At 40.9% G+C, this 144,179-nt stretch overlaps 3 protein-coding genes across 6 annotated transcripts in view; 1 reads left to right on the top strand and 2 right to left on the bottom strand.

The window, feature by feature from the left end:
- The window catches only part of ghrhrb (growth hormone releasing hormone receptor b), a 61,119-nt gene extending 45,921 nt beyond the window's left edge, over positions 1-15,198 (bottom strand). Inside the window, exons 1-2 of the mRNA XM_042005641.1 lie at positions 14,851-15,198; positions 1,754-1,862 (exon numbers count right to left, since the gene is read on the bottom strand). Of these exons, the coding sequence (XP_041861575.1) occupies positions 1,754-1,862; positions 14,851-14,913 (172 nt within the window). The 5' untranslated portion in view covers positions 14,914-15,198. The remainder of the gene's footprint in view (positions 1-1,753; positions 1,863-14,850) is intronic.
- A 37,345-nt stretch (positions 15,199-52,543) lies between these two features.
- cyldl (cylindromatosis (turban tumor syndrome), like) lies at positions 52,544-61,315 on the bottom strand. Of its 3 annotated transcripts, none has more exons than XM_042006627.1 (15): positions 61,004-61,315; positions 60,311-60,784; positions 59,645-59,923; positions 57,892-57,970; positions 57,632-57,804; positions 57,360-57,522; positions 56,358-56,499; positions 55,808-55,918; positions 55,246-55,337; positions 55,099-55,162; positions 54,834-54,966; positions 54,459-54,567; positions 54,255-54,373; positions 53,527-53,740; positions 52,544-53,451 (listed from the first exon to the last, which is right to left on the bottom strand). In XM_042006627.1, the coding sequence occupies exons 2-15, from the start codon at positions 60,755-60,757 to the stop codon at positions 53,267-53,269; spliced, it is 2,310 nt and encodes a 769-aa protein (XP_041862561.1). In that variant the 5' UTR covers positions 60,758-60,784; positions 61,004-61,315; the 3' UTR covers positions 52,544-53,266. The 3 variants fall into 3 exon arrangements, with proteins under 3 accessions (XP_041862561.1, XP_041862562.1, XP_041862563.1); XM_042006628.1 differs by having other exon boundaries at positions 60,311-60,787; positions 61,008-61,315; XM_042006629.1 differs by having other exon boundaries at positions 61,008-61,315.
- Positions 61,316-63,081: 1,766 nt separating this feature from the next.
- Positions 63,082-133,870, top strand: zc3h3 (zinc finger CCCH-type containing 3). 2 transcript variants are annotated; one of them, XM_042007080.1, is made up of 12 exons: positions 63,082-63,148; positions 67,039-68,470; positions 68,684-68,835; positions 101,468-101,618; positions 113,131-113,294; positions 117,204-117,279; positions 117,528-117,683; positions 120,303-120,372; positions 122,592-122,723; positions 130,260-130,423; positions 130,506-130,663; positions 133,674-133,870. In XM_042007080.1, the coding sequence occupies exons 1-12, from the start codon at positions 63,103-63,105 to the stop codon at positions 133,703-133,705; spliced, it is 2,733 nt and encodes a 910-aa protein (XP_041863014.1). In that variant the 5' UTR covers positions 63,082-63,102; the 3' UTR covers positions 133,706-133,870. The 2 variants fall into 2 exon arrangements, with proteins under 2 accessions (XP_041863014.1, XP_041863013.1); XM_042007079.1 differs by having other exon boundaries at positions 133,654-133,870.
- Positions 133,871-144,179: the final 10,309 nt, after the last annotated feature.

Here is a 144,179-nt window from a genome sequence, read left to right as displayed (position 1 = left end):
GTGATAATACAAAAGTGTATTTTACACCACTTGTTTTCTCCATGTTTGAAGAGAACCTTAAATTAGAAAAAAAAATAATTATGTGGTAGATATAATAAAAAAAGTGATCCTTATATTTATTTAGATTTTTATTTAATGCAGACAGAATGAATTCAACATATTTTATGTCTACTCTATGTATGTCTGTTGTATTTTATGTATATTTCATGCATATCTTTTTGTCTTGTCAACCTGGTTTCATAATATTCATCATCTTTTAATGCTCACCAGCAATCTATCCAACAAGTGTGACAGAACTCCTGGATACACCTCAGCATCAGCAGCAGGATGCATGAACCAGTATGTGATGATCAACATGGATTGTTCCTCAGTTGATAAGACCGCAACAACAACAACAACAACAACAACAACAACAACAATAATAATAATAATAATAAAGTGTTTGATACAAAGTTGAATCAGTCTGAAATTTACTACATATGAGTGTTTCCTCATTGTCCCTGTGAATGTTCTGACTTCTGTCTACTGTTAATTGTGACGATAGGAAATCCCATCAACATACTGTATAGTCAGTTTTATAACTAAAAAAAGGTTGTGACAGAGAAAATTTAGGGCTGGAAATTAGGACAGAGGGTAATATCAAGTTATATTACAAAATCAGCATCTGTGATAGGCTGAGTCACTGTGGAGTAAATGAAGGCAGAAGATTGGGTTGTATCAGGGTTCTCTGATGGTATTGGGTTGGACCAGGGTTCTCTGATGGTATTGGGTTGTATCAGGGTTCTCAGATGGTATTGGGTTGTATCAGGGTTCTCAGATGGTATTGGGTTGTATCAGGGTTCTCAGATGGTATTGGGTTGTATCAGGGTTCTCTGATGGCATTGGGTTGTATCAGGGTTCTCTGATGGCATTGGGTTGTATCAGGGTTCTCTGATGGCATTGGGTTGTATCAGGGTTCTCAGATGGTATTGGGTTGTATCAGGGTTCTCTGATGGTATTGGGTTGTATCAGGGTTCTCTGATGGTATTGGGTTGTATCAGGGTTCTCTGATGGCATTGGGTTGTATCAGGGTTCTCTGATGGCATTGGGTTGTATCAGGGTTCTCAGATGGTATTGGGTTGTATCAGGGTTCTCTGATGGTATTAGGTTGTATCAGGGTTCTCTGATGGTATTGGGTTGTATCAGGGTTCTCTGATGGTATTGGGTTGGACCAGGGTTCTCCTTCCAATGGTACATGACCAGAACATCTCACCAGCGAGGCGACCAGGAGGCATCCTAGCCAGATGCCTGAGCCCCCTGATCTGGTTCCTCTGAAAGGGGAGGAGCAGCAGTTCTACTCCGAGCTCCCCTCAGATGACTGAGCTTCTCACCTTGTAAGGAACAGCCCAGCCACCCAATCTTTTCCTGGGACGTCCATGTACTTTTCAAGAAAATTATGCAAAACTACATTCTACACATTACAAGCTGCAAGCAGTCAAACGAAATGAAGTTGATGAGTAAAAAACAGGAAATATCCTGAGTTGTTCTTCTTGTTTTCAGTTTACATTCTTTGTATTGTCCAATTTTTTATTATTTGGGTTGCATTTATAGTTTAGAATTACTGAAACTGTCAGTGTATACATATGAATAAACACTCAAACACAACAGTCAGTTGATCCCTCTGGGGATATGTTTTTTTTTTTTTTATTCTCCAAACAGGATCATTCCTCTCCACTAAAACATCCTTTCAAACTGTGGTGCCATGCACACCGACCTGTCTTGGCAGAGCGGTTGTTCTTCTCCTGCTGGAGTATCTGGTAGCATTCTTCTTCAGCCCTCATATGCTGCAACACCAGAGCACAGTCTGGGTGGATGGCTTTCGTCTGAAGAGAAGAGAGACATCCAATTACACCAAAAACACACATGATAGCAGTCTCACGTTTACATGAAAAAAAAAATCATATATGAAACATTGCAAACATTTTTTTAAAAAAAGGAAAATAAGCACATTAGACTAATTTAAAGACTGATGCTCTTCCATAAAAAGTTTCTCCAAATTAGCTGATTAATAGATAACAAGTCACACCTCCATTGCGGATCCATCGCTTGCCGCAGCAAACAGAGTAATAGCACTGGAAACCCGGCGGGGGGCAGTGCTTTAATAACCTGAGATGATGTAATAATTCACATACATGCACCTCATTGCATCTGCTCTCTACTTTGCGGTGGGTGAGAAATAATACTGATAATTGCTTTGAAGGTGCTGAGTTGATTTGGAAGGGGGGGGTTGAACTGTTTGAACCCGCTCAGGTAAAACACCTGCCTGTTGGACAGATGGAGACACTACAGGTGAGTAAACCTGTGACCTGCAGTGTCCAGGATTAACACAAAAGAAGATGCTCACTGCTCTTAAACATAAACACCTCCAGGACTAAAGCTCTCTGCATCTGCCAGAGTCGTGTTTCTTTATATCCTATTTAATCATTTTATTTAGTTAGTTATTTCTATTTACTTTTTTATGCATTTGGCTTTAAATTATTCATTTATTATTTATTTTTTTGTATATTATTTTATTCTTCTTTTATTATTCCTTTCCTTCCATATATTCCATACATGTCCTTTACATGTTCATATGTTTTGCACATGTTCTACTAATAGGTGCAGAGGTCAAATGCGACCCTCTTTCGCACCTGAGCTTAGCAACATACTGAAGAATTTATCTAGTTATGGTGCTTGTTGACTGCTCTTTCCTGTCCTCTTCAACCCCAACGACCTTTCTGGTTCTGGTTATTCTGGGGTTTTTCTTCCTTTTAAAAAGGAGATTTTCCTCTCTCGTTTCACTGGCTGTAAACACAGAGTGCAGGATTGAATCAAATCTCTTTGATCATTACTTTCTGCATGGGCCTGTAATGGGCTGATTTTAGTTGTAAACAGTAAAAATGACAAAAAGTACTGTTTGTCCAGAAAATGAAACCCTGACATCACTGAATGCATAATTATTTTGTAATAGCTATCAGATTAAAAATGAGAGTTTAATGTAGCTTGATAGGATATTTTTGTCCTAAAAAAATTCAACAGTGACATCAAGCATTCAAACTGACATTTAAATGGTTAAAATCCTTAAAATTATTTAAAGATTTGGTAGTTTTAAACAGAATGGAAGTTTTTTCAAGAAACTTGTGCAGAAAAATATAAATCTGTAAAGTTTTATAGAAGTTCTGTGGATGTGGGCATTTTTGTCCGTAATAATTTAAGAGAATTAAACTGATGCCTGAGGGTTAATAGTGAGAATTTACTTTTGGAAATAAAGACAACTGCAATGATAAACATGGAAATCTTTTTTAGGGGGGCGGCTGTGAGGGTGTGTGTTTGGTAGGCTCCCAAATGGCCCTGATATTAAATATTGCATGGCTTCCAGATATAATGCAACGACATGGTCTCATTCACAAATATAGATGCAACAAGTTGTTGCGCCTGTCAACAAGACTGGAGATCATATGAAAAGCAACCACAAAACAGAAAATTTAAAACATACTTTGCTACAAAAAGACATCATTTTGCATCGGACACATAACCTGGCAGGTCAGAAGACTCTGACCAGTCACACTCAGCTTCAGTCTGTTTGAACCATTTAGCATCCTTCATACCGAAGCAGCATCCTGCCGGCTCCGAGCTCACCACATCCCTCCTTCATCATTCCGTGTCAGTGCTGACAGTAATCGCCTCCACCTCCGCTTCCCTCTGCATTAGCCAGTTCTTTTCATTGTTCATGTGTTGTGCTCTCAGGAAAGTCCATGTCATGTTTGTCAGTCATTCTTTCTCTGTGTCAAAGTAAATCAGATTGGAACTTGTGATTTAACTGTTAACCATCGGAAGCAGCTGCATTTCCGGCATGTGAGAGGATAATGGGCCTTTCCAGCCTGTTCTCATTCCCACAGCTTTAAACACTGCTGTTCTGTCAAAGCCCCATTGAGCCGTTTCCATCCATGCCACAGAGTCCTGAAGTATGTAGAGATGTTCCAGAGTGGCGGCATGTTTCAGCCAGTGTCAACCTGCTTACTGCTTTGCACACACTCCTCGTCCAGAAAAAGAGCAGATTTGGAGGGAACAAATGTTTGTCATGCTGAAGAAACTGGGCTCTAGTCCTGCACTTCAGTCTTAAACAACCCTTTATCAGAAGTGGTTTTATCTTCATGAACGCATCAGTTTGCTGTGAGGAAGGACCAATCTTTCAGGAAAGAAGAACTTGACGTTCATAATTGAGTGTGATCAAATAAAAAGCAGAAATAATTTCAGTCATCTTTAAGAACAGCCTAATTATCTGAGGGAAACTTAGGTTATGTCCACATGGCACCGAAGCCGGCTCAGGTGTGAAAACGGTGGCGAAAACTTGGAGAAAAGCTTCAACATCCCCACGACACCGCTGTAGTACATACTACAAGGCTGTGGGGGTAAAGAGTAACACTCCAAAGCTAAAGCAAAACAACACATGCGCAGATAAAGTCTCACTGCATGTTGCAGGAAGTTCACATTGGAAGCAGAGAAGAGGAGATGGCTGAGGATTCACTACAAAGCAAAAGAGAAACATTTATTTGGACTAATAAAGAAGTTGAGCTTCTTCTTCAAAAAATGCTGGACTACAAAGCATAAAAAACTCAAGGAAGGGTGGGTTGGGAATCGGTGCGTGTTCATCACATTGACATCATATCCTCGAGTTGTGCGGCTTCGCTGTACGCACAGTACCGCACACGGTAGAGGACTCCAACCAATCCACTTTGTAGAGATGGGATTTATGGCTTCTGAAGGGAGCCGGATCTTAAGGAGACATTCCTTTCAAAGAGTCATTCAAAAGACTGGCTCCTTCTCGCAATATATTACAAAATTTCACAATATATAAGAATGACAAACAATCAAAATATGTACTTATATAAAATCTACTATACAAGATTAAAAAAATATAGGAAAAACATAGATAAAAAAGGATAAAAAGGATGTTTATAATCATGTAACGAACCTTGTGTTGCCTATAGCATGAAAAGCGCTTTATAAATAAAGTTTGATTTGATTTGATTTGATAAAGGCAGTGTCAAAAATTTGTATATAAAAAGAATGGCTCACAGCTGTGAATCAGTTCCCATCGTTCATTTAAAAGTCGTTCAAAAGAATCGATTCGTTCATGAACGTCACATCTCTACCACTTTGGTACCTGACTTCAGACATGGTTGGTTTCATGGAGGCTAATCCCTGGCTTCATGGGGATGAAAGATTGGTTTGCTGAAATACTTTTGTGGTTTTGCTGCAATCCGGCGTCGTGGGGACGGCCTCTTAGAGACCAGTTAGTTATTTTAACACCTCCATGAGTGTTTTCCAGAGTTTAGGCTGCTGCAGGCAACCCCTTCATTGCTCCACTCTGTATTGTAATCTGTATCTGTGGCAGCTGGGGAGAAACTGTCCTACACAGTAAATATTGCTTTTATTCTTCTATGTAATATTTGCTTCATAATTTTTGCTTCTACAATGGCCCATTGTTTAGTATTCTTTAAAGCAAACTAAGTTTCTGGCGTCCATGTTGTCTCTATCTGGACACATTATTTAAATATTAATTTCTTACCACGGGTGTTTTTATGGGTCTGTGCTTCTGCCTGCACTGAGCTCACATTTTAAAATGTAAATGCAAATGTGGGCACGGAGCTCACATCTTTGTCAAAATACAGCAGCATCCCTGCAGCTTGGACTCTACATATTTAACCTCAGCCAAAGAAGAGTTTCTTTTCAGATATTTTTCCAGCTTTTTTCACACAGCTGGGAGAGCCTGAGGTAGCAACCACCAACTCTTTGTTGGTGGATGTAACAATACCACCATGAGATTTGAGCTCCAACTTCCAAGGTGCGTCTTTTTCCTTTTATTAAAATCACATTTCTAAGGCCCTGAGTTGTCGACTTTGCAGGATACATTCTGCAATATGGAACACGGGATAATTTATCCCTCAAAAAAAAAATGCTCTCCTTGCATCTCATGTATATAAGAGCCTTATAGAAATGTAAATTCATCAGCAATTTGCATTGCATAATTATTTCTGAAATGTGATGAGTTGCAGTCTTACAAATGACCCAAATTTATGCATCTTCCAATTAGACTGCAGCTTGAAATGAGGCAGTAAAAATGTAAGTGCTGCAGTTTGTTTTACCTGTTTACAGTTTTATTTAGAGTCTTTCCCCAGGCATGGAATAAACCTCTAAAAACCCTCAGTTCATTAAAATTACACATTAACAAATTCTCTCCCATGAAAATAATCGCTTCATCCCTTAAAGTGGCTTAATTGTAATTCTACACTCTTGTCCCATTTAGAGCTTTGGGATGTGTGAATATGCAAATGAACCCGGCTGCTCACCTCTGCTGCCTGCTGCAGCCGCCTCCACCTGCAGATTTTAAACTGGTCAACAACCACAAAGTCTTTTTTCATCGATACTTTAATGGTAGATTAAAACTTGGTGGTACGACATTCGTTTAGGGAAGGTTTCATTGGCGTTAGCTGTCGACTCAACTCATGAAACCCACCTCCTCACATGGCTGCTGTCGTCTTTGTTTTTTTCTGTTTGCTGGAATTTCATTTTTATAAGACACACCAAAAACTTTACATGAAGTTCTTGAATCAAATCAGAAAATGTAGACTTCCATTTATTTGCTAATATGCACAACACATTTCACACAAAAAGTGCAATGTTGAAATGTAAGAACTGGATGTGACTTATAAATTAAATTAAATCAATGAGACCAAACATGAAATATCTCGGATTTATTCTTCCTGCTATGAGAGAAAAGCCAAAGAAAGACAGACAGTTGACCTTTTTTTGTTTTTTATGTAAGAAGCATTTCCCATGCTGTTCTAACGTTTCTAATTTGGGTTTATTCAACAGGGACAGAAAAATATCTGAACAGAAAAATGCAGACTAAAAGCTCCTCCTGGGACAGTTTCACCAAATGCCTTAACAGGCAAAAAAATTATATTTTAAAGGATTTGTTGGTGGACACTGTCCAATATTTTTCACTTTAGCTTTTATTTTTGGACGTGAACTTTTAGAAAAGAAAAACAGACCTGAAGGGAGAAAAACATAAAAGTGAGACTGTGAACTGTGTTTAAGTTGGATTTCTCTTATTATTTTTCTTATTTCTGTTGAATTATCTTCCATTTTTCACCTGATCCTATGATTACCACACCTGCCCGTTGTTAGTAATGAGCTCCCTCTCTTTATATCTCTGACTGGGCCATTGGGTCGTGTTGCTCTTTCTCAGTCCTTGTCTAGATTTCTTTAATCTGGAGGTCTTTTGCCACTGAGCCTTTCTTTGTATTCTGCATATTTTTGCCATATCAGCCTGCATTTGCATCCTTCCTCCAACATAAGAAGCATAACTGATCATTTATTGATCATCAGAACTTCAGTTTGAAAAACTTTATTATTCTGCAGCCTAAGATGACCTCATACAGTCAATCTGTTTTTTTTATATATATATAAACTTTAATGGCCCTTGAAGAAATAAAGATAGCTTCCTTTTCCCTTTACAGCTTTGTATTATCTTCTCTCCTCTCATTTTTTTATTTATTTTTTTATTTTTTTGTTGTTGTTGTTTCAAATATTTTAAGGTAACTACTGTGGAAAAAGGTAAATATTTCCAGAAAATATATCAACTGGGTGGCCTGTAGACTCCTACATCATTTAAAGTTTACACCCAGAGCAGAAAAAGTGAGTGGGTGTATCTAAAGAACTCAGTCTGGCTGCAGAGCCTCGTTGTGACACAACACAGTACGATTATATCTGCCCTGCAGGTTTATGGAACAAACCTCCTTTAAACAAGCAAGATAGCAGCAGGACATGCAGCTACACCACCCACCGTGCCGTTTTACAGTTTAATGATGTGCTGAGAATCTGGAGTCACTTGCATGACGAGGACCAGACCTTGGCAGATGTTTTAATACCTTCAACAGATAGAGCAATAAAATCTCGACTGCATGCCTGTGACAGAGAAGCTTGAGCACAAACTTTAATTATTGTAATGCGGGATTTTAAATGGCAGCGGTTTTTGTGGCTGCAGCGTTATTCAAATGCAATCAGCGTGTTAATGGGGTCATTATCGCAGGGCGGCGGCCGCCTCCGGCCATCCTTCACTGAGCCGCCATCATTTCCATTTCAGAATTTCACTGTGACACAAAAGAGAAAGACAAGCACAAGGTCTCTGATGTCGTCGCTGTGTGTGTGTGTGTGTGTGTGTGTGTGTGTGTGTCTATGTGTGTCCAGTCCTTTAATGCTTTCAATCTGCATTTTTCTTCTGGGTTAAGTCTTTCCTGACGTTTCTTTTCAGTTTCATGTGTCTGTCGTGCAACTCCAGGCTGCTCTGTATATGGCCTCGAGCAGGTGTCTAAGTTGCTCATATTCTGGCAACTCAGTGTTTTTGTTTTCTGGCTGTGAGGTGATCGTTTCTGCTGCATCATAAAAACAGGCTTGGCGACACAGAGAGAGCAGAAAAAGAGGGAAACAGCTGCTCTGGGTTTGTGCAAAGCTATTGTCTAATATTGATTCAACCAAAGTGATAACTGATAAGCTTCCTAATTTACACCTTTTTTATTTTTAGATTTTTTTTCTATTGAACATTGGTGAGATGGGAATGTCTAATAGAGATCGGTTCTAGTCTTGATGTTTTGTTGAGATTTTACTCTTTCTTGACTGATCAATCAGCTGTTTTTGCAACTAAAGAAAATAATTGTCAAACAGCTGGGTGGGATCACAGTGATGAAAAAGTCATGATTTTTTTGTGAACCATAGCAGTGGTTTGGGGGTAACAAATTATCAAAATACCAATTTCACCATCACTTGGCTGTGTATCTATGGAACAGCATGGTTGGGGGTAATAAATTGCTAACAAATATTAAATGTAAACTAACCTTCACTTAGGTAAACTTCAGAAGTCCCAAGTGTCAGTGAATGCAGCATTTCATGCACTTCTACATGTTGTTTTACAACAACACTGAAAAATATCATGGCTGTTTGTTTTTCCAGATTTAACATCTGATAAGCAGCAAATTAGTTACTAAAATGTAGGCCTGAAAAAGAAAATCTTATTTGTGCCACCTTTCTCCTGGTCAGTGCCCGTGCCTGGCCCCCTCATCAAAATGTTTCTTGACCCGGCCCTGTATGTTCTACCACATAGTTAGACAAGGTTCGGATGAAGATTTTGATTTGTATTTCAGAATCTGTTCATAATTTATCTTCACCACATTCATGGTAAACCTGCCTTTCCAACATCTGCAGCACAAAAATTTAGAGAAGACATCCCCGTGATTAATCTAGACACTCACTAGATATCTGAACCTTGTGCAGAGATGCAGAGCAACTGTACAACGTTTAAAAAAGTAAAAAAAAAAAAAAAAAAAAAAAGCTAAGTGGATCATGGATTATACTGCTGATGTTGGCCACAATGTAATATTTATTATTTATTATTATTAGCTCCTAACTAGTAATGGTAATAAGCCAGCTGCACATTTTCCAATATGATTCACAGCTGGATGGGGACAAAAGCTCAAAATGTCCCTCTCAGATTGATAATGTAATTTTAATGTCTATGACTTCCCCGCCCCCTGAAGGCTGGTTCTAGTGAGACACCCCATTAGACTGTAAATTCAGCCAGTATAGTATCACTAAGTTACTTGCCAGCTATCGCTGCACAGCAGCGTTCTGAGGCTGAGAAACTGCATTTCACATCTTTTGTTTTTAAGAGGCTGCATCATTTTACAACAGCATTTCTGTTTACGGCACCACGTCACAGGTCAATGACTGGATATCGACACACTGGCCGTTGTGAACGTGATGACAGAGAGTCAAACAAGAGTCAACATCAGACTGACTTTTACTGGCAGGAGAGAGTGCGGAGTAGATGTAGGATGCAAGATGGATGCTGAGTTAGCCATCGATGGGGGCACCTCACTGAGAAAATCTTCCTAAGTTCAGTAGTGCCTCTTGTAAAATGTGTGGTCAGCATTAGAAAAACATCAGACCCCCCTACAACCTCTACTACATGTTGCAATTATTTAGCATTTAAATGATGAGTCCTGGCCTCTGTGCAAAAGGCTCAAATGAAATCTCTTTCTGAAACTGACTTAAACAACTTTGCCAGGTTTCTGCAGGAATCTAGTCATGTTTATCTGACAGGCGTCACCATTTATTAGTATATAAATCATCCTGATCTGACTGAATATGTGAAATAAGCCCAACCTCTGTAACATGTACCGTTATTGGAAATGATGTGTTGACACCAGAGAAACAAGAAATTCAAAAAGTGACTTTGGGTATGTTTTAGAAAAGCCTCGGTTTATAAAACTTATGTTTAAAACTGTTGATAATAAAATCAGGTAATCCATTAGGGAAACTACATAAACGTGGTGGGGGTGACAAAACATCTCCAAAAGCAGAGCAAAACACAAGTAAAAAAAAAAAAAAAAAAAAGTAATTAAGATTTAAAAACTTACTATAACTGTATAACTTATAACTATGTAACTTACTATACTCATAACATCACAGACGTGAGGAAGATGTAATAAGAAACACATTTACTGTTAAACCCTCATTCATCCAGTTACCTGTTTTTCCACATCTTGCTCTTTCTTTTCTCCCTTCAGTGCCTTCAGTAAACCCTGATCTCTGTTCTGCAGTTCTTCTTCTTCTTTATATTTTTTGGTGGTTGGCAAAATCAAATTGGTGCATTACTGCCACTGAGTGGTCTGGAGTGTGGACCAGAACGTTTAAAAGAGCCCAAGTTGTCAAAACATTAGTTTGTCTGCTACATTTTCCCAATCCCATGCAAACCCACCCCACCCCCATGTTGCCCCCAGTTTGAGAACCACTGTACTAAACAGAAAAACTAACTATAAAATTATGAAACCCAGCCTGTTTGCTGTTGGTTTTACTATACTCTTTAAAAAACAATACACATGTCTTGTTTTTCTTATCTCAGAAAACGTGTTTTTTCCCCCTGTAAGTGAAGTACTGTCGTTCATTACTGGCCCTAAAAATCAACTGACAAAAAAAAAAAAAAAAAAGTGCCACCAGAGGGGCCCCCATGGGATGTAGAGAAAAAAATGAAAGCACATTTCCTCATTTTGACCTCTCGGCACAGATCACCTGTGGCCTTTTAAAGCTGACCTTAAGGATTTCCAGCCGGTTTTGAAGACAGGGGCAAGGCTTGCCTCGGGCTGGACACAGAAGGTCATTTCTTGTAAGGGCTCAAGAGTTCAGGAGGAGCCTTATGCAGAAAATCAGAAGAAATCCTCAATAATGTTTGTGACTACATTTATAAACACAGTTTCAGTTAATTTCAGGAGGTTTCATTTAATTTCTATTCCACACCTCTGCTCCTTCAAAAGGAAAATCTAGAAGAATACTGGAAAGAGGAAGAAAGAAAACTGTCCCTTTGCTGCAGTTAGAAGGAAAAAGATGCATTTGTTTAAAAACTAAAGTGACATTCAGAGGACAGAGTCTGGAGGAAGTGGCTATAAAAAGAAAGGACAGCAGAGGCTCATCAGGAGCCTTCAGGATCAGAAAGGACACAAACCCAAAACCTCAGTCAAGTGTGACCACAGCTCACGGCTCTGACCACCAGATCAAGCGGGGATAAAATGGAATAAAACTTCACCCTGAATTATCAGGATTATTTGACTTTCAAACCAGCACATGTATATAACAGGAGAAAATATTAATGCTTTCTCTTTGCTGCTGTCTGGCTGCAACCGACGGGAGCTGAGTCGAACCAGTGTCCTGTGTTAATGGAGCGTCAGGAGACACCGCTGCTTCTTTTATTTTATTTCTCTAAAGTTTGCTGGAGGTGCATGCATGCGTGTTTCATCTGATGGTTCATGTTGATGACTAAGAGATAAATGCTGCATTTCATTCTTTTGAGGTAAACACCAAAACAAAAGTCTAAGAAGTCAGGAACAAGAAGACCACACGTCCAACTATGCAAAAGAGGTCAAAAACAGCCTCACATGATTCCAGAGGAAATAACACCACTGGAGACACGAGTCACCCATCAGGGAAAAACGACCCTGAATCACAGACGCAGCTCTGACCGCTGAGACAAAGACAACAGCAGCTCCATACATCCGCCGATGACTAATAACAGCAGATTTCCACTGCTAATTGTTGAATCATTTCTCCCTGATTTCATTGCCTCTGAGGTAAATGGCTGCAAAATACACAACTGAAATTAAAAACTGAGCATCTACAATAACACAAAGAAACTCCAGGAAAGTCCATGCTAATGATTCTCATTTAAAAACGTGGAAATATTCAGGACGGAGTAAAAGTCCGGGCCTTGATGTAATTTTTCAAGGTGGCTTTGATCAATAGTTCTCCAACTTTCTGAGTCCTTCACTGTTCAAAGTTTTTCTTTGGAAATTTGTTGATTTTTCATTCATTTTCAACCAAGTCCTTGTACCTGAACATTTCCAGCAAATTTATCCGGACCAAGTCATTCAGGCAGAAAAAGGGCTTCTAACTCAAGGGATGACCCAGAGTTGTATTAACACATAACAGGCACCTTAGCAAATAACCAGTTTAAACTGGTTATTTAGGCTCTTAGTTACAAGCAGCCTGTAATAAAGACACATTATTTGTTCCCATTTCTTTAGTTTCATGTGTGAAAACCAGCAAAGATCAGACAGTCTGACAGGATTTCAGCAGCAACAAGGTGATTCCCAAACAGCTGATAGCTGGAAACTTGGCTTGTCTCAGCATGGAGACAGAAACTGGACACGTGGAAGACAGAAGAAGAAGAATCAGGACTAAAAACTATCTACAGCAGATGAACAAGACCTGAAATAAATGTCCTGAAGGAATAGGAAGAAATCCAACAAAGACCTGAACCAGGACCCGAGAGATGGATCTGGACCTTCAGCTCATCCATCTACTGTTGGCTGAAGCCAAGGGAGTAAAGGGAGTAAAGTAAAGGGATAACAAACACTTACTTTAGCTTTACGTTCCTAAACCTAGTGGTAGTGATGGCTCGGGCAGGTTTATGTTCCAAACTTTTAAAAAGATTTAGTACTGTCACAGAAAATGTTGTAACAGTAGAGCTGACAAATGTTTAAGGAAACAGGGAGAAAAGGCTGAGATGTTCCACATGACACGAGAACTGATCTGATAATAACTGAGAACAGTCCCCAGAACCTGGACCTGAACGAGTCTGATGGGGGGATGGATCCTCCCCAGAACACAGACCTGAACGAGTCTGATGGGGGGATGGATCCTCCCCAGAACACAGACCTGAACGAGTCTGACGGAGGGATGGATCCTCCCCAGAACCCGGACCAGAATGAGTCTGATGGAGGGATGGATCCTCCCCAGAACCAGGACCTGAACGAGTCTGATGGGGGGATGGATCAACCCCAGAACGCGGACCTAAACGAGTCTGATGGAGGGGTGGATCCTCACCAGAACTCGGACCTGAAGAGTCTGATGGAGGGATGGATCCTCCCCAGAACCAGGACCTGAAGAGTCTGATGGAGGGATGGATCCTCCCCAGAACTTGGACCTGAACGGGTCTGACAGAGGCATGGATCCTCCCCAGAACCCGGACCTGAATGAGTCTGACGAAGGGATGGATCCTCCCCAGAACCTGGACCTGAACGAGTCTGACGGAGGGATGGATCCTCCCCAGAACCCGGACCTGAACGAGTCTGACGGAGGGATGGATCCTCCCCAGAACCCGGACCTGAACGAGTCTGACGGAGGGGTGGATCCTCCCCAGAACGCGGACCTGAACGAGTCTGACGGAGGGGTGGATCCTCCCCAGAACCCGGACCTGAACGAGTCTGACGGAGGGATGGATCCTCCCCAGAACCCGGACCTGAACGAGTCTGACGGAGGGATGGATCCTCCCCAGAACCCGGACCTGAACGGGTCTGACGGAGGGATGGATCCTCCCCAGAACCCGGACCTGAACGAGTCTGACGGAGGGATGGATCCTCCCCAGAACCCGGACCTGAACGGGTCTGACGGAGGGATGGATCCTTCCCAGAACCCGGACCTGAACGGGTCTGACGGAGGGATGGATCCTCCACGGACCTCAGCATTATTAAAGTAGTGTGGGATCATCTCGGCTGAGCAATATTGCAAATTTTGGTATCAATCCAATACCAAGTAAATCCAGAAAAAGTATTGCAGATACAGATTTGATACTGATACTTTTTGCTCGAAATTTCACAACCATTTAATGGTTTTGCCTTCAATTATTGATCATAATGTGAAAATAGTCAAATAAAACTTTTTACTAACAAACTTAATAACAACTAAAATTTTTAAATGTAACATTTTTTGTTTGTAAACAATATAAAATAACAACATTCACAATGTAACAAAAAACTCTTAATAAATATAAACAAAAATTATCTGAAAAAATAAAAACAGTTCAAATTAGCTAAACAAAAGCAAAACCTACAATTTTTTTTATATTCGGATCAATAGGCCCAGCCTGAAGAATACCTAGGAAAATTACATGGATGCTTGTCTAGCGTTCAGACTGTGATGGAGAATAAAGGTGTCCAGACCAAATATTGATTTTCAAGCTCATTTTTGTTTGTTTGTTTGTTTTGCTTACTCTGGATTAACAAGGTGTCTAAAACCTGCTGCTGTCATGTCCTGTTTTTCTGGTAATATATAAATTAATTAGAGTTGCCTCCAGACTTTTACAGTAGCTACCCATGTTTTATACGCTTATTTTGTCTAAATTCTTTGTAATGAAGAAAACACAAATAAATAAATGAACCGTATTTATCTGCTCTGACAGTTCTGGCCGCAGCAGCAAACTGCGCCGCCTGGACTCACCGTCTTCCAAAGCGCGAGCTGCAGGAACAGACCGAAGTGCAGTAACATGTGCATCCTTCTCATCCACGAGCTTCCACCAGCACACTGTACAGTAACATGTGTCAAGATGAACGCGACTTAAAAAAAAAAAAAAAAGTTCACACGCAAAAGTAAATGGACGTCCTTGGATGGAGCAAGTCTTCCAGAATAAACACTTTGAGGAAGTGGCAACAATCCATGAACTGAGCAGTTTGCGGGCTGTTTGCCAGTGTGAGCGTGGATATTTCTCCGATGTCCGGTGCGTGAGACAGTCAGCATGACACGCGGAGAGCCGGCGCTCGACTGAGCAGAGCAAGGTGCGCTCCTCCCTGAAAGGCAGAGACGGAGCTGCGCGCAAAGACGCAGCAGCGGAGTAAAGCTGCACGCTTACGGAGAAGGGGGAGGAGGAAGAAGAGAAGGAAATGTGCACCAGGGATTACAGTCAATCGCAGTTTTAACTCAGTGACTTTAGTTTATATTAAATAATCTGTGTTACATGACTGATTAAAACGTTCCCAGTTGCAAACAAGTAATCCAAAAATATGTATCCACAGCAAACTTTACTACATAGCCAGTGAATTTTTATCTGACCAGTAGGTCACCAGCTACTGGATGGAAATCACATTAACAAGTAATAAACAATAATGCAAAACATCAGAAAGATACTCCAACACCTTGCTACCGGGTTGGACCCCTCTTGATGTCATAGATCCAGCAAGGTGTTTGGAAGCCCAAAGTGGGCCAAGAAAATCTCCCCCCACCATTACACCAGCAGCAGCCTGAAGCGTTGATCCAAGGCAGGATGGATCCATGTTTTCATGATGTTTCCACCTAATTCTGAGCCTAGCATCTGAATGTGGAGCTGAAATGGAGACTCATCAGACCAGTAACGTTTCTCCATCTTCTGTTGTCCAGTGTTGGTGAGTGTGTGTGAATTGAAGCCTCAGTTTCCTGTTCTTAGCTGGCAGGAGGCACCCGGTGTGTCTTCTGCTGCTGTAGCCCATCTGCTTCACGGTTGAACATGTTGTGTGTTCAGAGATGCTGTTCTGCAGACCTTGGTTAGAACCAGTGCTTATGTGACTTCCTGTTGCCTTTATATCATCTCCAACAAGACATTCTGGTCCAGACAACTGCTGCTTGCTGGATATTTTCTCTTCTTCAGACCATCTCTGTAAACCCTAGAGATGGTTGTGTGTGAAAATCCCAGTTTGAACTTCAGGAAGTCGTCTTCACCACATCTACATGACTAGATATGTTGAGTTGCTGCCATGTGATTGGCTGATTAGATATTTGTGTTAACAGGAAGTTTAACAGGTGGACCTGATGAAGAGTCATACTGTATGCTCTCTCTTAATCTATTTTCACCCATTTCATAAAAGATTTTCAATGGAGTCTAGATTGTTTAGTCTGGTGGTTTTCCACAGCTATGGTTCACATAAGAATATCACAGCAGGAGGTTTTCTGAGGAATCTGGAACAGCTGGAAATGTGAGTAGGAGTTTTGCATGGATAACCGTTTAATGTGCAGAAGGGAGCATTTGATGCAGAAGTTGTGCTGGAAGAATCAAAATGTTTTCTTTTCAAGACACAGAGTAACAGATGAGACTTTTTATTCTGTTAGTCTGGGTGTTGCATGCATCTAGATGTTTCCACGTTAGCAGGGAACAAAAGGAAACAGACACGACAAACTATCACTAGACACACATGGTTGAAAAAACAGCAGCTGAAAATCATCCAGAATTTTTGCTGACACATTCAGGCGCTGTCTCATGATGATCTGAACATTTTAGAATGAGCCTGTGTTTCTGCAGGAAATCTGGAGCCGATGTTGTAGAACTCTAGAACATATGAAGACTCCGGTGCATGTGAGCAATGATGTAACAAAGGCTGGGCTTTCTGCATGCCTTCACCACTCCTCTTCTGCAAATATCACCAGGTCTTTGAAATTGGAAGGCTCCCTGGAAGGACATGGAGTTGAGTTCCCTCAACAGATTTTAGAAAGTATGAAGGTCTAGACTCTGATGGGCAATGCCAAAATATTAATATATGGATCCTTGCTTTGTTAAAAGATCTGTTCTGCTCAGTTTCTCTGCAGGCTAATTTAAAGTCCAAGGTCCACCATGAGGTATGAATGTCTCAACACATGAGAGCCTCCACAACAGTACTTGTCCATGTCACAAGACCAGCCGCCCTGCACATAAACTTACCTGGACAAAGTGTTGGATCATCAAAAATGTCTGACAAAATAAAAATGGAGGTGTTTGTAGAAGTGTCTTTCACCTGGAGACAGACGGAGAAGCATTCAACCCCATGACCACCACCTCCACAGCGAAGCAGGGTGATGGAAATGTGATGCTTTAGATTAGTTTTTTCAGCTAGGGACTCTGGTAATCTCATCAACATAAATAGCATCATGATAAATGACGACATTAGAATCCTGCAGGAAAACATCCGTCTTTTCCTTTAAGCAGCATCAGACCTTCTAACAAGATATTGATTCAGCCTAAATATCAAAGAACAAAACAGAAACGTGGTAAAAATATAATTAACACAATGTTTAACCATCATTTATCAGGTTTTTGTCATTTCCGTTTAAAGGAAATGTGATAGTGGAATAAATATTCAATCTAAATTCACCATGTTTGAATAATTTAGTTTAACTGTAATATTGTCATTCCACATTTTTCCTAATTTAAAATCAATTTGAATTCAAATTTTATCTAAATATAACATAAATGCCACAAAGAAACACTGAGAAACATCCAGTAAACTAATTAGAATAAAAGAAAACATTGTATTGGAATTAGAGCTCTTGAAAATCCGGAGGCTAAAGCTGGAAATAAATCTGTCATTTGACCACATAAAGAAAACCAAATCACACAAAGACAATGATATTTATGCCTCATGATGTATTTCCTCTGACTCTTGGATGCAGGAATGAATTATGATAATGTTTGTGTGGGAAAATGTCACTGCAGAATTACTACTGAGGACACTTTATACAAACAGAATAAACTCAAACTTTCTGTGTGTGTTTGTGTGTGTTTTGGAGGCACGTTGCACGATGGATGGAAGGTGATCCTTTTGGCTGTTTCATCAGTGTCAACAATAAACTTCATGCAGACAGCAGTGAGCTGCAGACGAGGGGCGTCTCATGCAGCTTAGGATGCACGTGAGTTTACCTTTGTGCCTCATTAATATTACATAGCAACATCCCAGAGCCTGAACAAGGCTCATAGTGATGCAGCCTTTGCTTATCAGCACATATGCATTTGCTTTGTGTAGTTGGCTCCATAAAAATTGAGACTGACACCATTTTCATAATTTAGCTGCTTGACTGCATCACAGCGGATCTGAAACAAAGTGTGAAGATTATATGTTTTAATTCTAGTGTTTAAATTATGTTAACTGAAACATTTTTTGCATCATGTCGCCGCCTTTAAAAAGCCTTCAAAGCCGTTTAACATTTGACAGATGAGCAGTCTCATAGGCAGACGTGAACGATTTCTATGTTCATTCTCATGTGTATATTTTGTTTTTGCACTGATGAGCACAGGTGTGTTTCGTTTGATGTCATTATCTGAACAGGGATTCCCTGATGGGGGGTCTAAAGGTCAGCTTTGTAACTGATGTGCAGTCACACGAGATGCAGTGATGGAGCGGTCCTCTTTGTAATCATTTTATCCTGGAAAACAATCAAATCTACAACTAACCACACCTGACATGTACCGCTGCACATCCCATGAATCCTAATGTCTCCAAGTCTCTAGCTTTGGTTATGATTTCTCTTATTTATCTTTTTACTGGTATTTAAAGAACATTGGAAGACAAGGCAAATTTATTTATACAGCACATTTCATACATAAGGCAACTGAATATGATGTACATGATGAAAAGAACAGATGAGAGACTACATGCAGTGTTTGTTTTGGTTATTGGATAATCGGTTTATTGGAACTCTGGAAGAATAGGAGCACTGAAAAGATGGAGCAGTTTCTGTCCTGGAGAGCAGGCTTGTTATGCATGCTCTCCCTCTCTGGACAAGCTTCTGATCTTATTGTTAGTGATGTGTTGTTCATGAACGAGCCAGCTCTGAGAGCCGATTCTTTGTAGTGAACATGAAGAACCGATTCCTGTTGAATCTTTAGAAAAACGGTGGGACTTTCTTTTGATGGGTACACTGTGTGGTTAATTTCATATGAGGAAAGACTAGGACCATACCATTATGTAAAGAAAGAATGGCCTCTTAGAAGACAGGTATAGTGGTACAAACCAGGTACACAGAGTGTGTCAGGAAATAATTAGAGAAATTAGCTTTAAAGTGTCATAATTTTTATACTTCTGCCTTTATTTTAGTTGATTTGCTTGGTGTGGTTCTGTGTTCACTTGTCTTTTTTAAAGGTTTGATTAAAATATTTAAATTGTATTTTTTTTATTAAAAAAAATAAGGTTTTAGTTAACAATGTCCAGTTCCACCTTCTGGCCCAAACATGGTCTCTTCTGGCTTTAAAAGCATCAAGACCACAACAGTAAAAATGTTTAACTCAGTGCTTAAAGGGGCAGTTTAAACAAACTCATGACTTGTTCTTCAGGTATACCACAATATGTTGCAGTCGAGTTTCGCTTCACACAACATGTTACATGCTAGCAAACAGATTTAAACATCTGTCGTTTTGAACTCACAACGTGGCTGATTCAGCAAAGAAACGCAAGAAGAAATTGTTAGAGGAATAGAGGAAAAGAAAGAGAGAAAGAGATGAGACAACAGTCAAAAGAAGACTGTGTGTTGGTTCCTGACCAAGGACAGCAAACGCCTGATTATCTTACGTCTTATAAGATTTTCCTATAAAATGATCATTTGGTGTGAGGTGTGTTAAGAGCGAATTCGTCCCAACAATCTGCTCCGAAACGGATCGTGGCCGACAAATGGAAGTGTTGAACTTGTTCAGTATTTACAACCAAAGTTTTGGGCTATGTCCCGAAGCCGGGTCAAGTGTAAAAACAGTGGCGTAAACTAGGAGAAAGGCTTCAACAGCCACACGAAACTGCTGTAGTACATACTACAAGGCTGTGGGGGGCACTACAAAGATTAAAGAATTACACTCCAGAGATAGAGCAAGACGTAGTAGATAATGACAGGTGTGCTTGCTCCTGCTGTTGATGGTACAGCAGCGCAGCACTGTGTTGTAACAGCCGTGCATTTTTATGCTAAAGCTGTACACAAGTCAGGACTGTCTGGAGCAGCACCACAACACAGCTGGTCACGGACGCCATTATTGTTGCTGTGTTTGGCGTGTGTTCATCACATTGATGTCATATCCTCTAGTGGAATGGTAGCGCTGTCCTCACAGTACCAGAGTACCAGAGAAGTCTCAAACCTAACCACCTTGGTACCTGGTTTCAGACATGATCGGTTTCATGGAGGCTAATCTCTGGTTTCGTGGGGATGAAAAGGTGGATTACTAAAATACTTTTGCGGTTCATAGCACAATCAGTGGCATAGGAGATAAAAGCTGCTGTAGGGATGACTGAAGCCTCATGAAACACAAATCACTTTGACATACCTGCCATGAAATCAACTCAATGCATCAAGAATTAAAACATTCATTGAGATCACCACCTGTTGGTTGCCTGTATGTGATGCATTTGTGGGGAATCATCAACAGTCATGACCTCGTTATTCTCATGGAGTTTTTGTCTTAACTTTTTCTTACCATGTAATAAAGAATATGCTCCCATCACTGTGTTACTGTTTTCATAGGTCTGTGTTTAAATCAGTGTTAACGTGTCAAAGTCAGCGTTTTTAACGGGAAAAGTAGGAGAAAAATGGTATTTAGGCAAATTGCACAGTGACTGGGGTTCTGTATTTATAAAGTTGTATTAAATTAAAATTGAGAAAAATGCTTGTGTGACTGTAAAGTTTATGTTATTTAAGAAGTATCTTTAGTGATGTTTAGCTTCAGTTTGCTCCTCTTTTTGCACATACACTCTCTAGGTTGCACCTATAAGAAACAATTAGATGACAATTAACCAACTTTAAAGGCATTCATTAATGCTGATAGTTATTAGAGGCTCATATAAACCAACATAAGGTCCAACAGGTTGTCATGGTCTGCTCCAGCTGCAGACCCAGATGTTTCCTCTGATGCTTCCTGAGTGGGTTTATATGATTAACTTTAAAGTGTGCTTTTTGCAAAGCTACATCAAAGACAACAATTCAAAGATAATGAAACATATCCTACCTGTGATCTTGAACGCACCACTTCATTCTCATACTCTGAGCACATTCAGGAATTACCATGGCAGCAGCATCTCGCACAGATGTTTGATTCCCAAAAGCTAATCCAAGATCATTCTAATGTGATGCTTTTCTTCAGTCTGTTTGCAAAATAAAATGATGAACAGTTGCTAGCTAAATCTCTTCTCTAAAATCTTCGGTTTTCAGTATCATTCAATCCCAAGCATTGTCAAATCAACAAGCTGAGATCCTTCAAAACTCCTGGGAGCAGCTCGACACGCTGGTGTAGTCACATGACTTTTAGCATGTTGAAGCAAACTCTTCCTGCTATGAGATCTGCTGGTGGAGGCTGAGCTGCCCCTAGTATGGTGTGAGACCTCTGGTCTAATTTATACATATACAAATAAAATAATTTTGTACTGGATTCCACTTTGGTTGCTTCACTGTTATCAGCTGCTCACACTGGCTGCCTTGTCATAGGAGCCTTTCTAAAAACTCCATCCTACCTACCCACTTCCACTTACCTTCACAGGTGACTTTCCTTCTTTAGCATGTAGGAAATAAACACAGCAGCCAGCATTTGGCTGGTCTTCGCTCTGCCTTGCAGATGTTGGGTCTGACATGACAAAACATCTCTATGGCATCAAGTGGGGAAGAGTCAGGGGAGGTGTGACTGTGCATCAGGTAGCAACACTTGTATCTCAGAAAAGAAATAATTAAATGTTCTATACAAGTCTGTGGTGATACAGGGTTGAAAGTCTCAGGTCTGCGAAGGAAGTCACTCAGAAGTGTCCTCCATGGTGGACATTTGAACGCATGAACAACCCCAAAATGCAATATTTTATATATTTTATATTTATATTTTATATTACAATATTAGCCTTTTCAGTAAAACTACAGTATAGTTAGGACACCATTTGATGGGAGTCTGGGCTGCTACATATGTGATTATAAGTCAGTATGCACGTCAATAAGCAGACAAAACGTAATATGTAAATTCATATGATGGATGTCCATACAACTGCATGTTTATAACAGTATGTTGTCGAGGAGAAATAATCTCCTAAATCAAAGCCACATAGATTAAAAACTACCCTCCTTCAGTTTCTCTTCACATCTGATGCCTGAGTTCATCTCCCTGGAAACGGCAGTAGATTTAAATGATGTTCAATGCCAACATTTCAGTTACATATCACACGGAAACAGATTCAAATGAAAAATAAATATGTTCGAGAGGTGTTTGATTTATAAAGTGTTGCTCATTCTCTGTGGTTTTTTGTGTGATACTGACTGGCCATCAGGTCTACCAGGTATTTTCCCAGTGGGTCGACACAGATAATTTATTGGCCCAACTGGTCCAATTAAACTCAGTAGATCCATGACCCAACTATAACTGGGCCACTCCACTTAAATTTTTAAACACCACCTCCTTTCATTATGGTTCCTGTAACAGTAATTCAATCATTCAGTCGGCACAGAAGTTTCTTTCCTGACAACCGGCCCATGAAACATGTGGATCTGCAGCCCATTGGTCCTTTTCTTAACTGACAGTTGAAGCGTTGAATCTAATCCAGGAAATTTTAACAAATATAATGAATAATGTTTAGGAATGGAGAAGAACTTGTATGATATTTCAAGCATTTCCACATATAAAACTATGTTTTAGAAAAATCATACTGAGTACCACAAAGAAAGCACAATAACTTTATTTATGCAGCACTTTTTATACAATTTATACCTCTGTGTCTTTTACAGAAATAACTAGAAAAAAAGCCAAGAAGTCTGTTTTTCTCTTTCTCTCTCTCTCGCTTTCTTATACAGACAGAAAGAATGGGACTGAGCCCACAGTATAAAACTCTTTTATGTCCTTATACAAATAGTTGTTTTAATTTTGAGTGTATGTTTCACTTTTTGGTGCAAACTGAGTTAGAAATAAGTACATGCATTTTCTTCAGTGTTCAGTGTGTGAATAAATAAAATCCAGACAACTCATTATCTTAAACTTAGCTAAAATTTACAATAATTACACATTATTTATGTGTAAAATGAAAATGGCTAAAGGCTCATGGTGCTTCCATGCCGGTCTCTGAGGAAACGACGTGTCTTCAGATTTTTTTAAAGTGATTTTGAGAGTAAAAGTAGTTCTTTAACCTCTAACTTCCAGCTGACCCTCTTTGGTTGTTTTGTTTTTTTGTTTTTTTTTTTGTGGACTGGTGCTGAGTTTTTAAAACAACATTCCTGTGTCCGTCTGTTTGTTGGCCTGTGTGTGTGTGTGTGTGTGTGTTTGTGTGTGTGTGTTATTACTGGATACCTGCTGTTTGCAGCTGCATGTCCTCACACAGCTCTCAGCATGTCAGAGATGCTGTGAAGCTACAAGGAAACTGCTGGGACCATTTCGGACCAGATGTGTCACATATCGTCTCGCCTCTGGACTACATCGTTGTTTGTGTGTGAGGAGGAGCATTGATGAAGAGGAGAAGCTGTTGTTTTTAATGATTAGACATAAATTCAGTTCTCTGTTGCAACAGCTCAACTCTACTGTTTCTAAGGTACCATTAGATGAGCAAAACTGGTGATTTTCTTCAGCTTTCCTTCTCAGGCTCTTAAATCTTTTTGCAATATATACTGTATATATATATATATATATATATATATATAGGGAAACCCAGGCTTCCCTCTCCCTGGCCACATTCACCAGCTCATCCAGAGGGATCCCGAGGCGTTCCCAGGCCAGCCGAGAGATGTAGTCCGTCCAGTGTGTCCTGGGTCTTCCCCGGGGCCTCTTTCCGGTGGGACATGCCTGGAACACCTCACCAGGGAGGCATCCAGGAGGCATCCTAACCAGATGCCCGAGCCACCTCATCTGGCTCCTCTCGATGTGGAGGAGCAGTAACTCTACTCTGAGCCCCTCCCAGATCACAGAGCTTCTCACCCTATCTCTAAGGGAGAGCCCAGCCCCAGCCTTACCAATTAAATTTAATAGGAAAATGTGTCCAAACTTTTGACTGGTACTGTATGTATGTATAGTTTGCCAGTGCCTTATATCCTGTACATTTTAAAAACACAGTGTCTAAACATTACTGATACCTAGTGGTGAAGATGGGCATTAAAATGGCTTTAAATGCAGTTGTGAATCTATGGTGGCCGTCAGTGGCCAAAATTCTTCCAGACATAAACATGTCAATGGATCCAGTGGCCTCAGGTGCAGTGATGACTGCACTACAAGTAACTACTATATATGTGTACCGTCTTCTTCTGTGGTCATTTTAAGGCATTACTCAACCCAAGTGATGCTCTAGTACCTACTACACAAAGCCACTACTGCAGTTTTAAAGCTCAGAGGGTTCTCACTTCACATGGACCCTGCCAGAAAGATAAAGGCACAAAAATTGTGGCTGCCATGTATGTGGACCCACAGGAAGTAGTATAAATAGCTGATTCTAAAATAATAAAAACACAACAGTTGTTTAATTAAAGTGGTTCGATATCCATTGAAACAAAGATTCTGATGACATATTTAATTTTTTTCTGTCAGTGACCTTTGCTTTAGTTGCATGCTGCACCTTTAAGAGTGTGACCAATCAACAGTGCAAGACTAATACTATCAAACTCTTGTATTATCAAGATCATGAACACAAGATAATACCCCAACACACACTATTTAGCATGTTTCAGCACAAACAGAATATCCTTGAACACCCTGCTACAGTTCAGTTCAAAAGTTAAGGTAAGAACATTCTGGAAAATCTTATTTAAAACTGTTCATTTGACTAAGTTTTTTCAGCTGTATGTGCGTCTTTCACTGTCTCTCAGCAAAGATGGAGTAGCTCATAATATCAGTGTGGAGCCAGCTGTGGCCAGAAGAACCCAGGGAATAAAAACGTTCTGTCAACAATTAAAGCCGCCAGTCTTTCAGCATGTCAATAAGAGCACAGAATGACCGCTGAGATGCCCCAAAGAAAGAATCACAAAGAAAACATGCTGCGCAGACCCTCCAGCTCTCTGAACTTTGTTTTATAGGAGACTTTTTTACATATTTTTGAGCACAGGAGCAGAAAATGTGAAGGTGAATCTCCTCTTCAGACGAAGCGATCGCTGCTAATGAAGCCTTTGGCAGACGTCTCGATGACACTGAGGACGTCATGACCTTCAGACTCATTTCTGGAACTGATGAGACAGAGAAGATGATGTGAATCATGACACAGTGAGAGTTCTGATTACATAACATTTAATATTTTATGTGGCTGAAAAGTCAGATGGTCTCGTGTAATGACTTTTGTGGAAAGCACAACTAAAGCTGTACTGATTTCTCATTTCATCCTTCTCTTGTTCCTATTTTTATTCCCTTTAGTCCTCATGCCTAAGGCTCTAAATTACTTTTGGATTTAATGGATGTATGTCAATCAGTTTAAAGTGTGTTTTTTTAACTATTTCGAAGCGCTAAAATAAAAAGGCCTGATCAAATATACAGAAAAGATAACCATATATCCACAGCTCCCTGGCATTAGCTGACATTTCCCTTGTGTTTGACAATTAATTTATCATATTTGTATAAGAGTGATTCATTTCTTATTCTGTTTGTGTGTGCTGCTGAGACTTGGCCTGAATAATAGAGATTCAGCTGTTCTATAAGTCTGTATTTTGCAAACACAGAGCTGTTTGAAGGTCAGATTTAATTGTAACACAGACAAGAGTGCCAAGCTGGAAAAAGCTAAAAGCCTATTTTTTACATCTGACCGTGATGGTTCAGGATGTGGTAGGAAGCATGATCACAGGGCGAATTTACAGGAAATGAGCCAACACATCTTACATGTTAATTCACTAAAAAATTAAATTTTCTGCTTAGTCACAGTTGATGTGGAGCTTCAAAGGTCTTAGTTTAACTATATAAATAAGATGAATGGAGCACATTTCCTTTTGTTCTGATGATGTCCTCTTAATCGAACGCTCATTGCTTTGCATTCATCATCCTTATCTCTGAGGTACAAATGCACTGGTTACACTCTCCCTGTTTGGGTGGCTCTAATTTATTAAGCTGATTTGCTGTTTAATGTGCAGCATCACTTTCAAATGCATGTTGGATGCTGATCTGTATAACGGCATCACAACAATACCAAGAACACTTTATTCCATGTTTCCAGTTAGTACAATTTTCATCATGTAATCAAAAGAAGAAACCAGACAAATTTTATTTATCTTTATCTTTAGTCCAGTAGACTGGACTACTGTAATGCTGTCCTCACAGGTCTCCCTAAAAAGTCCATCAGACAGCTGCAGTTAGTCCAGATTGCTGCTGCTCCAGTCCTCACCAAGACCAGGAAAGTAGATCCTAGAACTCCAGTCCTCACCAAGACCAGGAAAGTAGATCCTAGAACTCCAGTCCTCACCAAGACCAGGAAAGTAGATCCTAGAACTCCAGTCCTCACCAAGACCAGGAAAGTAGATCCTAGAACTCCAGTCCTCACCAAGACCAGGAAAGTAGATCCTAGAACTCCAGTCCTCACCAAGACCAGGGAAGTAGATCCTAGACCTCCAGTCCTCACTAAGACCAGGGAAGTAGATCCTAGACCTCCAGTCCTCACTAAGACCAGGAAAGTAGATCCTAGACCTCCAGTCCTCACTAAGACCAGGGAAGTAGATCCTAGACCTCCAGTCCTCACTAAGACCAGGAAAGTAGATCCTAGACCTCCAGTCCTCATTAAGACCAGGAAAGTAGATCCTAGACCTCCAGTCCTCACTAAGACCAGGAAAGTAGATCCTAGACCTCCAGTCCTCACTAAGACCAGGAAAGTAGATCCTAGACCTCCAGTCCTCAGATCTTTACACTGGCTTCCTGTCTGTCAGAGAACTGATTTCAGAATCCTGCTGTTAATTTACAAAGACCTGAATGGTTTAGGGCCAAATTACATCCAGGATCTTGTGGTTGGCTGCGATGGACTGGTGACCTGTCCAGGTGTTCCTGCCTCTCGCCTACTAATTGCTGGGATTGGCTCCTACTTCCCCCCAACCCGAATTGGACAAAGCGGTTTAGCTAATGGATGGATGGATCTTCTGGTTGGTTTATTTCTTGCATTTTCTTATTTTCTTGTAGCTTTTTGTCTTTAAACTCTTTTATTTCTGTTGCTTTTAATGTTTTATGTGAAGCATGTTTTCTTGTAGATGAAATGAAGAAATAAACTAGTAGAAATAAACTTGCCTTAACTCTGTCCTTCCTTTAAACCTTCCTTCCTTTTCTCCTTGCTGTCGGCCTGCTTGTTACTCCTTATGAGAGGCTGTTCAGCAGCTGAACTGGATAAAATCTTATTTAACAGACAGACAGCAGTATGTAGCGGTCAGCAGTGTCATATGTCCGTACGGGAAATGTCCAGCAGGAGTCCCACAAGGTTCCTTATCGAAAACTGATGAAAACTCATAAACTTACCAAACACATGCAGGAACATCCATCTCTAAATGAAATCAGTACATCTGCTCTATTACTAAACTACTGAATTACTAAACTAAAAATTACCACAACAATCATTAAACAATTAAAACATTTTATTTGCTAAATGAAGCAATTTTAAGTCACTTTTAAAAATAATTTAGTTTAACCAATTAAATAAACTTTGACTTCTTTGCAAAAGCTTGAAGATGATCTTCAGAGTGCAGATTCAGCAGCATCTTCTGGTCCATCAGGGGGAACTGGATTCCTCCTGGAAGACAGCAGAGGTCCAACATGAACTCATCATCCATTCACCTTCATCAGATCTGGGTTATAATAAACATGATCAGACTGGAATAAATCAACATAAATGTCCAGTATGATGTAACGTGTGGAGAAGCATCCAGTCTGAGAGAAAAGCAGAAATCACATCCATGATTCTGCCTGTTAGAGATCTCCATCTCTGACCTGAACAGGTGGAGGATTAGTTTGTCACACATGAAAACAAATGTTTGATGGAGATGAAGAAACCAAAGTTACACAGAAATCTGATTAATGAGAAATCCAGCAGGTTCACATAAACCACAATGATCCTACTGGACTCCTTTAATAATACAAACCTACAGTCCCTGATAAATCGGGAGATTTTCCCACGATAGTAGTAAACTGCCACAGTGATGATGATGATGATGGGTAGAACAAGGAGAAGGAGGAGCAGCCACCACAGTTGAGAACCTTTCATATTTAGAAAACTTGTTATATTTGGAGAAGTTGTTGTATTTGGAGACGTATCATCAGCTGATGAGACAGAAACAATGTGATAAAACTCTTCCACATGTTCCTGTGAACAGTCAGGATTAGATGCTCCAGGAATGAAACACTCAGGTCATAAAGAGCAGAAAGAAAGAAAAAGAAACTCACCATCATCCAGAAAGATGGGACACTCTGAAATGAAACCCAGTGTTAACAGCCATGTAGAGCTTTCAGCTTCATTAAAACAATCATCTTCATCTTTATTCACATATTGTAGAAGAATTATCATGAATGACTTCATCTGACTTTGGGATGGAGTCTCATGGTGTCATTAAACCTTCTTAAAGACTTCTAGAAGAATCTGAGATTTTAATAAAGAAGTAAAACTTCAGCTCTTACCGCGCTCTGAAATGTGGATTCGTTTGCTGTTTCCCTCCATCACCAGTGTTCTGTCTGTTTGCAGATTGGAACAAACAGCGTAGACGACCTGCTGATAACACACCACACACTCGGAAGGTGATGGTGGGCGGATGGTGGAGCAGAAAGGAGGTGGATCTGTCCCATAATCTGTACGTTTCCACAGATGACCGTTGTCATCATCCTCATCGTACAGCTGATCCACATCAGTGATGTTCGGATCAGAGGTTTTAGAACAGCTGAGCTGAGACATCTGGAAACATAAAGAACTTAGTTAAATCTGGTTCTCCATCTTTGGATCCAGCGTCTGATTTGTTGTTGGAGTCTCTGTCCAACCTTCTACTGGAACTTTTCTGTAAACTTCATTTAGTCGTTAAGATTCATTTTACAGGAAGAAACAATAAAAACTCTAAATCTTACTGACTGATTCCACCTCATTTCTTTCCTTTCTGCTCCTCAGTGTTACAGGTGTTTTTCTAGTTCAAGTTAGAAATAGATCATAAAAAGTTCTGAATGTGGACGTGAAGGTGTGTGGAAGTGGGTGGAGGATGTTCTCACGGCCTGTAGGTGGAGAAGTTATCCTTGGTATTCCCTGTGTGTGAGGAATGCACCAGTGCAAACACACCTGAGTAGCGCTACAGCGTAGAATCAAAGTCAGGAAAATCCCACCAGTGATGATGAGGAGGGAGAAACTCTTCATCCTGGCTGGCAGCAGACTGTTCTCCAAAATATTTCAGAAGTGTCCTTTAATTTACATGAAATACAACATTTCAGTCACACTGAAAATGAATCAGTTACCCAGCCAAAAGAAAACATGTTATTACACAAATGATTAAACTCAGAAATCACAACAGAACAGTTTGCATCCAGTTAACAAAGAAAAAAACTACAAATCATCCCAAACTAAATGAGCTTGTGTTTGATCAAGTTCTGTATAAAGTTGAGTAGAATATTGTTATAAATGATAAGCCTTTAAATAAGACCATCGCCTTTTGTTTCGCTCTTTAACAAAATGTTTTGTTTTTGTTGTTGTTCGTTTTTTTAAATCACATTAAGCATATTTTTTTTACCTTGTAATATAATTTATTACCGTGTCACAATCATTGTAGTACCAGCAAACTTCCACTAGGGGGCAAAAGACACCTGTCATTGTTTCCAACTGTTTTTTTTCTATAAAAGATAATAAGTTGTAGAAACTACTAGACTTAATTACATCTTCTAATCACAATAAATATGTTAGTTGTTTGTTTTGATTGTAGTAATGTTTAACAGAAGCGCTCAGGGAGCCCAGACCTCCGCCAATGCATTGTCATCTTTTTAGAAGCTCCAACACCTCCATCGCCCTTTAGTAAATAAATCCTTGTACAATTCTTGTAGATCTACTCAGACCTGAGAGATGTTGACTCCAAGCAGCTGTAGCTAAACAGCTGCTGAACGCATCTGCTGTGTTTACAGACACTTGTATTCAGGTAAACTCCTAAACTGGGACTATGGCAGGCCGTTTGAGCATTTATTCCATATCCTTGATATCAAGCATCAGTTTCCTTTACTAGTTTGCATTATGCACAAACTAGTTGACATGTGCTCTTATTTTATGGGTATTTTTAATAGACTAGTGGAACTCAAAATCTGACTAGTAACAATTTTTTAACAACTAGTGACACTTTTGTGCAAGTAGTTTGAACAGAAGTTGTACTAGTGAGGTGACTTGCTATAATAGTCGGATAAAATGAATTTCTAGTCAGTGTTTTAATGCACTAGTAGGACTTTAGACCAAACTAGTTGACTAGTATGTTTTACTAGTTAACTAGTGACTGAATTGCCTGGTGATCTGTTAAGGGTGAAGTCTATCTCTTGCTCAGTGAGAGCTGGGATAGTGAGAGCCCCATCATCCCTGAGGATGGATGGATGGATGGATGGTATTACTTTGTTAATATTTTTCTAGTACAGAAATCTAAACACCAGCGATGGTCAGGTTCAAAGATTTTATTTCTTGTTAACATGCTAGCGTCAAGAGTTTTGTTTTTTCTTTTTTGTCAATGTTAATCTAATTTTTGTTTATTCAGTTTTACAGAGAAAACTTGTTAAATAACAGCAACATAAACATAACATGTTACCATCTTTTTTTTTTAGTTATTAATCACATCGTGAATGAGAAATGACCAAGCTCCTTTCCAAAAGCTACTAGAACATAGACAATAAATTAAAACTAGAAAGTTTTATGTGTGTAAGTAAAACTGAGTTTTTGATATATAGCATGAGAAAAGAATTCATTTAAAGAAAAGGGGTTTAAAGATTTGGATTGTCACATGACAGTTCCTGCTAATTATGTTTGACAAAATTAATGATTAAGTAAACATAAAGTCTGAGTGACCAAACCAGCTAATTCAAGACCATTCATACTGTTTGTAAGTGGATATAGCATGTTTTCAGCAACACCAATAAACATCCAGTAAAACAGCTTTTTCTGCAGCAAATTTGTAGATTTGTCATTAGAAATTTAAATGATGTAAACACATTATGAACAAAGAAGCACAGCAAGCCATCATTACTTCACAAACTTTGTAAGAAGTATGTGATTATTGTTATTTGTGTTCTTACTTTATTTCCTTTCTAGATATTTTCATTGACAACAATCTTTTTAACCAAGTTAAAAAGGAACAAAGGGAAACTTTCACAGATGGTGAGCTGTTGTGTTTTTCCTGCTTATATCAGAAAACGATAAAACTGCTTTGTGTTTCAGTGTTTAAAAACAGCTAAAAATAAAAACACAACAGTAACCCCTTTAAACCACCTGTTTTATTTGGCTGCACTTCATAAAATAACTTATTTTTTTTCTACATGTTTCATCAGGTTTTCCTCTGCAAACACAGTGAAAATGTTTCGGGCTTTAACGGGTTAAATCCACTGGGTGGAGCTCCAGCTGGAGATCCAATCAAATCATTTTGCTTGTGTTACTAGTGACAGTTAAGATCTTGTCAGCTAGTAAGCATTTATGGTACATTCAAATAACTAGTAAGATCAAACCATGCTTTAAGTAGATAACTAGTAAACATGTGGGACCTCTCTAGTTGACTAGTAATGTTAGATTTTTATTTAACTTGTGTAACAAGTAGACATTTTGGATTTTACTAGTTAACAAATAAGCATTTTTGTCACAACAAATAACTAGCTAGACCAAATAGGCTTTATCTAGTTAACTAGTAAACATTTTAACATCTACTAGTTGACAAGTAAATCGTTACTTGTCAGATTTTGAGTTCCACTAGTCTATTAAAAATAAAATGTGAGCACATGTTAACTAGTTAGTGCGTAATGCAAACCAGTAAAGGAAACTGATGTTTGATATCAAGGATATGGAATAAATGCTGAAACGGCCTGCCATATGGGACCGTACATAAATCTCTATCCCTTCACCACCGACTCAGAACAGCGTCCATCCTCCCTGCAGCGCAACACACCGCCACGTGCTGGCCTGCTCTGCTCTGAGGAGTCAGTTCTGTCCTCCTCACTTCAGACTACATCCACTTACTCTCCTTTTTTTAATCTTGCTTCAGCTGAATATGAGGACAGGGTTGTTTTCTATACATGTGCTTGTATAGAGGACAGAAACTGGAATTTTTCCAACATCCCAACCATAGTTGGAATTACTGGGGAGCTAAGGCGAGCTCTACATTCAGCTGATAGGGGGGAGGTCGAAAAATGCTCCAGTTTTATGTTGTATTTACTTTTTCTAAGTGTCGTGATGTTTCTTACAAATAGGAATGCACTAAGCTTAATTTTTTTTTTTTTTTTTCAAACCGAGTACAAGCTGGCAACTTTCTTCGTTACTGAGTACAATAAGTAATAAATCCCAACACAGTTCACGGAGCCTGGATGTCAGATGCAGTTATTTGTGATCTGTCAAATGCGTCATCCTGCGGTCATCTTCTAAATATATACGGCCTGAAAACTGTCTGAGAAACTCAAACTCGGATATTTCATACAGTTCCAGTACTGGCGTGGCTTTATTTCTGGACACCTGATGATAAATATTCAAAATACTGAAAACTATCAGAATCTCCATGAATTAGCAGGTTAAGGTGCTTTTTCTTGTGGATTTGGTTCCTCATTAGTGTAACCCAAAATCTCCTTCTTTCACCGAAATAATACCAAATTCTTCTTCTTCTTATTATTATTATTATTATTATTATTATTATTATTATTATTATTATTATTATCATCATTATTATTATCATTATTATTATTATTAATAGTAGTAGTAGTAGTAATATTAGTAGTAGTAGTAGTAGTAGTAGTAGTACTGAATGGTGTAATAATGGCTTAGTTGATTATGCGTTATTTCCACTGCGTACAGTAGCGGAACATTTTTAGCATTTTGAACACCTTGGACCACTTGTGAAATGACGGTACACACTTGTGAAAAGGGTCCCTGGAAAGGCCCTGAGTCATTCCAGCCCTGATTACACACATTACATTACCAAGATGAAATATTTTCTATTTACGGATCAAAATGCCGATCTCCGCCACAGTAATCAGCTTAAAAATAAAACTCAGATTTAGGCAAAAAATGATAACAGTTTCTAATTTAAGACTAAAAGTTAAATCAAGTCGACTTGAATCTTCGTCATGCATCTTTAATCTTGAGTTGGACATTTATTTTTTATTATCCTTTAGTTTTAACACCGACTTATTTTAAAATAACTTAATGGAAAATAAAGAGGTTACCCCTGTTAAAGAAAATGAGGGAAAATTACTTGCCCTCCTTCAGTACACCCACTCTGCGCGTGCAGCTCTGCCAAAAGTAAAAGGATATGAAAGAAACAAAACAGCATGGTTTGAGGTGTTGCAGCATTAATATAACTGAAAAAGTGAGGTGAACATCCTGTGTGAGTGCATTTAACACAATCAGTGTGAAAATGATGTGTTACAAATAACACAAAGATGTGTTGTTTATACAAAATTCTATATTATTTGCTTATATAGAACTTATGCTTAAAACCCACTAGAACACTCACATTTGCATTAAATTCAAGTGACCTTGATAATTTTGAGAAAAATTAGCACCTCTTCCTTTTCACAATTGATAACTATGTGTATAATCTCTCCAAACAGATGTTCCCCTCTTACATCACGGTTTAAAGCAAGAACACAACCAGTTTTATACGTCTGACCAAGCCAACAGACAGAGACAAAGTGCCAATATCATACCCAAGTTCTTTCAGATTTTCAATTAACAGATTACTTTTTTCCAAAGATCCAACCATCACTGGAAAGGCGTCATTTTTTTCTTCAGTGGATCACTAAATTTCCAATTATACATACTTTGAACTTGATTCTTGTAAGCCAAAGTCTTAGAAATATTTATGAAATTACACACAACATGAGCATGTCTTTTCAGGGGACCATGCTTACTCTCAAATCTCATACACCATAACTTCAAAGGTGGGCCAAACTTTATCATCATGCGCCAATAGTGAGTCATAAAATGATGTTTCGGGGTGAGTGGTCTGTCTGGATAAAGAATCATAAAACAAATTATGATGATCTATAACCAACTGGAGCAAATACTATGCTACAGATTTCTCTGAGGAGAAGGAACAATTTCCAATGTTGATCATGTTCATTTACAAAATCTCCAATTAGGAAGGGTAAAAAGAGCAAAAGGCACCACATCTGACTGGCTGTTTGTCTTATGGGATTATCTGATGTTCTCAAATTTTTAGGTTTATTTTTTTCATTTGTAAAACCATAATCAAAGCTTACCAATCTGTCATTAAACTGCTCTAACGTGAAAAACTTTTCATTATAGAAGAAATGTTTTAACATCAGTTTTACTTCAACCAAGGCAACACATAATGTCAACACAAGAATTTTCAGTCACATGAAAGTAATTCAGTGAGTTTAAACAGAAAACCTCTTTTATCCCTGTTGAAGTTGGATTGTTATGCGCAACATGTTCTTTATAGTTTACTTGTCAAAATTCCTGGTGATCATCATCAAATACACACCGGGCCGCTTGTTTATTAGTAAGACAAAAATGGCAAAATCTGTTTGCTGAAAAGCTTCTAAAAACCCTCCAAGTGAATGGCAAGCAAGATTATCAGCATTCAAAAGGCATACAGTACCATAAAGGAGAGAAATCTGACCCTCAATTTCAACGTTTATCTCGTCTGTTTCAGGAGATCGAATGTCATCCAACAAAGGCGCTTCAAATCCTTACACCTCCCTGTCTATAGAATTGAAAAGTAGACAGAGGTGAATGTTTGCAAGGGAGGAGTTGAACTCCACAGGCAGGTTTCTCAAGCAAAAGTAAACGGCTCCCATTTTGTGAACTTTAGTTTTTAACCCCAAAGGATTAGTGGTTTCCAAGTCATCAACATATATTTGGATTTGTAGGGCTTCAGGATACCTGCTGTACAATGTATGATTTGCAAACTGTGTGCCATCACAATAATCACGCATTTTACCATCAACACTTTTGTTTGATTGCTTATATAGTTTCTGCATCTTTTCACTTCCAAAGAGAAACTTTATGGTATCAATAATGGAGATTTACTGACAAGTGTCTGCAGCCAGTACTTGGAGTCAATTTTCCCTGCTTTCTTGCTGTGTCAATTTCTACAGGCTTCACAAGGGAGTGTTTTTCAGAAAAACATTTGCACATTTTAGGGCGTATCTACCTCTGAAAACATATTTTGTGCATTTTCAAAATCCTGCATTAAAGATTGGACAGCTTCATCATCATTTGATGTAGTGTAGCTATTAATCAAAGACGCAGTTTTCTCCTTTAATGAGTCCAAAGTCTTTTCCAGCATTTTTTTTCCAGAATAATTGTAAATGTATGGGTAAATAGACGCAGAGGCGTATACTTCCCTGTGTTGTTTAAAGGAGCAATAAGCCATTATTTTATATAGAAAGAATTAAAAACATTTTATGTGAAGGACTAAATGTGTAATTTCATCTGGCAATATCCGGAGCAAGAAGGGAGAGTGTAGCACAACCGTGATTAAAGAAGGACGTGAACTCCAATTTTTAATTTATTTATTTTTTATGTATGATTTGAGTTGGTACCATGACCAGGTGTTGTGCGGAAAAAAGCACCTCTGCCGTGAAAAGCACCCCGTCTCAAGGAGCACAGGAACAGCATCTCACCTGTAGATAGTGCGTATTCATTATTACCCTTTACAATTTAACAAAAGCCCGAACCAACCTGCTGATAAAAAGAAAATATATATATTACAAATATTACTGCGCTGAGTAAAAATGTTAAACCACTGCACTCAGCTCACAGCCCCAAAAATGCAAATATAGAAAACACTTGTAATTTATTGTGTGTACATGTGTAATTTACACAGACATGAACGGTTTAGGACCAGAATCCATCCAGGATCTTCTAGTTGGTTATGAACCAAGCAGAACCCTTCAGGTCATCAGGGTCAGGTCTACTTTCTGTTCCCAGAGTCAGAACTAAACGTGGAGAGGCAGCGTTCAGCTTTTATGTTCCTCACTTGTGAAACAAACTCCCAGGAAACTGTTTTACATTAGAGTTAAAAAGTTTTCTTTTGCAGCCTTATTTTGGGCTTTTTATCTTTTTCATTTTAGGTTTTTTTTTTCTTTGTTTTTATTTTATTCCTTTTATTTCTTTTAAAGTTTGTTTTTATTGCGTCCTGCACCCCGCTGTAATGCTTTTAATGTTTTATGTAAAGTACTTTGAATTGTCTTGTACTAGAAATGTGCTGTACAAATAAATTTGTCTTGCCTTGCCTAATATACACACCACTATAAAAGGTTGAAACTGCTTTTATATGACTAGTTACAGCCTCTGTATGCATCAGTTTAGCTCCCCTGAATCCCTGCAGAGGCCTAGACTTGCATCATTAGAAAAGCAAGTGACAGTGCAGGTTACAAGGAACTGAAACTGTAAAATACAAACTTCTATTCTAGTACTGTTACAGTCTGTCCTGCCACTTCTCCAGCACTCCTCACTTCACTGATCCTCCACACCAGTTCCTCATCTACTCATCAGCACTAACCCAACCTGTCACACCTGTTCCCCATTGACTCTCCAGCCCTTATATACTCCACCATCTCAGTTACTCCTTGTCAGACCATAACCTACACATCAAGGACGCACGCCTTCTCTGTTCGTGACTTCCTCAACCCTCGTTGCCTTCTCCTGTTCCGGTACTAGTCTGATCCTTCCTCTGAGTACAAGATCATCAATAAAGTATCGTTAACTTGCATTGTCTCCTTGGAGAAGGAGACAATGCAAGTTTGTCCGTTGGACAAAACCAAGGCCTTGGCCTTGGTTTTGCATGTAAATTTCTGTGTTTGGTTGCAACCAGGCTGACTGCCTGGAGAAACTGCCAGGTTGTGTCATTGCTGGTGTGTGATTGTCTCCTTAGATCATAGCTGTGCCATCACCCTTTCAACTTGGTGTTGCAGTGTGTGTTTTAGATGAATTGTTAGTAGACTGACCTGCTGTTGGTGTTTGCTTTTGAGCAAGCTTGATCTGGGTCCTGTTGTGTTACGTTGTGAATAGCTTTACACCTTTAGGATTATTTTTGGTTGGTATTGAAACCCTTGATTGAGATTGTTTGCCATTGAGTTTGTTACCTTTTTGCCTTCAGAACTGTTCATTTATCTTTATCTTTGCAGATTGTGTCTTGTGATAAACACATCATGCAGCTTCTAACTTCCTCTGTGGGAAAGCAGGGTACTGAAATCATGATTGTAGGCCACTGTTACAACCTACCCCCACCCAAGGTTCAGGAAACTTGCTGTGGTGCAAACAACACATCACCATGCACCCTGATAACCACAAACCTCAACACTAGAATAAAGTATATATGAATTCATAAATCGGCTCTGCATCGCTTCAGATTTGTTTGGACATTTCTTTTTGCAGATTAGATGAGTTTAAACTCTGAGAAACTATGGAGGGTTGGATTTAATAACAGAGGAAATAGCTGCAGTCGCAGATCCAGCAAAACCGGATGAAACCAGATGGACTCAGACTCTTCCGTTCAGTAAGGATGTGGTGAAATTTATTAACTGCTGGCAGGCGAGTTGGAGTTGTTTACCAGTAAATCCTGTCCACCACATCAGCTGAATTAAGAACATATATGTATGCCTCCATACAAACTAATACAGATTATTCACTCACTGATGGAATGGAATAGAATAGAATAGAATAGAAATACTTTATTAATCCCTTCGGAGAGCCCTCAGGGAAATTTGAATAACATGATGGATGTTTTCATGTCCACAGTCATGAGGAATGTGGTGAAATCTTTTTAGGAAAACACTTAATAATTATTATTAATAAAAGTAAACCCTGGAAAAGCCGCTGATGCAGTGATGCCAGATGCAACCCATCTTTTTTTTAAGGTCATAATCCATATATGACCTGAAATTTAAGTTTTAATCCACAGTTCCATCAATACATCTGCTTCATTTGGTAGATATGCTGTTATAGATTCAAGCTGACTTTTACTTTTTAACCCTTTCTAGGCCAGATCCTGCTTTTTGTAAAAATGCTGGAAGCTTGTTAACCTACACATATAAGCTTTCCTCAGGGCTAAAGTTCAGATTTTAGTTTAATTTAATAGAATAACAGGCAAGACAAGTAACTTTATTTGTAGCACATTTCATGTACAAGGCTATTCCAGGTGCTTAAAACATACAACAAAAGCATTACAGGGGGGTGCAGGAAGCATTAAAACACTTTATAAAAAAATAAAAACTAATAAAAAACAGAAAAAGCTAAAATAAAACAGATAAAACGCAAGAAATAAAGTTCCAATGGGAGGAAATAACAGTTGTTCTGATAAAAGGCAGCAAATAGAAAAGTTTTAACCCTGCAAACCTGCAGTTATGAAATTCTTTATACTTCATCCGCCATGAAACATTCACTTTATCCAAAGACTTTTAACATCCAGTTAAAATGTTGTAGCATTTTATTTAAACTTGGAAATTGGATTTTTATCATTTCAGTTCACACATCCCATCATGCATTGCCCATGTCCTTTTTAAACACCACTACAGGAAGCCACAGCCAAGCTAAAAAAATGTTCCTGATACCCAGTAAAATGCAAGAATGAACATCTGCTTGTACTCCGCAGAGATCATTACTTACACTCTCAGAAAATAAATGACGCAATTGTTCATAAGGCTGTCATTGGAGCGACAGTCTTAAGGGGAATTGTTCCTGTAAAAATACAAATAACTATTATTTGTACCTTGCAGTTCGTACCTCTTAAAGACCAGTGTTGTACCTCTGGGGGCTGTCTTGCACCCCAACAAAGAACAAACCCACCTCATAAGGATACAGTAGCAGAACCTTTAAGGGTACCATCCAGTCACAATCCTTAGATAAAAGGTAAACTAAAGGTTTACAAGTAGCACTTCATATATTGACCTTTAAAACTCTGCACTTTTCATACAGCAAGCAGCACTAAGTGCTTTATAAATAATTTTAAAAACACAAGTCTTTACACCTAACAAGTTTAATCCCAATCTCTTTCATACATGAGCTCACACACACATACACAGTATTTGTTTTAGGATTATTTTTTTTGCTGTGGTTTGTGTGGGAGTTCAGTGTATAGGTCACACCTATTACAGTCTGTTTCCATTATGTGGCAAGCAGAAGACAATACTCTTCTTGTCCTACATATACATTACCATAAGAATGTTTTATGGGAAGGGGGAAAAATAATTTTCATTGAGCAAAATTTGTCCAGAAATGTTTTTATATTTTATACAAATCTCTTAAAAACACATTAAACCACTTTTTAATTATTATAACAACATTTTACCAAAAATATTTAAGTGTTTAAGAAATGTCCTCTACAGGGTACATTAGTAGTTATTTTCTCCATTTTGTTCTGCAGTTTCTCAGATTAAAGGTCACATTAAATGTGGGGAAAGTTCAGAGAAAATTTGTTCTGGTTTCATTTCTGAACATCGTAACAACCATGAGTTTTATCATAAAATTTTTATGTCCCCTATAGCTGTGTCTTGGGCATCAGTCCCACACTGAAAACATGTCCCTTATTTTTCAGAGTTGCTCTTCTGTTTTTTTTATTAAACACCTCATCACCACCCTGGACGGGTCTCCAGTTTTAAAACTAACTAGACAGAAAAACAGCAACTTTTTTTTTTTTTTTAACCTGTCCTGTCCAGCATCATAGCAGCAAAATGATAATCTGGTTGCTGTATCGTGCTGAACAAATTTGCTCTGCCAAGCGGAGGTTTATGGGTATAAGGTTCCTCTTGATAATCTGATTCATTTATTTATCTATTTACTTTGAATCACGGAATCTATGTACTCTTGCTGGACCTGACCGGAGGGGACAGAAAAAGATGGAAAATAGCAAAAAGAGCAAAAGGGAAAGAAGAAAGGAGACAAAAAGATCACAGACAGAAGGAAACGACCCTTCAATCCACACCATTACCAGACAACAAACTGTTACACCTGTACATGAACACACCAGAAAATTTCCTACAACTTTTACATAAACAAAAACAAAAACACCCACTCAAAAAAACAGAGCTGCTAGTCATTAAGAGTTCTTAAATAATAACCAAATCAAAAAGACACCAGGGACCAGCCACCCAGGGCAACCCAAGCGAAGGGACAAGGGCCCCAGGAGCCCAGAGGCGGCCACCCCACCCCCCAAAGGCAGAGGGCCCGCAACATGCCTAGGAGGACCAGGGCCCCCCAGCCAGCCACCCGGCGTAGGCCAGCACACACCCCGATGTTCCAGTCGCGCACCCCGGGAACCAGGGCGCCATCGACCCCCTCCCCCCACCCCCCACCTACTCCAATCTGCACCCCATATAACCCCACACTCACACCCTCCCCTGTGCCGTACCCACAAGCACTCACCATCATACAGTCACATCACACATAACCCACCCACCATGCCCCGTGGGGGACACCCCAGGCGGACCAGAGGACAGCGAGCCTCAAGCAGCCCACCAGCGCAGCCACCCCGAGACCCGGCCCCGGGGCAACCATCTCCCCCCACTCGCCCCAGGCCACGTCCAGGGGGAACAGGGGTGTGAGAGGTCCCCAATACCCTCTCCCTCCCCACATCTGACTGTTTATGTAGTGTGTGTTGTGTGCAATTAAAACTGAGGGGCAGTGACCTCAATGAGCCGGGAGCTGGGCCACCTAAGTGGCCCCACCCGACATGCACCGCATGACATGCCCCCCAGGTGTTGTTTGTGTGTTGTTGTTACGACCCAACTTAAGGGGTAGGGAAGGGTGTAACAAAGACACGGTGAGGACAGTTGTTATTTCAAAATAAAAGCACATTTATTTACAATTCCCGTGCGAAGTGATGGACATCCTGTAACACAAAATAAGATGAGCTGGGGTTAGCGGACCTGCAGAAAGAAACAAACTAAAACCTATACCAAACACACACTGAGTGCAAACGAAACACAACCGCCACTCGGTGGTGAAACTAAAAACCCAAACAAAAGCAACAGGCCCATAACTAAAGTGACCGTCGTCACAACACAATAAAACGCTAACCTAGCCCAGCTCTAACACAAACACAAAGTAAACTTAACTCAACACTTAAACACCTATTGTGGAAAGGAGGTGGTCGCGACACACACACACCCGGTGCACAACATGAGGGGGAGAGAGGCCGGAGCCATTCTGGTTTCTCCCCCCTCCAGACCTGCCTCAGCTGCAGCCTTTTCAGCCTGAGCTGTCCCGTGAGCTGCAGCCTGACTGGTCCAGAGGGGTGCCAATCACACAGGGGCGGGGACCAAGGCGCTGGCCCTGGCCACTCCTGGCAGCGCTCTGCCGCCCCTAATTATAAACAACCGGCCACAGCTTGGCCTCGACAAGCAGGGCCGTAACACACCCCCCCTTAAGTGTCAAAATCCTCACAAGGATTTTGGCACAACAACAACGAAAAAAAAAAAAAAAAAAAACACACAACACAATTTAAACACACGAACACAAGTGGCAGTGTTGCTCCCAACCCAGCCTGTGCACCTTCCGGGACTATCCTACCGTCCCCGACTAGGGACATCAATCCGGCAGGACTCATCCTGCTACTTACACTCGAATAGTCCAACTGCCCACTGGCTACCATTCCGCACAGCTGGCAACAAATCACAAAACACCACACCACAAATGAGGGGAGACAAGACACCCAGTCTTGCCTCGTCCTCCGAAGGTGAGGGAGACAAACCATCTCTCACTCACTCCACACACGAGCGAACCTTTCGGCCACCACAACCGAAAGGAGGCCGACGGCGAGTTCACCCCCTCCATGCTTCGATTGACAGGCTCACCACACACAAATGAGCAGCTAAAAAGGCTTTAATAAAAGGAGAGCGCCTGAACATAAGCAGCCGTCGCATATCCGCACTGTCTACACCTTCACTAAGGTGTCAGAGCTAGTGGCGGCATTCCAGGGGCAGGACAACAGGCACTCAACCTGCAGCACCTTCTCAACCCATGAGAAGGAGGTCCTCCACCTCACGCAGGGTCGCCCCTAGGCCAGAGCGCCCTATAAAGCTGCAACTTAAAGTTCAGACACGTACACCTTTACACACACACTCCCGTAGGAGCCATCGCCTCCACTGCTCCAAATACCCGTCACAAGCATGGTGAAGTCACCCATCGGCACCACGCTCCGACCGGAAGCTCCCCTTCAAAATAACAGCGCCCAATCACAAACACAAGAAAAAAAATAAATGGCTAAATTCTCCACACCGTGCAAAAACCCCAGGAGATCCTCCAAGATGGTAATAGAAGAAATCTCCCGGACGAGCCCCCACTTGTTACGACCCAACTTAAGGGGTAGGGAAGGGTGTAACAAAGACACGGTGAGGACAGTTGTTATTTCAAAATAAAAGCACATTTATTTACAATTCCCGTGCGAAGTGATGGACATCCTGTAACACAAAATAAGATGAGCTGGGGTTAGCGGACCTGCAGAAAGAAACAAACTAAAACCTATACCAAACACACACTGAGTGCAAACGAAACACAACCGCCACTCGGTGGTGAAACTAAAAACCCAAACAAAAGCAACAGGCCCATAACTAAAGTGACCGTCGTCACAACACAATAAAACGCTAACCTAGCCCAGCTCTAACACAAACACAAAGTAAACTTAACTCAACACTTAAACACCTATTGTGGAAAGGAGGTGGTCGCGACACACACACACCCGGTGCACAACATGAGGGGGAGAGCGGCCGAAGCCTTTCTGGCATCTCCCCCTCCAGACCTGCCTCAGCTGCAGCCTTTTCAGCCTGAGCTGTCCCGTGAGCTGCAGCCTGACTGGTCCAGAGGGGTGCCAATCACACAGGGGCGGGGACCAAGGCGCTGGCCCTGGCCACTCCTGGCAGCGCTCTGCCGCCCCTAATTATAAACAACCGGCCACAGCTTGGCCTCGACAAGCAGGGCCGTAACAGTTGTGTTTCTTGTGTTTTGGTGTCTCGGTGCAATTAAAACTGAGAGGCGAGTCGCCACGGGGTGCATCCAAGAAGACCACTGAATGGCCCCCTCTGCTCCACCCTGCATGGCTCCACGCCTCCCAATTCCCTACGTGTGTGTGTGAGACAGAGAGAGCGGGAAATAAGAAGGATCCGGGGATGTAAGTCCAGAGGGAAGCAAACTTCCCTCTTGATGTTGAGCCTCTAGTCGCATTAGGCACCCCTGCTCCCCAGGAAGTCCCCCAGGGCAAGACAGGCCAGGAGAGGCAGCCCCCCACGACCCGGCCATTCAGGGACCGCAGCCAGTGAGCCGTCACCGACCCCAGAAGGTACCCACCCCCCCACATGCCTAACGGAGAGTGAGAGGATGGGGACAGGTGCAGACCCACGGCACACTAGGGCTGTCGCAATAACCGCAATATCGCAATACCGCGGTATTGTTAAGCCTAATCGCAGGGCGTGGCAAGCGACCGCCACCACCGCCGGAAGAGTGTCCTGGTTCCGTCCAAACTTCTATTTACATCCGGTCCTACCCTAGAGCTGTTCATTTTAAGATCAACAGACAATGGCAACTGCACTAGTCCCAAAGCCAAATGTAACTGCCCCAGTTTGGGAACATTTCGGTTTTCACCCAAACGAAAAGGGAGAACCAGAAAATTTACAGGAGGCAATATGCAAGATCTGCGCCAAAAAAGTCATTGTCAGTCGCGGAAATACGACAAATTTGAGATCTCACCTAGCTAGCAGGCATCCGGCTGTCGCAGCAAAACTGCCCCCGTCAGCAGCTTCAAATAGTGCCGCTCAGGCTGGTGCCAGCAGACAAGTTGGAGTAGCTGAAGCCTTTGGACGAGCTGTCAAATACAGCCGTGAAAGTAACAGGCATAAATGCCTTACAGATGCCGTTGCAGTATTTATCCTGTTACACATGCAACACCACAGAGGAAATACCTTAACCACGACACCCACATTTGTTTCTAAATTTAAAACAAAAAAACGGACAGAGTTGATCAGTGTGAAGGATGGAGAGGGAACACGGAAAAGCATGACATAAGTGACGTAATGTAAGGGCCTGAATATTTATACTGTCATGATGGAGATCTGCATAATTACCATGCAGTTTAACATTGGAAGCTGCCGCGCATGTCGTTTCCTGCTGCTGCATCAGCACGACCCTCCACCTGATCTGAGAAATTGAAACTAAAACCAGAACAGCGCAAGCGGCGGTCACAACCCGCAGCTGCAAACATAAACAAAAATACATAATTTTTTTCTTTCTTATTTACACACCTACTACTACATTTTTAATAAAATCCGCGTAGATTGTTGCCTTCGGCAAAATCAGGATTGCGCAATGTTGATGAATAGATCCATCTCCCTCTCTCTTTTTTTTTTAAATTGCGGTGACACCGCATACCGCGGTGTTGAGACAACATGCAACACCGCAGGAGGAAATTCCTTAACCGCGACACCCCTACAGCACACCCCCTCCAGCCCCCCCCCCCCCCCCCCACAAGAAAGACATGCACACACCTGTCTCACACCCCAGCACTTCCCCCTATAGTCCCCCGAATCCCACTCAGCTCTCCTTCAAACCCCTACACCCCTCCTGCCCCCGGGCCATACCCTGGGTCCCAGGGCGGCAACCAGACACCAGGGTATGCACCAACACACACCATGGCAGCACCTCCGGGCAGGCCTAGACCCCCGGCACATATGGACCTCACCACTTCGGAGGGAGGAGGACCACCCCAAGGCACCAGAGCCCAGAACCCCCGCCTAGCCCGCCCCAGAATAGCCCGGCTGCCCAGCCCAGGACCGACGCCCACCGATCCAGGCGTCACCAGTGGCCTCACCCCCCCCACCCCCCACCCCCCACCCCGCCACGAGGCGACTCCTAAACTAAGAGATTCCTATACTGCTGAATACACCGATTATTTTTGTTTTTCCAGTTCACAAGGATAGTTTTCTTTGCGATACATAATGCTGCTATCATGTGTGCAGAGTTAATTGCCATATTAATATCACCCAAGTCACCTAGTAGACACAGTGTGTGGTTTGCAGGAATATTACATTTAACCATGTTGACATGTCCACACATACCTGAAGCCAGAACCTGCGGACAGCTGTGCAGGACCACAAGGCATAGAGATAGTTGTCAGGTGTGTTTTCATTGCAATGTGGGCAGATGTTTGATTGTGACAGACCCATCCTGAACATCCTTTGTCCTGTATAATGAGTTCTGTGCAGAATTTTAAATTGTGTCAGTTGCATATTTGAATTCTTAGTCATTTTAAAGGTGTAAAGCTGAATGACTTGCAGAGGAGGGAATTCAGTCATTTGATTCAGGTGTATTGGCGAAAGGCCACATCTAAAAGTTGCAGGTTGGTGGCTGCCAAGGACTGGAGATCCTTTAGAGCTACTATTATAGGATCATATTACAGAGATGTTTGAGCTTCACTTTCATCCAGTTCCAGACAAAGGAAAGAAACTTTTTGTTTAAACCAAAGAGAAGGAAATAGCAATATCCCATCAACATAGCGTTGAAAACTTTCCCAAATGAATTCTAACACAAATTATTCTGCGGTCTTAGCAGCGGTTTGTGCTCCCTGAACGCTCTCTACATGACAAGTTAACATTCAGTAAATGTCACATTTGAGAGTTGTTTCCATTCCAAATTTCCCACAAAGAGAAGTTTATGGTGTCTACGACTCTTCATTTGAAACATCAGTGAAGTTTTAGGTCCTTCAAAGAGTCAGAATTAAGGCAGCAAATCAGTGAGTGCAGCATCCACATGACACATTAAGAGATTAACAGAAAGTCACCGAGAACCTGCAGCCTGTGGGGGATCGATTCATGATTTCCCACTCAAGCTACATCTCGTGGTCCCATTAGGGGTAAACTCATCTCCCTGTTTATTGGAATGAATAAATCAGCTTCAGTCCTGCAGGGCAGCTTCACCCTGAGCAGGAAAACAGGGAAACACACAATATGCTTTATTTTTATTCATCAACATCAGGTTTCAACTCCATATTACTATGTTTTTAGTTACATCAGATACTTTCACGTTTATATGTCACAGATCTTAGATGTCTTGGCTGTTGGCTGACATATAGAGGAGACATTTAAACGGCTCTGGAAGAATTTTTCAAGCTGCAAATTAGGTGGAGTTAACCTTTCCGGAGCTTGATAATGTAGATGTAACACTGGCCAGCTAATGGAGTTTGTATGCAGATCATGATGGATGTAGATCAGCGTCCCACCGGTGCTGGCATACACATATCTAAAGATCACATCCACAGCTGCAAATTAATGCTGGAGTCTAGAGATGCAAACCACAAAAGCCCACATAAAGACTACTGTATTAGCCTGGCAAGTCTGCTTTAATGACACATTTATGAGGGCTAATGCTGCTAAGTAATTGAAAGAGCATATGGCTGTGAAAGTCACAAGTCTTGTGCAGAGGCGGAGTAATGAAAGCCCTTCTTCTCATGAGAGAAGAGGAGCTTCTTTTTAATGAAACTGACTTGATTAAAAGTGAAACAAAATGGGGAGGCACATAAAAGCTTTCATACATTTCTGTGTCCTTTAATGCAAATGTTTTATTAAAAGGAAAGGGACAAAGGAGGAAAAGTTTTAATGCAGGGTGGAAATAGATGAATTTGCATTAACACAAGCTAGTTTATGAGACTCTGTAGTCTGAAGCTGAGCAGAAAGGTGTCATGATTTCCTGTCCGTGAAGACTAATGGTATTAAAAGTCCTTCCTGTTGGAAGCTTCCTGACCAAACACAGTGAGGATGAATGTGTTCAGATCTGAGACAGATAACTTGTTAACAGTGTTAAGTCATATTTTTAGTGGAGAATCTTCTTTGCATTTTACAGGAATGGATTAAGAGATTCAGATGCTTAGATTGTTCGTAGATGGGAGAACATCCTGTTGGGTGACCACAGCGCTCTGATGATGGGTTAAAGAAGATGGTGCAAATCCACTTAATACTTTAAAGCAAGTAAAAATCTTTACTGGACACAGACAGAGACTCGTGGCAGAAAGATTGGAGTAATATGTTCAGGATTTTTCTTGTTAATCAGAAGATTTTTGAACATCTGAACTAGTAGCAAATGAAGCATAGAAGACTAAACTGGTCCTCTGGTGTGAATGCGGTGGTCTTTGCTCAAGTAGGTTCCTTAAATGCAACTTTTCCTCATCACTTCATCAACCAATATATCAACCTGCTCTTATCCCAGTTTTAAGATCACTTAATTCATACAAGGGCTGTAGTGGGTTTCTGTCTAGCTTCATGAGCAAAAAAGGTGTAGACAAAATATACAAATAAAACTTTGAAAAACAAAAGTTTCCTTAAAAAAAAAACACTTCAAAGGCAACGGAGTTGCGTCTACTGCTGTGGTTAATGAGAATGTTTGGTTTAGGTTGACCTGTTTTCCCCGTTGTTCTGCCTCATACTGATTGAATGTCCACTGGATTTCTTCTTGAAGCCGCCCAGTGACATTTATTCCATTTTATTGGTGCATAGAAGTCAATTTCTCACCAACAACAAGATGCAGCCTTTTATTTTTTTTCTGGGCCAAACACCTGATGACCCTTGTGGCGTCTTCCCTTTTATATCATACCTCTCCAAGTAACAATACACCGCCCCCTAATGGACACAAGCTGAACTACACAGTCACGTTCAGTCAAAGAACACATTTGGCTCCTATAAATACAACATATGTAATACAATGAATAACAAATTCAGTTAAAGCAAAAGGCATAAAATAACTAACAAATAAATAAATATAAAATAAAACAAAAAAAGGTAAAAGAGCAAAGAGGAAACAAAAACAACAACCAAGGTAAAAAAAAACAAACCCCTTGATGTATGGTGTTACAAATGTGTCACAAACCACTTCTGGTCTTTAGTTATTTTATTTCTTTTTATCCAACTCATTTATTTGATTTATGTATTTGATTTAATTCACTTTCATATGATTTATTTATCATTTGTCTTTATACATTATTTGTAATTAATTTATTTAATATATTTAACTGTACTTAATTTCATTGTAGTCCTTTTCTCGCTGTTATGTTTTTCCGGTATTTAATTAGTTTTATATTATTGTAAATAAATTCCAGTGTTAAGGGGTTAATGATTTAATTAAACACATCATTTAATTTAATTAATTTTAAATTAATTAATTAATTGATTAAAATGAATATATATAAGACAAATAAATGTTGCATCTGTAAAATGTGTTCTTTAAGAAGCTGTCATCTCTGTATTGTTGAAGTATCTGAAGTAATTTGCTTTTTTCAGTCATAGTTTCCAGTTGTGTTTGTTCTGTTTGTTGTTTATTGTGTTTTCTTCTTTTTGCTAATGTGACTTCTGTCAACATGTGATATGGGAGGAGAAATAACCCTGATTCCTCAAGTCAGAGGACAAGACAGAATTCATGCATGAAACAGGTAAACTGATAACTACTGAGCCTTTTCAATGTATGGAAGCCCATTCCTATCATCTAATTGAAAATATTGACATGTCTCTTAATATTGAGACTCAAAATTCTATAGTTCAAAATAAATAAATAAGCTAAAATTAATCAATAAAAAATCTGATTATCCAGAGGAGCCTTATACCCATAAAGCTCCTCTTGGCAAAAAAAAAAAACAAACAAAAAAAAAAAAACACAGCAGATAGACCATCTTTATGCGCCATCATTTTGGACAGGACAAGTTAGAAAGAAAGAAAAAAAAAAGAATTAAAAAAAGTCATAATTATGAGATAAAAAGTCAGAATTATGAGTGAAAAGTCAGAATTATGAGAGAAAAATCAGAATTATGAGCGAAAAGTCTGAATTATCAGGGAAGAGTCACAATTATTAGATAGAAAGTCAGAATTATAAGAGAAAAATCATAATAATGAGATAAAAAAAATCATTACTATGCAATAGAAAGTCACAATAATGAGCTAAAAAGTCATTATGAGAACAACGTCATATGATATAGAAAGTCATGACATTTAAAGATATTTTGAGATAAAATCAGTTATGACTTTTAGTTCATAATTGTGACTTCTTGTCTCATAATTCGGGCTTTTTATTCTAACAGGAATGACTGTGTCAAAGTTTTTCATTTGCAAGTGACAGGAATGAGTTTTGTTATTAATGGCTAGTTTAGACACAAAGAAAAAATATATTAAAGGTATATTAAAGCAAATAGCACATGTATCATCATGGTTTTAGGAAGAATAATAACTTTGTGTTTCCAGTGTAGCCAGACTGTAAACGTCATGTTCTTCTGCTTTGAGCTGTGTGTGTTTTACAGTCACATTGTCTTTTTCCAACAAACTGACCGGAACAACACAACTTTCTTCTTTTCATAATAACACACATGCAGGATCAGGACTTTTTCTGCATAATGACGAACATGCTGACCATGTTGGATAAAAGAGAAGCTTCTTTGTGGAGCTGCAGGGCCACGTATAAACACTCAAGGCCTCCCCCCCCACACAACACCACCCTCGCTACAGTCTGTGCCCTCGAGTATATAAAAGAGCCCAACTCATCACAGCACACAGCAAAGCTCAGCACTCCTAACTAGTGTAGAGGTCACTTGGAGAGCTGATCATAGCGAGACAAAGGCAGACAGCAGGATCAAAAGCATCTGGAACGAAGACAAATATCCAGCAAGGCACCATTTAAAAGAAAGATGAGACAGAAGGAGCGGGAGCCGAGGAGTCTCTGCACTTTCATGTAGGAAAACCTTGAGTGTATTCATGTCACGTGATACTGTAGTACATGTGATGTTGAACTGATCAAGCTGAGGTTGGTGTGAAATGTCAAAGCAGACAAAGTAGCGTTTTGCTTTCGCCATCCGGGCAAGGATCAGACTGTAAGGCTTTGTGGACTGCTAACAGTCCATTTCCTGCTTGTTCTGCGCTCTGCTGCTCTCATTTCTAATAAAAGTCCTGTGGAATGGGAATTTTTGAACATTGGAATTCAGAAAAAAGACAAAACATGAAAGATAATTGATGAGCAGGTGCTTATTGCATGAGAAGGATCAACAAATTCAGATAAAAGCCACAATAAGAGAATCATTAAAAGAAAAAAGAGAAAAAAATCACATCTGGTGGAGTTCAGAGTCAATTAAGAGGCCAATTTTACACTCAGCATGCAAGCATGCAAAGACACGGAGGCAGTTTGCCTGTGGGAGAAGGAAACATAAGTGAAAATGTTAGAGCAAAGAAAATCTGCTCTACCACAAAGGAAATAACAAAAGGTGAAAATAAGGACTCTAATTGTTTTAACACCTGTTGCAGAAATTTCTAATAAAAACGCATTGCCAGAAAAAGATCCATAACACCCATTTTAATGTTCTACAGAACATCAAAACTGTATGGAATCGCTTAGTTTTGCCCAAAAATTAGGATTTAAAGAGCTTTTTTTTCCTCAAAATATATCATTACTACATTTATTTGTATTATCCCGTGCCGCTGTAGCTCAAGAGGTGGTCTGATTATCCACCAGGGCTGGGGAGCAGTAGACATTTTCACCTGAAATAAAAGGACAAGCTCAGGTATTAATGAGGGCTTTATTCCACTTGGTGTGAAGCATGTTGGTTAGTAAACCGCTAGGGGCTGGCTCCAAAAAAGAGCAAGTCCCCATAGACTCCCATGTTAAAAAGACCAACTTCACAGCAAAAATAAACATGTTTAAAGCCTGGTACAAAAATCCATTTTAGGATTAATAGGTCAAGTTTACCTTCATGACAACTGTGAGGGGGGTGAATTTTTTTCCTAATTCATCCATTTGGATGTTATTCTTGAATTTCAGCATAATTAGGGGCGTGTCCTATTGATTGACAGGTATCCAATATCCGCAGAAAGAAGGGAGAGTGCAGCACAGCCACGGTTTTTAGCCGGCTAACAAGCTGCCTTAGCTTTAGCCCGCCTACCTCCGTTAGCTGGTTAGTTACCGTTGCTCGGGGTTAGCTCAGTTAGCTCTTAGCTACAGGCAGCTCGGAGTTTGATGGTTGTCAATCATCTATGACCCGCCTTCACATGTCCCCTTTCAGCTCCACCTCCTTGCCCATTTTTGGATTTTCCGGGACTAACGACATGACGCCACCAAGGATGGTGGGAATGCCCAAGCTTCACTTTTACTCTTTAAAAACCTGCGGGTGACGTCACGGAGGCTCCGTTCATCTTTTATATCCAGTCTATGGATGTTACTGAGCTTTACAGAAGGATAAAGTGTTGGTCGCTGCAAGCGTCCAGATACCATGAAGACTGACAGCGAGAGGAAACGGCGATGGTGAAGCAGTTGTTAATGCTGTCCAAGTTCAGGTTATGGTTACCATAACATAGCATGTAAGCTAAAGGACCAACTAGAGCCAGAGAGGAAGATACAGGATAGACAATTTCAATCTGATGGTTGGAAACGTGAACCAACCACTCTTGAAATTAAATAAATAAATAACAACAACATGGTGGGTGATGTGAGAATAAGTTAATATAGAGTATGTATGGGTTTTCAGTGATCCAGTGTCTGCGTGGCTGTGGATGTGAATGAATATTCTGTGGTGGTCGGAGAGGCCGTTGTTGGTTGGCTGCCACGTTTTTATCAGTCCCAGGGCAGCTGTGGCCACACATGTAGCTTACCATGGTGAATGTGGTGTGAATAAATAATGGACTTAGCGTTAAATGCTTGGGTGCTTTGAAAAGCACTACATAAATGTAATCTATTATTATTAAACAAGACAAGAAAATCATTATATGCAGCCTGTTTTCAAGGCCTCTCTGAAGCTAAGTGAGGCCCCACTCTCAGCCGTGAAAGTGTTTTAGACAAGGATGACCAATTAGAGGGCAGTTTGGTTTTTAAAGCATGATGTCTTTGTCATTTCACACATCAGCTTCTGGACCTATTTTATGAGTTTATGAATCTGTGGATAATGTGGCCTCAAACAAAAACATGGGCCCACAACTGATCCCCGAAGAACACCACAAACACATTCATCCAAATTAAGGACTAACTCAATAACACTACACTTGATTGGTGGTGTCGGCAAGAACAGGATCATGTGACTCTGGTGGTGTGAAGCATCTTTTATAATCAACGAGCTGCATTGTGGCAGAACAAAAGTCATGGCGAATGCAACCCTTTTGCTGACTGGACAATAAAAATGTTGGTTTCTTGCTTAACAATGCACAGTGTCAGGTTTCTGGACATAATTAAGCAGGACAGCTTCTCAGAACCTGAAAGCTAAGATCGCTTTGACAAGCTGATGGATAAACAGCGATGGTCTGGGCATAAAGAGACACGTCTTCTCATGATTATGCATATTCTCTCCAAGTAAAGACAAGTATGGACACTTTAAATATTTTGTTTAATTATTTTATTTTTTGTATTCTTTATCAAAAGTTCAGTATAAACCTTAAGCAGCCATTTAAGAGCTGTTTTTTTCCAGCTTTGCCATGTACCAAGAGATAAATCAAACATCTTATCACAGGAAAATAAAGAAGAGCAATTTCATTTCAGATTAAAATAAAAAAAACTGAAGACATTTTACTGAGATAAAAAGAAGTCCATTTATCACAACCTTTAGAAAACATTTGGCTTCAATGTTTATCTTATGAACTAAATTAACAACATTCACCATAGTCTTATACTTTGGCAATAATAGCAAGCTAAAGAATTATTTTTATGTCTGTTTTGGTGAATTCTTGTCAGTGAATATCATTTTAAGCTCACCAAACGAGCCCTGAATATAAGTAGGGAACAGAATATTTTAGAGGAACAGTTTATTTGCAGTTTGCTGCAAACTTTAGTGCAAATTCAGAGATGAAGCCATGTCAGTTTGTTCTTTCCTTCAAACAATAAAACAAAAGTTCAACTATTTTTCTATAAATTATTAAAGCCCGATAACCCATTTCCCTGCACCAGGGCTTATATATCTGTGTATATAAACTATCTTTAAATGCTTGTGCGTATTTCCATACAGCAATATAAAGACAACAAACTAAGCCAGCAGAGGAATGAAAATCAGTATAAAGATTTTTTAAAAAATCTTGTTTTGCAAGCTTCCACAGCGAGGAGTCCCATCAGCGATAGAGAGACATGCTGGTGCTCTGGTACAGGTACATGTAGGCGTCGCAGAACAGACGCTTGGCCACACCTTTCATGTCCCGCGGCACCTGGCTCACCAGCTCAGCGGGGGACATCTCCAGGTAGGTGCCGACCTCGGGGCAGGCACGCACCTCCGGGATGTTGAAGCCATCACTTTCTCCTGAACAACATTCACAAAGTGAGTCAGCAAGCTCTTGGGTTTACATCTGCTTAAAGACACCGACTTCCTGCTCACCTTCTCTGTCGGCCATGCTGTCAAAGAAGATCCAGTCCTGGTTGTTTGGTCCGTATTTGACGAAGGAAACGTAGTGGCTCGTCTCGATGCAGAGCACAGCGAACAGCTCCAGTCGGTCTCTGGTCATGGCGTGAGGGATGCCACGACCCAGGTAACCCTTAGGGATGTCCAGGGGAACGGGCTGATGGGACCGACGCTGAGGATGGGTGTGCACCTGGGAAGGAATGCACACTTTATTTTATCTTTCTTTTGAGAAAGTCTTATTTTATTCATGCATTTAATCAAAGGTTTCCAGGTAAATTAAGTTGAAAAAGCAGAGAAAAACACCAAACCCTGAAATTTCAGACTAGAATCGGGTCATTTTTGAAAGTTTCCTTCAATTTCCAGCTGCTGATGAAGTTTTGTCTTTCAATCAGCACTACTTACAGCCACCAGCACGTAAACAGCAGATGGTGTGTTTGTAAAAATTGTTAATTTGCTGTTACAAAATCCAGAGCACACACACACAGAATGACTGGACAAAAAGTGAAGCCTCATTATTTTCTGTAAAAAACATGGATGTAACTTAAATATTTCTATCTTTTTATTTCTGAAAGGGCAGAATATGTCCACATTAAAATCTCTAAAGCTACAGCTGGTGAAGTGATGATGAATGATGGGATGTATGATAAGACTGGAGGACCACAGCATCCCCAGAGCCTGTCAGGTGTTCAGAATAAACCACAAACCTGAGCAGAACAAGTCTTGCAGAAGACCTTGAATCCCGTTGAGCTGAAAACGGGATCTTTAAAGCAATCTGTGCACTCATCTGTTGCCAAGTTTCCACACAGCATGCACTGCTGAGGACCTGAAACACACACCATGTGTTGAATTCACTCGGTTACGTCATGCCAGACCACGTGTGCTGCATGTAGGTGTGTTTCTAACTGTACCCTCTGAGAGGAGGTCAGTGATGTCCAGCTCCAGAGAGGGAAATATTTTGTCAAACATCTTGAATTTCTTCCCAAATCGAGGCATCTGGAGGATGAGACAGGACGGGACCTGTAGACAGAAGGCAGAGGAATAAAAAAATCTCATTCTGATATCAACTGACTCAAGAAATCGGTCCAACAGCGCCACCTACTGGAGAATCAACAACAGAGCAGAATAAGACCAGATCCATCACACCCACTTCTGATTGTTTTTAAACTTTTTAATAATTTCTGTCAAATATTGTACTGTCAGACATATTTAAAGGAGAATAATGTCTCTGTTCGCTGCTACATCTGATAACAAAAATTAAAGTGGTCTTTTAAAACTGATCCTACCTCAGCCAGCTTGAGTCCTGCCGTGTGGAACGAATGCTCCAGTAGCTGCTGGACTGTCGGCAGAACCAGGCTGTGGTTCTGATCCAGGAATATCTGATAGCAGTAGCTCTCCTGCACTTTACCTGCAGCTGATCTAAACAGAAAAAAGACAAAAATCAAAACAAAACTGATTTGTACATAAATTTATCTTAAAATCCACCACAGACAAGATGAAGTAAAACATGCTGGAGGGAAGCACAGGTCAACGGTGGATTTGGGAGCGTACAGTTTTAACAAGGGTTCCAGCACGAGAATGTGATGCATGATGACGATGAGGAACTCCTCTGGATCTGAAAGACAGAAGCCAAACTGGCTTTAGACTTTAATCCCAACAACAGATGAGCTGTGTTCGAAGCTTCCAGAAGAAACTGACCCTTCTCATCTGTGGTGAAGGAGTGACTGTAGCCATGTTTCTGCAGCTGCTGCCGGAGATTCATGATGTGACGTCCCTCCACAAAACCCCAACTGCAAACACACCACAGCAGACATAAACCAGCTTTCTGTTGCTGCTTTTTGCTTTTAGAAGCAAAGACATGAAGAAAGCGATAAAAAATAACCCAAATAATGTGACCCAAAAAAACCTGAACCACGTTTGATAAAAAACGTAATCCAAAAGAGCCCCAGACGCACCATGAACAACTTCCTTACGCATACAAAAGAAGTTCATTTTCCAAACAAAATCCACTAGTTTGACCATTTATTTCTCCACTGCAACGAGCAAACATATTCAAATATTTTTTCCTTCTGCTGCTTCTCTTGTGTTGGTAAAAACATAAAAAAAAAATAAACATACACCCATCCTGGTGCATGCTGGTCCTTATTTATAAGAACCATATTTATAAATTTAGTCTTCAGATTAGCTTTGCTAGCTCATGGCAGCCTGGTGATTGTCTTTCAACAACAATAAAGCTGTTTTACAACATAAAAGGACACACCGGCGGAGGGGGTTGACGATGTCCCGGAGCAGCGTTTTCTGGATTGGGGAATCTTGAGGGGTGGTTGATTTGAACAACATGGAATCCAACACAGAGGAGCAGGAAAACAAGCTGAATGCACAGAAATAAACAAGTTTGACACATTTTTATCTCCCACATTACCTTAAATAGTCTGATTCAGTCTGATTTCTAAGACAAGAAAAGCTGACTAAAAATATGTTTATTTAAAAGTACTTGTTATAGAGAATATAAACAGAAAATGTTCCAAATCTTTGACTCAGTAATTTAAGGGATTTGGATGATAAAATGTAAAATGTACTGTTAAAATACCCGACGTAATCAAAGAAATCTAACTCTTCAGCTGTTACAGCATCCTTATATGCATCACCTGAGGAAAGTTTTATAATAAAAATAAAAAACTCAGGTGTTATACGTCAGCATATATAACAACTTTTTAAACTACAGAGTAGTGTTACACCAGAAAAAGACAGTTATACTTGTGAAATGGGTCTAACAATGCATTTTATTATTATAAATTCATCATCCTGACCCAAACAGGGTAGCATCCATGTAGCAGGAGTTACAGTGCCCTTGGATCCCCTTCATCTGTCCAATCAGAAGCTGCTTAACATCCTCTGTGCTGACTGGAGGAACCGTCTCCAGCGTCTCTGTGCTGCACCCTGCATCTTTATCTGATGCAAAACACAAACACATGAATCTTTATCAGTATATAAACAATTAATAAACAATCCACAATTACAGGCCCGACAGACGTCCAGATGGTGACAGATGTTCATGCATTCACGTCTGATTTGACTGCAGACCAAACAAATAAAGATGTTTACGCATGCAGCTAAAAATACAACAATACTACTAAATAACAGGAGAATCTGGGGGAAGAAAATACGAACATTTCCCAAAACCAAATAAGTAAGAAGGAAACAACACAAATGTTGGAGATTCTTCAAACCATTGTGACTCTGTGTGCGCATGGCTGCAATCAGTCTGACGTCACCCACTGGTGTGTGGAATTTTCTGTGAAGCCTCAAATTTATCATCCAGCTAAGACGTGACTCACTCTGCATCAGTCTGAGTACAATTTGAAGACAGATTCATCAAACTGGTTTAGTACGAGGCTGTAAACGTGTTTATATCTGTCATAAAGTTAGCCGGTCTACCATCAAGTCTCTGGAGAATGACTTCTCTCTGCATTGATTTGGTTCCTTAAACCAACCACCATCAACTTGGGTGGTGATAAGAGGAGAAAGCTGCACATTTTCCATGTAATGTGGCGCTAATAAGAGAAGCTACTCTTATGGAGAAGTTGGCTAGTCATTCAAAAACATGTTTCCTAATTAATGCTTCTTTTTGCAACTTTTTTTTAAGGTTTTTAAAATTGTTAACAAGAATTAAGAGGAAAAATAGGAGAATCCCACTCATGTCTCAGCATCCGGTGACAAATACTGTATCCCTAAAGTTACTTATGTACAAGAACATCATTTTAAGAGTTCAGTAAATTGTGAGCAAGTTCATGAGTGAATCCTCTACTAACCTGTATTGTCCAGCCCTGGCAGCCTCTCGTTGTGATTGGATCTGCCGTGAAAGCGCGAGTCGGGACGGCAGGAGCTTATCTTCACAAACAGCGCTCTCCGGGGAGGACAGAAGAAAAAGCGCTGACCTTTGAAGCTGCCATCACTCACTCCAGAGTCGTCCTCCTGTAGATGCATAAACAAACTGATTGTAGAAGATCTGCAGCTCTGATGTCTTGACACAGAAGATCTTTATTAGTTTTAGATGATGGAGGTGATGGTAGGAGATATTTACCAGCTCTAGTCCAACTGTTGTTTCTTCTCGATCAGGCACATGTCCAATCCAGCGGATAATTCCATATGAATTTCCTTTACCCAGCGTCACCTCTACCATGGAGTGTAGACCCATGGACAGCTCATCAGCGAGTCCTTTCGGTGGGGGTGGGTCAACGTCCATGCTCTCAGGTCCTACAGAGTGTAGAATACATCTGTATCAGGTTTGTTAGAAATACAGAAAACAGTTTCATGCTTCATCATGTAAAGAGCTGCTCAAACCTGAAGGCACCTCTCCTTTGGCAACCAAGTCTAGTGGAACTTTAACTTCGCCCCCTAGCTTCCCGGTCTCATCTGTGTCCTGAAATCACCACCAAAACAACAGTGATGTAAAGGCCTTTATAAACTGCTGCATGTGTGTACAAAGGTGGCTCAGTTTGTTTAAGAGGGGCACACATGCAGCGATGGCTGAGGAGAAAAGGTAAATATGAAGGGAAGGAAAAAAGATGAGTTTCAGTTAATGCTTTAGAAACAGTTACAAATTCTACCCGACAAACTGGTGGCCAGGGAGGGTCGATGCTGACGAGATGAGAGAAATGAAGGTTTATGAGGAAATCCTACAAAGACCGGGCACTTAAAATGTTCGCTGACTTACGTCTTCAGACCTTTTTAATGTTCATCACAACAAAAATCAGTAAATAATTTAGTCAGAGCAGACAAAAGTTCGTAAAAAGCAACCAATCACGTGACTACACGACTGCTTCATTCATCAGAGGAAACACAGCTTGGGAAGAAAAGTGAAAATCAAACTTTTAAACAAATACATCTTGCAGGTTCCTCCCTCTCTGCTGTGCTATGGCTTGTCCCTGCAGAAGGAACATGTAACCATGGTGACCGTCGAAAAGTTCTCTTAGAATTATAAGTAACCAGTGTTTCCCAGTCCTGGTCCTCGGGCCCCCTGCCCTGCATGTTTTGGTGCAGGGGTCCCCACACATTTGATTCAAATCAAATGGATCCAGCAGGTTCTTGTCAACGTCACAATGGTCCATTTATTTCAATCAAGTGTGTTGGAGTTAAAAACAACTAAAACATGCAGAGCAGGGGTCACCCAGGACCAGGATTGAGAGCCTGTGTTAAACCGATTGTCAGAGACAACGGTGCCATTTATGTTCATTTTCTTCCTGCCTTGCAGACACACCCATGAGAGCTCAATAGGAGCATCCTTCTCCATTTCCATGAAACCACGGAATGAATGAACCGAGGTTTAACAGCAAAGTTCTTACAGAGACTGATATTTTTTACACACTGTCACCAAACTGTGACAGTTCTATGTGCTATGATTGTATAAATATATAGTTTGAAAGCTGCAGATGAGCCACTTTTATGTATATATGCTTACTAAGTGATGAACACTGACTGGATTTTAGGAAATCAAACACTCCTTTCTTGATGGACTAAAGTCATATCTTTAGAAACATCTGAAACAGAGCAGAGCACATTTCTTTGTGATTTCAAAGAGATAAATTCAGAGTGCATGTCCAGATCCTGGACCCCGTTTCTAACCCCTAAGAGAGCAGTATCTGCATGGCATAACGCTAATGTTAACTTAAGAAAAAGATCTGTCACTTCAGCTGTTAGCAGTGTTTTTGCTGTCCTGCCTTAGCAGCGTTAGAGGAGCAGCTGAAGCATGAACTAAATGTTACCATTCAACATTCCTTTCTGTTGCTTTGCCTCGAGGATTTCTCTGTAAAGCAGATGCTATGCTATATTAAAACCCACACTTACAGCTAATGAGACTTGTGCTGCTCTGTTACCGATAAGATTGCTGTAAGTAACCAACATGTTCAGCTCAGACTGACGCCTGAAAGTGCCTAAAAGCTGCCCCCTAGCTCACAAAGTCTTAGCATTTAGATTGTCTAGTGTTTCTCGTGGAATATAATAACAGTAGTTAACTATCTCACACTTATCAAGAACAGCTGTTCATATATTTATTTGGTTTTCAGACAAAATTCCAAAAAAGTGGAATGTTACTTACTGTGGAGATGCGGACAAGAAGTACTCCATCTTCTTCCAGCACATCCACCACCATTCCATGGCGACACTTCTCATGGATGAAGTAGGTGACTCTGTCTCCTGGAGACAGCTTCTCTGTTTGTGCCTGAGGGGAGGGCTCAGAGATGGGGGGTGACAGGGAGCTGGGGACCACAGGACTGATTTTGGAAAATGGAGCAAAAATGCCACATTTTTTCTCACAACGGAAATATTTTTCATATTTATAGGTCCCATCAGTGTCCCCCTTTCCCCTGTCTGCTCCCTGCAGAGGAACACAGTGGCATGTGTGAATGACATGCAGAACAAAAACTCCATCGGTTTAGAAATCACAAGAACTTTAATATGTTTATGTTGGTGCACTTATCATTGTCTCAGTGTATCCAGGCAGCAAAAAATGTAAGAGATTTTTCGTAACTTGATTTGTAATCAGCACATTGGTAATCTTGTGTTTTAAAACATGATATATAAATACCGGACTGGATTACTAATGTGTGTATATATATATATATATATATATATATATATATATATATTAAAGCATGGTAAAATAGAAAGAACAAAAACAAAATAAAATATAGAAAAAAGAAAACAAAATAATAATAAAAATAAAAGAATAAAAGAATAAGAAATAACCATGTAAAACTCACACCTGTAGTTCAATTCCAAAGAACTTCCCTTTGATGGGGTCGTAGGACCCTGTCGTCCCTGTCAACGGTCCGATATAACGAATGATGCCTCTCATCTTCTTTCCATCTTCATCCACAGTGACTGCAGTTCCCTCGCTGAGACCCAGATATGTGTGGAGAGCATCTTTGTCTCTGAACCATTTCAGCCTGTCGGTGTCATCAGGCAGGGCCATCAGCAGCTCGGCTTCCTCCCCACTCAGCTCCTCCATGCAACTCAGGTCTATTTTATAATCTAAAGATGTTTGTGAGAACATGGGAATGACTGGCAACTTTGTGATGGCAGCACCAGGTTTTGATGATTCTGATTTATAACGATGTTCTCGGATATAACAAATGCATCCAGGCCTGATATGTTTCGGGCGTTCAAGCCTTTTTGTTACGATGAAGAACCGATAACCTGTTGACGTCATGTTGTGCAGGTCTGGAGTTGAAGTCAGCTGCTGCGCACACACACACACACACACACAAACACACACACACGGTGTAAACAAACAGTTATAAAAGTTGTTAATTTGTTAAGCAACACTGAAGCTAACTAGCTTAAAAATAAAAATACACCAGCGGACTCAAATGACAACAATGCTAGAAACATTTAACGTTGAGTTATTTAAACACGTTTAGAAACTTCGATTTATTTCACCCGAAAATATCGCTACTTACCTTTAGTTAGTCAACTTTGGAGTTTACTTTCTGTCGTGTCTTCGCTCTTCGTGCTAAACGGCAACCAGCTGCTTAAAGTTTCACTTCCCCTTTCATTTTTACCTGACTTTTACAACAGCGTCACTGACTCTTCACACTCCCCCGATAAAACAGACAGCGTGAGGAAAAGCTTTTACAACTCGTAAACAACTCATTGGACACGATGTACTTGTTCTTATGTATTTATATTGGTTAAAACGCGCAAAGAAAGAAAAGATTTGAAAGTTTCGCTGTTGCTTTCAAACCTGTTGACAGACAAATGCAAGTAGCACGGGGCATATTTGTTATAAGCCCTCAGCAATGTCTTACAGGCTACCATCGCTTTAGCGAGGAGATTCATAAAATCCTGTTTTGGCAAGTGATTATGATCTATATATGGAACTTAAAGTAAATTAACCGTGGTATTTTAAGAAAGACGTATCAAATTTAAATTTTTTTTTGTCTTTCTCATCTAATTCTTTTATAATTTTCTCATTTACATAAAGTTACGAACAGCAAGATCGGATACTTTCGCATATTTTTTCTCAAAAAAGTTATAAACCTTTCATATTCAAAGAAATTTGCTGCAGATCGTACATTTGTTCCTAAATAAAAGTAACTCAAAATTAAAATCAAAAAGCAAAATCATGCATTAAGGAAACACTTAAAACCCAACAAATTCTACACTATTAAAGAGCGTTATTATTAGGGTCCGAGCCATACAAAGTATGGCGAGACCCTATTGTAGTTGAAATGTTTCTTATTATTATTTTTCTAAGCATTTCGAGCCCAAATTTGACCCCCTAAACACCCATGAAAAGTTGTGAAATTTGGTACACACGTCAAGCCCGGTGGAACTCGGATATTATAAGGTCTGCATACTTTTCAATGCAAAATTGGCTCAACAGCGCCACCTAGAAAAAATGAAAATGCCCAAATGAATGGGGCCCCGGAAGTCTACTTCCACGTAGGAAGACCAAACTTGGCATGCACGTGTAACACCCCGAGTCCAGCAAAAAAGTCAATAGAACACCTGTTGCCATGGCAACAGGGCGCCCGCCATCTTGCTGTGTGTGGCCATTTTTTTGCCATTTTTTCCACTTTACACACATCGTATTTGAACGAACTAGTCTGAGGGGATTTGTGCGATTGACTCCAGACTTGGTGAGAAGCTTCATGACAAGTTGGGGACCAAACGCTATTCAAATCTTTCTAATAGCAGAAAGCGTGTTACCGTGTCAACCGACGGAAAAACGCCTTCTCGCCATGAAACACGGTTTGCGCATATCTCCATAGAAATAGATGGGATCTGCACCAAAGTTCACAGCATTCATACGTGTCACACCCCAAGTCCAGCAAGAAGTCAATCGAACAGCTGTTGCCATGACAACGGCGTGCCCGCCATCTTGGATTTCACTGCTATTTGAACAAACTAGTCGGAGGCGATTCGTGCGACTGACTCCAAACTTGGTGGGAAGCTTCCTGACAAGTTGGGGACCAAACGCTATTCAAATCTTTCTAATAGCAGAAAGCGTGTTACCGTGGCAACCGACGGAAAATGACCTTCTCGCCATGAAACACGGTTTGCTCATATCTCCACAGGAATAAATGGGAACTGCACCAAACTTGACAGGATTCATACACGTTGGGTCCTTAACGCATTACACCACCTGTTGTCATGGCGACATCGGGTGGCGGGGTCCAGGCAGCTCGGACCCGATGGATGCCGCTTGCGGCTTTAATTATTGTTGTTGTTGTTGGTGGTGGTGGTGGTAGTGGTGAAGTTATTTATTATCATTATAATTATCATCAACAACAACAACAATAATAATAATCTTTTTTTTGTTTTTACATAAATTTTTTTTTGGCTATCCTATGGGTCTTCGTATTTTCTCTGTTTCTTCGCAGGTCTCGTTGCAGATAGTATGTTCGAATGAGTTTCAAACCTTTAAGTCATAGATGAGGGACACAACATATAAAAATAGCGGACTGTGATTGGCCAATATAAAATACGTCTGCTCCAGCGTCTGTCAAGTAATTTGTCGCGATTTGATGACGCTTTGTTTCAGTCGTAAACATGGAGGAGAGAGAAGCACTGAAGAGGCAGATAGAACTTTTGCAGAGTAAGTCTGTTTTTTAAATGTCTACAGGTCTGTTCGTAATACTTTAGTAAGAAAAAGAAATCAGAAGTTTCGAGCACTTTCTTTAGCCAGCTGTCCGCAGTTTTTTTTGGCCTGTTCTGTGTGTCATTCCGAAAGCAAACGTTAACCGTTAGCTTCAAATCCAAGTAAGTGAAACCTGTCAACGCTGTTCACGAGTCTGGTAAGACACGCTAATGTCGGTTAATAAGCGTTTACCGTTTAACTGGTGCTTTTGCCTTTCATCCTTGCTAAGATGCGAGCGTCGCATTAAGCTTGTCATTTTCAACACTTCAACCCTATTTAAATCACACAGTTCTCATTTGATCCTCATCAGCTCTTAGATTAAGATTAGTATACATCAAGTAAGACTTGTTACGCTGTCATTATTTATTTGATAAAAACCGTAGCCAAAATATGGAAGCAGTGTGCGGATAACCAAATATTTCCACGGGCTTTTACAATAATTGAAAAGGTAGTTGGAACAAATAAGAACAAAGTGGAGTTTGGTCAGAATCCAAAGTCCTGAGTGTGAAATGACACACCCCAAATAATTTACATATATCTTCAGAGCTGCAAGGGTTATATGCATGATCTTGGCCTCAAAAGAAAGCTAAGACATGTGAGATTGGTACAGAAGTGTCAGAATCGAGATATGTGAAAACAAGAGAATAGCAGCTCAATTCATCCAGGAATTAGTAATATCTGATGTGGAACTGTGCAAAAAAACAGTGAACCTGTTTGGGTTTTACAGATGATTTAATAGAGGTGTTAAAATGTAAATATCTCAGTGAGCCATCAGCTGATTTTGTCTGATACCTTTATCAATGGTTAGAGTGAGGAGAATTGAAGGAAAACCCTCAAAATCACCTTAGATCCAGAAAGAAGTGAAGCCCAAGATAGTATATGATAGCAAAAGTAAACAAGTCACTGTCAAACTCCCTTCATCTCCATGGAAACTACAAGGACCTTCATGACTCCTTTCAAACAAGAGAACACATTAGCTGAGTTTTTTAGAGCTGGAATAAACTTTTAAAATTGTTTTAACGTGATCTTTTTTATTCAAAACACACAAAAATACTATCAAAGCCAGAACGTAAAGCCAACTAAACTGTGGGGAGCCTACCATTTCCATCATGTGTTCACATAGAGCAGTCTGTCCAGTTTGTCCATGGTCTATAAAATCTGTCCAGTTGCAGTTGATAAGAAAATTCCCTTCATGGATGATGTTGATCCAGTCCCCCACTGTTGGTGCTTCAGCTGTAAGCAACCTCCCGGTGACCTCCTTCTTACTCACTGCTAGAAGCATATTAGCTTCCTCACTTTACTATTCCAGGCCTCCAACGCTATATTCCCCAGGTACAATGCTTCAAGCTTTAAAAGAGTTATAGTTGGGAATACATCCTGGATATGTTCATGTATTTTACTCCCATAATAATGGAGAACCCAGCAGCCCAAAAAACATGGAAATGACGAGCTGCACACGCTGTTGAGGCCCACTGCATTTGACAGATTTTCTCCCAGCTCTCTTCTGTGATCCCTATTCCTGCTTCTGTTTCCCACCTTTCTTTCACATAGCTTGTGTTCTCCTTCCTGCCTCACAGGATGCTCCTGTGTAACTAGGATATTATGTTTTTACATGTTTGATCAGTGATTTAAATGTTTCTAAGAAATCCAAGTTTTCAAAGTTCTGTTGGATATTACATGTAAAGGAACCCCTGGCCTGTAAGTTTCTGCTGAAGTCCTCAGTCCCTAGGCCAAATTTCTTTTTTGCAGCTTTAAAACTTTGGAATGAACCTTCATCATCAAATGAATTATAACTATTTAAATCTTTTAGATCCAATCTTAAACCTTATGTCGTGCTTATTTGGGATAAATTCTGAATTGTATGAGCACCGCAAAGGTAAGACATGATTTATAATTTTGTAATTTTTTTCCTTTTCTTTGCTACACTTTGGCTCATAGTCCACACCTTTTTTTTGTCACACAGTGATGAGACAGCTATCTTTTGTAATAAGCAGATTTTCTGCTAAAGTCCTCCACAGGGACTGATAGTGTTTTACATTAAAGGATTACTAATATTATTGTTGCTAAATGTTATGCTGGTGAATCATGGGGTGGACCCAGTTTTTCCCACATTGATTTTACATGTAATACAGTAATATGTCCTGCTTTGTTGTTCATCTAAGGTTGCATTCACCTAATTTTAGAACATGGTGAAAATAAGACGATTTATGGACGAGACCATGATGCATAAAACCTTTTACTCATGACTGCAGATGTAAAAATAAACATTAAAAGATTTCCACACAGTCGCTGACAGATGACAGATAAAATACTTTATTACTCCCACTAGGGGAAATTATGTTTAATTATCCTTTAAAAACATTGTACATGGGTGTGCAGGACTTCAGAGGGCAGAACTGTTCTCCATTTTGATTTTAATCTCTTCTCTACAATGGCCTCAGTTGAGTCTGGAGTAAATCCACTTATTGACCGAGCCTTGAACAGGAACAGGATCAGCTTGTTGTCGGCTACCAACCCAGCAGAGTGCGGCGTAAAAAACAACACTGGCAAGGATAACTTGATTTTATTTAAAAAAAAAAACTTCATTAAGGCATCAGGGTTCATTCTCCAGTTAAGCTTACTGTCCATGTGTACATCCAGGTATTTGTATGACCCAACAATTTCAATCTGCTTACCATTAATCATCACTGGGAGGACCTGCTTCTTTTCAAAAATCAGTCACTAATTCTTTGGTCTTCCTAACATTCAGCTTTAAGAAAATAAAATCAAGCCAGTGGGTGACCAGTCATTCCTGTTAGCCAGGCCGTTGTTCTGGTTAAGTAGACTCACTAACAGCAGACGCCACACGAGTATAAATCCAGCTCAAGCCAGTATCGTCGAGGGTTGTCATGACAATAAAATTTTAAACTCGATACCGATACTAAGGAAAGTGCTCGATACTCGATAAGATTTTAAATACTAAAAAGGGGGGAGGAAAGTTTTTTTTTTTTTTTTTTTTTTTTTTAACAAAGTCAGAACACTACAAAAACAACAACTCAATCCAACCAATACAACAAAAATGTATGAATAAATATAAAAAAGGCATTAACAATGTAAAATAAATGCATTATTTTAAAGCTCTGTTAGTTTGTACAGAGATAGTCTTCTTGTTCAGTGTGGTGCAAAAAACAAAACAACTTCAACCATCAGTTAGTGTCCTTATTTACGTACAGTGTCCCTTTTTCACAGTACTTGAGACAGATCAAATAAACAATAAGACAAACTAGTTATTATCTAGTTTTAAAAACTAGATTATTTAATTAAACAACATTTAAACTGATAGCTTTTTAAAGGTTTTTGTCTACATTAAAAGGCAATAATCAGACTGTAAGCCAGCTTCTCGCTGGTTATGGAGCTGAAGTCTTCTTCTCTTCCTCCTTCATCTCCTGCTCTTCCTGCAGCTTGATGCTGTGCTGCTGGGTTGTAATATACATGTTTTCACTTCTTCTCTTATATTTTCTACTGTTTTTTTTGTGTTCCCAGTAAGTAGAACGAGCTGTAGCATTTAAAAGAAACTACTTACAGACTGAACAGTCTAGTGCCGGCATTAAAAAGTACAATAGGATTTAATTGAATCAAACTTTTCTTTGAGCATTTTATGGAAGCATTCAGAGTATTTGTCTGTTTTTTTCTTTAAGATGTTTTAAATCCCAAGATAATTTTACATTGTTCACTTCGATTGAGATGCTAATTGCTCATATTCATATTCAGCAACTTATTTTTATTTGGAGAACAAACTGTACTTGTGAACCTTTTTTTTTTCAAACTAAATCTGATTAACTAAATCTCACCCATTCTTTAATGCTCAGGTCTGATCAATAAACACAAGAGCGTCCATGGAGATGCACCGTTTTCAGCAGCAGAGCCGAGGCGTCCTGAAGCGTCAGCAGCAGGCAGCGGCAGAGGTTTCACTACATCTGTCTTCCATCCTCACAGCTCCAGAGGGAGAGCGTTTATTCCCCAGAGCCGTGGAAGTTGGAGGAAAACATATTCTTTGAAGAATAAGAGCCCCCAGTCCTCTGTTGGACATCCCTCAACTTCCACCTCCTTCACACATCACTCTACTTCTCAACATGGAGCTGACAGCATCTCACTGCCCGGCCACAGCAGAGGAAATGAGACCAATCCTACCAAACCTACCAGCTTACCATCAGGGAATCATGCCCAACAGAAAAAAGAAGGACCAATAAGCAGCACGGCAAGGATAAAGGGAGCAGTGACGGAGAAATTAAACACAGGTGCAGCTGTGACTCAGCGAAGTTCGAGTTCAACAGGCACCAGTTTGCAACACGAGGCTCCACAAAGGAAGACACAACAAATGTCTGAACGCAGACATGTTCTCCCAGGAAAGAAAGTTAGCTGCTCCTCAGAGGTTCCCCCTCCAGTGAAGGCCAACACCTCAACCACTTCTCAGAACAAAGCCAGCAGAACCAGCTATGACGCTAGCCCGACGATCACTACTAAAACCTCAGCAGTTTTTCCAGCTGGTAACACCACATCAACTCTCCCAGCTCCGTTTATTGGTTCAAAACATCCTCTCTCAACCCACAGCACCTACACCCAGGTTAATGCATCTTTTCTGAAAAAGTCAAAGTTCACCTGGGTAAAGAGCCAGAATGTGGAGCTCAAACAGGCTAGCTCTGGTTCCTGCTCTGGTTCCTCACCCACAGCCAAAACAGTTTCAACACCAGCATCAGACTTAAAGGCTGTAGTTTCCACTGGAAGCCCGTCCTCAGCTGCAGTTAGCAAGAAAACCCCCCCTAAGAAGTTATCCCGAAAGCTTAGCCCCATCATCATCGCCCCAAAGACCTCAAAGTACAAATGGGTCTCTTCTGCTGGAGCCCAAGCAAGAACATCCCGTAAGCCTCTATCTCCCAAAGCCTGGACGACTCCTCCCAGAGCCCTGGAAAGAGGAGACTCTGCCAGGAAAGCTAAAGCCGCTTCTGGTTCCTCTACAAAACTTAAAAAAGGAATTTCAAGTTCTTCTACAAGTTCCTCACTTAGTAGCCGTTACCGCTGGAAGGCAGGAGGGCAGAGCACCACAGCAGCAGTGATGGGAGGACCAGCAGGGGCTCGGCGTAAATCTGCCTTCCACTGGACAGCAGAGAAAAGCAACAAAGGGATGAAAGTGGGGCTTGTTGTTTCCCCAACTTTACCTCAGCGTGCCCACTTTCCATCCTCCTCCCCTGGGGGGTTTAAGCTCCGCAGCAGGATGAAAATCATCAGGAGGTCTGCAAGCAGGTAAATAACTGCAGGTGTTCTGATGGACTATATCTGCGCAGCTTATGACAGTTGTTTCAGTTTTTCACCAGAAGGTGGCAGCAAAGTATTTTGTGTCCTTGTTCATGTTGAACTGTTTACACACTCATTTTGTCTTTTGTCATTTACTTAATTTTAGCTTCTCACGTCTCAGTGAATGTTTTGTTCTCTTCGTCCTCTGTATTGTGTCCACAGTGGTGGAGGGTCAGACAAAGGCAACTCTCCACGGGGCCGAATGCACAGCTCCACCAGGAGTCCCATGGGAGCTAGGAGGACACCCACCAGGGAACTTGTGTCTTTTGGGAGACACAAGCTGAGGCGACTGTCCCCCACATTTTCAAGAACAAGTAAGAAGTACACACCACACACTCAAGGACAAAAAATATTTTTAATTTAGGAAACACTTCCAGAGACTAATTACTCTAACGGATCAGCAACAAAATACTCATCTTTAGGAAAGGATCATTAATCAGTGAGCTCTGGAGACAGTTTGTTGTTGAAAAGTACTGACCAATCACATTTGAGCAAAGTTTGGTTCCTCAACACAATCTGGGCTGAATCTGACTGGTTTGTGATTCATTTGTATAGTCTGTAGTCTTAAAGACTCACCAGCTGTCCCATGAAGTGTTGATAAACATGACCTTTTTCTCATGTTGTCAAGTCCTGCAGAATCTGATCTCTGGTATCGGTCTGAATTCGAGTGCTACTGACTAATCGCTGATTGTTCGGTTCTTTTATTAGCTGCATTCAGTAACAGAAATAATTTAGCTCATTCAGTAACTAGACTAGAAGATGTGTATAGGAAAGGTGAGTGGAAACAGTGAAAATTAAGAGAAAAAAACAGGGAAATGTTTCACAAGCGTTTTCTGGTCACGGCATCTTCCCAGATATTTGTGAGATATTCTCAAACATGATAATAACCTCTGAGGAAAAGCTCTCTCCATTTTCCTCTTGTGGTTCTTCTCCACAGTTTTTAATTAAATTCCTTCTCAAGCTTTTTCTCCTGCCGAATTACCTCAGTTTCACTGTATTTATTTAAGAAAAAGGGTTAGTTGTTTATTTATTTTTAGTAAATTGAATCTGTCTACTCACTGGTTGCACAGGCTAACTAGCTGATTGTAGCTTTGCTTGTCTGCTTTTGCTTCGTCATCTTAAGTATTTCTATGAAGTTATGTATTTAGTTTCATGGTGGCACCATCTCTGCTCTCAGCGCTTTTCTCATTGCCCTACCTGTGGTCCATGAGGAGAGAAAACGGTAGATGCTGCATGCTAACTTTCACCATTTTCACATGATCACAGTATTTTGTGTCAGAAAAAAGCCTTTCTTTTCCTCTTAAAGCTGACAAACAGATCACGAGGAATCAAGAAAACTGGTCTTTTGTCTGATTTGTTTTAATTCCTCCCAGATGCTTTTCTCTTTTTTTTTTTTTTTTTTTTTTTTACCTAACAAATGCCGTTATTCCTGCATGTTCTGTGTACAGAGAACCTTTGTTGTCATAGAGGTAGGAAACAGGATTGTGGTCTAAATCTAATAAAGGTTGAAGGAAAGTGAGAACCAGGAAACCCCCAGGTTAACCCCGAAGTTAACTCGATAAGAGAGGGGAATCCAGCTTCATCGTACAGGCCTCTGATGTCTTTGTCTCTTTCTATTGTGTCTTGTGTGAAAAGTGGTGAAGATCACAGGAATATACTGTCTACCTGACTGATGCAGTAACTAATCAGATGGAGTTGTAGGGAGTCTCATGGATCTTCTGTATATTTGTCTTCTTTTCTCTTAAAAAATAATCTTTATCTTTTTTTTGCATTTATTCTTTTACTGTGAACATACAACATATTTTAAACTAGCCTATAACATATAAGAAATAAGTGGTCCTTCAGCTGCGACTACAGCTCCATCCAGCAGAGGGCAGCAGATCACATCCACGTCATCCCTGCCGGGGCTTTGTGTTGCCTGCTGTCACAGTGGAGGCCTACAGTTGGGGTCTAAAAGGAGGAGGGGGGGTTAATTGATTGCCCAATTCAGCCGTGATGGCGAACAAGTGCCGATAGTGGGTAATTTGCAGAGGTGGAGGCAACAGCACGGCCGCTATCAAGCCCTGGCACCACTCTCCTTCCAGCAGATAAAAAGGAGCTAATGCATAATTATCCTTTTGCAAATTGGATTGTTTTAACGAACTGTAGAATATAGGCCTAACCTGATGGAAAGCAATCATTGTTTTTACAGCCCCCACCCTCTTTCCCTCCACTTGCCCCTCCAACCCTCCGGTCATTCTGCGTGTACCCTCCACGGCTCGTGCCCATCTCGGTGTAATCTCCCATTCTCAGTAGAGACAGAAGAAATTAGAAAAGCTATCACTATTAACATTAGACTTTACTCCTTCCCGTGGCTCCATGTCTGTCAGCCCACTTCTCTCCCTCTGATTCTTCGGCTTAACTTGCACTCTTTTTGACACCCCCTCTTTCCTTCATCTTCATTTTTCTCTCCTGTCTTTGTCATGTGAAGACGCAGGAACACGTGCATCTCTAATTAAAGACGTGCATTCAGACTGAGACGCAGAGAAGATGGAGCAGGGTGAGCGTTGGGGAAGATTGAACGAGGAGCGCTGCTCTTAGCTGCCTGTGCCTCTGATAAGAGCTGCTAATAAAGAGCAAATTGAATTACTAATGATGGGAAGCAGACTCCCTATAGATGAGACCGTTAAAAAAACAACCTTATGACCACTCACACATGCATGATAATACACTCGCCAACAATGTTTCTTAATGTCCTCCTCAATGACTAGTTAGAGACTTCCTGCCCACGTTAAGAGGGCAGTGCTCCCCGAGATGTTTGGTTATCTCTGGTTTAATTTAAAGAGGGCATAAACCTAAGCTGTTAGGACTGTAATGAATCGAGGTGTGTGTTGTTTGTATATATTTGTGTGTGTGGGGGCTAGCATGCACCCAGAGACAACCATGTAGCCCAGATAATCTAATAAAGCAGATAAATGTCAGGAACAGCCAGAACAGAGAGAAGAAGAGTGCTGAGTCGTGCAGCTTCAGGCCCCTTGTGACAAGCTTCTGAAGCATTTTACGTCTCTATCTCAGCTCTGGCTTCTTCATTCATCTGTGGCCAGTCTTCCTTTGTCAGTTTCCTCACTGCCCTGCTAATATGCCTTATGACTGAATTTGATTAATTAATTTATTTTTTTGTTCTCTGAAGCCCAACTCTACACATCACTGGGCACACTGTTGGGATATTCTGAAGTTAATTAGACTCCCTTAGTTCAGATTTGAAGATGAAGAAATTAACCTCACCAGATATGAGAAAATGATTATGATTAATCAGTCGTAAAGATCCCTCAGTGTTGTTACTTTCCACAACGGATTATGTTCGTTTGCTAAGTTACAACATCCATGTGTTGCCGCTTGTGTTGCTTTGTGTTTGTTATTTGCGAGTTACAAAAGAGGCGTGGAAAAGCATCAAGTACAGGGAGAGTTATTCCCTTCATTCCCTTCAAACAGACAGATTAAGCCATCCCTTTTGGATTTCTTTGGTTATGGAAAAAAATATCAAGATGCTGATGTGGAAACCGATTTGCCAGCATGTAAAGTGGCCATAATAAAGTATCACCACCTGCAGGAAAACCACCAGCTTTCTACGCTAGAGTAAAGGTAAATGTTTAGTCACTCCTTTAAATGATGCTAATGTTTAACTCTTGTAACTTTGAAAAGAAATGTTATCATATAATTCTGTATTTGTGTATGGCTCTGGTTGGACTTACAGCAGAATGTGACGTGGCATTCACTGAACGTTACATTATACAGATGGAAAAACAGAACCATTTCCAAACGTTTTTGACAGAAGGTTTCGCTGTTAAACGTGACTGGTTCAGCCTGAGGTTCATGCCTTTTTGTTAGTTGTCAGTGTGCCTGAAGAATAAATCATATTTAGGTTCAGATATATTGTTTTTTTCTTATTTTTTGTCTTGTTTATGTTCACTGTTACAGTCTTATGTATGTGTCAAACAGCAGACGAAATGTTCAAAAACATTTTTATAATGCAGTTTCCAGAAAGAAGCCTTGAACAAACAAGGTATAACATGCTCAGCCACATCTTCAAAAGGGCTTCAAAATCTTAAGAAAATAAACTGTTCTCTCTGATCTGATGCTTGTGGCATGTTATAGAAGTCGGATTATTAAAATTACCAGGCGAAATATATTATGGGTGTTGGTGGTGATCCTCGACCCTCTATCACTACAGCTCAGTCCAGATAAAATCAGTCCTCTGAGCGTCTGAAGGCACTCATGAAACTAGATACGGTGGACTCTAACCTTCACAACGCACTGCTTGCTCTTCTTTAAATAATTCACAAAGTTTTCCTCATTATGAGCGTCTACAGTCCTGTGACAACCGCGGTGCAAAGTCATTAACTTGGCCCTTCTATCCACCCAGCATAAATGCCATTCTCTGAGCAGGTGTGTTGCCAGATCTGCAGTGGTTCTGCATTTCAGCTTGGCTTTTCAAAAAATGAAAACAGTTTTTCTTCATCTCAATATGCTTTGTCAGTTAGTAAGCAGCCAGTTTTCTGCAAATTCTGGCATCAAGGGAAAATATTTCTTTGAAGGCAGAACAGTTAGCTAGCAAGTTGGAATATATGCTTGGCTAATTCAAGACCAACTCATTTTTATAGGACTGATTTTAACATTACAGTGCTCGGGTTAGAGTCAGCGTTTGTCTTGCTTCAGTACCCACTGTACTTGGTTTCCAGTGAGTCGCTGAGACCACATGTCAGACCCAACTTAAAAGTCTTGAACAGAAAATCTGATAAAATCTCTTTAACCATAAAACTCCACCATTCAGTAAAACAGCAGCCGTTGTAGAGCACATGCAACATGTTTCCATGGAAACCTTGGCCTGTAATGCAACAGCTGGGTGTGGATGTACTTGTTACCCACCCCCCTTACGTACAGGGATCAGTTTGTTGCTTTGTTTGTGTGTTGTACTTGGAGTCTCTCTCCGTGGCAGCACCGCCACCTTTGCTCTCACAGCATCAGTTTACCAATGTACTGCCCCCCTCCTCCACCCCGACACTATGGAGCCCATTACCACCACAAAAGAATCTCCCCTCCTCACCCCACTCCCCTTCTTCAGGGATCCTGTTGCTGTACTCACATTTATTTTGCCTATAAATCACATGTGCTGCTCTGTCAGGAGGCTCCTCTCGCTGACATTTTCCACTTTCATCAGTGATAAGCATGTGCACACATCTGTATGTACAGATACATGTACACGGAGTCAGGTGTAGTCTGCAGCTACAGGACTTCAGTGGCTGCTGACTACACCCGGCTACAGTGTCGATGTGCACAGAAAGTGTCAGGTTCTGCATTTTTCATCAGTTCATTTGTTAAACATGCAGCTGCACTTTGTGCCCCATGTGGAATCATAATTTTTAATATAAGTAAAAACAAATGTGCATACCTTGTAATCAAACAGCTGCAGAAGTAGTTTTATTTGTCCAATAATGAAATTTTGATGCCACTCAGTGTCCTGTCTTCCACCATCTAAACCTAAAGCTGTGTTTGTTTTTACTAGACATAAACATCTGGCTTTTGGGTAGCAGCTACTGTATGCTCTCACATGGTTATCGTGATGCTTTTTGTCATGTAATTCTGTATTATGAGTTCTTTCCGAAGGTTATTATTTGTGTACATGAAGTTTTAAAACACTTCAGTCTAGTCTCTGTTGTGTTCTTTGCATTTTAAGATTTTTTCTTTCTTTCTGTTAAGTTTTAGCTCTACGTTGGATCCTTCAGCTGACATAAGGCAGTGATCACTAGTATAGCCAGCGACGTATTTTTCAGGCATGGTAACGTCTGCTGCCCAGTCTGTCCTTTTTTGACTTGAGCTTGGCATCACATGCGTTTGTTTATTTTTGCTTGTTTATTTGCATCACTCTCTGGTTTACACTTGCTCCAGTTTCTCCCACTTTTCCTTCACACAGTCACCACTTGTCCTGTGGTGTCTTCTCACTGACTTACTGTCCCACATTTACACTCTCGTGCACACGCATGGACACGCACGCTAAGGCAGCCTATAGAGGACATGAACCTGCTTGTTGTTTGAACCAGTACCGTGCAGCTGCTGTTGCTTTGTGTGTAATCTAAACATCACTTTCTATTTTTTATTTGTGTGCTGATGATTTCCAGAATTTTGATTGGTCAGATGATTTTAATAGTTTGTTTGTGCGTGTGTGAGTGTGTGTTGGTATATATGATCCTTCCATCAGCTGTTTTTCTACATACCGTTCTCTAAATGCCATTCCTAATAGTATTATCAGTTGGACGAAACACACACACACACTTGCAGCTTATGGACATTAACCTACAACAGACACACAAGCATTCTGCTCATTCCTGTCCACTTTCTCAGGCTCTCTGTGTCAAACAGGTGGATCTCTGTCTTCTCTTTCTGTCTGTCCTGAACTGTCTGTGGCTTCCTCTCCCTTCCTTTCTCTTTGTATCTGTCACCATTTGTCTCTCTCACACATGCTCTACAAGTCATGTGCGCCCACACACGTCCAGACAAACCACACATCCACTACTGCAGCATCACCGTAATGATTTAAGGAAGGAATGCTGATGGCACCGCAGACAGAGGAGCAGAATAAATGCAAACTTATTGGTCTAAATCAGAATCCAGGATTTCAGCTCGCATCTCTGCAAGCCCCTCTGCATTTTCAACAATCCCACTCTTCTGTGGATTCATTTAGAAGTAAGCAGCATGAACCACTGCGTGCATGTATCCTATAAACAGTGCAGCTATTTGGTTGCATGAATGACTCTGCTTCTCATGTAAGGTGGTGTGTTGTGCAAGACATGCTCAGTATAGCTCTCTGCCATGGTGCACAGTAACATTTGGCATTTTGATTAACCTCTCAAGACCCAGGGAGCCGTGCATGCCAGTGGTCCCACCACTGTACATTACACTCATGGTGACTCCTCCTAAACTGGGAGGAGGGCCTCCTCCTTCCCCGGACTCTCATCAAACTGTCAACTGGCCGTAATTAAAATCTTTACTCATTTGAGCTCAACATGCAGGCCGATCCCCCTGGCTTTCCCCGAGTACACGCAAACTTTAGTTAACACTGGAATACTGTTGTTGGTTCAGATTTCTCAGCAGGTTTGACATGTTTTCGATCCCTTAACATTTTGTTCATTTTACTTTATGAGCATGTGGCTTCTTATAACTGCCGTGTGCCATGATGAGAGTAATATACCCTCTGTTGGTGGTTGGGGGGTGTTGAAATGTGTAATCAATACTATTGAGTCCAGAAACTTGATCCTGAGATGATTGTGACTCCTTCCCAGTTAAGGAGGTAAATGTTTTCTTGGTATCCAGAGGAGTGGCCCATATGTCGGGCTGTCTGAATAAATCAGAAACCCAACAGGCAGCGCCCTACTAATTATTTGAGAACACATGGCAGGCAACACGGGTGTCAGTTATTGGTAAACGGAGAATCTAATTTTCCATAAGTGACCAGGCACCAAACCAAGTCAGTCGTCTTTACATCTTCTACCTTCAGTCTGTGCTATAATTTATCCAGCTGAAGCACTGATGGGTTGTTTGACTCTTCAGCCATCACTGATAACTGGTTGTACTGGTGTTTTAGTTAGTAGAGTGACAGTTAGTCTTGTTTTTCCAATCTATATTTTTCAACCTTTGTTCGTTAATGTTTCTGATGTGCAAGCCTGCAGTCACACACTGGGATGATGTCTCTGCCTGCAAGACCTCAGTGTCAGCTTCACTCCGTGAAAACAAGCTGCTGGGATGGTTGAAATGAATTCAGTAGCACAACATTCTGTCTTGTTTGTTTGATTTGCTATTTTTAATCAGACAACAAAGTTAACTGTTAGATTTAATATGTAACATTTTATGCAGTTTTTTTTCCATTTTCTGAGCTTCATCAGCTTCATTCCTTCATAACTGTAACATCAACATAAACTTTTTGTACTAAAAGCTGTTATAAGAAGTGAAGTTGCTCTTTTAAACTATGATCCAAAGACTCCTCTTATTAACATGTTCAGAGGCAAGAATAGTGGCTAAAAGAAGGGTTAAATACATTCATGTTTAGACATTATTTCATCTCCACATTCAGTCTTTTCTAAAGTCTCACTCCATTCATGGTTAATAAATGCTTTTTTTGTTGTATGATGTCTTTTAATCTTAAATTCTAGTCTTCCCCTAAAATTATAACCCCCATCTACATCTTAAAACATTGTGAAATTGTTCCGGATTTTATATAGAAATAGTAAATTGACTTTATATTGAAAGATTCACTTTCAAAAGGAGTGAATTTTTTGGTGGAGCTGCTGAATGAAGAGTGCAGAAAGCAAAAACTTCTATGCAGAACTTCAGATTTTAAGGTCCAAAACTGTTTGCATTAAGAAAAGAAAACACCGACTTCAAGTCCATTTATTCTCCCTTACATACGTAAATAGTGATATCCTTTTCAAACGTTGTCATGCTTTGCCGTCGTTATACTTCCACGCGTCTTATTTGCCATGGTTGTTAAGTCCAGTCCTCCTTTAGTGGGCAGTGCTGAGTTCAGAGTTCACTCCTGCGAGCCGACATCAGTTTCAGACGTTTGTCAGCTTTTAAATCAACCATAAAAAGTTGTTTCCAACCATCCAACACGCCCTAAACACTCGCATGCAGTGTTTCTTTAAAAGCTCGCTCAATTTTTACAGTTGTTGCTCATCTTCATTCTTCTTCTGCTTTTTGTCCCCTTCCTGATTCTCTTCTTCTTCTCAGGTTTGTTTCTTTCTCTGGTCACATGTCAGCTATTCTGCTCAGCGCTGCCCCAGCGATGTCCAAGCTACGGAAAGCTAAGCGCTATGAAAACGGACCAAATTACGCGTGTAACCGACGCAGGAGACGGATGTAACTGCCCATCCAGCTGCATATCCATCTCTTGCATCGAGCATAAATGGACCTTTACAGTCGTTTATAAAATGAAAAATAACTGCCATATTGATTGAATTGGATTAAAACTGGAACATTAATTTTTCCTGCAGTTGTCAATAATCAGACACAGCCCTACGTTTATCAGTCTGTTTTATTCTTGGTTGTTGTGGGTCTTGTTGCAGTGCATGAAGGTGTGTATTTGTTCTGGTGACATGGAGGGGAAAGTCTGAGGCTGTTAATACTTCTCTATAAATCTCCACCTTTTGTCAGCTGGAGAGCATGCCAGTGTAACTGCTCAGCCCCTCACCCTGCGACCCTGTGACAGTAACCCTACCCGGCCCAGCGCTCCCTGATATGTCTGCGCACACGGCCATGATAATCGTTGGGGGATGAGATGGGCTTGCAGTTTACTTGGAAAGATGAGCAAATAGTCTAAAGAGCACCTGGCATGTGAATTATGTCCCACATTCACTGGCATGGGCATCACATGGCCAAAGCTCCACTGAACCTTAGAGTGATCTAGAACTCTGATCCAGACAGACTTGGCAGACTTGACCCCCTGCCCAGGGGTTTAGAGGGGGTTCATAGGAAAGAAAAATTTTAGGCAAAAGCATCTCTCCTAAAGGAGACCTAACAAAGTGAAAGTAGTCAACTACTTACACTTCCCTTGTCTGCAGTTGGGCCATGGACAGCGAGTAGGCTGCTCAACACAGAGTGTTTACATCTGCAGGGTTGGATGTGGAACATTATTACAGGTTGTAGCAACATTTACTGCAAAACTCACCAAAAGCCGCTGTGAAATGTTTGCCAGGTTCATCATCCAAGTTGGCCATTCTTGCATTTCTCCCAAGCATTTTTCTGCATTTTTCATGGAGATGAAGCAAACCTAAGATTTACCTGTTTGATTCAAAAATAAGCAACCTACTGTCGGGTATGGAGTATGTCCAGCTGATTTTGGAGCGTCCTTTGTTGGACCACAAGGAAAACTACTTCTAACCATGTATACAGCCTTTTGGTGTAAAGCAGGGATTTCAGATTCCGGCTCTCGAGGGTGCCTGTCCTGCAGGTTTTAGATGTTTGCTGCTCCAACACACCTGATTCTAATGAAATGGATCAGCTCGTTCTTAGATTCTGGAAAATGCCCCAGTAAATGGAATCAGGAAAACACCTGGATGACTGAAGTTTGAGACACCTGGTCTAAAGCATTGCAGAAGTCATTTTAATTGGAATTAGATGCAAAGTTCAGCACAGGAAGACGTTTACACTCTAATCCCAGCTTAGTTGAGTTTACTGGAAATTTTCGAGGAAACACGTTGCCTTAAACCATTCTAGTTTTTACATATGCTGAAACTTAACATGTCAAGTTGTATCAACATGGGCAACCATTCGAATGTAGTTAAACTCATTAGTTCACTTATGAAAATTTCTTTAAAGCTTCTAGTAGTTTGAACTAATTCTCTTATACAAGATTTACTCGTACTCTTTAGTTGGTTCATTGAACTTTGACATAGATTTTAAGATAACTTGTAGAAGCATTTTCGCATCAACTTATAGGTCCAGAACTGCAATCAGCAGTACTGAGAAGGTGACAATGATTCAATTCAACGTACACAGTCAATCACTGTCTTTGCTTTCCTTCACTGTCCTTTTCATTCATGTTACCAACTTTAAAATTCAAAGCAGGCAGAACTTTATAACATTGAATAATTGTTAACACAGAAAATGAAGCACATAACTCAGATTTATTGCACAGTAATCAAAAAAAGTTAAATTTCAGCCGAATCTGCATTTCCCATAAGCCTTTGCGGTCCAGGTATGTTGTGTTTTGAAAATAGCCCCGCCCCCTCTGACAGAAACAAACATGTTGAGTTTTCTTGGCTAATCATTAATTGACCTAATTGCTCCTGATGGGTCGTGGTCGAGCGCCTTGCATGGCAGCTTCCGCCATCAGTGTGTGAATGTGTGTGTGAATGGGTGAATGTGATGTATAATGTAAAGCGCTTTGGGTATCATCCCAGGTACAGTAAAGCGCTATATAAATACGGACCATTTACCATTTACCATTATTACACTGCACAAAGTAGAAAACTATTAGAAACAGCTCATTTCTTTTATTAATGAGAAACTTTATACAAACATAAAATGATAATTAGTCACTACTAAAATGTTTATGTTCAAACAAAATCTGGACTAAGAGTGTAGATATTTTTTTGTCTTGTATTAATTACAGTTAATATTATTAAGTGTGTCTTAGAGCTTCAGGTAGCAAAGCTGTGTTGTACCATCATTTAAGAGATCTGATTATCCTGTAACTCTACAGAGAAAATTCCCTCATGATGCTGCTGTTGGTCTTCAAATGTGTTCTTCAAACTGGTTTGTGTATGGTCTCACAGAGCTAGTAAATCCAAGAAGGGGCAAGACCCACACTCCTGTGGTTGAGAGAACTGATCATCTCTTGTGGTTCATAACTTTCTGCCCCCCTCCCTTCTCAACTCTATGCCCTCTCCAAACTCTCCTGCTCCACCTGGCTCTCCAGTCAAGCCTTGGAGCCAAGCTGCAGGTCGTGGCCTGAGCTGAGGAGAAACCCGACTCCTCATCATCTTGACATTTTTCTTTTTTCATCCTTTCCAACTTTCCATTTCAGTCATACTAGCCTGGACATCTGAACCAACCCCCCACCCCCCCCACCCCAAACCAGTGTCTATTCTGGTCTCTGTGAGTTATTCACTGGAACACCCCTACCCCCCCACCTACTAATACTCCCTCCCATCCTTCTAGCTCCTTTACTTTCATGATCACCACTTGCTCCCCCCTATCCTTTCTCTCCTTTACATCTTTATCCGACTCATGGGGGAAGGTTGAGTCTTTCATTTCTCTCTCTCCCTCCATGCTGGCAAGCAAAGGATCACCCCCCCCCCCCCCCTCCCCCCCCCCCAAAAGAACAAAAAAGAACAAATAAATAAAAACACTATTAGGAACGATGTGTCAGGAACATGATGGACAGGCGTTAACTCATAAGTCTGGTCAACTTCTCAGTGCATCAGGTCCCTTCTTTATTAGTTTATATGTATATATTATAGTTTATATACGTATTGATTTCAGTTTCATGTTTAAATGCTTAAACCTTTTTTAAGTGCAAGTGTTAAACTGAAACCTTAACAGCACTTCCCAACAGTGTTCACATCTCCTGCTTCCTCTGCCCCACCCTCCCAAAGCTCAGGTTGGGTTTTTGTATTTAATAATGGATGAATGTTTGTTTGTGTTTGTCAGTCAGTAAACTCTTGTTAAAGGGCTTTAAGATAACTGCTAATTCCAGCAAGGCTCTATTGATTAGCTGTGCTGGGTGCAGATTGTTTTATAGCAGAGAGGAACGCTTCACCCCCCCTTTCATCAACCCCTTCCATGCTCCAGCAGCACCTGCTTCTCATGTCAAGAGGTCCTCTCACTCTCTGGTTAAATAATTAATGTTTAACCTATTTAATTAGTGAGATTCACTCTAAACAGAAGCAGAGTAATTGAGTCCTCAGTCCTGTGTGTGTGTGTGTGTGTGTGTGTGTGTGTGTGTGTGTGTGTGTGTGTGTGTGTGTGTGTGTGTGTGTTTGCATGTACCATGATTGCACCATGAAGTGCCTCACTTTCTCCTGCACATTCAGCTGAAGCAGCTTGTGTGATTTACAGTAACTGTTTGGCTTCCATGTGATCGTCAGCCAAGTCGGCAGAAGCAGTGGTGGCATTTGTGGCAGCGGAGGTGGGACCATGTGGGCATGCCGCCTCCAGCATTAGAAGCTGCAGCTTCCTGCAGCCATCATGCCAGCAGGGTTGGCATGGAGAGCCCAGGCTGTGAGCTGTGGCTGTATTATTAATAACTGCTACTACAGACCAAAACAATTAGTATGTTGATCATCTACGGTGGTGGTGTTTGGGCTCAGTGGAAATGGCTGCAGGAGTCATTGGGCTCAATTTGGACTCCAGTTTTTTTGCTTTGTTTTTTTTTTTTTTTTAACCTTTAAAAAGATGGTGAAGTTGCCATATTTTGTTTTTTTAGCAGATGATCTTTGAAAACCATTGAGAGGACATGGTCTATTTTTATAGATAACAAACCTTTATTTTTCTTTTCACAGCTTTATCTCTGAAGCTTTTTCTAGATCTTGTAAAGTAATGAAGAATGTCTGTCAAAATGTTTAGCACACTATTGAAAGAATTGTCTTCTCACCACTTTTCATGTAGATACCGTTCTGGGTTTTAAGTGGATCTGGCTGGTTTCTGAGTTAGCTCTGATCAGAAACCATCTCAGCAGAGCATAGCGGAACAACGTAAACGCAGAAATCTGATATGTTGATGAATAGCTGATAGCCTCCTAATTTAAAACCTGGCTGCTGATTGGTTATCAGCAGTAGTCTGACTGCTGACTGTCACCAGTGTTGGACTGTTGTCCCGCAGTGACTGGGAGCTGCAGCAGGGACATCTTTATTGGTTGGAGAGACCAGTGGTGTTGTTCTGTTGCGTCTTTTTGAGCCAGCAGAGATTTGGCAGTAAAACCTGGATTCTGGGTCAGCACTATAAATACTCACCTGTGAGTGGGTCAGGGTGTACAGCCAGGTCCAGGATTCTGGTACATAATGTGACTCACTCAGATTTGTGCATGTGCATGCATGTGCACCAGCAGATCCTTTTTGAGCTTTGCTGGCAATGAGCTGCAGGTGGGGCTGTGCACATGTGGTCTGCTTTGGGCAGAACCAGAACCTGCTACGACACTAGATTAAGATCGATGTGGAGTTGTGGTTTGTCAGCTGACAGCCAGTTCATATCTGTGGAGTATTATTTCATTATGGTTTTTAAAAACATTTTGTCTACATCTGAGCTTGTTCTTACCGTCTTCCTGGTTTATATCACAGAGATTATAGTTCACATGGGTATGTGGTTCTCTAGGTGTGTGTGTGTGTGTGTGTGTGTGTGTGTGTGTGTATAGAGGGAGGGTGAGTGCCGTATTTTAGTTAATTGCTGTGATTTATTTCCTTTGATTTCGGATCAAGTTTTGATTTGTGAGTTAATTTACTTTTTTGCAGTAAAGTTATAAAACTTACGATTTGGATCTCAGCGATTTTTTGGTGCGTCAGAAAAAGTGGAAAGACCCAACTTCAGCCTCTCTGTGACTTTTTGTCATCACAGTATGTATGGAAAGGTGTCATCATCCAAATTTGTTTTGCTGTGAAAAATTAAACATGCATCTATAACTTTTCTCTGTTCTATTTAAATCTAACATTTTTTTGTATATATTTCTGATGTATTGCCTGGTTTTATATAAGAATCAGAATTTTCCTCCATAAGTATCAGCATTACGACATTTTGAGAAAATATTGGATCCACATCAGAAATACATCACTTCTTATTTGGGCCATGCTTTACCTAGGGTTAAATTTTTGGACCTTATTGAGGAATCCTGCTTTAAAGAAAACGCAAAAACAGACCAACTAAAACAAAGGCTTTACCTCTCTGGTGGAGGTAAGAAAAAAAGAAAAAAAACTCCTCCTTAATTTGACACTAATTTAAAGTTAATAATTACAAAGAAATGTATTATTTTTAATTCCTAAAGCTGAAGTAAAGGTGTCTTGGTTTCCAGCGGGCCATGCTTTGCAGTGTGTCCGACTGTGTGAGAGAGTACAGTATTGATCTGGGACAGTTCATTTTCTGCTGTCCCCGGTGAGTTGCTCTGGGGGAAATGGCTAGTTTGTCTCCTGTCATTGCAGCTTCAGAGTTAAAGAGAGGTTAAAACATAAATAAAATAAGAATTTGGGAAAGAAGCCACTTGTGTATCAGAAGCGAGAACATTGTGACCAGAAATGCCTGTAGGATCATACTGACCTGATCTGGACCTAAGTTGTTGTGCTTATGGAGATGAATGATGTTCTGGACACTTGTTTGTGTGTTTACATGTGGGTTTGGCTTATATGTATCTGCATGTGGGCCTGTTATTGTGTGGGCTCTCCTTAAGAAGGCAATATTGATCATCGACCGTTTACTGTCCTCTGCTCCCTTGTGAATTGCTCTCTTGGAAGTGGTTAATTTGTCTCCTGTCCGGGGCCTTCCCGGTTCGTGTGCACACACACCTTTGGCGTGTGTGCTTAATTTGTGTCCTGTCTTTGGGGGACTTAGCTGTTAAATACCTCACTCTGTCTCTGCAGAGACGCAGGCAGATATTATTGATCGTCTTGTTCGATGACAGTAATGCTGGACTGATTGCCAAATAGCCGCCATTAATAATATAAACTCCAATTCAGATACAGAGAATTAAAAAGAGTGGAACACAGTGAAAGTCCATTATCTGTCAAGCTGTCCGCCATCAGACACAAAACACAGCAGACCCATCAGGGATATACATCCAATTTACACCAAAAGGTGCATTTCAACCAAAATCACAGAGACTTTGATCAGCCTTCCGTCTTTTTTTTTTTTTAACTTTTTTTTATTTTTACTTTTTTTTTTACTTTTTTTCGTGGATTTAATTGGATTTCAGGTCTGGAGTTTTTGCACGTGCACCAAAGTCCGTGATTCAAATGGGCTCCACCATTTGAGCTACATGCCATCACATTGTTAATCAAAACTTAAAGAATGTAATAAAATTAAATATAATTTACAATTTCAGGATTTATTAGTTAAAAGGGCCACAATTTTAAACACAGTGGATCTAAGTTTCCAGCCATCAGTAAGTAAAGTTTATTTATAAATTATGCTGTACATAAAAGCAGGTGTTTCCCTCTGGAACAAAGAAAAAGCAGGATTATGATGTCAGCAGGAAGTGATCAGTTATTCTACAAATCAGCATTTTCCCTCAAAGCTCCCGTTTTAATTCCAATGAAATTAAATCAAATTTAAAATAAAAAATACTTTATTAATTCCAGAGGGAAATTACAATCTTCTAATAGTTTCTTTTTCTTTTCTTTAATTTTTTTTTAAAAGAAAACAATAATAATAATAATTTAGCAGGCACAGCCTTGTCCTAGAGGGTGGTGGCTTTGCAGGAATAGTCCTTTGTCTGTCCTGCAGTGAACTTGAAGAAGCCTCTGACTGAACTCAGTTTCCTCATTGTGCTGCAGAGGATGTGAAGAATCGTCTCTTGTGTCCAGCAGCTTATGCAGCATTCTTCTCTGGAAAATCAGCTCCAGGAGCTCCAGAGTTATCCTCAGAAAGCCATAACTTAGTTGGTTCTTGAAAAATAAAATTGATGGTGGTTGTTAAAAAACAAACAAACAAATAAAAACTGTATCAACTGTGTTGACAGTATTTGAAAGAATTAAGGCACCATGGTCTGACCAACTATGGTTTGCTGCTACTTTGCAGCGCGTTCTAGTGTTTTAATGAGTAATAATTGGATCAGTAACAAGGCAGTGGCACATTTAGCCATTAAAGTTATTTAATGGATTTTTAAAACTTAAAACCTTAAAATAAAAATAATTACTGTAGGAATAATCGTTTGCATTTACACTTTCTTTGGTATTTTTGTGAAACAAGCACAGTTTGTAGGAAATGAGCAATTCCAAATGTATTCTTTCTGCATGACTTGTAGTGTAATCTGAACATGGCTGAACTGAGGTCTTCTGTGACTTTGAAAGACCTTTATGTGTACACATGCCTATATATGTGTGTGTGTGTGTGTGTGTGTGTGTGTGTGTGTGTGTGTGTGTGTGTGTGTGTGTGTGTGTGTGTGTGTGCGTGTGTGTGTGTGTGTGTGTGTTGGTGACTAAAACCATGCCAGCGGTTAAGCAGCAGTGTCCGCTCCAAGCAGATGCCCGCTCCTCCTGGTTGGGATCAGCATTTTAGCCGACTGCTGCCAGCTCCTCCTGGGCCCAAAGGGACCAATTAGGCCCTGGCAGCTGCACCCAGAGTGCCACCGTGGAATGAGGGGGCCGTCGGTGGGTGAGGATGTTGCACAAGAGAAGGGCAGAAAGCGCTAAGGACACATGTAGAGTAGCAACGCTGGGTTACCATAGAGAAGCCTCACAACAAACTAAAAATAGCTTCAACTGCTGTTTGCAAAAGTGACAAAAATGCTGGTGAAAAACTAAAGGTAGCAAGTGCTTTGTTTATTTGGAGCTAGCCCTCCTTGGAGCAGCTGCTAGTTTTCTATAGATTCAGAAAGACGAGAGGGGAGTCCTTATTGCCCCCCTGCCCTCACCAAATTAGCACCTGATCTAACAAGAGACTCAACCGTTCCTCATCACCCCGTCTTCCCCGTTTCTCCCTGCTGACCTTTAGCCTCTGAACCCTCTCTGTGCACCATGGTAATACGGTGCTATCAAGACCCAAACCCCCTCTTACCGAGCTGATCATGGCTTGGGGCCAGAGTGAACCATCATGCACATTTGGTTAGTTATTCCAGTCTCTCAATTACACTGAGTTGCTCGGTTTTAAAGGGCCTGTCTTTTAAAACTGTTTGTATTTTTCCAGTGTAGCGCTGCACTAAAGTGACCAATGAGGTAAGAGAAGAGTGCCATAATGTTTACTGTTGCAAATATCAATATAAGGCACCCCGCCAAGAAAGTTCAAGAGCTGAAATCAGAGTTAAAGGTTCAGCAGTCGCTTTTCTTAAAACCTGCTTCTGTAAATAAGGCTGTGACTGAAGCGTCCTTTGGTCCATTTTGGCTAAGCACAAGAAACCTTTTACAGATGGGATTAGTTAAAGGAAGCAATGAAGTCACTGCAGAGACTCCTTGCTTCTTGCTGCAACGCTGGGCTCCGCGACAGTGACGGGGAGGCTCGAGGTACTGTCAGAATGCGGATCAACAGGTTTTGAAGAACTTGTTGCTCAGCGAATGTTTTTTGCTGCAGTTTGATGAATTGCTGGATGTAATGGACACAGCTCAGCTTGTTGTGTTTGTCAGAATGGCTTTCCAGGATTCCACAACCAAGGATGACTTCCTCACTCTTCATTTAAAGCAGAGAGCAAGAGGTGAGGATATTTACAATGTCTTTAAAAACTATGTCCGTGAAAATAACACCCCCATTCATAAACTGGTGGCAGTTGCTACAAATAGGGCACGTACAATGTGCAGTGTGTGCACTAGTTTTATAGCACTGTCGTAATGATGATTTTCACCCTGATCATTGCTGTGTGTACCTGGATAAACTGGCAGCAGAGTTTAGTCAGCGTTTTGGAGAGTTATTTATATATTTATTTATATATTGCTTCATTCCTGCCTGTTAATATAGAGGCAGTAGCAACCAAATTCTAGCAGGTATATAATTTGCCATGTGGAATTGACATGGAAGTGGTTGATTTGCAGAATGATGTGGAGCTAAAAGCCAGATGAAGGGACAGTGACTTTTGGGGACTTGTCTGCAGAGATAAGTTTCCTCTTCTCAGCGCATATGCATTTAATATGAGAGCCTACTTTGGATCCACTTACCTCTATGAAATGTTATATTTTCACAGATGAAAATAATTAATCAAAGTACAGGAGCCGACTTTCTGAAACACTTCCCAGACTGCCTCAGACTGGCTGTTTGTAGTTATGAGCCACACTACAAGGCCTTCACATCAGTTTTGTCTTGTGATGGAACAATAATGAAGCATGAAACACAGAACTGCTCTTACCTGAAAGTTCATTTGCTAAACAACATTAAATGGGTAGTTTGTATCATCTGCTCACTGCAAGTGTTTTTATATTGTTAATAATTTCCTCAGATGGTAAATAGATCACATGCTGACACTCTGATAGAAAGAGTTCTGGAATATAAGTTGTGATGTGAAATTATAGACAAAACAGTGATAGCCTCACTACAACAGTGTTATAATATGTTATTGGCCACATCTTTTTGAAAGCTGGACTAAAGTGTTTGATGCATATTAATTTAGCCTGAAAAATAGGGTAGATCTTTTCTGTCACCCATGCTGTGGTAAGAGATCCTGGCTTAAAAAGAATAGTGATCACTGCTCTACACAAAAGACTGTTTTCGTCTTTTGCTGTTTCACTTCCCTGACCTTGAAGGAGTGCAGCTGCATGCAAGACTAACATTAATCCTCCCAAAGTTATGCTTCTGCAAAGAACACTTAGTGGAAATACTCCTTATTGCAGAGGGATCCTCTGGCCTCTCTGGTTCCCCTTTCGACACCCTGACCCCCTACTTTCCAAGACCTGTGGCCCGTCCCCCTTCTCTCTTAACACTTTGACACATTCATGATGCTTGAGTGTCTCCCGACGGCCTTGTACATCACCTCCTTGTCTCTTATTTAGTGGGTGAAACAGAAGTTGAGGGCCGGTGTCCAACCGGCTGACTGGGGTCCATCACTCACTGGGCCAAAAGAATCGGCAGCATGATGGATAGTCACCGCGCTGGCATCTGCAACCAGAAGCTCAGTCCTGCTTTAAATCTGTAACAGCAAGGCACCTTTGCTCCCAGTGCGTGTGGTGACTGACAAACTGCAGGGTCCCACATGTGCCTTCAAGCCATCAGTCAGTAAGATGAAGTCAAACTAACATAGTTCAGGCTTGCGCTCCGGCTATTCTGTTCTCAGTATTACTTGATTCCAGTGCAACAGTTTTATCAGCCAAGAGTATTTCTGTATGTAGCAACACTTCTCAACAGAGCAATAACAAATCAGAGACCAGCAGCGAATACACACTCCATGATGTGTGTTTGGGAGTCTTGGCATGTATTGTTCATGCCACAAGTTCACATCCCTTGTGAAATCTCGTCTCCTTGTAGAGATGCTCTCATTGCTGTCACTTAACCTTCAAGTGGCCCAGTCACTCAAAAAAGGCTTTATGAGACACACTAACCCCTCCCCTTCACAAATACCCACACCTGCACCCGCAATATTCACAAATAGAAGCACTTGTAGCGCATGTAATAATGGCAGTCCTTAAGTGGACAAAGCCGCAGGCTCTTCCTCTCGACGTGTCTAATGGGATCTGCTGATTGACAGCTGCACTCATTCCTTTGACCAAACGCGACACCGTGTGTGTGACACAAACGTCATGGGACACGCGTGGAGGTGTTTGACGTGAATCACAACCTGACGGAGTCGCAATCAGCACAAAAGATTTTGTCAGGCCTCAGGGTTGGATGGGGGTCAAGGTTGAGTTCACGGGGGAAGCGTGTTTTCATCATGTCTTATTTACGTTACTGATGCTCTTTACGGCTACAGAAGCACACATGAAGGCGATTATCACTCAATTATTCATCAAGGATGTTGCCTCCTTACATGTTGTTCGTTTGGAAACATACTAGGTGATGGTGTTTTAATGCTTTGATTGCTTTTTATCTTAAAACAGATTTTTTTGAGAATATAAATCTACTTTGTAAATATTTTAGCTCGTTAACCAAAAAAGAGCTGATTAATGTAAAAAGCTGTTTTTGGTTGACTGTAACATACCAAATAAGTCATTTTCATAGCAAGTTTGTTTATCAGGTACTGGATTAGTACTGATTTAAAGGGTTAAATCTACAACAATTACATTTTTGTAAGGTTTGATTTACCTTGAATGGAGCCCGGTTAAGTGTAAATCTTAAAAAGAGAGAATTTTTAGCTTTTACTCCTTCTGTAGTAACGCTGAAATAAGCACCGTACAACTGCAGTACTAAAATAAAATTATTAAAAATTATTAAAAATGCTAAAATTGCTAACATAATTATTTAAAAATTATTTTTGCACTTTCCATGCTAATTTGTTTTATACGATGTCACAAAAAATGAGTATTTTTTATTAATATGCATTTCCCATGAGTCTGTGCTGTCTTTGCACAGTTGGTACTAAATGATTTGAGCAGGTCAGACTGTCAAGTTAAACTAATTGAATAACTTCATTTAACCTCTTGTTATAAATTAAAGCAATTTATTCAGGTTGTTTCTACAATTCTCTTGATTTAAAGCTGAGGTGGTTTTGGGTCTGGGGGACCTGAGTTCACGTCCCTGATATGCTTACAGCGGTTTACCTCTGTGGGCCCCCTCCAACTGCTCCCCACTGAAATATGGCAGCCCACCACTCTGAGATGGGTAAAATGCATCTGCTGTTCATGGCCTCATATCATCCAACCTGAAACCACCTCACTGCTGACATCATCAGCAACTGCTTCCTGTCTGAAGCGTCCCCATTGACATGTATTTGAATAGAAATGTAAAGAGTTTATTATTTGTCTTTTATCTACAAGGCTACTGTAATAAACTTAAACACTAATCAGCCCCGGTGCACGACTCTTATACCCAAAACAACAGAAGCAAATTACAACATTGGTATTTAAGGGGAAACTCAAAATTTGCAACGGTTTTTACTTAATTTGTCTTGTGTTGTTTATAACATGTCTGCACAGCACTTTGTCGTTCTATATCTCGAAAGGTTCTGTATAAATAAAGTTTTACTTACTTACTATTCACAAGTTTATTCTCTCGTACCATCATGCAGTGTCCACGCTTTGCAGTTTGTTTCTTTATGAGCAACAACTTCTCCCCATTCATCTGCCCAAGGAGACCCCCCCCCACCTCCAGTGGCCAAATGTCCTCTGAGGTTTCCTGGGGCAGCTGGTATCGCTTACAGCTGATGGCTCTGCAGTGTTGATGAACGAGGCCACAAGCCAGTAGCTCCGCCACCCTCCCAGTTGAACACCCCTCTGTAAGGTGACATCACCACCACTCCGGTTGGCAGCATCTGCTCAGGGCAAACGCCAGGGGCTTCCTATTTCAGTATGGGGCCCCGTCAGTCCGTGCCAACCCATTTCTTCCACATCCACGTTAATGACGTCCATGACTTTTCCTCTAAAACAACTGAAGCAGGTTCTTCAGACACAAGTACTTAGTTAAATATAATCCTGTGTATTCTGTGGCCTCCAACCTGCAGCCATGTGTTAATTCATTCATGAAGTAAAGAGCAGATGATTAATACCATCTGTCTGTCATCACATTTACAGTTACACTGCTTCTCTGAAGGCACTTCTGTTTTTAGTGTGCAGGTCTGAATCAGACCCATGCAGAGAAACTTAAACATGCAGCGCTCAGTGTCAGGTGGATCCTCCCTGCAGCATCTTCAGAAAGCACAATTTTTTAAATGATTAAATATTTTTTTCACCTTTTCTTGAATCAGTTGTAATCAGTAATCACATAAAAGGTTATATTTTCTCACGTATAGTCTACATAGGATTCAGGTGTTTATTTTATGCTGGTGTTAAGTGATTTAGCTCATCACACTCCTACGTTTGGAAGTATAGGCCGAGTTCTGGCACAGGAGGGCCGACACAAAACAGCCACTCATAAATTCAGTCTCAATAAACGGCACTCCAACAAGGAAGTGAAGTGGTGATATCCATGGTCATTTTGGTTCTAATTTACATCTATGTTTTAAAAGTGTGAAAAAGTACCTCAAAATCCAAACTATCCTTTTGTTATTTAACAGCATAGAAACCCAGACAAGCAGAAACTAGAAGAACTGATAGCGTTGGCAGCTCTTAAAATGGTTTTAGTTCTTAGTATAGAGTTAAATATCTGGAGCTAAATGTCACCTAAGCTATGTTCTAGTAATATACTGCTGCGAGAAGGCTTAAACACAGTCTGGATTCACACAGAAGAAAGTTCCCTGTCCTGCAGCAGTGGACTCATCTTGTAAAAGTGAGAGTTTGCTCTTACATTTGGCTTTAGGGATGTCACAGTTACTTGATTTCACAATTTATTGGGGTATTATAGGTCATGGTTAATTAATCATAAAGTTCTTTCAATACTGTCACTTTCCAGAAAAGATCATACCTGAGGCACACAGACGGATCACCACGGAATAAAAACAGTTACACAACATTCGTGTCTTTATACTTGTGTAGTTTTATTTTATTCTGTGTGAGTTGTAGAGGTGTGTCCAGAGGAGGCATTGCTGGAAAAACAGCTTAAGTAATGTAATGTGGGATTTTTTGACTGTAGAAAAACTCGATCAAGGTTTCATTGTGGAGGACAGCTAGCCAGCCTGCGAAGTGTGCCATAAAACAGTTGCAATGAAAAGAGGAAATAAATCCAATATGTCTCAGCACCTGCAGGATAACCAGCGACTTTGTATGACAAAGTAAAGGTGAATGAGCAGTACCTAGGCTCAAATAACTACGTTTAAAAGTTTACCTAATAATGTGCTGTCATGTGGTGTTTGTTTAATGCTACATTACACGTGATAGAAACTGAAAAAGTCTCTAACTTTTTTGATGGATAGCTTTGCTGCTCGTGCACAAATATAACTGACACGGTGTGAGGATGATGCCTTGTTTTTCAGCCATCAGTATGTGATGTAGAAGAAATCGGATTTAATTCAGATGTATGGCCTTGTTTCTTTATCCATTTCCCCTGTAAAAGTGTTTTTTTTTATATAAAATATATACAAACATTTTTATAATGTAGTTTACAGGAAGAACCCTCCCGAGTCCAGGTAGACATCCTTTTCATCTGTTTTCTCTGAGTATAATCCATTAAATTTGTTAAAAAAAAGTAAGGAAATTTGTGTTTGGTGGATTATTTCTGTTGTAACGATGCTTCTTGGCAATCAGTCTTATAGCATTAAAAAGGCTGTTTATTTCTCTTTCAAATGGAGCCATATTTGTAAATAAAATGCATTTGTGGGATGAGCCGCAGACCCGGTAGATACTCAGACCACCGGCCATGCCACGTTCAGTCACTTAAATCCACTTTCTTCGTCGTTCTGGTGCTCGGTTTGAACCTCAGCAAGCCGTCTTCACCATGTCTACATGACTATTTGTGTTGAGTTGCTGCCGTGTGATTGGCTGACTAGATATTTGTGTTAACAGGCAATCAAACTGGTGTACCTAACAAAGTGGCCTGTGAACCAGTTTTGTGAACAGTTCTGTAGTAGAAAACTTTTAACTACAAAAGTGATGAAATCCATGTGAAACTCCATCTCCAGCTTTTTAACACTTAGCTGAGTTAGAAAGTAAGAAAATGTTAATGCTGCTAAATCTACTGCAGTGGAATAACACTGGAAACCAGCAGAAAATAAAATTATTTACACATTATTGTTTTTATTTGTTTTATTTTATTTTATTTTTTTAAATCGTTAAACATTTTGGTCATTTCCAGGTTGAGCTAAACTGAGACCGGATATAGAAACAGAAAGAAAGGAAGAGTATTCGTAGAGAAGACGTCTCTATTTATCTCTGTGAGGGAAGTAAAGCTGAGCAGGTTTGGAGTTTGAAACTATTTTTTTGGTTCTGACTCCCCATGTGGGAGGAAAAAGTTTGAACTAATCAAGTCCTCCAGAACGATTGCTATTTTCTCAGTAGTTTCCTGGATTACCTGGAAATGGCTGACTTCCACAGTGGATTCCAGGCTTTTCTTATCTTTGCGTCATTGTTTTTTCTTTGTTGTTTCTGTACTGGTTCTGAGACCAGCTCCGGTTCACATTCCTCCACTAATTCAGGCAGTCTTTCTGGTTCTGGCTCACCAAGTGGTGGACAAAGTTTATTAGAACTAATCGAGTCCTCAAGAAATGTTTCTGTTTTCAGTGAAGTCCTGGATTAGCTCAGGTTGGCTGATTTTCACAGTGAATTCCAGGGTTGTCTTTTTCTTTTTTGTTGTTGTTGTTTTTTGCATCGTTGTTCATATTCGTCCACTAATCTCAAGAACTTTTCTCGATCTTGCTGCCCAAATGAGGGGAAAAAGTTATCTGAACTAATCGAACTCAGATTTCTGGAATGACCTCGTCTTGGCTTTTCTTTGGTTCTCTTGGTGTCCCCTCTTGTCCTGTCCTTGTCTTGTTTCTTTTTTGGTTTGGTTTCATTTTAAATGCCATTAAAAAAGTTCCTGTTTATACCAAAGTTAAGCAGTTTTATATTTGGCATTTGTTCCTTCACTGTACTGAAAAAGAACCAAACTGTGACCTTAAAACCAAGCTACGTACCGAAGCGTGACACTGGCATACCGTTACACCCCTAACACCCATACATCATGCATTTTAAGGACTTCATCTTTGGTTTGCATGCAACACATGTACATGAGTTATGCGATGCTGTATTTTTAAGGCAGTGATGTGTTTTTTTTCATTTGGCAGGGTGGGACATCAAACTGTCAGCATCTCAGGGTATTCTGTCAAAGTATCACTGCGACTGTCAAACATGCAGAGATCACGTTATCAGAACCATCCTGGCTTACACAGGGTTATTAAATTGTGGTAACTCCTTGTTAAATCTGAAGTTAACATGGCACCGCTGTCTTCTGTGGGAGTGCTGGAGCTGTGGGAGTCAGAGGATGAGCCCCAGGGGACTGGAACATGGGATGGCAGGGGGGACAGGCACTGTCAATAATAAGATTAATTATCCATTGGTTCGTCCCAGGGAAGAAGTAGACAGAGACCGCTGTTCCCTGGAATTAGCCGTCAGGTATGGAGGGACAGACTTCTGGGGGATCCCTAAGAGGATGGAGGATTGGAGTTCAGTGCTGTGGCCTGTCAGTAGCCACAGTTAGAGGGCTGAGGATATAGAGACAGAGCGAAGAAGAGTGCTTTACTCAGTCTGGCCCACAGCGCTCAGACAAGGCTCAGTCATCTTAGGATGGAAATCTACTTCCATTTTCACATCCACTTACGATACAACATCTGCCTCTTAGTGTTGAAGAAGCTGGATCCACATTAGTTATTTGTCATGACTTTTGAGCAGATTCTTCCGTTCATTTTATAAAAGAGGATCAGTCCTGTTAAACTCTATCATTCAGGATAAATGAGAGAAAAACTTGAGTTTGTTTTTAAAAAAGATTAATTGCATCAGAAAGTTGTATTTGTCATGGTTTTTTTCTGGGTTTACGACTGAGTCATATACTTCATTTTGCTGGAAATTATTTTTAATAAATGGAGGAAGAAAAAGATTTAATCCTTGTAGACATCATTTAAGCTGCAGTAATCCACAGCATATTCTTTTTTTACATTTCTGATCATTTTTATGATTTGCATTCTAAAATGACTTTTAAGTTACCTTAAACATTAAAATAAAGTATTAATTTAAGATATTAGTTTATAATTTTCATATTATTTGGATGAATTAACAGTTCTTGATTGTTAACAGGAAATTGCTTTGTCACAGCAACAGGAAATGCAGACTATATACATATAAATGTGTTTGACTGTTCAAATGCCGGATGAGTGGCAGGAATGATTTCTGGCTTATTTCAGTCCTGCACTGGGGAGGTACCTGACCGTGTAAAAGGTTGTATAGAAGGTGAAGGTCGTTGTCCAGGATGCTTTCCTGAGCATCCTCACCTCAGATGCCTGCAAACTGATCCAGCCAGCCTCAACGCTGGAGCTCGCTGTCTTTATTAGCGAGACCCTTCCAATGTAGCACTGTGCAGCCGCTAAGAAAAATACTTCGTCTCTGTCGTGTTCATGCATTAGTGCCACTAGCGTTCAAGTCATTATTGCAACTTGCATTCGCAACATGTTACCTTGCGTCAACACGAGCGGCCAACGTGCCAAATGAACACTAGGAACACGTGGCAGTCATGATGTGTATGTGGACGCGTCGCTAACAGCAAGTATATGTTGGGCTGCTGGATTATGGGAAAAATGATAATCACGATTATTTAGATTGAAATTGAGATCTCGATTATTTAACATGAGAGAGTTGGGGGGGGCAGTGTGACATTTGACTCTTTGTCTGTGGTAATACAAACTAGTTTTTTTCTACTTTACACAGACTCTACACGTTTTTGATATTTTACTAAGTACAAATAGCCGAATTTGCGTATTTCCCGATCAAATACAGGGCAGAAACCCCAGTGGAGGCCCGGGCGAGCTGTGCCTCACCTCTGCCTGCGCGATCCATTACAAACTGGGTTGCATGACGCATGCCTGTTTCTGTTCCTCAGCATATCCCCAATATGAACTTTACAGAAAGATTTGTTATACACCATCACTCTCCACAGTCTGTGTAATGTCTTTAATGTTTTTGTGAGAGATTTATTCCTGTTTATCGTGTAATAAAGTGCAGAGAAAAGTCAGCGGGTGGAGCAAACATTACTCGTATTGTTTGCCTCATTTAGGTTTTTCTAAGTGCACAGCATCAGTGATTTAGAGAAGACGTCCCTTTGCTTCCTTTAACTGTTTCACTCTCGCTAGATTTCTGAACTTGATCTATCTTCTCAGATGTGTGCATTCCTGTCTTTTGATTAGTAAATTTTACAGCCGTGTCACTTGCAAACCTCATTAACACTGAAAAGTTATAGGAAATAAATACAAACAATATCTAATTAAAATGTTTCATTTTTCAGCTTCACGTGACAGCGAGACTGATAAATGTAGCTTAGTACTTTTGGTGGTGCACCCAAAAACAAAACCGATGTGAACCATGAACTGCTAGTTTCCCTCTTCTCAACTGAACTGCAACATAAGAGAAAAGCCGATCAGCTGATCACTGACAGCCTGTCACTGAAGAAGAGGACTGGAGAGGAGGAGAAGGAGAGGAGAAGGAGAGGAGAAGGAGAGGAGAAGGAGAGGAGGCAGAGAGGAGAAGGATAGGAGGCGGAGAGTGGGCGGAGAGTAGGCGGAGAGGAGGCGGCTGCCGCGCTGCGCTGGGCAGACACACTGAGGACCAGAACAGTGACGTTTGTGTAAAGTATGTGAAACATGGGAAAAGGGAGGATGTTGAACCTTCTCACCAGTAAAAGCTTGGGATCCCTCAGGGGTGTGACACCCTCAAATCCATCTTGTTCCATCTAATGTCTCATGACGAATGCTGTGCATGTGTTAATGTGTAAAAAATTTAAACGCAATTAATTACATACATTTGTTACCACAGATAATACGTTACATTTTACAGCCTTAATAGAAATATATTATATATAGATAGATATAGATATTTTAAATAGTGTGCCAGCAGGGAGAGTGTGGGTAGAGAGAACTGAAGAGCCAGTAAGGAAGAGAAAGTATCCCCTTACTTTAAACAACATTAGCTAATGTACTTACATGTGCCAGAGGGGCATTAAAACAGCCTAATCATCACTATGCACTCTCACAAATGCAACTTTGATCATTTTAATTGTAGATGGAAGCATTTTGAAGATGGTGCAGGTAAAAATTTCACATTTTTGTGGGCCATTTACAGTTTACATAACATCAGTGCATTTCTAGATTGATCTTTAATTCCCCAAATTTTCCCAGTAATGACATCCTGGATGTCTTGTAGAATGGCTGTTTTTTTTTAACCTCTCATATGGCTGTTCAGAACAACCAATCCTGTCATGGATATCAGTTCTAGGAGCAGATGTTATTGAAGAACTGTTAAATGTCATTTTTCAAAGTCTTGAGTGAGGATGGGAGTGTCAGACTTTTTCTCTGCACATATTCTCTCTTCTTTTTTTCTCCTTTCCTTTTTTTTTTTCCATATTGATTCTGACACCTTCAACTATGCCTGTCAATACCACACACTCATCCACTACCAATGCTCTGGTTTTACTGGCATTAACTCTGGATGGTGTGGAACTTATTGGAGTCATATTTGCATCCCACCTCCTGTAACCAGGCTTGTATCCTGTAAATAAGTTAATTTAGTTGACAGAACATGAAATTAATGAAGTAACCAGTAATAAAGAAATAGCAGCAGTTAAAGTTTTTACATACCTGGTAGATATGCACTTGTACAAGTTTCCTTTTCTTTCTGTTTTACCAAGACAGAAGCTAAAAAATCTGAGAGAAATAAGTCAGAAAACGTGTTGAATGTGGCTTTGAGTCGGGGAAGGCAGACCGCTCACAGGAGGAGCGATGAGTGCATCGGGAGGCGGCGAGAGTAGATTATCTGTGGATTCAGAGCGGCGAGTCAGTGAGAGATGGATGGACGGCGTGCGAGCTGCATGCGTCTGCAAATGGTGTCTTCACAGTGCAGGGCACCACTTGCAAGGCAGGCCACTGTCAAAGGTCTATTAAGGGAAGATTGAGACCCCAGGTGTATATGTGTGAGCAAGTGTGTTTGTGTGTGCGTGTATGTGTTCACATGCTCATTGTTCATGGTCCTGTAGTGGAAGATTGAGACCCCATTGCTCCCAGAGCCACTCAACCAACAAAACCTGCAGTGGTTTACAATCAGTGCAACACCGTCCATCCCTTCCCTCTCATGCACACACACACACACACATATATATACAAACACAGTCATACACACAAAGGACAAACGCCATGGCTCACTGTGGGTGTCATTAAACGGTGGGTAGGTGGAACAGCTGTGTGACAGAGTCTCAGACATGGCAGGTGTCATGATGTTTGCTACAAGCTTTAGAGGCAGATTAAGGTGCAGGGATGTGGGTGGGGGTGGAGGTGGGGGTGTATGAGGTTGCAGGGGGGGGATCGTGGCAGCACCTTTGACAAGCCCTATTTGTCATTTGCCAGGACGCCCAAATAGCTCTGACTGCAGTACAGATGGATTGTGGGAGAAAAAGTGACTACAAGCCAGGCAACTAATCCAGTACAAACCACCACCCCCACCCCTTTTCCTTCTCCAGCTCTTTCTCTTCTGCTGTCTCTTTTTTTTTCCTTTCCTTTGACAACCCAACACACACACTTTCCCCCACTGATATATGATAAGATTCATCCTATTATATTTTAGTTTGGGATAGTCAGTCATTTATTTGGTTATTTATTCGTGTTTAAGGATCTTATCTTCAGAGCCCTCACAGGCAACTTCATTTCTTGGTTCTACCAACGTAAAAACCTTTAGATGACGAAGGTGAAAGTTCTTCATGAACCTCCATAAGAGCATCCGAGTGTTGTAGCTGTGATTTAATAACTCATATTTATATTCAACCTGTGCCAGCCAGTGTGTTTCTGTGAGCGTGTGCTTGGGGAGTGTTTCGGCAGTTCCCCCACAGCTCGCTCGGTGATTTGTTGAACAGCAAATGTTTGTTTGAGATGAATTCTCCAGCTGATCCAGAGCTGCATCACAGCTGACAAATGAAACCAGTTCCTTGGGAGAAGGGGGAAGGCGAGGAAGTGGAAATCGAATCGTTGTTTGTCACTGCAGCCCTCATGGTCACATTTTATATTTGGACAATAATTAAAATCTCAACAACACTGATGATTTGCTGCTAATCATCTTGTGAAAGAGCCGGCTGGGAAATGAGCTCCTCACCGGGTGTACAAACTCATCTGTTATCTGTCCGTCACACCTTCTGTCACTCTTTTCTTTGCTCATTAGAAAGACGGAGTGCTGTCACTGACCACTGCAGAGGATGATGGGTGGAGGCGGGAAGAGGTGGTGCAGAGGATGCTATTTTTTCAGGAGTGGAGTCATTTGAATGACTATGTTGGGATACTTCATGTTGCATTAAGTGTGACATTAAAGATTGTTTTTTCCATGAAGCATCAGGCAGCTTGTGGCAAATTAATATATAAATTCATTTTTATAAACATTAACTATCGCAAAGCATTTGGTTCTTGTCTTTAAAAGCCACATATTTTCTGTTTTACCTCATCTTGGAATCTTTTTCTGTTTGTACTAATACACCAACAAATGGCTGAGATCACAGACTCTCAGATTTGTTGATTTGATTGTATTGTAGCTGGAAGCTCAGATGTAATATTTAAATGCAGCAGACTGGGCCAAAAATTCTTATATCTAAACCTTACCTTCTTTTTATTTGTCCTGTCCAGCACCGTGACAGCAGAATGATGTCGTGTTGTGCTGAACTAATTGGCTTTTGACAAGAGGATTTTTATGGCTTGACGTTAATGCTGGACCTGACAGGGGGAACACATAAAAGGCGAGCGTGAACAGAAGAGAAAAGGAGAGTGAAGAGAGGAAAAAAGGGATACAAACGATAGGAAACAATATCTGTACAATCAAACCCAAACAAAAACCAAAACAACCAGCTGCTACACCAAAGAAACAACAGAAAACATCCTGTGTAAGAAAACACAGCAGACAATCATCGGGAGCACTTGTGGGAATGTAATATTTAGTGAGTGGGGGGTCTTGTAATTTGAGATATGACTGAAGATGAGTTAAAACTTAACAGGTTTGATTTAATTAAAACAAACATTGGTGTGATTTTTCTGTTGACATTGAGTTGAACCAGAATGAGCTTAAGCATCCTAACTGAGAAGTTCGTCCAACTATTGGACACATTCTCTTTGTCTGCAAGGAAACACTCATATGTTTTATTTAAATGAAAAGAAAACAACAAAACAACCCAAAGAACTTGATTTTTATGTTCTTAGAACAGGAGTCACTGTTTCATTTTTTCATTGAAGGCAGGATTTCATGTTGTGTTCTCTGTTTACATAAATTAGGAAGTCCTGGCATTTCCACAACTGCTTTATATATTCAGTTCTTTGTGACATCTCTGTTGATAATAGTCTATCATATACACCAATCCAACCAGCACATTCAGCAGGACACACAGATATATGTCATCATGGCTGTCTGATCAAGGTGCTGCCTCATCCATGGATCTGAATGATAATATAGAGGACTAATGTTAAAATGAAAATATCAACCTGAGCCTTGAGAAATGTTGAATCCTCTGTTTTAACCAGAAAAGAAGTGAACACACCCTCATAGAGAACTGAACTGATGTTGGAGAAATGTAACTCACTTGCAGCAGAGAAATGATCAATTTTATCAAAGGTGTTTGATCAATGAAATGATTGACCCATAAAGTTCTGATTGGCTGAAGTTATGACAGCTGTTTAAAAACTGGCTTACTGCCTCAGCTTTGACCTTCTTTTCTTACAAGAGTAATTAAGTAAATGTTTAAATGATGTGGAAGTTCATATGAGCTAAATGCCTTTTCTTCACAGCAAGAGGTCATCTGGGAAAAAAAAGTTAGTGCCGTTCTTAGACAGCCTCAAGTTAAAGCAGTTCAAACATTAAACCAAGTTATGTGTTTGTTGTTGGGGCAATTTGTCAGTTTTACATTATTACGCAAACAAGAAAAAAACACCTTGTTAAGGTATCGGAGCACGAACAAAGCCATTCCATTTTTGTTATAGATGGGAAACATCTATCCATCCATTGTCTCTACCTGCTTAGTCCAATGCAGGGTCATGGGGGCTGGAGCCCATCCCAGCTGCTTCTAGATGAGAGGCAGGGTACAGGGCCAGGTCAGCAGCCTATCGCAGGGCCAGGTCAGGAACACTTTGGTAAAAAAGTTTGTGGACGATGTGCTCTCTGAGAGGTCTTTGTTAAAAAGGTGAGCTTGTTCTCTGTTGACCTGAGAAGATCAGGATTAGATCAGGATTAGATCAGGATTAGATCAAGATTGATCAGGATTCGCTGGAATCTAATGAGTTAAGGTTTATTGGCTCTTTTCAAGCATTTAAAAACATTCACCTCCTGTTATAGTAACACCAGCTTATACTGTATAACTGATTGTAACTGATGTGGAAATGGAAAGTTTATCTGGAAGTCACTGAAGTATTTGTCATTTCAAAGTTTACCACTGAGATTAATTGAATATTTATTCATTTCATTTCATTGCTTGGTATGTTGCACATATCTTCTCTGTAACACTGATCAGATATCAGAAAACTTTTACAATCACTTTTCATCTCAGACGTCACTTTGGCCCAAGAAGTCTTTGGTCTCAGTAAACTGATGCGAACAGAGACTGAATGCAAATTCCCTTCTTTGTGCGAGTATGTCAGCCGGCCCAGGCCATCATAAAACAACATGATGGATACGCAGCCAAATAAATAAATAAAAGCACTTAGTCCCCTTTTTTTCTATTGCGATCGGTCTCCTCTTATGCCTCCTCTCTGATGGATTTGTAAAATGATATAACAAATGAGACTTAAAGTGAATAGGAAGGAGGGAGGCTGGGCAGGAGGGATGAAGGCCGCGCAGAAAGAGACAGAGCACATGATTTATTAGACTCATAAAAATTCTGCCTCTGTTATTCCCTCTCATTTTTATCTGTGAAGCTTATTAAAGAGCACACCTGCCAGAGTCCTCAAACTTGTGTGTGCAGTTTCGTGCATTTGAGATAAATGTGCGTTTGTTCGCATGCAGACTGGAAATCAGCTGCAGCCTCGGTTTCTTTGCGTGGTCAGATTTTCATCTTAATTGTTCCCGTCCACAGATCCCACCTCTTCCTTTCATCGTAGCCCCGCCTCCCAGCGGGTGTTCAGGACGCGCTACAAGATGGTGACCCGCCCGGGCTCCAGCACCGTGCACACCCACCACTACAACCCAGCCCTCTCCTGGAGAACCAAGAGGATCCAGTCTGCCAGGTAGTCCATGTTGACAAAGACACACACACTCACACACATACAAATCCAATCAAACTTTATTTATAAAGCACTTTTCATGCCGAAGGTAACACAAAGTGCTTTCATGATAAAAAAATAAAATAAAACAATTTGTGCATATTAAAATAAAACAAACCTTCACACAAACACACACACAAACGCATCCTTCTGGTGTGGCTTTAATGCGACTTAGTGGCTAATATCTTCAGCACGGAGCAGCGCCCTGTCTTTTATGTCACCGTCATGTGTAGCATGAGTGGAAGAGGTTGGAAATTTATGGTGCTCATTTTTACACAGTAGATAACCCAGAGAATAAACCATTTACACCAGCGTGCTCCTCCCATTAATTCACAGCAGTGGGGGGAGCATCACACCCACATCAGATACTCAGAGACGACTGGGTGGCTTCCTCCTTAATGTCATTATGGCCCCATCTTTTCTTTGTTTCTGTTTTCATTCATCTGACTTTCATCTCTTCCGTCAGCTCTCCATTTCTCATTTTACTCAACATAAACTGCCTGCATCAGAGTGTGAAGATTCATTTATTACCTGCTAATTACTTGTTTGTTTTTTTGCTGCTGAATGTCCCGATGCCATGACAGTCGCTCAGTTCAGTGAAGCAGATGGTTTAAAAAGTCTAGAACCTGAAAAAAAAAAATTAAATTTACTTCTGGACAATGACTAAAATATGTTGACATCCTGCGTTTAGGAACAAAACTAAAATTGTGTCCAGTGTTGCTTTTCTGAAGCTGACCGGTCAGATTTGCAGACCTGGCTTCACACCTGTGTGGTGTGTTGCAGGTGCATCACTGAGCTGCTGCCTCATGGTTGTGTGTTTATTTACACTGCAGAGCTTTCTGTTAAAGCACAGCTAGGCTGTGTCTGTCTCATGGCCATAATTGGAAAGTTTTGGGCAAGATGTGGTCCATGAGGTCTGAAAAGTGAAAACCAGGGAATGTAGCAGTTGCAACCAGACTGCAGTCGGGTGAATTTTAATCCTTGTTTAAGGACTGTGCTAAAAAATGTACATTTAATTCTGTAGCATAATATCACCCCACATTTAAATTGTTTCAATATGTTGACCAACTAATGGTTCAGCTGTAGATGCCTTCTTTTTGTTTTTTTTCTTTATTTTTTGTATATTTGGCCATCAATACAAATAGATAACATGTAGTTAGACATGTGGCACAAATGGCATAGAAGCAAGGGGAGAAATAAAAGGCGGGGGGTTTACAATAATATACATATGCAAAGCAATACAACAATAATTAAAAAACTTCTATAAATCAGTCATATGTCATACATGTTATGTTTCAGAGGTCTTTGTAATGGCAAGACACATGAGAACAGGTTAAACAAAATAATACGCTCACACTTTAGTCGGCTGTAGCGGGCATTACTCTGTCAAAAAGGGAGGAGCCTGGACATGGTCAGCAACAATACTCAGGTAGGCTGTGGTGGTTAAACCAGGCCACGTTGGTACTTAGGGGCCCAAAGTGGGCCAAGAAAATCTCCCCCACACCATCACACCACCAGCGGCCTGAAGCATTTATCCAAGATGAAGTAGGTCCGTGTTTTCATGTTGTTTCTAATTCTGAGCCTAGCATGTGAATGTGGAGCTGAAATGGAGACTCGTCAGACCAGCAACGTTTCTCCATCTTCTATTGTCCAGTGTTGGTGAGTGTGTTTGAATTGAAGCCTCAGTTTCCTGTTCTTGGCTGGCAGGAGGCACCCGGTGTGTCTTCTGCTGCTGTAGCCCATCTGCTTCACGGCTGGACATGTTGTGTGTTCAGAGATGCTGTTCTGCATGCCTTGGTTGGAACCAGTGGTTTTCTGACTGATTAGCTTTTTGGGTTAACAAGCAGTTAATCAGGTGGCTGGGGAGTGTCTAGTCTTTGCTGGCTGTTGTCAAGTTCCAAACTTCTGATTTTAACGTGTTGGCTTGTAAATCTCTGATTCCTACAGACCCAAAACATCAACTTTTGTCATGAAGTTCTAAGTAAATTTCCACCACAACCAACCTTTAAATCAATGTGATTATTATCATTCAAAAACTAATTCAGTCAATAGATGGATATTGGGCTGAAGAGAGACTACCCCCTTCTCTACCTGAGGTCATTTGTGTATTCCAGATTTGGTGAGACAGAGGGGCCTGCTTGTGGCTGGACTCAGCCTCTGGTGACTTATTACTATTCATTTAGCTGCTGCAGTAAATATTGATTCATCAAGGGATTTTCAATTTGAGCCCCTTGACATCTTGTGAAATATCACCATGTGTGTAGAAGTGAGTAGAGAGATAGGTAGGGAGGGGGACAGGTCAGGTCCCCCGGGAGAACCCCTCCCCACTCCACCCCACCTCTGCCTCCCACCCCTCCCTCACGCTTATCTATCTGTTAAACTCCAAAGACCAGCACCAATTTTATCAGTTTAATGTTATTGAGTGGAGCCTGAGCTCATATTCTCTGTTGTTAACTACTGAGTGCTGCTCTTCGTCTTTGGCCTATCACACCCACTGATCCCTGTCCTCATAGGTCCTCAGCTCTTATCTCTGCCTGCTTATAGCTGAACCTCAAGCTACTTAAAAATACCAGACCCAACATACACCAAGGTGAAATACAAAAACACTGTAACACCTTTTAATATTTAAAACGGGCTCTTTTACTACATTTTCCTTTATGTCACACTGTCTTAAGGCTGTGACCTGTGGGCTGCACATTCCTCTGTACTGTTACTTTTATACTGGATGTAAAATAACACAAAGCACCACGACACTTAAGAACAAGCGCTGGTTTTTAATATAGATGCGAAAAGTTCTCTGACAAGTACAAGTAAAAAAACATACAGGTCATTTTGCATTTAAGTGCAAAAAGAAATTTGCTGGTAGTTCGAATGTCCTGTTTTTGATTTTTTTTTTTTTTTTTTGCTTGTCGTTTTTCTTTTTTGACTTACAGTATAGTTGCAACTATTATGCTATTAATTTACGATTTGTGTGTAGACGGATAGCGGGCCGGTCCAAAATGACTGGTAGGTCGGTTTGGAAGATGTTTGTTTTTTTTTTTTTGGTAATATTAATACTGAATATACTGTCTCCCCTATAACATATGTGGGGAGACAGTTCCAAATCGTGCAGATAAAAACATAATTCTAAAGGCTAAAAAACACGGGCAGCTTCTTACCGTAGTGCGTCCTATGTCATTCCAGTGAAGTCCCCTAAACAAGCCACAGTTTTTAATCAGTAAGTTGAAACTGTGTTTGAACAGTGAAATGTTTTTCTCCACTACTGAGCAGATTTTCACACTTTTGTGTCCCCTGTTGAATTCAGTTGACTTCAGCTTTAGTCGTACAGTGGCAATTCACAACAACGTCATCTCAGGGCACCTTACATACAATCAGTTCAAGCCCACTCATTGTGGTCTATTCAGTATTCAGACAAGACAATACAAACAGAAAATAGCCAAGGAAACCAACAAATTTCATCAAATCTTGACTTGGATTCCTTTTTCCGTAATGACACGGCCATGACAATCCCAGGACTCATCAAGCTTGGATTGTGACAGACTGGTTCAGGAAGAGTCCAGACCTAAACCCCACTGAGAATGTTTGGGATGTGCTGGAGAAGACTTTGCACAGTGGTTGGACTCCTCCATCATCAGAACAGTAAGATCTCTGTTAAAATGAATGCAACTCTGGATGGAAATAAATGTTGTGACATTGCAGAAGCTTATCGAAACAATGACACAGCGAACGCTGCCGTAATCAAAGCTTAAGTTGGTCCAATGAAAAATTAGAGTAGGAACTTTTTGGGGCCAGGCAGTGTATTTAAAACTAATACTTTTAAGTACTGAGCAAACATTTGTTTGACGTGCACTGAATGGCACCGATGTCCTTTTGTCTTAATGATGATTGTAAGACTGCCCTCTGTCGATATGGACGTACAGAGTTTACATGATCAGGAACAAAATATCACTGTAACAGTGTATCTGAAGCCATGGATCACAACCAAACTACAAGTCTGGACCAAATTCATGTAGAAACTTTTAGTTCTGGTTCTGCTCAAACTGACATTTTCAGCCTACTGAGAGGTCTTCCTCAAGTCATTAATAATCATAGACCTCAGAAGTTTTCCCTGTTTCTTTTAATTAATGTTTTTTGTTTCTGAAATTGAAGTCATAGATCCATCCTAGTTAATGAACAGTTTTATGTTGTGGCCTCAAGTTTTAATGACTTCATTGTGTCAGGTCTCTCTTGTAAAAGAGATTCTGAATTTCAATGGGACTTCCTGGTTAAATAAAGGTTAATAATGACGGACAGATCTGAATCATGCAGTCTTTGTTTAAACTAAGATACGTGCCAGAGCTGATCGATTCATGCAAGAGAATTTTAAAGGCGAGGACGGTCGTCTTCTTGCTCAGTTGCACTTTTAGAATCTTTTTAAGATAATGATTTCAGTGCAGAGATTAAAGAGTTGTGTTATTATTCAGTTGTGCTAATTATGTAACTGTGAGGGTCTCGTGCTGATCCAGAACTCAGTAAACGTGTGCCAACTGTAAGTGGCATAACATTGACTGCTGGGAAAATTAATGGGACTTTTACCTTCTGCAGGAATGGGCTCCCACAATGACTACTTACCATTTGCAACTCTATTAGTCTGCAAATTCACAGCAGCCAAAACAAACCACAAGTGATGTTTTTATTGAACCAAAATGATTTATGGTGAAAGCTGCTTAAAATAGAATAAATAAATTAAACCAGGATGTCAGAAATGCTAATAATGCATGTGTAATAACTATGTTAGCACTTTCCCAATCAGTGGTAGGAAATATTTTGGAGGAAAAGAAAGATAAACCACAAGAGAAGAGATCAAGGAGTAAGGTGGATATAAACGGTGTCAGGATGTTCTGTAAAGATGTTCACCAACAACTCAGGAGTTTGTCTGCTGAAAAATGACATTTCTGCATTTATTTCTTACAATAAACCTTTTGAGTGGAAAAAAAAAATTAAGAAGGTTTTAAAGAAAACAAAGATTTTTGAATATACAGTACTTTGCAAACAGTCTGATCTGCACCTCATTCTTCATATTTCTTTTCCCAGCTGTCAGACTATGTTGGAATCTTTGTCTTTATCAGTAGTTCTTCAGCTTTCTGAAGGGCTTCTAAAGTTTTTCTGTAGACATTTTTTCCTCTCATTTTCAGTCCAGTCCTTTAATTGTTCCTGACAATTTTAGGGGAGTCTCTGTTTTTTTAAGCCACTTTGACCAATGAATGATTCAAGCATAAAAGGTTTCTAACTGAAGGATGAACTAGTGTTGTGTCGACACGACAGACAACTTAGCAAAGAACCACTCATACATTGGATCTTTAGGCTCTTTGTTATTAGCAGCCTGTCACAAAGACACATCATTTGTTCCCATTTCTTTAGTTTTATCTCTGAAAAACAGCAAAGATCAGACATTTTGACGATTTATGCTCCCTTACATGAGTAAATAGCAACGTCCGTTTCAAACGTCATGCGTCACTGTCCTCATACTTCCATGTTTTATTACCATAGTTGTTAAATCAATTCCTCCAGTAGAGGGCAGTGCTGAGTTCAGAGTTCACTCCAGCAAGTCGACGTTGGTTTCAGACACCGTTTAGCAGCACAACACACCCTAAACATTTGCATATAGTCTTTCTTCAAAAGCTCATGCAATTTATACAGTTGTTGTGCTCGTCTTCATTCTTCTGCTTTTTTGTTCCCTTCCTGATTCTCTTCTTCTTCTCTGGTTTATTTCTTTCACTGGTGCATATCAGCTATTCCACTCAGCGCAGCCCCAACGATTTCTGGTGGTATTGCTCCATCTTATGCGTCAAGCAACAGATAGCTAAGCTCCCTGAAAATGGATGCAGAAGACGGATGAAACTGTCCGTCCGTCTGTGTATCTGTCTTTTGCATAGAGTATAAATGGACCTTTTGCTGGAAACTTGGTATATCTTAGCATGGTGGCCGAAAAGTGGAGGACAAAAGAAGAAGAGTGAGGACTAAAAAACAGCAGGTGAACATAATCTGAACAGTGATCTCCTGAAGAGATCCAACAAAGACCTGAACCAGGACCTGGGAGATACATCTGGACCTTCAGCTGATCCCTCTACTGTTGGCTGAAGCCTCATCAGAAATGGTCTCCATGGAACGTGGCTGTTGGAAAGCCATTCTTGAGGCAGGGGAGCATGGAAAAAACGGCTGAGATGTGTCACATGACACAAGAACTGGACTGAATATCAGTGGCAACAGGTCTTATGGAGGGATAATTCCTCCCCAGAACCTGGACCTCAACATTATTGAAGCAGTGTGGGATCATTTGCACAGAGAACGGAACAAAAAGCAGAAACATCCAAAGAAGAGCTTTGGAAAGTCCTTCAGGAAGCCTGAACTATTCCTGAAGACTATACTGAGGATTGGTGGGAAGTAGTTTAGATATTAGCAATAGAGAAAGTTTCTAAGGACAACAAATAAAGTTTAATAAACTTTTTAAAGGAAAAATTTAATAAATGACTTGGAAAGTCCTTCAAGAAGTCTTAAAAACTATTGATGAAGTCTGCTTAAAGAAATGACACACACTTTGTCTAAGAGGAAGTGTATAAAGAAGTGAGCAGTGTGTCAGGACAAAATCAAAAGTTGTTTCATAAACTGTAAAAATCATACCAGATGTTATCAGTTGACTTTAAAAAAATATTTTTTTCCCTTCAAGTGATATTCAGATTCATATGATGAGAAAGTGTAACCTGTAACCTACATGGTCCCAGAGACTTTCTGCTCCCAGGGCCACAGGAAGCGAGTCTCTCTACCCAGCATGCCATGCTCTTACATGGTTATAGCCACGAGGAGCACAGCTGGTGATTTACTGCCCAGTGGCATTTTCAAGGAGGGTCAAGGGGGGTTATCTGCTGCAGTATTTTAGGCCCCGTCACCAGAAAATAGATATAATCTCAACATTAACTACATTAATAGTATCAGGAGTTGAATTAAGAAAGCCGTAAAGCATGCACTGCAGCGGATAAATTACATCCCAACCCCCTCTCACACCCTCTCAGAACACATCTCTGAGCTGCTCTTTAATTTTCTAGACCCCAATGTTTTCTCTGTTGCTATTATTATTATTATTATTATTATTATTATTATTATTATTATTATTATTATTATTATTTTATTTATTTATTTATTTATTTATTTTTATTTGTGTGTTTGTTTGTTTTTTGGTATTGATTAAAATTTCATGTCACCATCCTTCACAACTTCTGGCTCAGATGTTAATGTCCCACCAACCTGGTGACAAGGCCCAATCCTAAATAAGTATACTATCTTTGAGTGTGTGTATATGTTGCATATGTATGCACGCACACACACACACACATATTCGGTCCAGGCGCTCATCTTCTTTAGTGCTTCAGTATCGATCAGCACAGGATGTACGAGACTGGGCAATAAAGTGAAGCAGCGCTCTCTCGTCTTCACTTCTGTCCTCCTTTTCCCGCATTCACTCCCATGTTCATCCCCTTTTATCTCCTAGTTTATTCTTTTACTCATTACTTATCACATTAGTCATCTGCCTGTCACTAAAAGTCCTGCGTTATGATCCAGCTCTGCTGCTGTCAACGCTGCATGCTGCTTCTTCGTGGCCTCCTCCTCTCATCTGGCTGTGTTTGATGGGATCCCGAAGATGCTTTGGTTTCCTTTAAGGCCCTCCTGAATAAGAACAGCAGTCCCCATGCTTGGAATTAGCCAGATGCCTGTTTTTGCTGCGCTCTGTTTCAAGGGTAACTGTTTCCCGATATGAGCTTACTAATGCTTGGGTTGCAGACAAATAGACAAGGGCAGCATTATTCTGAGCAGTCACGCGACCCTCCAAATTCTTCCCTGTCACTAAAACAAAAGTCGGATCATTCATCAACGGCCCGGGTAGTGCTGAATAGCTCTCTCTCCTTTATCGCATGGTCAGAGGAGCGCACATACACTCACACCTGCACACAGAAAAACACACACACTCGCACATACAGACGGCTCTCGAGGGAGTTTCTTTGTGCCCTTGCTCCATCCTTTGCTTCCTCCTGTTTTTTCCTTCATATTTGTTCCCTGTTTTTTTTTTTTTTTTTTTGGTGAGTTAAAGTTCTTTTCTACGACTTTCAAACATTTTCTAATGGCACCATGCATGGTTTCTGTTAACCGTGCATGGTGCACAAACTTTCAGGTTAAAGAAAAGATTTTAAAAGTTGAACTTGGCAGATTTTCTAAGTAAGGCTGCTCTAATGATGACTAATTTGGCATCTATTTTACATCCTACCTCTTCTCTGAGCTCTCTCCAGTGAGTAAAAGTCAGTTCAGTGTTGTCTATTGTCTTATCGTTTGCTCTGTTCCTCTTTCTGTCTTTTCCTTGAATCCTCCAATAATGTTCTCTAGCGCTTCTTTGATAAATCAGCCACAGTGCACATTCAAAAACGCCAGTGTGTTGTTGTTCAGTTGCTAATGTAAGAAATGGTGCCGTAAAGTGAAATGCTGCTGTAAAGTGATGCGTTGTCCTGGAAGAAAACGTGATTGTGGTTTGTCAGCCTCGAGACGTTGCAGGGCAACAAGGGCTCCAGGAATGTACATGGTAAATGTTACTGTCTGATCAAAAAGAGCCAGAAACACATGTTTTTAAGGTCAGAAATATGCATTGTGCTACTATTCGGCTCTTTTGAAGCACTTTTTTATATCTTGAAAGGTGCTATATAAACAAAGTTTTACTGACCTAAAAGGGCAAAAAGCAAAATCATTTTACTGCAAGGTTTGCTGTCGTGCACTGCCTGTAGACCCAAACATTGCGTTATGAGCAACACCTTCCTCTACCTCTTCCCCACATCCCCCGCTCGACTCACCTGCGAACGAATGCAAACACACTGAGCAAAACAAAATCACCATTACGTGGAACATGTCAAAGTAACTAAAGACATTTATGTTGTTACTTTCTGTCCAGGAGAAGAAGAGTTGGCTCAGAGTCTAATTGTAACCTCTTTAGCACTCGCGGTGCTCTCTTCTCTGGAAATACAAGGCCAATCCGGGTTATGTCCCTTTCTTTATTCAGTAACTTTTACGCCAAAGACTGCGGTTTTTTTAGAGGTAGTATCAGCTCCTGGTTGTCTGCAGGTGAATGTTCGATTCTGCTCTCCCCCGGTTCGCTTTGAAAATATGAGCTGCCATTGCTTGCTGGCTGTAGCTTTTTACAGGGAGGGAGGACCGAGGGCTTGAAGAGATTCACATGAATGTACATGAACCGGCTTGTAAACACAGTGTGTCACGTCATGCTATACTCCAGATGAAATTACACCTCTAGCTTTTCACATCACCATTTTTAATTACTTCAATCTAAAAATGATGAATTTCTGCTTATCGCTCTCGCAATAACTTATCAAAGAAAGGATTATATTTAAGCAAATGATTTAGTGTCAACAAACAACAAAACTAAACATGATTTAGCTGATTCGGTACTCTTCTTTCCAGATCAGTTTTGCATCCAGCTGTAATCACCGCAAGGAGCAGCTTTGTTGTAGCAAACAAATCCATCTCACCAGGCTCTATTTTATCAAACTGTGATCCATACGTATAAATTTGGACAAATCTGGCAGGTACAGACTGTTTTTAGGCATGCTGACAAACAGTAATGACAGTTCTTACTGGCTGACTGGTTCTATGTGGTTTTCAGTACGTCTGTTTGGTTAAAGCTTTACTTTTTTGGTCAGAATTTGATCAACGGATCCCAAAGTTGAGAAGAATGGTGTGGTTGATTGTGTCAAAAGCTGCAGTAAGATGAGGATGATGATGAGATGATGAGATTTCTGGAATCATATGAGATGAGAACTATGCTTATTCACAAACTATGCCTGCATCATTCATGTGCAAATATTGCACATAAATGATAACAAGTCACAGATATTTCATGTGCATGAATTTCACATCCAAGAGTAATGTTTGAAACCGAGCGCTGTGGATTCACAGAGGTGTTCTCTGGAAGGATGATCGAGCATGTCACCATACGATAACCCCTCTACAAACAGGAGCATTTTATGTCTGTCACCTCAGCTTCACACCGAGCTACAATATTGAGCAGCTGATGTTAAACGGGGGGGCTGCGTGGTCCTCTGAAGGTGCATCAGATGTGTTGATTGTGTGTTCAGAGATGTATGATTTATGGCATGTGTCAGATGAAAATAAATCAGATCATCATCATCATGAAAGACATGCCTCATGGAGTTGTAGTGAAAGCAGAGGTGTGTGAGATTATTTGGATAATCAGTCTGAGGTTTGAATCCAGTGAAGAAACATCCAGGCTTGGTGTTAACACCCCCACTCTCTTCTGACTGCAGCCCAGTGTCAGGGTTAACTGCCGTCTGTGTTAACTGTTCATGTCATATCCCCATTAACCTCCATTGTGGCTCTGCAGGCCATCCGGTCCTTGTTTAAGCCTCCCTGGGTGGCAGTCAGCGCTCCAACATTAGCCCCCATTACAGCTCCCCTGGCTGCCGTTGCCCCGTGTAGGCCAGCCACTGATCTTGTATCAGTGAAACGGAGTGTCTATGCAGCTGAGTTATGGGACACACTCAGGTGGTGGGTGTGTGTGAGCGCTGTTGATGGTTGATATTTTGCTGGGTTTTTTCTCTTATTTGTAGCAGTGCAGCAGCTCTGTGCGTTAAGCGTCCGTGTCAGTTGTTTTGTGCGCGGTGTGCGTTCGGGGTAACCCTCTCTCTTCTCCGTAATGGGAGGCATGAACTCTCGCTCTAAACCCATTTCCAGCCCATCTGAAATACGGCAGCAAATTACCTCCAGCGGCGCCCTGCACACCAGCCCCAATCCGCCCCAAATAGAAGTGACAGGACAGCGCAATTTATCGCCATAACCCCTGCACCGCCCCACACACACCGCAGCCTCGCATGTGCAGCCGGCACACACATACACCAGCCCACTGAGTGACTCCTGGATGGTGAGCGTGTAGAGACCTGTGGTTGTGTGTAATGTACATACAGTAACAGGAGTGTGTGAGTGTGTGTGTGTGTGTGTGTGGTCTCTACACTTCAGCGTAGGGGCCAACCTCGCTGCTCTGGCCCCCTGCCCTGCCTATTATCTCATTGATTTCCTCCTCTCCTCTTTTCAATTCTCTCCATTTCCACACTGCCGTCCTTTCCATTAGAGGAGCAATTTAACAGAGTGCTGTGACATGGGAGGAAGAGGAGAGGAGGGGGGTGACTACAGGATGGGAAACATAAAGTGAAGAGGGGAGATGTAGTGGAAGCTGGAGGGAAGATGGGCAAAAGAGGGGTGGAATTAAAAGGGGGATGAGCCGATGATATTCTAACACAGTGCACAGCATGAGTGAATTTTTCACACAGTTTGCAAAGTGAACCAAACAGATCATTTTAATCACTGCGCTGAGAATATATGATTCCCACAGATTTCTTTTCTTTTATTCTGTTTCATCCATCTTTCTCAGGAGTTTCCTCCAGAACCGCCTCCGAGCTCCCCATGACAGACACCCACCGCCCGCCCAGCGCTGGGCGAGAAGCGAGATGTGCTGGATCCGTGGCTCCCTGTACCGGGTGTCCGCCAATAAGCTGTCCCGCACCGTGACGGCCAACATGACCATCAACCGAACAGGTACAGGTGTTTAGGATTTGGACAGTCAAGGTGTGATGATTGTTTGGTTACATTACACAAAGTCTGGGCGTTTATCTAAAAGTTTCATCTTTTCTTTTTTCAGTCTTTTTTTACTTTGTTTATTTTATTAATTTAAGTAAGAACAAATCACAGCCTCAATTTTATACAACTTATAACAGAAAAGTAAAAAACAATAGATATTTACATATGTAGACATTCTTATAAAAAGAAAAAGGGAGATTCAGCAATACAGGAAAAAAAATTACAATGAGCTAAAAAATGTAAAAAAAAAACAAAAAACATCCCACTTACCAGAGAATGTTCCATTTACCGGTACATGTATGATTTATATTCTCACGCTTGAAAAATGACCTTACATCACAGATCCAATAAATTTTAGATGGAGTGCTGCTTGATTTCCAGAGAGAAAGTAAATATTGTCTTCCTACAAGTGAAGTAAATGATAAAACCTAAAGCTGCTTGCTTTCTTGTTAAAGAGACCAAATAAGGCTGTATGGGGAGAGGGTTGTAGATTTAAAAAGATTCTTCTTGATGTGGAGTGTGATCGGTTCTGCGTGGCTGTGTGTAGACCCAAACTTAATAAAACTTGGTGGAGACTCGGACCACAGGTTGTAGAAGCCTTTCAAAAAAGTGATTAAGTTCTGACATCCATCTGCACATCTGGATCCAGGCAATGGTTCACACATACAGCACTGTTTCCCTCACATGTTGCCTATTTGTCATTTTTTCTGCTGTTTTTACCTAAGATAAGTTCTTAAAACAGATCAACACTCGCCTGGATTGCAAAAGGTAGCACAGGGATTAGAGACTTTTAAGCACTGCTTAAAGAGAGGAATTGATTCAGAAAGAGGGAAGAAAACTGGTTAAAAAAACCAAGTCAGCTTGAAGATGCCATCAGATGATCTAATCCTGATGTGACATGACATCTTTTTTTTTAATGTTTCAAGCCTAGACTGGTGCACACATCCCACCATCTTTAACAAAACACAGAAACTATTAAATATTAATAAACTAGAAAGCAAAGCAGGTTACTTACAATGAGTGTAGAAAATTTAATTTCTTAAGTGGTTTCTCTCATGTTGCTTTTTCTGAAAGAATGTTCTGTTTTACCACAAAGTCTTTAGGTTTTAGAATTTTTTTAAAGCAACACTGACCTTAAAACTGCACTCCTGACTCAACCCTGAAGCTGTTGTTGCCCTGCAGCATCTCAAATCTGAGAAACCAAGCTTTACAACTTTTTCTCCATCTTGGAGCATCGCCGCTGCAATTTGCTTAACCAAGACACATAAATGCCACAACTAGTTATCAATGCAACATGCACTGTGGATGATTCAGCAAAGAAATACAACAGGACACCATCGCTCGAAGGAAGGAAACGAAAGAGAGAAAGAAACAGATCAAAAAAATAAGACAAGAGTCAACAATGGACTGACTTGTACTGGTAGGAGAGGTCTTAGAGAAGAGACAGGATGCAAGATGGATACTGAATTAGCCATCATTAGGGGGCGCTTAAGTGCAATAATATGTCCAATTGCAGTAGTGTTGTAGTAGTATATTGTAATCTTATTTTCTTTAGTTTTTAAATGTCAGTACCGAACCTGACAGGGTGATAGAGGAAGAGAAAAGAAAAAAACAAAAGAAAAAAAACAAAAAACAAAAAGGTAATAACAGTTGTCTAGGCTGCCTAAAACACACCACAAAAAAAAACAATATAAACTACCACAGTACTACATGATACATAAAGAAAATAGGATAATGATATAAAAAAGTACAGTAGTCATCAAACGTACCTGCAGAGAAACGTACCGACACACAAACATCAGCAACATCCAGTCCGAAGCAGATGGAGAGATGAGCACGTTTGTGAGCTTGCACGTGTGAACATGCGTGAAATGTGTGCTTGCAAGGGGGGCCGTGATCACACCACACCCTGAAGCATCAGTGGGGGACGGGGGGAGCCCGAGGCCCAAAAGGCTCAGCAGGTCCACAGAGCACCAAGTCCAGAACAGCCAAAGCAGACAGAGCAGCGGCCCACTCGGCCCAGCAGGCGCCGCGGCGCAGGCCACACGGAGGGCAGGCACCCCACAGGCCCAAGGGCCACCCATTCCCCCTAGCCGAGCCCCGCCCAGGAACCCGACGGGGCCCGACTGCCCCAGGCAAAACCACCGCTGGCCATGCCAACACAACACCAAGACTAGGCGCCCCAAGGACAAGAACATGTCTGCAGGTCCCCCTACCCTTACCCATTCATCTCATCTCACCCCCCCTACCCCCCACACCCTGGGAGGGGACTTTTTTCCACAAGCTCCAACAGAAATAATGTTGATGACTCTCAAAAATATGTTAAATGTGCCCTCATAGGTGTCCCATTTCCAACTGGTACTGTGTAAAAAGCAAGCTTGTATTTCCACTCTTAATATTATGACAGGGGGATTTTAACCACTTTAAAAAGTCATGCAAAAAATCATTTTAATTAGTAACATCTTCAGTAAAAAAACAAGTGAAAAAAGACCTATCTAAGCATCTGTTTTAGGCTAGCATTTGTAGATAAAAGCTTTGTTTCTCCTCAGTGTTTTGGACACATTCAGTTGGTATTAAAATGACAGCCTGCCGAAGTTTAATAGCCGGTGCTGCTGAACGTGAGGTGATACAAGAGTGTTTATTCATGTTTGTGGCTGTAGCTCCATCCACATGCTCCCTCGTAGACTTAAGGGAGCAGGCTGGATTTGCCATCTGAAATAATAAAGTTGTCATCTGTCAGAGCGGCAAGGGGGAGGGCCCAGAGAAGTGGATGGTGCAGATTAAAGCCCGGATCTGCCTCTACCTCCTTCACACTCCTCTACCTCTCTTTTACACATTCTGGTGCAACTAAACCTGCAGGTGAAATTGAGGAGCTGTGTTCTGTTCAACTCGTGACCAGCATCCCAAACACCCCGCCTCACGGCGTTCCTGCATCCTCAAACACGCATCAGGTGTCTTTCCAGTGAGAGCTGTAATTTCACATCTTAATGTAGCGAGCGTCACATTTGTTCTTGGGATGGAGCCACCGAACTGTCACCTATCTGTAAAATCACAGCAGAGCGCACACTTGACGAGAGCCATAAAAGTCCTTCGTTCAGAGGCCAGAGGAAGATCAACTACCATTTCAAGCTCCTGGCCTCCTTGTCCTCCTGTCTACTCGCCTCATAACCTCCAATAACACCCACACTCTTTTCCTCCAGTCAGTGTTTGTGAAGTGACTGAGCTGGACATCACGTTTCGCCTTGGCACCGACATGTCAAACCAGCACAGTATAAATAACCAGTTCATAGATCAAGTTCTTATTGCATCTGTCTGCAGAAACACACACTCAGACAGCTTCAGCTCTGTCACGGCTGATGTCCGTGGTCAGAATAGCGTTTTTAAAAAGGCTTTGTTTCAAATTAAACTTAATATTTAGAGCAAATTTATTAACAAAACAAGACAAAAAAACTCCTCCTGAGCTTGTGTAACAGTGTCGTTATCAGCATACAGAAGTATTTGTGTTTAGTATTGTGAGAACATTTCACAGCATAAGTCAGTTTAACGGATTTGCATGATGACACTCTCCTGATGTTTTGACTGTCAAGCTGTAAATGCTGAATGAGCTCCATGTACACGCATGCTTTATACTGTTTATGAATTAATTAGGATAAACTTTAATATAAACAGCATTTAAACAGTTGATACACAAAGTTGTAAATTAAGCCCTTTACTTGTGGACTTTCTGCTCCCAGAACAGTTGTTGAACCTTGTTGATGTGATCAGAAAAAAGAATATTTTATACAGCATACTAAAAATGAGAAACTGCACGTCTAGTGGAGGATTGATGTTTTTATAATGAGCGTCTCTCACTTGCTCCACACTCAGGAAGGACCTCCAGCCCCCACATCTCACACATGAATCCTGCCTTGACCCGGTTCTCCAGCACTCGCCACTTAGCCAGGTAACGTCTGCAGCACCTGTTTCATCCGCTTTCAAGCACACAGCAGCACAGTTATGCTGCTTTATAAGTTTAGTCCTCCTACTGACGACTATAAATGCAGAATTATTCTTAAGATAAGGTATTAAGGTATTAATTAATCTTAGTATAAGGTGAACATCTGTACTGCTATCCTGCTGTAGTTTGTCCTCAGTTACCTCAGACTTGTTTATCATGGATACCTGTGGTTTGTGTTTGCCTCCTGAATCCAGTCGTGCGGTCCAGCGGAGTATTGCCATCATCAGACATGCTCGTCAGAAGAAGCAGCAGAGGCAGTACTGCATGTATTACAACCGCTTCGGCAAATGTAAGCGCGGCACAAGGTGTCCCTTCATACACGACCCGGACAAAGTGGCCGTGTGCACCAGGTAACAAAAACACAAGAACATCCCATTTGGTCCAGTAAGAGGGCCAGCTGGGAGAAGTCGAGCCTCATTCCCACTGCTGGTGCAGCTTGTTCTCTGTATGGAAATGTGCATCCAGGCACTTGATTGGGTGAAATTAGCTCAACCCTTTTTATTTACAGACGTGGACAAAATTGTTGGTACCCTTTGGTTAATGAAAGAAAAACTCACAATGGTCACAGAAATAACTTGAATCTAACACAAGTAATAATCAATACAAATTCTATAAAATTTAACCAATGAAAGTCAGACACTGCTTTTCAACCATGCTTCAACAGGATTATTTAAAAAAATAAACTCATGAAACAGGCCTGGACAAAAATGATGGTACTTAATATTTTGTTGAACAACCTTTTGACGCAATCACTGCAATTCCTGTAACTGTCAATGAGACTTCTGCACCTCTCAGCAGGTATTTTGGTCCACTCCTCATAAGCAAACTGCTCCAGTTGTCTCAGGTTTGAAGGGAGCCTTTTCCAGACGGCATGTTTCAGCTCCTTCCAAAGATGCTCAATAGGATTTAGGTCAGGGCTCATAGAGGCCACTTTAGAATAGTCCATGTTTTCCTCTTAGCCATTCTTGGGTGTTTTAGATGTGTTTTGGGTCATTGTCCTGTTGCAAGACCCATGACCTGCGACTGAGACCAAGCTTTCTGACACTGTCCAGCACATTTCTCTCTAGAATCCCTTGATAGTTTGAGATTTCATTGTTCCTGCACAGATTCAAGAACCCTGTACCAGATGCAGCAAAGCAGCCCAGAACATAACAGAGCCTCCTCCATGTTCCACAGCAGGGACGGTGTTCTTTCTTCATATGCTTCATTTTCCGTCTGTAAACAGAGAGCTGATGAGCCTTGGCCAAAAGTTCCATTTTTGTCTCATCTGTCCATAGGACATTCTCCCAGAAGCTTTGTGGCTTGTGAACATGTAGTTTGGCTTTTTTATGGTTTGTTTTTAACAATGGTTCCTCCTTGGTCGTCTTCCATTAAGTCCACTTTGGCTCAAACAACGACGGATGGTGCGATCTGACACTGATGTTCTTTGAGCTTGAAGTTCACCTTTAATCTCTTTAGAAGTTTTTCTGGGCTCTTTTGTTACCGTTTGTATTATCCATCTCTTTGATTTGTCATCAATTTTCCTCCTGCGGCCACGTCCAAGGAGGTTGGCTACAGTCCCATGGATCTTACATTTCTGAATAATATGTTCAACTTTAGTCACAGGAACATCAAGCTGCTTGGAGATGGTCTTATAGCCTTTACCTTTAACATACTTGTCTATAATTTTCTTTCTTATCTCCTGAGACAACTCTTTCCTTTGCTTCCTCTGGTCCATGTTGAGTGTGGTACACACCATGTCACCAAACAGCACAGTGACCACCTGTAGCCTATATATAGACCCACTGACGTATTACATAGACACCTGTGATGCTAATTAGTGGACACACCTTGGATTAACATGTCCCTTTAGTCACATTATTTTCAGTCTTTTCTAGGGGTACCATCATTTTTGTCCAGGCCTGTTTCATGAGTTTATTTTTTTAAATAATTCTGTTTAAACATGGTTGAAAAGCAACGTCTGAATTTCATTGGTTAAATTTCATAGAATTTTTATTCACTATTACTTTTGTCAGATTCAAGTTATTTCTGTGACCATTGTGAGTTTTTCTTTCAGGGTTCCAACAATTTTGTCCAGGTCTGTATTTATTTATATTTTTAGAATGAGTCATATTACACTACAGTTATTTCGCAGAGACTTTTATCCAAAGCGACTTACAGAGGTTAGGCAGTAGCATTACGGGTCTTGCGTGATGACCCAACTGGAAGGTGTTAATATTCGTGCCTTGGGGGAATCGAACACTGGATGCTCTGCCAACTGAGCCATCCAGCTGCATACCATCCATATAGATAGACTCAAATATCTGGATTCCATATATATGAGAACTGAGCACTAAAATCATTAAAACCATTGAGCTACATAAGCTATATCTTGTCCTCAAGATATTTCCACAACTACTAAAAACTTTTGAGTACTTTCCCTGACCTCTTGCATTTCCACGGTGCAGATATTTTAATCTATAAATCACCCAAATCTGCAGGTAATACTTTGCAGAGAAGCCAGGAGTTTGCTGCTCTGAGCGTCTCTGACTGGTGGAGTCTTTATAAACACAACCTTTAGACTCAGCCCTTCATGTTTTACTGAATCACTTTCACTTCCTCCTTGTTACTGCAGCCTCACCTCTCTGACTGTGCTGCAGACGACCCACAGCGAGGCGGCACTGATTCCTGCCCCGAAGTAGTTATTTAGTCCCATTAAAAGTAAAAAAATATATATACATCTGTGTATGGGAACTGTGTGGGTACTTCTGGTTGAAATGCTGCTAATGAATGTGGACTTTGATCAAGACCTCTAATTAGTTTGTTCCGTAAAGGGATGTTAAACAGAAGCGGAATAGTTGAAGTAACATCCACGTGTGTGTTTCTCTGGTGTCAGACTGATTATTAAAATGAAGTGATTTATTCTGGGTAAAATGGTCAGAAAAGCAGCAGCTCCACCCACTTTTTTCATTTTTGTTCTTTATCTGCAGGTTTCTGAGAGGGACGTGCAAGCAGGCAGATGGCGTTTGCCCATTTTCCCATAAGGTTGCCAAAGAGAAGGTAACATACACCCACGGAGTAGATGTTGGACAACGTCGTGTTTTATGGGTTTTCATGGCATAGGCCAGGCTGTGGTACGTTGTGAAGGTATAAGATGACACACTATTGGATGCAGCCGTCATGGATCGGATTTGGGCTCTTGGCAAAGCTCCTGTTTCCATGGACGGGAAGGTGCAAGGAGGACCTGACCTAATGGGGATTGAGGGAGGAGCAAACCACTTCCATCTCTGGGATTTTTCTTTTAATCTTCCAGTGTAACTAAACATAAGCTAATGATTTTTTTAATGAAGTCAGTTGTTTGATTGGCACATCAGAACCACCTCCAACAGTCTTGGTGTTGATCAGCATCTAAATTATATGTGTCACATTACAAAGCTCATCCAGTCCCGTTTCTCTCTGTTTAGAAAAATAACGGCCACTGCTTTCAGCCAACCAGCTGCAGCTCCCACTTTACCTGCTGAAAGTTGATGGTTTCTGCATCTTCATATGTGTATGACAGATTTATTAATCTGCACCAGGTTCCCCTGCAACAAAGTGTGTGGTTTAAATATTTGTAACCTGGCAGAGTGAAGACACGCTGCATGTGCCTGAATCCATCTCCTTTCAGAAAGTTCCATACCAGACAAAATAGAGTAAGATGTATGCTTGCTTTAAGGAGAGGATCCACATTTCTAAGCTAAATGATTTGGACAAACTACATTGTTTTTGTGTTTGTAAAGTGTTTAAGACTTGCAGAAAATCATACTGAAATCATGTACCTCACTTTACTCAGTCCTCAATAACCGTAGTTAGGATCTATGTTTTAAATGGATTTATTTTTGTGTAGCATGTCACCATATCTACATTAGTCCGGCCTCTTGTTCAGTTGTGAGCGTGTTTTTGTGTTTTTGTCCCCAGGAAGCTGTAGACACTCAAAAACATGAAAGCTCTTTTTTTTCTTCAAACAAAGAGCCGAGCAGCAGGTGTCCTGCTGCGTCTCTGGACGCTCATGCACAACGTCCTGCACCTGTGTTGGTTGTCACGCAGTCGCCCGAACGTGCTGAGAGCCCAGCTGTCGGTTTGACATGCCACCTCTCCACGCCCCCCCAACTTACCTCCACACATGCACAGCCTTCAGGCAGGAAAGGGTTCGTTGCAGGGGCGTGTCAGGATTATGCGTCCAGCACCCCTCCGAACTTGATCCAGGCGTTAGTGTGGATACGCGAGCCTGAATCCTGAATCCTGTACCCCACCCTCTTGCTCTCCCCCTCTTCCACTACCACAAATACTTCGAAACCAGATATTCATAGGCCAACTCCCCTGGCACCCCCATAGCCGGGAACACCACCCACCCTCCACCCCTGGCCCAGTCTGCGCACACATCCAGAGCACATAAACATATCATGAGAGCTGGACGAGCTGCAGCCTGGATAAATATTTCTGTAGCAGTTAATTAGGTAGAACAGATCCCATCTCAACATGGAGGAGTCCCTCTCACACTCCCTCCACCCCCCATGTTTCTTCACTGAGCTCCCTCAGAGGTAAATTTAGAGCGGCCTCCACCAGGCTCACCCCTACATGTTAAACTGTAGATCTCTGCGGGCGCACACACACACACACAGTCAAGACACACATCTTCTTTCCCTCTGCTGCTGTCAACTGCAATTAAGGTCATTTAGCTTGTCAGTGTGACGGATCGGCCGGCTCACGGGACGGGACAGGACAGCGGCGTGTTTTTAGAACCTGATGTGTTTACATGTATGTGTAACCTCACCCGATCTCTCCCTCTTTCTCTGCTTTTCCTCTTAAATCAGTGTGTTTTGAACCGATGCTCTGAAGGGAGTCGCTTTTTTCTTCCTATTAGAAGGACTTCTGAATATTTCAGAATAATCTGGGAGTTTTAAACCTTCAGAATACAGATGTGAAAAAATAAAAACACAATCTGTGTCATATCTAATGTTTTATTTTTCAGGACATGATTACTTCATACTGAAGAATATTACCAGCTTATTAAAGATTCTTTTACAAGCTGCTAAATCATGGCATAGGCATATATATTTTTTTATTTATTAATGACACCGTGTTCTGTCATGTGTTGTTGCTCTGAGGTCATATTCACCTTGTTTTATGACCTGTTGAGGACCAGAGGATGTTTTATGTCCTTACACAGAACTGAATGACTGAAAAATGTACTTTGTTCTGTTTGGATATCTGAGATCTGATTGTCTGTGTCTCTGCAGATGCCGGTGTGTTCCTACTTTCTGAAGGGTATCTGCAACAACAGCGAATGTCCCTACAGTCACGTCTACGTGTCCCGCAAAGCTGAAGTCTGTGAGGACTTTGTCAAAGGCTACTGTCCAGAGGGACAGAAGGTAAAATCACATAAAATCCTGGAAGAGGTTTGAGCGGGAGGGTGTTAGACTGTGCAAAAATATACTCAATACCAACTCAGTGAATAATTACTAACTTCTGAGAAGTGTTCCTGTGTGAGAAATGTTTCCAGGGACATATTTAGTTTCAGTCTTCTTCTACAAGGTTTCAAGTCTTTCTTCAGTTTCTCAGCCATGATTCTTCTTCTAATCTCTTGTTGTCTTAGTTCCTACTAGTTGTGCTACGTTTTGCTAAGATCATTTTCTGAATAACACAGATGATGAAGATGAAGAGATTAGAGATTTGTTTCCTTTTAGCAGCTGTGAGAAACGTAACCTCTGTCACCGCCTTCATACTGCAGCCTGGTTCATCTGCTTCACACCCGTTCACAGAAACACCACTGATGCATGGTTTCTGTTGAGCAACATGTCAAAAGTTTGCTTTAATTTGATCCATTAAATCAGACTTCCTTCAGCTTTAAGTTGGTCCGGCGCTATCATGTCATTTCAGAGTTCTTTCTTTAAGCTGTACTTTTTATTTTGAACATACAGTTATATTGTGTAACACGTATAAGGTTCCACTGAAGTTAAACTGAGGCTTAGGTAAACAAGTAGTTTGGTAACCATACGCCCGCTGCGCACACACACATGCATGTACACAGTGACACACAGGCAGCAACAGCTGCAGGGGGTGGTGGTCCATAATGGCATAGCTGTAGTGTCTGAGTGACACATTGAGGGCCTGATGGGTAACGGAGAGCCACTTACCCATGACTCAAGATGCTCAAGTCACCACACACACACACACACACAAACATGCTGTCCTCCTCAAACACGACCTCTCCTCCTCCCCCATCCTGTGGTTTTGCTTCCCTTTGTCTCCCCCTTGTTCTTTTTCTCTCTGCTGGGTTTGGAGCGTCGAGTGTGAAACAGATGCTTTTTCATACTGTCAGACTTCATTTAAATAGTGTGTGTGGAAATGAGCATGTAGAAAACAAGAGGGATATTAATATTTATTCTATTAGCTGAAGTGCTTAGGTCTGTGATTTTCCTCCTGTGTGTGTTTGTGCCTGAGTGCACGTGTGTGTGTGTTTATGAAGCGCTGCACTGCGAGGCTCTGCCGGCTGTATGATGGATAGCAGGCAGTAATTATAGATGGGAAAACTGCTGAGGATGGCACTATGAGCCGAGCCGGCAGACACTCCAGCAGCTCACGGGTTAAGTCTGCTTCTCGGCTCTATCCTCTTCCTCCTCCTCCTCCCAGACCTGCTACCATCCTGCCTCATCCTAGCTTTGTCTCACCCTCCACCCTGCAGGATCAGTCCACTCTCACCCGGTACTCCCTCTTCTCTGTCCTGAACTTATTTTTTATTTTAGTTACAAAAAGTTTTTATGTTTCTGAAATATAATTAAGTTTTAAATTTGTAATTTGTTTATTTAAGCTTTACTTAAGACACAAGAACAAAAAAAAAAATTTCATTGTCTTCACTGACCTGCGTGTTTAAGGGAAAAAAGCTAAAATAGGATTTAGAAACACACTCGCATAAACCAGGACCAGTCTTGTTTCCATTCAGCTTTTCTACCGTCTGGGGATGTTGTGTAGAAGGAAGTAGCCTTGTCCAGCTGTAATAACCTCACAGGAAAAGGTGTCACCTCGATGGTTGCCTATGTGTCTCCAAAATTTCAACATCCACCTCTGCATCAGTGGTACCTTCACACATTTGAAGTCCTCCGTGGACACAGATGTTCCCGTTCCATCACAGCTTTCTCTGATAACAACCTTGATGGTCTTTCTCATCTTTGGTACACAGAAGCTGACATCCGTTCTTACCCCAAAACAGCTGAAACGTGGGCTCATCTGAACTTGTGTCCACTGTCTTTCTGTCCATCTGAGATGAGCTGGTGTCCAGAGAACTGGACAGAGTGGTGAGCCACAACCCACCCTGACTTAGAAAGACTAAACCTTTGGTGGATGCTTCTTTTTATATCTAATCCTGGCACCCTCACCTGCCACCAATCCCCCAGAGCCATGTTGTTGGATATTTTATATAGTTTTATGTCTTGTTTTGCAGCTCTCCTGACCTTTTCCTATCAGTTTATTTATTTTATAAATACAGTGAAGCTGGTCAGTGAACCGACTGAAATCATTCCCTAGGACTTCTGTTTGCTAAGTAAAGGTAATTTTTTTAAATGACAGATTAATTTATTTATTTCATTTCAGATTTTTTTTTTTTTCATAAATTAGATTTTACTTTAGTCTCTTCTTCAGTTATAACTTCTGGATCAGCCTCCTTCAGAATATTTGACATGTTAAAATAAAAGTTACTGTTAAGAAAAACTAAAACTTTTTATTGGAGAATGAAATGTAAACAAAGCAGTTATGTTTCAACAATTTTAAAACTTTTGTGATCAGCTTAGTGTTGAGAAAAGGCCTCCTGTGGGCAAGTTAAATTAAAAACACTAAAATGTCTCTGTGTTTACTGTTGCATTGCTGCTCAGTTTGGGTTGTAGGGCATTCAGCTGCAGATCTGTAGCCAGTCCCGGTGGGATGGTTCTAAAGACTGTGACCTAGTAGTTGAACAAGGACGGGCATGTGCAAAACATCCTCCTGCCTTTTTATATTTATAAGTGTTTATTTATCTTGCATCGTCATTAGTATTGCCTGCTTCAGTAATAAAAGGTTTAAATAAAAAGTGGAAAATTATGACAAAACGTCACAATATTTGTACCAGCCACTGCACAAATCGCTCTGAGTACACCTTGTGGAGGACTGTTGACTGTACTGCACAGCCTGAAGTCAAAATCAGTGTAATTTCCACTGTTTTTCATGCATATGCTCCCTGCTCTGCATTGTTTCATACTTGTTCATCTGGCGGTGAAGTCGATGCTGTTTACTCCTGAAATCTGGTGGAATGAACTTTGCTGTTTTTCTAAAAGGGTTGATTACTTACTAGGGTCCTGATGCAACAACTGATCTGAACTGATGGCATTAGAGAACATTTCTCTCATTTTAGAATTTAAATCAAAATCTGTCTTTAAAAATGTTAAAAATACGCTCCCCCTGCACTTTATCAGGTCCACTTTATTAGTACCAGTTTGGACCCCTTTTTCCTTTAGAACTGCCTTCGTTCTTGGTGTCATCCAACAAACTGTTAGAAACCTTCCTCAGATTTTTGCTCCATATTGACATGACAGCATCACACAGTTGCTGCAGGTTTGTCGGCTGCATCCATGATGAGAATCTCCCGTTCCACCACATCCCAAAGCTGCTCTACTGGACTGAGATCTGGTGGCTGTGGAGGCCGTTGGAGTCCAGTGAACTCATCGTCATGTTGTAGAAAGCAGGTGGAGATGATCTGAGCTTTGTGACATGGTGCATTATCCTGCTGGAAGTAGCATCAGAAGATGCTCCACTGTGGTCATAAAGGGATGGACATGGTCAGCAACAATACTCAGGTAGGCTGTGCTGGTTAAACCAGGCCACGTTGGTACTAAGGAGCCCAAAGTGGACCAAGAAAATCTCCCCCCACCATTACACCAGCAGCAGCCTGAAGCGTTGATCCAAGGCAGGATGGATCCATGTTTTCATGATGTTTCCAGCAGATTCTGAGCCTAGCGTCTGAATGTGGAGCTGAAATGGAGACTCATCAGACCAGCAACGTTTCTCCATCTTCTATTGTCCAGTGTTGGTGAGTGTGTGTGAATTGTAGCTTCAGTTTCCTGTTCTTAGCTGGCAGGAGGCACCCGGTGTGTCTTCTGCTGCCGTAGCCCATCTGCTTCAAGGTTGGACGTGTTGTTTGTTCATAGATGCTGCTCTGCAGACCTTGGTAGGAACCTGTGCTTATCTGACTTCCTTTTGCCTTTCTATCATCTCCAACCAGTCTGCCCATTCTCCTCTGACCTCTGACTTCAACCAGACATTCTGGTCCAGACAACTGCTGCTTGTTAGATATTTTCTCTTCTTGAGACCATTTTCTGTAAACCCTAGAGATGGTTGTGTATAAAGATCCCAGTAAATACTCAGACCAACAACCATGCTACGTTCAAAGTCACTTAAATCTCCTTTCTTCCTCATTCTGATGCTCAGTTTGAATTTCAGTGAGTCGTCTTCACCATGTCTACATGACTAGATGCTGCCGTGTGATTGGCTGTTTAGATATTTGTGTTAAGTCAATGGGACAGATGGATCTGAAAAAGTGGCCAGTTAGTTTAACTTAAGTCTTGAAAATCTCAAATTTCAACAACAGTTATAACTTAAATAAAATAGAAAATACAAATTTAAATAAAAAAGTGCCGAAGTTGCACATGCATCAACCCTAAGACTTCACTGTGCGTAAGAAAAGATCTTTCAGTAACGTTGATCTTCTCTCCATTCAGCAGATTCATTTGGTTAATGACTCTGTTGAGAATTTTTTGCTCACACACGTGCCCGGTCGCTGCGGTAAAAGTGCAGCCTGATTCCAGTTTTTTTGGCAGCGGACGAGCCATGTTTCTTCTTCTACTTAATGCTCTGCACTGAAACCTCTGTGTCAACGCTGCACTGTTATTAAAAAGAATTAGAAAGACGCTAATGTCTGTGTGATTGCAGCCTGAACTCAGTGATGCAGTGAACCTCATTCTCTATGTTTTCCTCTTTTAAACTTATAATATATCAACCTGGACTCATTTATTGTTCTGTTCCACTCACCACAACTTGTTCTCAATGGGTTTTGGCTTTATGCCCACGTTGTAAATGCATGCAATGTCCCTTTTTAAAAAAAATTTTACTGTCTTTTCCATCTCCCAGCCTCTCTTCCGCTCATCTACTCTCTTGCTTCCTTTCTGTCTCTTGGTAAATGTGCTGACTCCTCCTGGTTTTGGCCCAGCAGAGAGCTCTCTAATAGGCCCCAGAGACATCCCAGCATTCCTTAAATCAAGTGGAAAATTGTTAACTTGGTGTGGGATAAAGATGTTCTGTCCACTTTAGCTTTTTTTCCTCCCATTTTCCATCTCTCTCTCTCTCCGTCTCCATTTCTCTGTCTTTTTATGAAAATGAGGATGTATGGAGCTGAGGAGAGCAAACTGAACTTTGCAGTCAATTTTTCAGACACTTACAGCTTCTCACTCTGGCTATGAACTTCAGCTTTAACTCCTCAGTTTTAACACAGGAACGCTGTGAGCGATGGTATGGCCTCCTCAAACTGAAACATTACAACCAGGATAAGAGTTAAAACCTTCCGAAGGTTGTTGTGTAAAAGATCAGACCTGCAGCTGCAAATACAGAATTTAGAAAGTTTGTACTTGTAAAGTATGTAAAGTATTTTCCAGCTTTTGCAGATATGCAGATTCTTGTCTTTTCATATTTTGGTCAGACAAATAATTTCTTTTACATTAATACAAATTATATTTTACCATAAAATTATTTACAGTGTATGTTCTCCTGGTTGGTTAACAGTGACGTCTGAACCAAATATAATAAGATCATCATCAACACCTGCAGCAAACCCGACTCGTTTAGAGAAATGTTGTTTCAAAACCGCAGCCCTATAAGATGATCCAGAGAAACATTTGTCAGCGAGTTGATCCTGGGCTGTGCTGGCACCCGTGGGTGCAGATCCAGGGGTGTGAGGCTGGGGAGAGGAGGCTCTGATGGCAGCAAGGTGGGGCCCCTGGGCTCCAGAGGGGAGTTGACCAAGAGTCCACAATGTTCCTGGAAAATCGATCTCTCTTGCCTCCACTCACACACACTCTATTTCTGGACCAATCTGTTTCCCTGTCCCACACTCCTCACCCCACCACACACATACATCTAAAGACACACACACTCCTTGCAGCCTACACTCCAGAGTGAATATAATTAGCTTTTCTGACAGGTGGGAGGGATCGTATCTCGTGGAGAATGAAGCTACCAATTTACACCCGCATTACACTCTCATACACACTCACTTGCAAACATGGATGTGAAAGCTCACGCTCTCATGTACAGCGCTCCCCAGAATGACATTAACTGTTACACACTCGCTCTGCTTGTACATTAAAAGACAGGGTGACAGAAACAGTCTCTTAAAAGTAGTAACCTACAAAGAAGTGCCTAATAGTGGGGTGGGCCTCATTTTTACCACTTAAAATCCTGTCACACAAGTCCTTTATGACATCAGTGGACACTTAGGTCCACTCCACAGATTCATATTAAGTTTTAATCAGGAAAGGACCCAGTACAGGTGTACATAAAGGTTATTCCAAAATTAAACCGTATTTCTTTCAGCCATGAACATTAAACCATTATGTGTGGGCATAGTGTTTGTACTCTCAGAGAATATAAAGTAAACTAGAGTCATATAAAACTGATGTTCGGGTATGCTCTCAGATTTTTATAAAACCTATATGCACACATGAAAAACAAGACCATTCATTAGGAGAGATGATTTTTATACCAGTGCTGACACTGTGAAATATTTCCAGTTACATTTTATAAACCAGTTCTCATTTGCAAACAAAAATTATGATATCCATTCATCTTGATCGGGTGTTTTGGAGTAGTACAACATCTAAAACATCTAAAACACTGACATTTATTCAGCATCCAGGCAGAAAGCAACAGGATGCTTTTTGTGGAAATGAGAATCAACATGGCCTGACTTTTACTGTCTGGAAAGAGCTCAGAGAAGAGACGGGATAAAACACAGATGCTGTATTATTCATCATTAGGGGGCGCCAAATTGCAAAATCTCTGCTAAAGTTCAATAGTTCTTCTACAAATGTTGTTTTATGTCCTGAAGCCAAAAAACAAAATTTTCTTTTGTTGTGTTTTTATTTTGTTTTTTTTTCTAAATGGAATCATCTAAGTTATTATAACCTTTATTTTGTCTTATTTAAACTCTTCCGTCAGTCGCCTCCCCCGCTTCCTGTTTTATGCTATTTGTGCCATAAAGTGGCCTTTATCTGAGTCAGACTGCATTAGTCCGGTTTTGTTAAGCCCAAACATTTAGACACAGGAAGTAGTTGTGTGAAACTATGGTTGTGAATGGTTGATTACTCTCAGCATCTTCTGTCTGCCATTCTGTCTCAGACATGTTTGATTACCATCATAACTTTTTAGGAATTCTTTTTATTTCCTGGAATGTCCGGGATATCAGATGCTCATCAGTTTCATAGGTTTACTTTTTGAAACAGCACATCAGTTTGTCTAAAGTCTTTTTCTAAACAGGTCAAATCTGCCTGAAGCGAGTCTTTAAACCTTTACCTTTTCCAGTCACCTTTTCTGATCTGCATCTTCAGCTGCTCAGGCCTGCAGAAGTGAGTCAGTGGACTTTAGACACAGTGGAAACTTAGATAACTGAAAGAAATTAATCAAAAAGTTTTATTTTGGCTCTGCTACAAGTCAGACTCGGACCAGCTTCACTAGGAAGACTTTTAACACTTCCCCTGGTGTTATAGTTAATTATTTTCTGTGTATATTTTTATCATGGGGTCACCCCTCGGACACATCCACAAGTAAATGTATTCTACCATGCAGGTTCACAGATGTGATCTTCTACTGTTCATGTGTTTAATCCCTAGTGTAAGAAGAAACACACTTTGGTGTGTCCAGAGTTCTCTAAGACCGGCTCCTGCCCGCGAGGTTCCCGCTGCAAACTGCAGCACCGCCAGCGAGTCAAACGGAGTGCCGGTAACACCCCCACCACTCCAGCCAAGAAAGTCTGCACCAAGAAGCCCCTGGAGAGGTTAGCAGTGCAGTCGGCTGTGTTTATAACTGCCACTGTATCATCACACTGTACATAACGGGTCTGGTTTTCTCTCTGCCAGGCTGTGTCTGTCTGTCACCCTGCCACAGGATGCTCAGGCAACTCCAGGGACGTCCACTGCTGGTCCTCTGGCTTTGCCGTCGTTCATCTCCCTCTCCAGCTCTCCAGAGGAGGCAGATGCACCGGACACACTGCCCACCGACACAGCCCAAGTCAAAGGTTTGAACAGTCGTCGCATTGCAGCGTTCTGCTGCCATGTTGGGGTTAATCCTGGGTTTGAAACCAGGCTGAATCTGGGATTGTTTATAACTTAACAGGCAGATCTCAGTGGCTGTCCCACTGACATTTGCCTGATTGTCAAACAGAAATTACTCGTTACACACACTTTCCAGCCGGAAATAGTTCTTTTCTTCAAATACTGACTGACTGACTGACTTGTCCACAGATGTTTTCTAGAAGGATCTTGGTCGTGGTGAATAGCAGCGGATCACTCTTGAATTGATGGAATTGGAGAGGTGGGGGTCCAGAGCTGCACAGGGACAATGATGATCAGAGTGTGTGTGATGGTGCTTGGGGGAGGAGTAATAATGCCCCAAGCACAGAGGTAGTAATATTTGTGTTAATGTCTGCAGAGACCACGAAGACACTGAGAAACATCTTATTTGTTTAGATCCTAAATATTGATCATCAAATGCCAGTTTATTGTTATTTATTTAGTTGTAGCAATGACAATAAATCTACTAAAGTAAAATAAGAGAATAATTGCACATATAATCAGCGGTGAGAAGAACATCCTGCATGTGCACACGTAGATTTTCATCAGCTGAGCTGCTGGAAGTTGGATAAAATTCTACGTTGATCTTTCCAGTTTGTTTGGCAAAGCTAAGCTCCTAAACAGAAGTGGCGAGACAGTTAATTCTTAAACACAAATGGAAATTGTGAAATATACCGAGGGGACTGCAGCTCTTTGCCCAGAGCAGAGGAAGATTGTGGATCCAGGCCAGTCAGATTTGTTACTGGTATCATCGTTTCCGGTCGCTGTCACAGGTGAAGCTGCTCTCACTCCTCACTTGTAGTTTTGACTGTAGCTGTCGTTTGTTTTAATATGCTAAACATGGCTGGTTTTAGGATTTGTCGTAGACATTTTTCCATTGATCCCAGTAAAACTGAAGTTGTCACCAGGCTGCTGATACGTTCAAGACATCAGAAACACACACAATCAAACCAAAACAAATGTTGTCAGCGTACAGTTTCCAATCAGTAAGAATTTACAAATGATGAAAATGTATTTTATTAAAAACATTTATGATGATTTAATGACTTCCAGCTGTGGTCTACCATCTGGATGGTGTCAGGTACTTCCAGTATTTTCTTCCGTGCAGATAAAGAATCGATCAGAACCTGTTCAGGTTTATTCCTAGATAAACTCTGATTGAGTTCCTGTTTAATGACGTCATTCACACATTTATTGTAAAAACACATAAATGCTGATTTGTATGTCATTGGCTTTCCAAGTTTGTTGAAAGTTAGTTTCTGTCTACAGAACAGTTCAGCTTCTTTCTTCAAACAGATTTAATGCTGCAAATATTCATCAAACATGAGCACAGACGTTCTCAAGGCAACAAAACTCTTTTCACTCTTTTTATGTTTTATTTAAGTTTTCTTCTTCCTTTCCTGTTTTGTAAATATCCACAGCCCAGATATCCTCATCTTCTCATGAGTTTCTTGCATTTCTGTGTTTTATTCACGTGAGTTCTGGGTAGTAGTGATTTAAACGATTTAAACTGGTGGCCTGAGACAGACGTTGTGATGCGACGGCACCGGTAGCTTCAGTGTGCATCGGCTAAAGGCACAATGTGTCTTTCTTGCTGTGACCGCATCAGTAAAACCCATGGATTATTTTATCTCCTCTGCAGATAACTTGTGTGTTTTTAAGGCACCTTGAACGCAGCATCACTGTCTTTTGCTGTTTTTTTAATAAACCATACGGGAGGCAGGCGGTGCGGCTGGTAAACAGCAAACATGGAGCACAGCGAGTCAATAGAAGAGGAGATATTCAGCGTATGTAAGTTTTATAAGTGTTTTGTAAAACATTGTAAAATTCCAGACAGAGAAGACTAAGAGTAAAATAACCTGAGAAAAGGAGTTTGTAAATGGTCCTTTTTTAATTCTTATTTATTTATTAAGAGGCCAAAACAAAATTGCCTGAATATAAATGTATAAGTAGACAGAGAGAAAAAAGTTTGTTTTCTGTTATTTAAAGTTTATTAAGAATAAAACAATTCTCTGTCTGAACCATACTGAATTACATCTTCTTTTTAAATGGGATTTATTGGTTTGCTTTATAGTAGACCATCTCATCAAATAAGTATCAAATACATCCTTCACCGGGAAAGAGAGAGGATAAAATAATTGTAATATTTAGAAACCAGATGTGGGCCTGTAAAATCTTGTTATGGTTTTGAATCGTTTTGAATGACATCATGAATCGTATTGAACCAAATCGTGTTGTACAAAGTCAAATCGTCAAATCACTAATGAACTGTATCGCATCGTGAACAGGGGTCAATAGTATCACATCGTGTCAGCAGGAAGCTTCACTGTATCATTAGTGTCTCGTTTGACTGGCAGCGTATCGAGATGCGTATCGAATCCGCCTCAGTGGGAATTTCCATCCTTACTGTGTAGAATCTTTTAGTTTCCTCCTCAGATGATCCTTTTACATCCTCAGAAATGTGGAAAGTTGTAAATCTACTCTCCACAGCTATAAAAAGCTGTGAACATACAGCTGCTCTCAGCTTGGGAACATACGTGCAGAAAGCTGTGATCATTTGCTCGTCGCGCCTCCTCCCCTGCTGTCCGGCTGCTTTGTGCTCTTAAGTATTACTAATGACACAGCGGTCCCTCGCTAACACGCCGCGCCGCCCAGAGCCTCATTAAAGGTGGAACTGAGCCAAACAAGCTCCTCTTCACTTTGCATAAATTAGCTCAGACGTCATGTATCACTGCCAAACTACAACTTCCCGTACACACATTTCCTTCACACCTCCATCCATCCTTGTTGTCCTGTTCTCTTCTTCATTTGCTCATCAGCTCAGACGTCATTACTCTACGTTTTAACACACAGAAGATCAGAGTGAACACATGAGCAAACACACCATTTGTCATTTGAATTTTTCTAAATCTCTTCTTTTCCTTTTACTCTCCAGTGTTTTCCTTTCTTCCACAGAGAAGAAGCTGCAGATCAAACCTCGGCTGTGAGTGCAGAGAGCTGCAGGATGGAGGTTTGTCAGGACACTCGCTCTGTGTCCATCACTCAGGATGTGAGAGTTTTATCTTTTTCAAACTAGTTTACATAAAGTCGAGTGTTTATGCTTCCGATTTGTTTTTGTATTTTTCCTGAGATTTTTGTAAATTAAACAGGAACAAATAAAGTGCAGAGTCTAAGTGTGTCTTGTGTCATGTCGAAGCTGGGACGGTGTTTATGGGCTGTGCTTGTGTTGTCACATGACCCGGGAGCTTTCATCAGGAAGGTGGTGACAGAAGCAGCAGTGGTCCTCATTTAAACGCCAGAACTGGAGACACATGAGTCCTCAGTGACTTCACCCTCACCAGGATATGTTGGTGTGTGTGTGTGTGCACATGTGTGTGGAATCTCTTCCACCTCGCGTGTTAAAATTGCAGCTTAATGTCAGACACACACAGTAGTCACGCACTTCCATCAACACTGAATCTCCATTCGGACGCAATTAATAAATCAAATTCTGAACTTTTCTGGTCATGAAGCTCAGTAAACGTCCTGCAGGTCGGATCTGTGGGTCCCCGTCTCACTCCGCTGTTGCCATGATTAGAAAAAAGGAAAAAACAGGGATTCTGACATTTAAAAAACTAATAATTTTATTCATTTTGAGCTTTTAAAAGAAAAACGTGTGTCCACCTTTTGCATTTTGCAGAGGAACAAAACCAATAATAAACTTTAATAGTTGTAAGAAATTCAGCTTGAAGGTTCACAGGTGCATAAAAACGTGTAAACAGTGTACAGTGTAAACGTGTGATTTTTGTAAAAATTTAAACCTGTTGGCACAAATAAAACCTTTAACAAAGAATTTTCCCATTGTGTTTAAGCTTAAGCTAATACTCATTATGTTAGTTTTATTATTGATTATTATAACTAGAACCTGCCTCGTGTGCAGCATGATTTATTATAATAAACCTTTTCTCAAAGTTTCACTTTTTAAATACAGTTTTTTCATGCAGAAAAACAATTTTTAAACTTCAGTTCTGAATGACTTCTTTCTTCATGAGGAGGTTGGGCTGAACACTCGGGACTCTCAGGTATCGGACACGTCTCCTGATCCCATACATGAGATCGAATTGGGCTCCAATCAGACATTTTAATTTATTAATTGTTACCAGTGTAGGTGTAAGCTTGATTTTGTCTTTAATAGGGACATAAAAGTGTCCTCAGAGGCCCGTCGAAGTGTCTGTTTGCAGAAATAAAAGAAAAATCTGAGCAAATAAAAGTTTTTAATACAAAAAATTCTGTTTGACATCAATGGTTTTATTTTTCTATAATCCATTATACCATTATTCTTGATGCAGTAGTGCCGGAGAAAACTTGGTCGGTCTTGATTTCTACCTTTCTGACATTCTGTCTGAAGACACGTGGAAGAGCAGAGCCAGTCATATGAGGTGAAGTGGGTTATAAGGCAGGACTTATAGCGGATGCCCCTTCAGTTACACCTCTTCTTGAATGTCTTAATCACATTAAAGCTTAGATGGCCCTAAATATCTTAGAATTTAATGATAAAACAAACTAAAGTAATCATGTTTGGACTCAGTGGCTCATGTGAGACCTCGAGGTCGACAGGCCTCTTGGCACTGCATATAAAGCCAGCAGGTACAAACGCAGGCTTTCGGATGGACAATGATTTTAACCGGACGGCCAAAGTACTGCAGAGGTCAAATCCAGCTTTTTTTAAGGCAGCTGATGGAGGTGAAGTAAAACATCTCAAGTAAGTACTTTGTCTTAAATATGTCGCAGTGGGATTACTGTAACAGAAGTAATCAGGAGTCCACTGGTCAGAATGCTGCTGCACGGCTTCTAACTGGACCATGTAAGAAAGATCAAATCACACCCACTCTGGCCTCGCTCCACTGGCTGTCTGTGCAGTTTAGAGTTCATTTAATAATTCTTTTATTTGTTCTTAAATACTTTAACATCCTGGTCCCACCTCGCCTCTCTGAGCTGCTTCACCTGTACACCCCTGCTCGGTATTGCAGGTCAGCTGATCAGCTACTCCTGTTTGTACCTAAACAGAAGCTCAGATGGGACACACATTAAAAATGTTTTTATTTATTTTTATTTACATGTTTATTTAACAGGGACAAATGCATAAAACATTGCTTTATAACATACAAAGTAAACGCTGCATACAGGTTTCTAGCTGCGGCTGATTTGCAACCCCCGTCACTGGTTGGACTTCCAGGATGAAAACATGCAATTAAAAGAGTATTGAATAAAAAAAAACACTTAAATTATTATAAAGGCATACAATAAGATCAATGTTTACAATAAATGTAAGATAAAATGCACAAGAGGCAGCACAAGTATAAAGAAAGAAAAAAGAAAAAAAAGTTTGAGTTGTGTGTGTGTTTGAATGTTAGACAGACCCCGTTATTGTCTACTCATTGGCTTTTATAAGTATAAGATTAATTTTATTGATTTGATTTATTTTATGTTATGGTTGTCTTTTACTTGTGGTTTAGTTCTATTTTATTGTTTTATGTCTTGTGTTTTTACATTTTATTACTGATCTACAGCTCTGAGTTTCACCTGTTGTGTGAAAGTGCTTTATAAATACAGGTGGTGGTGTGTGGTGTGGTGTGGTGGTATGGTGGTGTGGTACAGGCTACAATAGCCAACAAGAACCCATTTTGCTAGAAAGTTTCTGAGCTGAGCCGTAAACAAGCTTGTTCACATTGAGGCTTAGAAGACGACCAGAACTGGGACCTTGGAGCTGCTCGCTTTCCGTCGCTGCACCGATGAACAAATAAAACAATCGGGAGGCTTTTGGTGAGTTGTGATGTTGCCTTTTACACAATGTCATTTTTCCAAATGCAGGCAGGGAAGAAAACATCTAGGATGTATCTCTGCAGCTCCTGTGGCAACACATCAGGTTAGCAGGCCGTTCGTATTATGGGGACGCTCAGCTCCCCTGTAAAGACTCACCTGAGACTCTAAGAGGAACTCTGAAACTGTACTTTCAGGTTATATTTTATCCTATTTTCCATAGGTTCCTCATGTTTCTTAAATTAAAATCAGTGTTTTGTGTTTATGCCTTCCATACATTTTCAGAACGATGCAGGTTATTAGACAAACCATTTCTACATGACATGTTTCTGATTGTATCGGCTGCATACAGCAGTAGCTGAATGTTTATTGGGAGTAACTGTATAATATACTGTATATGCATGTGACTTGCAAAATTGTGAGTCATGCCCCCAAAAAGCCCCCAACCCCCCAGAACACATTCGGTTCAGACTGATGGACGTGTGGTTTAAAGCTTCTGTCTTCTGAATGGAATGAAATCTGAGTGGGTTCACAGCTGTTTTTAACTCCGCCCACTAGTGATGGGATCTCCCAGGTAAATGTTCGCAGCAGGACTGAACAGCTTAATGTCCCATCAGGATGAAGTTTCAGGTGTCGCAGACATGATGATCAGTCAAATATCTTGCCTACCTGGAGTTTAAAGTGTTGATGGGTGTATACATGGTTACGAGATTTAAAAAAAAGATAAATTAGGGAAACAACAAAAACATCCATCAAAATGGAGGAAAACAACTCTTAGTAGTCTAACATGGGTCATGTCAAATGCCACAGGATTTTCTTTAGCTTGGGAGTGAAGAGCAGTCGTGTCTTCCATCAACTCACATTTAAGTCTGTTTTTTCATGTCTGCTCTGTTGCTCTGATGTAACTTTGTGTGCAGAGCAGTGGAGGAGCACCTCCTCCTCTGCTCTGCACAGCGCCGGCCTTCGCTAATAAAACTATTAATACACTGTATGTAAGTGACAGTGTGCTTGAGTGCAAAGCGTCATATTTACAACATTAACACGCTGTTTAACCGAGGCGTCACGATGCTTGACTCTCAGAGCACCTCTTCACACACAGCTGTGACACTTACTGAACTGAACTGTATCAGCCTCCACCCAGCAGCTCTGTGTGTTTGATGCACTTGATCAGTCAGTTTTGCTACATCCAGCTCATGTTAACACCAACGAAGATGGGATTGGTTGTTACTGTCTGATGCTTCTCTGGTCATTTCTGTATTAGTGGTGGGTGGATCAATTTAAATATTAATAATATCGATACCAATATCAATCAATACTAGTGGGATAACATCAATACCTTAATGTAAAGATTGAAAGCTATCACAAACTTCAGAAATAAGGAGGATAAATTGGTTTTGGTGTAGTTGGTTCACCTTTGTGTCAAAGCACCTACATGTCCAAACAGGCTTCTCTCACCAAATTTGGATTTTTATATTATGAGCAATAACTTTGTTATTCATACATTAGATGATCTGAGCTTTGTGACATGGTGCATTATCCTGCTGGAAGTAGCATCAGAAGATGCTCCACTGTGGTCATAAAGGGATGGACATGGTCAGCAACAATACTCAGGTAGGCTGTGGTGGTTAAACCAGGCCATGTTGGTGCTAAGGGGGCCAAAGTGGGCCAAGAAAATCTCCCCCCACCATTACACCAGCAGCAGCCTGAAGCGTTGTGTGTTCAGAGATGCTGTTCTGCAGACTATTGGACTTCCTGTTGTCTTCCTATCATCTCCAACCAGTCTGCCCATTCTCCTCTGACATCAACCAGACATTCTGGTCCAGACAACTGCTGCTCACCAGATATTTTCTCTTCTTCAGACCATTCTCTGGAAACCCTAGAGATGGTTGTGTGTGAAAATCCCAGTAAATACTCAGCCCAGCAACCATGCTACGTTCAAAGTCACTTAAATCTCCTTTCTTCCTCATTCTGATGCTCAGTTTGAACTTCAGCAAGTCGTCCTCATCATGTCCACATGACTAGATGCTGCCATGTGATTGGCTGGTTAGTTATTTGTGTTAACAAGTCATTGGACGAATAGATCTGAAAAAGTGGCCAGTTAGTTTACCTTAAGTCTAGAAAATCTCAAATTTCAATAAGTTTAAAACTTAAATAAAATAGAAAATACAAATTTAAATGAAAAATGTGCCAAAGTTGCACATGCATCAACCCTAAGACTTCACTGTGCGTAAGAAAAGATCTTTCAGTAACGTTGATCTTCTCTCCATTCAGAGACTCATTTGGTTAATGACTCTGTTGAGATTGTTGTGTATAAATCAAGTTAAATATCAAATTGCAATAAAAGGTTTAAACGATAATAGATCATGTTTTTATGCACACACTGTAAGACTTTCTAAAACAGGGGTGGACAACGTCGGTCCTCGAGAGCCACAATCCTGCAGGTTTTCCGTGCATCCCTGCACCGACACACCTGACTCAAACTAATGAGTCATTGTGCAGATCCTTATAGGCTGTTGGATCCATTTAATTTGAGTCAGGTGTGTTGTTGCAGGGATGCATGGAAAACCTGCAGGATTGTGGCTCTTGAGGATCGACGTTGGCCACCCCTGTTCTAAAATAACATCTAAATTTTTACTCGACATAAACAAATCAGTCCACTGCCTATAGTAAACATTTATAAACAAGATTCCAGTTTCTAGCTGATCTTTAATAAACATTTGCTATAAATCAAGTCTGGGGTATGCAGGAACCAGTTTTTACCGTTATGGAGTCACTACAAAAACTGTAGGGAACTTTTTTGGATCTGTAACTTGTAAAACTTGCATCTGGTTAGTAAAAAACAAAAGTCTGGTTTACAGTGCAGGTATCAGGATCGGTCCTGTATGTTTACACTGATTGTTAGCAGTTCTGTTCAGGTTCTCTGTGCCAGGGCCAGCCTGGCTCTGTAACTCCCCCTCTACACCAGATGTGCTGACCAGACCTCATCAGGCAGCAGGAGTCGTCTGTTAGTACAAAGCAGACGGAGCAACTTAAAAACTTCACTTCATGCACCCATTGTCACACACTCACGTTTATCCGTGTTGCATCCACTTTATCAGGACAGATTTAACGTGTGTGTGTGTTGGTGTGTGCATGTCACGTTTCAACTCACTTCTCTCTCAGATGTATCGACAGCAGCGAGCAGAGATGGAAAGCTCGACATGTTTCTTAGAAAAGGCAGGAGACAGGGAGCCATCACTCTTCTCCTCTCACCACACACTTTCCCCCCTTCCTCCTCCTCCTCCTCCTCACCCACGTTGCTCCTCTGCTGCGCTGAAGATGTAAGTGCCTTAGACAGATGTCTGCTGCCTCTTGTCTAAAACCCTCAACGCGAGCTGCTGAGCTCGGCAAACTCTAATTAAGATCAATATTTCAATTTTTAGTAAAAGCGCACAAGATGGAGAGAAGACAGAGGGAGAGAAATCATCCGTCCACCGAGACTTGGAGAGACAAAAAGAAAGGTCAACTGTGATCCTTCATCGTGTGTGTCTGTGGGAGTGTGTTGGACAGATGTGATCAGGTTTTGTGAATGTGTGTGATTCATGTGTTTAAAACACTTTTCCCACCTGTATTAACTTTATTCACTTTTAATAATATTTGGATGGATGGATGGATGGATGGATGGATGGATGAACGATTGGATGGATGGATGGATGGATGGATGAACGATTGGATGGATGGATGGATGGATGGATGGATGAACGATTGGATGGATGGATGGATGGATGGATGGATGAACGATTGGATGGATGGATGGATGGATGGATGGATGGATGGATGGATGAACGATTGGATGGATGGATGGATGGATGGATGGATGGATGGATGGGTAGATAATTGGGAACCTACAGTTTTTAATAAGAGATGCAAAAATGAGTGAGACTGTGTAAACTATTACATAATGTACAATTTCATTAAACAGGAATCTGCCTTTAAGTTATAAACTTAAATAATGAGCCAGTTAACAATTCCCCAAAAACATGAACGGCATGAGGCAAACTGCAGGAATGATGCTGTCCTCTAAACTAGAGAAAACTGTTTCTTTAATCTGCAATATTTCCAAAGTGAAACCTCTTGTGTCTATGGTTGAATAGAAATGATTATTCATGCTTTTATCATGAATATGATATGATATGATATGATATGATATGATATGATATGATATGATATGACCCCCGTCAGGTCCAGCATTATATGTAAATTCATTGATGAGCAAATTAAAACTAAAAAATAGTACTCAAGTATCAAGAGGAGCCTTGAATCCATAAAGCTCCTCTTGGCAAAGTAAATCAGTCTCTGCTCAGTGACTCCTTCGTTTAGTCAGGTGTGTTGAAACAGGGAAACATCTAAAACTTGCAGGACTGCAGCTCTCCAGGACTGAGCTTCCCTGCCCCTGATCTGCTGAGTGGACAGTGTTGATGCATTTACAGGCTTTTACTTAGACCATCAGTTCTGTTACAGTTTAATTGTTGTTAGTGTTTTTTATTTACTTATGTTTTAAATATATTTTCTCTGTTTTATGTAGTTTTACTCATATTCTGTGAGAACTTAATGATTCTATATCTGTGGTAGGTGCTATAAAAATGTTTTATTATTATTATCATTATTATTAACCGGTGCATCTACAGCATCAAAGGAAGGTTGGGATGACATAAACAGTTTACTTTTAAACACAGGAGATTTAATTCTTGTTTAATCATCTTAATTTATTATAAATTAATTTATACATTTCCATCCTTAACACGCCTATAAAGCTATTTCTCCAACATGGGATATCAACAACTGATTGTCTGCTTCAAAAGCAGCATCCAGGAGTGTTTGAAGAGCAAAGTTGGACAGAAAACCTCCATTTCCTCATCAGACTTGCGAGAAAATCCTTGAACAGCTTAACATAAATAAAGAAGTTCCTCGTTCTGACAGGTTGGTGTTGGTACCTGCTCATTCCTGCCTCAGCTGCTGGGTCCTCAGCTGGGAGTCCTCCTTCGCTGGTGCTTTGCCCATTAAATACCAGAACACCATGGGATGGTGGGGCAGTGGTCAGGGATGTCCCCCCGCCACTCCTAGCATCCCGTACATGATACTCCGGTGACTACGTAGCCTTTTGATTCACTCAAGTCTTGTCTTTTCTTCACAGCCAAAACCTCTTTTGGAAGTGAGAAAGAATTGAAGGGATTTGTATATTTCTCCCTCCCAGGTGCAGAATACCATTAAAGCAACCTAGAAATCTGGAGGAATTTCAGTGTGAAAAGAACAAGGGAGCAAACCTAATCTAGACACCTGTGATCTCTGATCCACGGCACTGCATCAAGACCCGTCATCCATCAACAGCTGATAAAACCACGTGGGAAATGGATTTCTGAGGGGAAACTTGGTTACGTTACAATACTTCACATTTTACTGTGCAAAGAGGTGCACGTGTTAAACTTGTCCAGACTTCCAGAGGTGGCGTCCACTTCTCTGGGCTGGAAAACCTTTTCTCATCAAGAGAGCTTTTCAGAAACTAATAAAGAGGAAGAAGAAGAAAGAAGGCGGCTCACGAGGATCCAATGATTTATCAGTGAGCCATTACAGTGAGCTTAAATGAGAGTTCAGACTCTTTTCTCTAAAAAAAAAATCAAAGTGTTAACATAATGTGGGTAAAACTTTGTCATATTTAGTTTTCAGTGAGTGTCTTTAGGATCTACACATCAACTCAATCACGATTTTCACATTTGAGCTGAAAAACTATAAAGATGCTCAAAGAGAACCTCAGCATCCTAAGCTAGAGCTACATGATCCAGTTTCATTTAAACAGGAGGCTAGCCAGCCTGCTAGCAGGTTTAACGTAGCTACAGCATGAAAACGTGGAACCAGTCTGATTCTTTATAGAAAGAGACAGACCCCAGCCCCAGTATCAGCAGCCCAACACAAGGATCCAGTCTACCACCAGACAGCAAACCAGAACTGACCCCCCTACCACATGAAACTCCACATACTGCACCCAAAACCACCATCTTACCCTTTTCAACTATTGCAGATTTTTCCACTTGCTGATCCAGATTGATAATGTAAATATGTTTTATTTCTCATGTCTCTGTAAAGTGACCACATGTTATCACAGCAGTGGATGTTAATGTGTGTGTATTAGAGACAAGAACACAATCATTTCCTCTATTACTGTATGGTCCTCTCAGCTCTTCCCCTCACTTGGAGCTGCCCTCCACCTAAAAGTTTAGTTCCGCCACCGTTTTCTAGTCCAAACTTTAAAAAACAAAAACTTTTCGTTTTGCTGTCACAATGAGCAAAACCCATTTTTCTCTGAGGGACAATCACGGTGTCCATGGAGGCGAGGCCTCCTAAATGTGATGAAACTCCAGCTTACTGAAGTAAGCCTCCTCTGTTCACTTCACTGTGCACTTGCATGCATGCGCATGTCCCATCCTTTTGCACAATTAAAGCTGATTCCTCCACAGGCGCATTAGTGACTTAAAGGCAGTGACAAAACCCCCTCCAGGCCTGTGATAACCCTGAGCCACCTCTTGGAGCTGGGCTCTTTGGGCTGGATGCAGGCTACCTTGGCTCAAAGCTCTCCACCTTGCTGATGTCCATTTTGCTTAAGTCGGTAGAACTGCACTTGCAGCGAAGTCCCAGTTTGCAAAGACACAATAAAAACCCTGACTTCAAAAAATTCTGTCTCAAGCCTTCGGCCGCAGACACTCCCCTTCCCCTGACAATGAATGGACCACAGCAGATCTTCTTAAATGTGCCATTTCAATACAGACTGCTTAGCTTGGCGTTTGAGGGGGCAGCTCCCGCTTATTTGATAAAAAAAAAAAAACCTCTTCTAATGACTTAGCGCACCTAAACTTAAAAGACCTTGATATGATTTCCGTCCTCTTCATCTTCTGCTCATCTTTTCATCCTTGCCAGCAGATTTGAGACAGAGTGGGAGGGAGGGGGCACGTATTTCATGGCCAGTTCGGACTGGGAGTTAAGCTCAGCAGCTGTGCAAGGCTTTCCTGCGCACATCTGACCAAGTTAAACTTACTACCACCTGTTTTTTTCTTTTCTTTTCTCTCAGTGAGGCACTTTATTCCGCAGATATATCACTCAGGGATCTGCGGGTTGATGGGACTCGGGGGACCGACGATGCTGAAGAGGCTGAACAGGTCAGGTGCGGTGATGTCCCTCCTCCCGTGATACTTATCAGCGGTATCGACATGCTGCTCAACCTTCCGCTCTGATTCGCTCCCCCTCCTCCTCTCACACCCACACCTGAAAGCTTCTTCCCACAAAATAAGGGGGGGAAAAGACAGATGCGTCCAGAATGGAGACGCTCGCGCGCGCGGCGGGGCTTAATTATCCGTCGATCCGCTGAGATGAGTCGGGATGCAATTTGTGGTTAATTGCGAATGAAAACCTCCGGGACTGTCCAATCATACTTAACCCTCGCGGCGGGCGAAAAGCTCGGCCCTCTCCCCCCCCCCCACTCACACACGCGGAAATGCGGATTGATTTTTGGGGAGGGGGGGTCAGAAAGAGCGCGCGGCTTTAAATCGATCATTGATTGATAGATTCTGATGGTTTGTGGAGTCAGAGGCATCTGCGCACCTCATTTGAGAGATGGGAAGGAAATAATTGGGT

This window comes from Melanotaenia boesemani, chromosome 14, assembly GCF_017639745.1.
Source record: "Melanotaenia boesemani isolate fMelBoe1 chromosome 14, fMelBoe1.pri, whole genome shotgun sequence".
Lineage (NCBI taxonomy): Eukaryota > Metazoa > Chordata > Actinopteri > Atheriniformes > Melanotaeniidae > Melanotaenia > Melanotaenia boesemani.
This window is presented reverse-complemented; position numbering and strand designations above follow the sequence as displayed.

Coding starts and splice junctions, on each gene's coding strand:
- cyldl (XM_042006627.1), bottom strand. CDS start 60,757: ATGACGTCAACAGGTTATCGGTTCTTCATCGTAACAAAAAGGCTTGAA. Junction 59,924..60,310: donor TCTTTGGAATTGAACTACAG/GTGTGAGTTTTA, acceptor GTTCCTCTGCAG/GGAGCAGACAGGGGAAAGGG. Junction 55,338..55,807: donor ATCGTCAACCCCCTCCGCCG/GTGTGTCCTTTT, acceptor GTGTGTTTGCAG/TTGGGGTTTTGTGGAGGGAC.
- zc3h3 (XM_042007079.1), top strand. CDS start 63,103: ATGGAGGAGAGAGAAGCACTGAAGAGGCAGATAGAACTTTTGCAGA. Junction 113,295..117,203: donor CATGACCATCAACCGAACAG/GTACAGGTGTTT, acceptor CTCCACACTCAG/GAAGGACCTCCAGCCCCCAC. Junction 130,424..130,505: donor ACCAAGAAGCCCCTGGAGAG/GTTAGCAGTGCA, acceptor TCTCTCTGCCAG/GCTGTGTCTGTCTGTCACCC.